Here is a 142,762-nt window from a genome sequence, read left to right as displayed (position 1 = left end):
AGGACACCGTCATTTGATAAAACCGTCGGAAATCTCCAACGGTAGGCTCTATGCCAAGAGCACGAAAGGTGAATTCAAAATTTCGAATCCGGATCATACCAAACGGACTCAGTTGAGAAATGTGGACCTTGTACCACTCCAAAACCTCGACAACAAAAACAGTCAAAGGTAACCGGAGATTACAGTCACCAAAAAAGTCTGCCCACATGGTCACGTAACCGGCCGGAGCATCGGCACCAGTGTCACCCTCCGATGGGTAGCAGGCCCCATATTCAGGAGGCATTTGGACATCAAGAATCAGACGATCAAAGCTCTTCTTGGTCCACTTTAACGCCGGTAAACCACCACCGGCGGTTCCCTCCTCTTCTTCCTCAGCCACTACCGGCTGTTCAGGGTTTTCACCCTCCACATTATGTGGATTTGATGGTTCGGCCATCAGATATGTCAAATAAACAGAAGACAGTGAGTGGAAAAACTAAAAACCTCACCGGAACTTCAAGAAATATCGTCGGAGAAGACAAAGAAGAAGTTTTCTCTCACCGGCAAATTTTTGAAATTTCGAACAAGTGAGGGGAAACCACGAACGGTTTCCCCTTATATACCCATCGCAATTAATGCGGAGGGAGAAAACGAATCATCACGTTCAAAAAGAGCGAATTGCGCGACACCACGTGTCGAGCACCGTTTTCGCTGACGGTTATCACGCGCGCGTGGCCGCCCACGCGCCTGACATAGGAGACGTTTACACTCCTTGCTACAGTGCATTTAATGCCCGGGCAGTGCAAATGTCCTTTCATTTCAGCACATGCCAGAAATATCTCACCAACTTCCACCAACTCACACGTGAGATCAGCCACGTAGGCGAGAAAAAGCGACTACATTATCCAAACAATAAGCGGCATGCGGTTTCTCTGGTATACCGCACCATAACCCATACCGCATGTCGTTTTTTATATACCCCTAAAAATAGGTAAAAAAAATATATCTTTGTACTATAAAGGGGTATAATACCTATCCGCACTACCCACGAGCACACGTGGAGTATACGGAAATGACACACACGAGCCCGTTCAGGTGTGTCAGATGCTCAGAACCAGCGTTGTTCTTTGGACTGAACCGCATCTCAGGAACAGGTAAACCGCATTGCCTTCATTCTCTTCAAGCTTCAAATCCCTCCTGTCTGGTTCACAACCACAGAGGGTGCATGAACAACTTCTTCAGCAAGAAGAAGGAAGGGAATCTACGCGACCGCACATCAGCAACCTTGACTCCTGAACCTTCAAGAGCTACATCCGAGCAACACACCCACATCGAGCGAATATGGGAATGCAAAACCGCAGACACTCATGAGTAGCTACGGACATAACCATAGCTTCCGCAGAGTTTTTGCTACGGTAGAGCAAAGCTAACTCCACATCACCGAGCGAAGCTACTTCAAGGCAAACTCGGTATTGGAGCGTGAAGGAAAGTGGCTCCAGAAAGAACTCAGATAAGCGTTATAAACAAGCCCTCGTCGAACAACAAGCGTCCGAACAGCGGTAACAAGTCTGCTTATGACTTGTTTGCCCGCCTATGGGCCGCATAGAATAAACAACGGTGGGCATACCCTTGCCTATGACCATGTTTATTTACCCATAGTACAGATCTACATTGTTCGACCAAACATGGCCAACAATGACGCAACGAGGTAACCGCAAAGGACGTGCGGTTACTTGAGAGCTATGACGATGAACACGAACACCCAACAAAAAGGGATCGTCATCTCATAACTAGAGGCTGAACATAGAGCTTGAGCAAAGCACTTGCAGCATCAATTACTTTTGATCCCGATCTCAGAGATTGGTTCAAAGTTTCTTTTCTTCTTCATGCACCATTTCAACAATTGGTTTGAAGACAGGACCACCTCTCAGAGGTTGAAAGTTTGTGCATACCTTCAAAACCACCATCTCAGAGGTTGGTTCGAAGTTTGTGCAGCATTACTAACAAGGTCCCCAAGAGACCTTCGACACAACAACAGGTGGCAACCCACCTAGTGACATAAAACGGCTGAGAATTTCGCATCAGACGAAATTCTTTCACCGGTACGGAAGAGGCGTCACATGACTCTACCAGATCACCAGCCTGATCTGGCCTAGAATTTTCTCCAAACTGCCAACTACCTTCCCATACTATAGTCCAGTGCTCCTCCCACATGCAACTTGCACGAGGCAGCAACACTAGACTGGGGGGACTTGAAGGGGTATGGTCCCAAATCGACCATCACCCGTATCAAACAAACCCCCGCCAGTAAATGAACCGCACCCATGCGGTCCCATCCTTCGAATCCAATCGGTCTGAGGATGAGAAGCCTTACCTTAAGCGTAGAAGAAGATGAACATAGCGGTGCGGCTGGCACCGCACCATATGGGCATTTTCGTCACGACGAGGGATGCAGGCAAATAGTCTCCGCGGACGACGATGCGGCCAGCACCGCATCTCGCGTATTTCTTGATCACAAGTAGGAGACGCGGTAACCTCAGGCGTTACCGCATGCAGCGATGCGGCTTGCACCGCATCCTATGCATTCAACAAGTGGGACTGACACCACAGTGCAAGTGGCACCAATGGCAATAACCTGTCAGAGCTACGTAAGCAATGGACTGACGTGACGTAACCTCCACAACCGACAAGCCTGACACACCTGCAAGGGTGCAGCACGTCGTCAGTCCATCCATCAATCTCCTCCTTCACTCCTCGGCTATAAATACCAACCCCAAACCAGGTTTGAGGTATCTCTTCACAACTCTCTCACTACTACTACTATCTTACTTTGCTTCTCAAGCAAACTACTGATTCTCACGCCGGAGAGTGGTAACAAGGAGCACCCCCACCCCATCCTCCTTGTTACGAGTCACGGCTTGTTTCCTTGTGCAGGAGATCGACCACCGGTGATCCAGCCAGCGATCCTCGAGAGGAAGGGATTAACCCTTCTTGACGAGACCAGTGTGTTAACCCTGCCCGGTTAACCATTGTTTCATCAGGTGTTCAGAATTCGTTTCGAATTCGAAAAATTCGAAATTCGTTTAAATTTGATTCAATTATCAAGAATTCGTTTCGACTATAAGAATTCGAATTAGAATTCGATTCAATTCGAGTCAAGTAAATCGAATACGAATCGAATACGAATTTATAATTTCAAATTCGATTCGATTCGATTCTAAATTCGAATAAAAATTATACATTTTTATTTATTATTTTTATATATAATACATATATAACTTTTATTAAGCTATACTATAATTTATTTTAAAAAAAATTCCAAGTATTAAAATTACCCATTACCAAACCCACTACATGACCCACAAGTAAAACCTAAGTATCTATCAATAGATTTCTAACCATAAAAATATTAACTTGTAATGTGAAGTGATTATTCCCAACTTCTCGTTTTGATTTTAGACTTGTGGTACTTTATTTGAAACTTTTTAATGTGATATCGTGCTTTATGGCTGCTTTAAAATTTATGTTTCATTTTGATAGTTTTTTACATGTTTTAAAGAATCTTAACTAAATCGAATTTATTCGAATTCAATTCGAATTCGAAACTTTAATCGAATACGAATTGGCTTTTTTTATTCGAATACCAATTCGAATCGAATTCGATTGGTTTTAATCGAATTCGAATCGAATACGAATTCAAGGAAAAATAAAAATTATTCGAACAATTCGATTCGAATAATTTGAAAATTCGTTATTCGATTCGATGAACACCCCTAGAAGTAACAAAGTTAGTGTTATGGGGCAAAATCATTACAAAATGCAACCCCGAGGTCTGATATGTCAAAAGATTTCTTTTTGGACTGTAAGTGTTAAACTCGCTAAACATTGAATGGATTAGTTCAAACGTTATATGATGCATGAAAACACACATTTTGACATATCCAGTTGAACTTAGTGTAACTTGTATAAGCATTGTGATTGGATCAAACGTAAAGTAAATGGAATTCATATCGAACAACCAAAACGTATAATATGTGACCCAACTGATACATAGAATACGTAACGGGTACGAAGGAAAATATGCACATGTAATCGAAAGGGATTAATTAGAGCTTTCAGAAAAAGGAGAGAAAAAAAAAACATAATTTGACTCCACTCGGTTCGAAAAAACTTTACAAAACATACATAAAATAAACACGAAAACATATTATATTTGACCCGAATCATTTCCCAAAAAATTTCACGTCGAAAAGTAGAACAATTTGAATTTATACCAAAACGTACACAAAAATGTGCACGTATAAATGGTTTCTTTAAACGAAAACGTATTATATTTGATCTAACTCGTCTATAAACAAAGTTTACGTCGGAATGTAGAACTAATCATATTTATACATACTCGTACATAAATATGCACGTAAAAATAGTTTTTAAGTAAAGTATAGGGGTAAACCGAAATAAAATATTAGTAAAAAAATTAATATGTTAAAAACGTTCGTAAAACCGTGCCAAGTAGCACCAATGACACAACGACATCGACTCTCAACATCGTAAAAATAAAATAGATAAAATGGTAAAAAATTACACTGAACGAAAAAGAGACTACAATCGTTGAACCACGTACACCCGTTACAGTGTCTTAATGTGAAGAAATTAACCAGAAACGTAAAACGTACAAAATAATAACTTAGTCGATCTAGGACCCGCCCGTTGCGGGGAAGTTTTCAAAAGGGAAAAAATGGACGCGCTGCGACGGGTCTGTCAAATATGAAAAAATAGAGCAAAAACGTTGAACCTCACATGCACGCTACGACATGTTAACTCGCAAAATTTAGAACGAAACATAAAACGAAAAACTTGCCAAAGATAAAAAGTACGGGGGACCAAATTTGTAAATAATAAAGTGTTATGTTAAATTACAAAAGATGAAAAAGTTTGAGTTAAAAGTAAAAATTTCAAATGGATTAAAATGTAAAAGAAAAAAACTTTAAGGTTGAAAGTGAAAAATCAAGTTTTTGTAAATGGGTTAAAATGTAAAAGAAAAAACTTAAAGGTTGAAAGTAAAAAATCAAGTTTTTTTTAAACACTTCCCAAACATGGAGTACAAGTCATGATGCACTAAAAATTTGCTAATTAATATATGAAATAATAATAAACTCATATCAAATAATAATCTACTTAATTAATTAAATATCTTCAAAGTGGAAACACAAAATTTATGTTACCTTTAGCAATTAATTAATAAAAAAATAAAACAAAAGGTAAAAAAACTTACTTGATGGCTTTTGACAGATTTTTTTGAAAGGTAAAAGAAAAATCATGTTGGACCACGGGATCGAACCCGGGTCACTCAACCGAACAGCAACGCAGCAACCACTCCACCACTCGTCTCGGATTTGATTATTCAAGAGAGAGTCTTGAGATTCAAGAGAAACTTTCTTTAACAACGAATGGTTCAGATGATATAGGTTGGTAAAGAGAGTTTCATTATTTTATTACTATAAATATAAATAAGCAATAAACATATCCAATACAATTTGTAAGTTGTGTTTTGGGGCTTTTTCATAAAAAAAAAAACTTCACTTTTTTTATTTTTAATTCAAAGGTTTTTTCCTTTTGTAAATTTAACCCTACATAATTTGTTTTTTAATTTTAACCCAACTTTTCATTATTTGCAATTTAACTTCAGAACTTTTATCACTTATATTTTTTATCTCTCGCAAATTTTGGTTTTACGTATAGTTCTAAATTTTTCGAGTTAATACGACGTAACGTACGACTGTGGTTCAACTTTTTTATGTTTTGTTTCAAATTTTATAAGTTAACACGCCGCAACGTGCATGTGTGTTTCAACGTTTTTACCTCTATTTTTTCATGTTTGACAGGTTCGTCGCAACACGCAGATCGTAGGTCGACTCAGTGTTGGTGGTCGATGATGGTTGTGTGACATTAGTACCATTTGACACCGTTTTACGCCCCCCGCAACGCGGGATGTGCTTTGGGGGTTTTTCAAAGAAATAATGGTTATGCATATGGTTGTTACAACCTTGGCTTTGAGGGTTTTCCAAAAACAAAATTGATTTTTTTTATATTTCACCCAAAACTATTTCATAAATTATTTTTAACCCAAAACTATTTGTTTTTTTACTTTACCCCAAAACCTTTTATCTTTGCAATTTATCCTCACAACTTTTTTTACTTTCAACTTTGTTCATTTATAGATGTCATTTTCCGCAATTTTTTTTTGCTTTATGCTTGATTCTAAATTTTGTGATTTAACATATCGCAACGTGCGTCTTTGGTTTAACGCTTCGGTCTAAATTTTGCGAGTTAAGACAACGCAATGTGCGTGTGTGTGTGAACGTTTTTACATCGTCTATTTTTTTTCCCGTTGACAGGTTTAACATAACGTGCAAATTATAGATCGACTTAGTTACAAACTAAAGAATCCCCGCCGCATTGCAGCGGATTGCAATCCTAGTTAATATGTTATTAATTGTAAAATTGGGCCAAACTCGTACTTAAAGCCTACGGTAATGATATTACAATATTTAACCCAAAAATATTAACCATTCAAATCTTTATCTTCTTTTTCTCAAAAAATCAGAATTCATAACTACTGCCCACCACCGTCTCCTCTTGGAAAATCTTCAAAGATCCCGTTTTCTTTCAATTTTAGCCTTTACTTGTTTCCCTTTTCTCATACACTCCAAGCCGTCACCATAACACCCGTTTTCCCACAATTGTTATTTTTCCCATGTAAATAAATACCAAACCAAATCCCCATGCAAATCTCTAAGGTTCTGTTTATTTTTCTTCAAACATCTGCAAATTGCTTATGTCTGCAGGCGGGCAGACATAAGATGTTGAAGACTGTTTGTTTTTTTTTTTAAACAAATCTACAAATAGCTTCTTTCTTCTTCAAAAAAAATCTAAGAACATTTGCTTCACACATCTTCACAAAACATCTTCTGATACATCACCTCCTCCAACACCACCTCCGCCACTCTCTGCATCCCCGCCACCACCTCCACCACCACCTCCACCCCCACATTCCCGCCACCACCTCCACCACCACATCTCTACCTCCACCTCCACCCCCACATCTCCGCCACCACCTCCTACATCTCAGCCACCACATCTCCGCCACCACCTCCTACATCTCAGCCACCACCTCCACCACAACCATCGTCAAAACCCACCACCACCAAACCATCGTTAGAGAGAGAGAGATCTGTGAGAGAGAGAGATCGGTGAGAGAGAGAGAGAGAGAGATCTGTGTGAGAGAGAGAGAGATCTGTGAGAGAGAGAGAGAGAGATCGGTGAGAGAGAGAGAGAGATTGGTGAGAGAGAGAGATCGATGAGAGAGAGAGAGACCGTAGAGAGAGAGAAGCGGTGGTGTGATGGCGGAGGTGGTGCGGTGGTGGTGGTGGTTGTAGAGAAAAAAACAAACCCTCTTCTTCTTGTAGACTGCAGACATTTGGTCCAAATCTTCTTTTGCCCTGCAGATGTGATCTACAGACTAAAGACATTTTACATCTGAAAAAACAAAGAGCACCTAACTCTCCTCCAACCCCTCCCAACCGATTTCCCCACACCATACAAAGTGGGTGTTTGGCTTTCCTTATTTTCTCACAACTTATAACTTATTGACTTTTATAAGTTAATAAGTTGTTAAAAAGTGTTTGGGAAATTGAAAAGGACTTTTAGAATGACTTTTATTTTACCCTTGAGAAGGAGATTTGTGAGAAGTTATGATTCCTTACTTCTCAAGCCCTAAAAGGACTTTTGTGAACAAATTCCCCAAATGGCCCTCCATCATAACTTCTGCCTCATATAAGCTGCCTCATTCATCATCAATTACGATCCTCACTTCTGCCTCATCCTCGGAGATACGCTGAGCAATTACTCCCCTCCACAACTACTACACAGCAATTACTCCATCAATTACTCCATACATCTGCTCTGTTCATCCGCAAAAATAGTAAAATTCATTGTCGATGGAATGTTCTGTTCATCTGCGCCAATATCCTCATTCATCATTAATCTTCAATTTCTCCAACTACTCATATCTTTTCTTATTGATCTTCAATTACTCCCCCATCTACCACCCCCTATATCTACCAACAAACATCAAACAGCGTTGCGACATCAACAGCTGTTGTTTAATCAGTTCTGCAATCTGTAGTTCTGTTGAATCACCTCTACGAACTCCATTCTATTCAGTTGTTAATCGCTCGAGGTATCTATGTTCTGTTTACTATCACTTAATTAGTTGATGTATGCTAGTAATTTGGGTCATTGGGTGTCTACAATTCTATTTTTTTTATGTTAGTCCATACATAGCTGCTGTTGCCGTTTTCTTATGTTAAATTATATTAACTGTTGTTGCTATTTGTGTCATTGGGTGTCTACAATTCTACATAACTGAAATGTTTCTTATGTTTAAATTATATTAACTGCTGTTGCTATTTGGGTCTTTGTTTAATCAGTTCTGCAAACTGTTGCCGTTTCTTATGTTTAATTAGTAAATGGATGAAATCGGCCAAAAAGTCGTTGGTTGTGAAACATCATCTAACAAGAATAAATCGAGATTATTGTGGGATGATTTTACGTTCAAGCAGTTTGTCGATGCATGCTTGCTTGAATATAGAAGAGGGGATATAGGGTTGCAAAGAGAGTTTCATTATTAAATAGTGCTAATACTTGCGAACTCCGCGGGTTGTACATAATTGTGATAACCCGAACTCTGAAGGTTAGCATTGTTTAATTCTGAAACCTTTAACTTCGTATTATTCCTTTCACGTTACATTATATGTTACAAGTGAGTGTATGTTGTATTAAACTTATTAAGCATGATCGGTGGTTATAGTTGATGATCGGTGGTTATAGTTGAAATTGTATAAGTTGTTACGTGCTAAGTTAATTAGGTTGGTCACACACTTCTATGGGGCCGCACACCCCTTCACGGTCACACACCTTGGTGCCTTGTGTTCTCGGCCCAGTCCAAACGGAGCCGGACGTTTTCTTTAAACAAAAGTGTCATTGCCGGACGTTTTGCATCGCCGGAATTCTGGCCGGAAAAATCAGTCGATACGAAGAAGATGAAATGTAGAAATGGTTTTAAAAGTTTTGAGTTTACGACAACTTTGGTCCCCGTGGGTTAGATATGGTTTTAAATTTAAGTTTTGAACTTCTAAACTTTTTTTTGAACTTTGGTCCCTGTGGTTTAGATATGTAATGTTTTTTATTTAACCTTTGAATTTTTTTTTTTTAAATGTAATTTTTTTAGTTAACTAAATTTAATTAGTTTTAATTAAAAAATTTAATAATTGTGTAATGATTGACGGGGTATTATTGGGCATTATCCCACTACGCCTAATAATGCCCCCTTGCTGATTGGACTGTCACGTGACAGAAAATGACAAAAAGTGAGGACATTATTGATAAAACCATTACATATGTTCTTATTGTTAACACCTTATATCAATAGTTGAGTATGACCTATGTCTTGTGTTAACTGTAACATGTCTAGCCCCTTGCAGAATCTTTGTGATTAATTAAATTGCTCCTTTTCTGTTTAAAAAAAAGGTAAAAAAAAAAGAAAAGCAACAAGTTGTAAAAAATTGGTTGTAAAAGGGTGTAAATGTAAAGTATTTGAAAAGAAGGGGTCTTAAATGAAAATACTTAAGGTAAGAATGGTCAATAATGTGAGAGGGTTAGACAAGTCCACAGCTAAGTCAGAAACCACCAGATTGTCAGCATCAAAAAAACCCGGTGCGTTAGACTAATGGGTATGGGGGCCGGCTGAGGCCCGGCTAGGACCGGCGCCGGTCCCCCACACCATCCCCCTCATGTCTGGCCCGGCTCAAGCGGCTCCCAACAGCCGGGTTAGCCTAGCCTCTCTCCTATCTCCTAACACACATACATCTATACATACATATATATATATAAAGGGGTTAATCCCCACCCCCTAGGCCCATCCCCTTCAAACCGAGCCTACGTGACGGCTCATCCTCTCCAAGTCCATCCTCTCCATACCCTTTAGTCTTACCCTATTTACCATCGGTTCCTTATATTATATTATATTATAAAAAAGAATGACTTGTTTCCATCAAGATTGATGTACAAAAAAAAATTAGTACAAACCCAGCGACTACCAAGTACCAACAGACTTGACTCTTTTTCTCTCTTTTTCTTGTTATTCTTGTTCAACGGACACCCATCAAGATTGATGTACAAAACCCACTCTTTTTCTCTCTTTTTCTTGTTATTCTTGTTCAAACAATTCTTGATTTTGGCTTCTGCTTGCTTTGTGGGTGGGGTTTGCTGAATCATGTTCAAAGTTGTGGGGTTTAGAGGGTTTAAACCCATAATCTTTATGGAGTTGTTAGTTTCTGTTCTTGTTTCTGCTGATGAAGGTAAGAAGCTTGTTAAGATTTTTTCTTGTTTGTGTAACTTTATTGTGGGCTTTTTTTTTTTCTTTTCTTTTAGCTGATATATGTGTTGTTTAATGTTGTATTTGTCTTGAAAGTAAGGTGTGTATGGTACCAAACGAGCTTAATGACATTTAATTTGTGATTTTTGGTAGATTTTACTTGAATATGTGTTGCTTAATGCTATATTAGTCTCAAATGTAAGATTTAGAAACATTGCTTTGTTATATATAGAGATAGAGATTTGGAAATTTTTAATGTCTGCTTTAAAATTTATGAATTTAACAACATGACCTTAGATAAGAGATCATTCCAATTACTGTGCGATTTGTAGAAGAATGATATTATGGATCTATGTGAGTGTTTTGTTATTGAATAATTGGTGGGCTGAGCAAATTACCCCATATAAAACCCGAGACCCGACCCGTCAAAACCCGACCTGTATTTATGTTTTTCGGGTTCCCATCGGTTCCATATTTCATGTAATTTCGGTCTCGGGTCGGTTCTCAGTCTTGACCCGAGTAAACCCGAATTGCTTCTTTTGAGCCTCATTCATGCATACAATCACCCATTTGCTTAGGGCTATTCCAATCTCTGTGCAAAGCATCATCTTTAGGGGTGTAAACAAGCCCAGAGGCTCGAGAGCTACTCGTGATCGGCTCGGTTAAAAGCTCGAACGAGCCGAGCCTTAACGAGCCCGAGCTTGAGCCTGAAATAGAGCTCGTTTTGTTATCGAGCCCGAGCTCGAGCCTGAAATACAAAGCTTGTTTAGGAAACCAGATTTTAAAGTAGTTTCATTACCTTGTATATGCCGTACATATATTTTAATTGTATTTTTCTTAAAATGAATTAGGAAAATCAACCTTTAATTTGCTCCACAAATTTACTTTAGCTTATTTACAGCATAGTTTTGTGTGTCAGTGTTATAGAGAATTGCATCTCTTTTCATATTTCATCTGCACTATATTAATGTTTTACTTTTTCTTCTTCATCATAGCAAGTTACAGGCATATTTGACGCTTGTCTTTAGAGACGGTTAATTCACTATATTAAAAAAGATAAGCCTATCAAACCAGGCTAGCGCTACTAGCGAAGAGTGTACTGTTGCTTGGGTAATAAGCTCCTGGTTCCAAATCCTAATTTTCCGTACACTGTTAATTATTTAATTTTGTCTTTGTAGTAATTTTACTAATTTCGTGAAAATAACGTTAAAAGATGGGATGGTTAATCATACATTATGTGGTGGCGCTGATAGCCGAAAGACCATGCATTAATCGGCAGTTGTCTCAATTGCTAAGCGTTATGTGCTTTATGTCTAAGGCTTGATGCAAAACTACTATCGAGCCGGGGGTCTCACTGGAAGCAGCCTCTCTATTCCTATGGGTAGAGGTAAGGCTGTCTACATCTTACCCTCAGACCCTACCCTATCCTACCTTAACTTTGCTATTGGTGGGATTTACTGAGTATGATGATGAGTTATGTTAGTTTGAATTTGTTATGATATTGTAAAACTGTAATGCTATCGGTTTATTGCAAGGTGTCTTTACCCTTTGCCCTATGGCTTCTGCATGTACCGGATGAGTTTTTTTTCCTAGACCAATTTTATGACCGATCGTTAATTCTTTTCTCAGATTTTTAGTAATGAGTTAATATATTAACAATTTGTGACCTGAGGACGAGTTAAAATTATTCAGAGCCGCAAAAGCGCACATGCATTACGGTTTTTTTTTTTAACGTTGAATCTAGGCACATTTATAACGCCCTTTGAGGCGCGGCACTATTCGTGAGAGTCACTTTTGAGCTTAGGTGTGTCTTGTGAGTATGGTCTTTTTTTATCTCTTTTAGTTTATTTTGTTTGTTTTTTTTAACTGTGACTTGGAAAATAATTATGATTCACGTGTAAAACCCTAGATAGCTTTAACTTATGTTCTTTGTTGAGAGTTTCTGAATCCACATCTCTCCTTCCATTGTGAGGTCTAAGTACTTTTTCTTTTTTCGTTATAACTTATAAGTATTGTTCTGTTTTTAAGAAAAAATCTGTTTCTCTTTTTTTTCGTTTCTATGTTAGAAACAATGTCATGTTTTTCTATTATGTATTTATGTTATGTTTGTGACATAATGAACTTATTTATTATAGATTTGTATGTGTCTTAGATTTTAGTTTGTCTATAGCTAACAATATGTATGTAAGCACTATATGTTAGTAATTAACTAATTTGTGTATAACTACTTAATTTACTAGTTTGCATGCATGCATACTAAACACTATAATTATATCAGTATACCACATGTCTGATAAATTTATATTTGAGTTCTACATCCATTAATACACATTTTTTTTACAAATTACCATATGTCGCTTTTTACATAACACAAAAATGAGGCTCAGGGCCCAAAGACTCTTTGCATCTTGGGGCTTCTTGAGCCTTCAACAATTTTACTCTTTGAAACAAGTGTTCTTTTCCCTGAAGCTGCTTTTAATCACTTGTTTTCCATGAACCTTCAACATTTTTTTTTTGTTTTAACAATTTTTTTTAACAGAACCAAAAGGCGGTAAGCAACAGCAAGAACAAACAACAAAACCAACAGAACAACAACAAACAGAGGTGAAGCAAGCAAACCTGGTACACCACTCCGCCGGATATATCAAAACTGATAGTCGGCGAGAGTGATTTCGGGCAAACGCTTAGCATTTTTGAAGCGCTGATAGATGCTAAAATAAATGCGTTAATAAAAGATGGCAAAAAAGTTTCAAAAGAAATTGCAAAACAAATCATCGCAACCTCGTTTGGCACACGTGGTAAGTATTGTGAAATCGTTGTTTTGTGTTTATCATCGATATTGATTTTGTTGAGATTTTGTTCAACAGAAATGGCATTTCGTACATACAAAAGAGCCGAAGGTCATATTACAATGTTGGAAGCCTCAGGTGTAACCCTTATATACAACGTGGATGCCACCGACCTATCCAAAACGCCTGGGTTGAAGGATAAGGTGTTTGACAGAATTCTTTTCAACGCCCCACATTGTGGGGTGTTTGGAAAGGAATGGAGCCCAAGCAGTATCCAGTAATGGTAACAACTTTTATTTTTTATTTTTTGTTGGCAAACTATAAAATAAATAACTTGATTTTTTTTTCTCAGGAGGAACAAAAAATTAATTGATGGTGTTATGAAAAGTTGTTCTAGCTAACTCAGGGAGGAGGAATACAATGAGGGTGACGAGGAGGGTCAATCAGAGGGTGACAAGGAGGGTCAATCGGAGGGTGACGAGGAGGGTCAAACGAAGGGTCACGAAGATGGTCACGAGGAGGGTCACAAGCAGTAAATGTCCTCGTGACCCTCCGTTTGACCATCCTCGTGACCCTTCATTTGACCATTCTCGTCACTCTCCGATTGACTCTCCTTGCCACCCTCCGATTGACCTTCCTCGTCACCCTCTTCGTATTCCTCCTCCCTGAGATAGCTAGAACAACTTTTCATAACACCATCAATTAATTTTTTGTTACTCCTGAGAAAAAAAAATCAAGTTATTTATTTCATAGTGTGCCAACAAAAAATAAAAAATAAAAGTTGTTACCATTACCGGATACTGCTTCTTGGGCTACATTCCTTTCCAAACACCCCACAGTGTGGGGCGTTGAAAAGAATTCTGTCAAACACCTTATCCTTCAACCCACGGGTTTTGGATAGGTCGGTCGCATCCACGTTGTACATGAGGCTTTCAACATTGTAATATGACATTCGGCTCTTTTGTATGTACGAAATGCCATTTCTGTTGAACAAAATCAATATCGATGATAAACACAAAACAACGATTTCACAATACTTACCACGTGTGTCAAACGAGGTTGCGATGATTTGTTTTGCAACCTCTTTTGAAACTTTTTTGCCATCTTTTTTTAACGCATTTATTTTAGCATCTATCAGCGCTTCGAAAATGTTCAGTGTTTGCCCGAAATCACTCTCGCCGACTATCAGTATTGATAGATCCGGCGGAGTGGTGTACCAGGTTGCTTGCTTCACCTCTGTTTGCTGTTGCTCTGTTGGTTTTAGATTATGTGCAGGAATATGAGTCCAAGCTTGCAACGTTCATGAAGACCTTTTCCTCGTAAGACTCGATCCAAGCTGTTCGAATATTTCTAATGTATATACTTGTGTATAGCCATCAAAAATATTTCTAAGAAAGACGTTGAAGCCGCTTTACTTGGTCTCCAACGTTAACAAAGGAATATTCGAAGGCATCCCCCGTTTATAGGAAACTTTGTTTTCATTTCTTAACTATAAATAGGTGGATAAACCAGATCGAATAGGACACAACAACACTCACTGCTCTCTCGCAACTTTCACTTTCACAACAAACATTGTAACACTTAGCGATCTGATCAATATCCTGCACTGTATACTGTATCCTGACGTTTGAAGCAATAAGAAGAACAAGGCAGCTGCGATTGTCAGCTCCCGAGGTTTTATGCCGGAGATCTAGATTGATCAAGGGCTTTCCTCGTACATCATGTGTCACCCTTTACATTTTCGCTCATTGTTTGATCATAAATACAGCTCTATATCCTGAGTTGTATCTTGAAACTGTTTTTGCAAACGACTTAATCAACATATTTTCAACATTTTTTTAGCACACTACCTCACTTAACTAATTTGATCACTAAATTGCTTCGGTAATTTTTGACTAAAACAATCATGTCAAGTGAAAATATGTTTAATAAAGTGATTGTCACTGATTATAATATAACTGTTAAACACCCTAATGGTATGACGCCAAGGTGACTACAATAGGGTGTTACAAATTATCCAACTCTGTGATTTTAAGAGATGTCTTTGTGGTCCTTGAATACTATGTCAATTTGATCTCTGTGCATAAATTAGCCAAAGATAATCAACTTAGGGTTGTGTTTGATGAAGATACTTGTTACATTCAGAATTTGTACTTAAAGAAAACCCTGGTGACTGGTAGACAAACTGATGGTCTGTATTTCTGTGGTAATTCCTTCAATTATGTGATTGCTTGTTTTAATAAAGCTGAAACTATAAAGCTCTGGCACCCAAGACTTGGTTATCCTGCTGATCAAGTCTTAAATTTTTTAAATTTTAAATCTGATAAAACTAATACCGAACCCTGTGAAGTTTGTCATATTGCAAAACAACACAGAGTCCCTTTTCCTTTAAAGGAACATAAAACTTCAAGAATTGGTGACTTAATTCATCTGGATGTTTGGGGTCCATATAAGGTGTCAAGCATAGAAGGATTCAAATACTTTCTAACTGTCGTTGATGATTTTACTAGGTCTTTTTGAGTATATTTGATGAAATCTAAGGTTGAGGTTTTTGAAAATATTCAAAGTTTCTATAATCTTGTGAAAACTCAGTTTGAAGTAAATATTAAAGTTTTTTAGAAGTGACAATGGAAGCGGATTTGTTAACTCTCAAATGTCCAACTTTGTTAACTCTAATGGAATTATTCACCCAACATCATGTGCTTATACTCCTCAACAAAATGGTGTTGTTGAGAGAAAGCACAGACATTTACTCAATGTTGCTAAAGCTCTATTGTTTCAGTCTGGTGTCCCTTTAAAATTCTGGTCTGAGTGTGTTCTCACTGCTTCATATTTAATTAACAGGACACCTTTAACAGGACACCTTCTTCTGTGTTAAATGGTAGATCTCCATATGAGTTACTTTTTGGATTTGAACCTTCTCTTAGTTACTTGAAAAATTTTTGGTTGTTTATGCTTCTTTACTGTTTTGAATAATCCTGGTAAACTTGATGAAAGAGCTGAAAAATGTATTTTTATGGGGTATTCAAATTTAAAAAAGGGTTACAAAGTTTGGAGTCTAGATCAGAAGAAATTCATTTTTTCTAGGGATGTCAGTTTTTACAAAAATGTTTTCCCTTATAAAACTAAGTTGTTTTCAAAATCTGATCTAGATTACACTGATTTCTTAAATAATTCAAACTTTTTTTGATCTTCATGAATCTTCAAGTGACATAAATCCCGATATGAGAAGGTGGAAACTGATTAAGCTACGGTGACTCAGCAACATAGTAGTTCTAATGAATCAACACCTCCTGTTGATACTCAGCAGCCATCCTCTATTGATGGTATGGCTGATAATCAACAAGTGTATGAGTCTGAACCTAATCCTGTGAGGGCTGAGTCTAGTAATAGCAATGAAGAATCAAACCTTCCTGAGGGTACTCACACCACTACTAGGAAATCTACTAGGTCTGTGTCTGTTCCTAAGAAATTTGGTGATTATGTGGTGGAAAGGAAGGTCAAGTTTGGATATGAAAGAGTTGTTAATTATGCTAACTTACCTCCTGATAATATTTGTTTGCTTCAAATGTTAATAAAATTCTTAAACCTAGTTCATATCAAGAAGCTATTAAGGATACTAATTGGGTGAATGCCATGAATGAAGAGCTTAGTGCTATTCATGGCAATAATACTTGGTCTATTGTTGATCTTCCTAAAGGAAGAAAACCCATAGGCTGTAAGTGGATCTTTAAGGTTAAATACAAGTCAAATGGAGAAGTTGAGAGGTATAATGCTAGGTTAGTAGCTAAAGGGTTTAATCAAAGAGAAGGAATAGATTTTGATGAAACATTTTCCCCCGTTGTGAAAATGGTAACTGTTAGGTGTATAGTCAGTCTATCTGTTCAAAATGATTGGCCACTTTATCAACTACATGTTAATAATGTTTTTCTCTATGGAAATTTAAAAGAGGAAGTTTACATGTCTATGTCTGAAGATCTGAATGATAATCATCTTAATAAGCTGTGCAAATTAAACAAATCTTTATATGGTTTAAAACAAGCTCCCCGAATGTGGAATGAAAACCTTGTAAATGTTCTCTTGAAAATTAGGTTCTATCAATCCAAATGTGATTATTCTATGTTCATAAAGTCTTATGAAAATGTTTTTATTGTTATGCTGGTTTACGTGGATGATATCATCCTAACTGGTAACAACAAACAAGAAATTGACAATGTAAAAAGACTTCTACAGTCTGAGTTTAAAATCAAAGATTTAGGTCTTCTAAAGTTCTTTTTGGTAATTGAAGTTATTAAAACTCAAGAAGGAACATGTTTAACTCAAAGAAAGTATTGTATGGATTTATTGAATGAGTTGATGTAAACCGGTTTCATGTCCTATTGAACCAAACTACGTTGTTACAAATTTGTGTAAAAAGGAAGAAAATAATTTTGTTAATGTTAATGAATATCAAAGGCTGGTTGGGAAACTAATTTACTTGTCTCATACCAGACCTGACATAGCTTATGTTGTTCAGTTTCTTTCTCAATATATGCATAAGCCAACTATGGCTCTCTATCAAATTGCGTTCAAGTTGTTGAGGTATTTGAAAGGTGCTCCTGGTACTGGTTTAATGTTTAAAAAAGGTGACAAGTTTGAACTGTCTGCTTATGCTGACTCTGATTGGGCTAAGTGCATTGACAGCCGAAGGTCAGTTACAGGATTTTGTATATTTCTGGGAAGGTCAATGGTTTCTTGGAAAAGTAAAAAACAAAGTGTTGTATCTAAATCCTCTGCTGAAGTAGAATACAGGTCTATGTGTGCTGCCTTATGTGAGATAATGTGGTTGGTTAACATCTTACAAGAATTGCAGTTTAAAGTCACTTTCCTATTGAGTTAAGATGTGATAACATTGCTGCTTTGTCCATTGCCGCAAATCCGGTTTTTCATGACAAAACCAAACATTCTGAGATTGATTTGTTCTTCCTTCGTGAGAAAATTGCCTTTGGTATGGTCAAAACAATTGGGGTTTCTTCCTTAAATCAATATGCTGATCTTTTTACTAAAGGGTTACAACCAGTTGATCATCTCAAAATATGTAAGTGCTTGGCTCTCTCCAATCCATTTAGTATTAAAACTGAGGGGGGGGGGGGTGTTAAAGATATTAACATTCTCAGTTTTAATACTTCTTTACTTTTATTTATTTTCTTTTAACCTCCTATTTTTTCTTTATTGCAAGGTGTGGGCTGCTTCTGGGCTGCTTTGGTTTTGCCTGCTGTCTCCAGCTGGAGTTCTCGAAGACCCAGCTAGGGTTTCTTTGCTATTTATTCCTTGTGTCAGTTGAGTGAAAAGGTGCATCAGACAACATCAGCTTCTTACACAAAACCTTCATCTTCCTCCTTTTCTCTCGCATGTTCTTCGTGAGATAATTGGTGTTTCTATATTTTCTAATTTCTGTTCTAATCAGTCACACAACCTGTGTTGACTGAATCATTTGTACCTTGAAGAGTTTGCTAATAAAGTTTATCCAATTGTGTTCATTATATTGAGTTTTTTGATAAAGCCACCATGTTTATTGAATGAGAAGAGAAGAAAAATTTGCAGAAAGTTTTATTTTGTTTCTACGTCTCCTTCTCTGTTTCTAGAGTTAATTGCCATTTTCGCCCATGAGGTTTGGGCACACTTGCCATTTTCGTCCAAAATGAAGGTTTTGTACCATTTTGCCCCCAACGTTTGTAACTTTTTGCCATTTTCATCCAAATACCTAACCAAGTTACTTTATATCTTATGATGGGTTATTTTTAACCTAACCAAGTTAGTTTATACCTTATTATTGGGTATTTTTGAAATTTATCAATTATAAGAGGGTAATTTATAAATTATCTTCTAGTTATTATTAATCAGCTTTTATAAATTATCTTCTAGTAATAAATTAAATTTTGACTACTTTTGTGTCATAATAAATAAGTTTAAAAATAAGAATACACAATTTAAGAATGATTGCTTAAAAACTAAAATGATATGTACATTTATGATTAAAGCATTAACATGCAAACAATATTAAAATAAAAATTTTCGGGTTAAAATGATTATTTTTGCATTAATTCGGAAATATACGTGTCGTGTTTGGGTTTATGTACGTGACATCACGACCCGTTTAGTAACCCTAATAAAATCAATAGGTGGTTTTGGTTCAATAATTTTAGTGAAAGTTCTAGGTTGAATTGTTAATTGTGATCTGTAAAATTACATTTTAATTACAAGACTTTTAAAATTTAATTTTTTTTTGTAAAACTGTAAATGCAAACATATTAAAGTATAAATGCTTATATTATTAATGTAAAAAAATATATACACAGCTAAAAATCGTGTTATATTATAAAAATGTTAACACCAATATAATCTTATTTAGGTATACAAACATAGAAATAGATAAAAGCGTAACAATGAACAAAGCATATGTTATCATACTAGTATTAAGCCCCTGCGTTGCAGCGGTTGTTGTAAAATTGTGTCAAGTAGTACCGATGCTATACCAATGTCAGCGACCACTAACACCGGAAAAGCTCGTAAAAACAAATTAAATAAAAACGAAAAAAATAACGACGAGCGAAAAGCAGACATGAAATCTTTGAATCACGAACGCTCGTTGCAAAGAAATTAAACCGAAACGTAAAACATAGAAAAAAAATAACTAAGTCAATCCAGGACCCGCTCGTTGGTCGAACTTGTTAAACGGAGAAAAATAGATGTGTTGCGATGGACCAGTCAAACGTGAAAAAATATACGAAAAAAATGTTGAACCCCACACGCACGTTGCGGTGCATTAACTCAGAAAATTTAGAACGAAACGAAAAACTTGGGAAAGATGAAAAGTATGGTGGACCAAAATTGAAAATAAAAAAGAGTTGGGATTAAATTGCAAAAGATGAAAAACTTTGGGTTAAAAGTAAAAAAAAACAAAGGGTCTAAATTGAAAAATTAAAGTTATTTATTAATCTTAGATAGAGATAAGGATAAAAATAAATGATATTTATATATTAGTTATTAATATTAATATTAATATTAATTTTAAAAGAAATTTATTAAATAATTATAAATAAAATTTATGAGATTGAAGGAGAGAATGACACGTGGCATTATTTGGAGTCGTTTATTATAAGTTAGATTAGATTAAATGAATTGTATTTTTATAATTCGAATCTTTAATAATAGACCATCTCCAATATATATGCATTAATTAAAGTAAAAGTTAAAATTTAATGTTGGATCATCTTTTTCAAAAATAATAACTAGAAGATAATTTATAAAGGCTGATAAATAATAACTAGAAAATAATTTATAAATTACCCTCTTATAATTGATAAATTTAAAAAATACTCATAATAAGGTATAAACTAACTTGGTTAGGTTAAAAATAACCCATAATAAGATATAAAGTAACTTAGTTAGGTATTTTGATGAAAATGACAAAAAGTTACAAACGTTGGGGGCAAAATGGTACAAAACCTTCATTTTGGACGAAAATGGCAAGTGTGCCCAAACCTCAGGGGCGAAAATGGCAATTAACTCCTGTTTCTATTTAGAGGCTGACCCACTTAAGGGTTGTAACATTGGTGCTTTCATTCTTTAACTCACACATGGCTCCAAAAAAAGATACTTCCACCTCCAACACCGATGAAGTTTCTCATCCTATCCTTGACCGGCTCGATGCCATTGCCACCCATACGACCACTCAATTTGCTGCACTCCACACCACCCTCAACACTGCGTTAGCAGCCCTCACCGAGGCAATCTCCAAACTTCCAACCGCCACAGCCACCGCGTCACTAGTCTTGTTCCCCCATCACAACCACCACCGAACACCACAACCCCGCCGAACAACCCTCCGCCAAACAATCCACCGCCGAACAACCCTCCACCGATCAACTTCGCCATGCGAACACCCAAAATTCACCTTCCTACATTTGACGGCTCCAACCCACTTGATTGGGTATTTCAAGCAGAGAACTATTTTACGTTCTACCATGTTCCGGTCAACCAATGCCTCGCAATTGTCTGTTTCTATTTTGTGGGTGAAGCATTATCATGGTACAAACATTTGCACAATAACCATGTGTTGGGTACTTGGCCGGAATTTGTACGAGCACTTGAACTCCGATTCGGCCCTTCCACTTATGAAAACCACCGGGCTACATTGTTTAAGCTTCACCAAACAACATCGATGATTGCTTATCAAGCTGAGTTTGAGAAGATTAGCAACCGTGTTGTCGGCTTGACACCGGAAGTCTTGAAGAACTATTTTATATCGGGTCTCAAACAAGAAATTAACTCAGAACTCGCCTTACATCACCCTCGAACTCTCTATGATGCCTACTCGATTGCTAAGTTTATAGAAGATAAAATTAACGTCGGTCTTCTTGACACAAACCATTCGGGCTCGCCACCTTTGTCAACCAAACCAACCCAAACCCAGTCCTTGTTGGGTGCTCCTTCCACTTCGGCACAACCACTACCCATCAAGAAGCTTACGCCCGCTGAAATGCAGACACGCCGAGCTGCGGGTCTTTGTGTTAACTGCGACGAACGTTATCAACCAGGTCACCGTTGTCAACCTCCTAAATTTCTGTTCATGCAAGCGGATACCAGTCCACCATGGCTCAGTCTTGAGGACAAGCCCGTTTTTGAGGATGGGAGACTTGATACGGGTCCACGACCTTAACTCAAGCAACCACATTTTCCTATTAAGTTAAATTAGGCTTGCATGCATTGCATGTTTGTTTTACCCACTTAGTTTTCCATGTTCCCAATATCACCCATGTTTCCCATTATCTCACACATGTTTCCTTCCAGTTACGTATGCATTACATGTTCCCCTTTTCAAGTTGTAAGGCTATATAAAGCCACCATGTTTATTGAATTTATTGAATGAGAAGAGAAGAAAAATTTGCAGAAAGTTTTACTTCTACCTCTCCTTTCTATTTCTATTTAGAGGCTGACCCACTTAAGGGTTGTAACAGTTCCCGCATCTCAATCAATGAAATATCCGTAAAAAGCATACCTATGAAATCAACAAAATGCACATACCTATGGTTAATTGTTTTAAATGTTTGCCTTTAGCTCATTTTCTATATTAGTTTTTGTAGTCCACTCAATTTCAAAATTCCCTAGTCAATTCTAGCCGTAGAACTTTCAGTCTCAACCAAATTAACTATATAAAGTCATTGGTTTTTCATTTTCATACAATAAACAAAACCTGAGAAACTCGAATCAACAAAAAGCCTTACCAGAGATGCAAAGCCCTAATTTGTCGTAACCGCCGCTCCGGGTGACTATCGCAACAAAATCACCATGCTTAGCCGTCACCTGTCATCAGTGTCTCAATCGCTGGCCGATGAACCGTAGATAACTTTTGTTGGGTCTATAGTACAAATTATACACATCAATCAGTTAATACTTAATAATAGCCAGATACTCAACAAACAATCACTAATCTTGATTTGCGACAACAAATACGAAACCCATACTCATATAAAAGTAAATAAAAGGTGTATAAACTCACAGATTTACGGTGACCATGTAAACCGTCATCGCCGTCCCCAGCTTCTTCAACCATTCTTCTCCGAGAAAGTTCTCCGCGGACGGCGTAAAGAAGATTCCTAGATGTTTGATTACAGTTAACTTCCGGGCTGTAAAGGGCACTTAGGGCTTCTTCCGCTTGACACATTTTTGCATCCACAGAGGTAGGTTAAGGATAACCAGCCATGATTTTTGTACCGAAACAACAAACCCTAGAAACACTTTGTACACTTATTTGTTGAAAAAAAAAGATGAATCAAAATGCACCCTCATGAAATATCGCTGATGCAAAATCATATGTTGAAAAAGAAGAAACGTAACTTACCAAGATGATCAGCTCTTTAAGAGGAGGCAAATGGTCTCGACGGTCGCTGGTTTCATCAGTGGAGAAGGTATTGGCACTAAATATAAAGTCATTATATGCCCGAAGGGTATCAACATATGTTTTACATCGATCGAATACCATAAAAACCCTTATTGGTACCAGTTTTGTTGTTGTTCGGCCAAAATGGGTTTGTTCATCTTGGCACATGTACAATACCACACTTGCTATAACTCATGATACCAAAAAGACTCTAATTTGAATACAACTCTGTTTTCAACATTGTCCGTTCATAATCGGTTCGGTTTATCATGGCACCCGTATGGTACCGGCACTCGTTATAGCTTACGATACAAAAAAAACACTTTATTAAAAATAGAACTTCGTTTTCGAAAAGAATTATATCGTAACATTCATTAAAAAAAAACTTTAAACACAATTGCGCATTCGTATTTCTTTTTTACAAAGTCAATGAACAGGTGTTAATGTGTTATTAAAGAAAAATCAAATCAATTTTAAATTAAATGGGTTAAAGTGTTTATTATTTATAATAATATACCGAGTGAAATTGAAACCCAAACGAATAAACACATGTTGATACAAATGTAATGTATCCTTGTTTGAAATGAACCATCCAAACCGTTGGTCATGAACTGCCTATTAGACCACTTTTGATCCTTGATTTAAAAAGTCCAGAACCTGAGCTCGTTGTGAGTTCGGTTGACCAGTCAAGTTCACTTGTGGTTCAGAACATTCAAGTGTGCACCCTAATGTCCCTAAATCTTGTGTATAGTGTAACATTGTGGGACAAAGAGAATATTAAACTAACACTTTGGTCGTAATTGGAGGCCATGATTTCAGTTTCTAGCTATCACATGTAACATGTCCGCATGTGTCATCAATTATGTTGGATTATAAAATTTTGGCCTTAGGTGTCATTTTCTCATTATTTCCTATTCCTTATTCAATACTTTTATTTAATATATTTAATGTTGATCAATGAAAATAGAAATATGGACATAAATAAATAAAGAGTACATTACTATTTTGACCCCCATGGTTTAGTGAGTTAAACTATTAAAGTCTGAAAAGAAATATTTTTCACATATCAGACACTGAGATTGCATTTTGTAATATTTATTTTCCCTAACACTAACTTTGTTACTTTTGTCCAGGGGCGATGCTTTGAAGGGGCCGGGAGGGACGCCCGACCCCCCGAACTTTTCGGCCAGTAGTGTTATATATGTAGTTTCATATAGTTTTTTTTGGGTATATTTTTTGACCCCCCGGTTCTATAGAAATTTTTGGGTATATATGTTTTCCACCCCTTTAAAAAATTTCAAGCTTTGCCACTGCTTTTGTCCATTTAGGTGATATGGTATGTTGGCCCTTTCACACATTAGGGGCTATTTATGTAAGTGACAAACTTCTTTTAATATTAAAGAGAATATTTGTGTAATTATTTAAGTTTTTTTTATTATTTTGTTAATTTCATGATCATTATTTAATAAAATACGTTTTAAATATAAGAAAATTTGTATTTTATAAACAAAATTTATTTGTTTTTAACCTTTTTTAAAACAGACCATTTTCTAAAATTGTTCATCTTCAAACCATTTATTTTTTAAACAATTTGATTCTTTTAAGTCGTTCATTTTTATAATCATTTGTTTTTAAACCGAGCCTCTTAGAACGTTTTTGTAAATCGTTCATTTTTTAGACTTTGTATTCTATAATTTAATTATAACCGTTAGAGAAACAAAAAACTTAAAAAAATGAATGATTTAAAAATAGAAGGAATTAAAAAGTGAACGATTTTAAAAATCGAATGAATTTAAAAACAGTCGATTTTGAACAAATGTTTGGTTTAAAAATCGAAATATTTTTAAAAGATCGTTGTTTATAAAATACAAATAGTTAAAAAGTTAAATTAACAAATGCAAGGTTTAAAAAGCGAACGAATTTAATAAATAAAAGGTTAAAAATGAGAGAATTTTGAACAGTCGAACGGTCTAAAGAAATGCAAGATCGAAAAAATGATGAATCATTCTAAAAAAAGTTTAAAAAATGAGCGATCTTTTCAAACTTTTGTTCAAAATTCGTTCATTTTCAAACCTTTTGTTAATTAAAACCGTTCGCTTTTTAAAAACTTACATAAAAAACGGAGTATTTTAATAAAAAGAAAACAAAGTTTAAAACCTTTTGTTAATTAAATGTCTATAAGTAAATTATAGAATACAAAGTTTAAAAGGATGACTTTAAACGGTTTAAAATGAAGGATTTTTTTTAAAGATGGACGGATTTAAAAACAAATGAATTTATAAACAATGTTTATAAAATATAAATTTGTATATTTAAAATGTATTTTATTGAATAATAATCGTTCAAATAACAAAATAATATAAAAAACTTAAATGATTACATAAGTAGTTTCTTTATATTTAAAGAACAAAATAATATAAAAAACTTAAATGATTACAAAAATAGTTTCTTTATATTTAAAGAACTTTGTGATTTACATAAACAATCACTAATGTGTAAAAGGATCAAAATACCCTTAGATTCAATTGGACAAAAGTAACAAAGTTAGTGTTGTGTACCAAAACATTACAAAATGCAACCATAGGGTCTGGTACGTCAAAAGATTTATTTTTAGGCTGTAAGTGTTAAACTCGCTAAACCATAAGGACCAAAATAGTAATTTACTCATGAATAAAAATAGACGTGTTTGTATATAACTTTCTGTCTGCAAAAATATATATACTTGTATCTTATTGGTATATGAATGTTGAAAGAATGTTTAGTGAGAACCTAAAAGAAAAATATGAGGATTTGGAATTGCTTTTGGCAAAATTTACCAATCGACAAACAGTTAAACTGCGTAAAAAAGTTATATTTAAATTGATTATTAATTTGTTATTCGCTGGTTCCGGGTTGTTGGAGAGTGGAGACTTCTTTAAATAAATATCCCATTTTTTAAAACGTTTGATTACATCTATATCTATATTTATCTATACTATATGATAAAAGAAACTAATGGAAGGACACATGTCATTTATTGAAGTTATCTGTTTTTTATAGATAATTAAATAATATCAATTAAAAGGTAATTATAAATTAAATTTAATATAAATTTAAACAATTCACATAGGAGATAATCTAATATTTTAAAATATTTATTAGATTTCAAAATTCTTTATCCTGAAATTAACAAAAGATATACGCTAAATATAAATTAATATAATGTAAATAATTTATTTATTTTATTAAACTAAATTAGTTAAGAGTAGAACCTATTTCAAAAATGTTTATAAGGGGTAAACAAAAATATTAATCAATGTTTATTGGTTCTATACTTATTTTAGTGTTCAACTCTCAACTCAAATACGGTAATCACCATATTTACTTGACATTTATAAGAATCATCACCGCAATCAACCCATCCATCGTATATCGAGTATATCCGTTAGTTTTTTTTAAACGATATAAATTTTTATTAGATTCATTCAACCTCTATAATAAACCAGGTTTTTTAAATATATAACATTTTTGTTTTTTACTATAAAAAATTACATTTATACAACTCGTGTAATGCACGAAGTTTTTTAAAATATAACTTTTTTATTATGTAGTATATAAAATTAGATTTATTCAATCCATATAATACATAGAGTTTATAAAGATATAACTTTTTATTGTTTGATATATAAAATTACATGTGCTCAACCTGCATAACACATGAGATTCTTAAAAATGTAACTTTTTCATTATTTAATATATAAAATTAAATTTACTCAACCTATGCAATACATGGGGTTATTAAAAAAAACTATTTTTATTATTTAATATATAAAATTAAATTTTTTCAACCCATATAATAAATGAGATTTTTAAATATATATTGTTTTATTATTTGGTATATAAAATTACATTTATTCAACCCGTGTAATACACGGGGTTCTAACCTAGTGTATTTCATAAATAAATAGAATTAAGGGTGTAGGGAGTGGTTAGATACTTGAAAGTGGTAAACTTCAAAATCAACCAATGAGAGTGTGCCATGTCAAAGTGGTAAAATATGTTCAAAAGTGTTGGCAATGGTTAGACACTTCATGAATTGGTAAACTATTTAAAAAAATGAAAAATGTGTGATTGGTTGAGATGGCATAGACCCCACCTCACACACACCCCTCTCTCCATCCTACCCTCCCTTTCCCCGCATCGGCAACCCCTCACTGATTTCTTCCCCACAATCGGTAAAACATGTGCGGTAAAAAGGTTGGCATCGGTCACCGATCGATGCCGCATGCCTTTGCCGCTGCCACTCCAGACCGCCTAAGGCTCGTTTGATGAAACGCACAAATGATCAAAACAATTAACGATATATGGATCTTGTAACAAATCCCCAACTCTGAAGGTAGAGATAAAACGTGTCTACATCTCATTCTCCCTGAACCCTATCAATAGCTGTGAGATTTGACTGAGCATGGTTGTTGTTCTTGTAACACACAAAATTCACTAAATATTAACCCTACAACAAAACAAATACTTGTCTATTATTTAGGGTGTAAGGGGTGCTCACCTCTTAGGTGAGTCTCCCCTCTTACACGTAACCAACCAGAATAAGCCACGTCAACTCCCCTCTAACACTCCCCTAATACCCCTTTTTGATGGCGGCACTCCCCTATTAGGTGAGTTGGTTTTTTTTTAAAAAAAAAAAAAAAAAAGAAAAGGAAACTTTTGATTGGTCAAGCTCTCCCTCTCTCCTCCCTCTCTCCTCCCCTCTCTTCGGCAGCCACTCACCCATTTCCCACTCTCTCTCTAACTCACCTATTCATTGGCAGCCCCCCCCCCCCCCCTAATAGGTAAGCATGGTCACCGATGGGGTCCCCGAAGGGTGCCCCGATCACCCTTATGGACTCTTTATGCACCCTTTAAACAGTTTCAATATGATTTCAATGTGCACCTCTCCGACTCTCCTCACGAATTTGTTCAACATAAATTTATATTTAGGGTGCTAGGGGTGCTCCTTATACGAAGAGTGGTAAACTCTCCACCTAACCAATGACCTCATGTCATATCAACTACTCTCTTTACTCCTCATTTTGCACTCAAACATTACGAGCGCTTCAGCCAAACAATTTTTTTTCTTAGAAAAAAACGAAGCTAAATTTATGATTGGTTGGAAGAGTGTGGGTCCACCATTAACCATCTTTCTCTCTTCTTTCCCACCTCGGTGACAACTCCCCTCTTCAAGCTCACTCACCACACACCGATGGGCCGGCAGCGTTGTGCTCGTGTTGTGACCCCATCCCGCACCAAAGTCACCGAAGACACCCCGAGTACCCTTATATAGTGATTAATTAGATTTCTCACGAATTCAAATATTCACAATGATGTTTTTTTGTTACATGCACAACGATGCGTTTTTTTTTTTTTTTTTTTTTTTTTGTTAAAAGATGATTCTTTATAAAATATAGAATATAGAACTATTTCAAGATTTACAACCAATCAAAATCTTTAGTACAAAAAAATGTGTTCCAAATCTTTTTTTGTTAGTGAGACATCTATTAGGTCATTAACGAACATAAATCTACTTCTAATGTCTTCTATTTTTCACATAACCCCGCTTACAACTTGTATAGACTATCTGACATAGCTTTGGACGTGTAATACTCGGTTAAAGAGATATAGCTTTGGACTAACCGACATACGAGCAAAAGGACATCCAATTGATCTTCTCTAGAGGATAGATAAGTCTTTAGTTGATCAAAGGGGTCAGCAAGATCTAGAAATACAATTATTAGTTATCATTGCTAATGCTCTATAGAACTCCTTTGGGCTCTTAATCAGGTTAGTGGTTGTAGATGTATAAGTTGAGAAAGTTCAAAAAGTGCATAACTTTGATCGTGATTTAGGAGAATTGACACATGAACCATTAAATATGATTTTGCTTGAACACGAACCAATAAATGTATAGAATGAAAATGATGAAGAATTATTCATAGGAAGGTCAGAGTAGACAGTAGTCATGAGGATAGTAAAGGTAGTGATGAAGAATGTGATGACGTGTTACACCCCGACTCGCAACAGAATGATACGGGGCATGATAATTGCTCATAGCTCATGAAAATAATTCATACAACGTTCAAATCAGGAAACATAATATAATATTACAATTTTTTTTCTAAGCCCGTCCTGTGTGTCCGCATCTTCCAATCCTCATACCCGATTTCCTGTATTGTGTTGAAAAAATAATTTTGGGTCAACAAAAGTTAGTGTAGTTAGTGAGCAATCCTTATTTTTATAAAATGATTTTATATTATTTTCATGAAAAAGTTTTAACATATTTTTCAAAGGCTAATATAAATGTCACAAACAACGAAAACATGTATACCAATGAGAATATACAAACAAGTGAATATACGACAACCTAATTAGCCGGTGGGTCCACAATGACATAATAGAATACAATATACTACAACATCACATAACAAATAAATAAATCACAACTACACATCCATATAATAACACTTTGAATTTTTGCATGTTGATAATAAAGTGAATAAAACACATACGTAACACGATACACCCCAAGATCTTTAAATGTAAAATAGTGAAAACAACAGAATTACTCACGGATTGCGAAGTCCATGAGAATTACCGCACGAAGAGAAATGAATAGAATCTAAAAATATAAACAACCACCCTAAAATATAAATAAATAAAGTGCCGAGCGATCGAACAATATCTTAATTTTAGGAAATTGGGTTCTCCTATTTGGGGACTTAAATTATATAAAATAATCATTCAATATAATAACCAAATCAGTATATATATTTTCTAAAACAATTAAACATTATTAATTCTTAAAAAAATACCAATTTAATAGGCTATCATATTTTGTAAATGCCAAAAATTAGACAAATTCATTAAATTCATCTAATAATTTTATAAATCAAATTAAATGATTATCTTATATTCTAATTTAAAATATTTAGTTTTATAAAGGAATTTATTTGTTTAACAATTTCATAAATCTTTTAATTATAAGATAATTATAAAAAAATATAGAAAAATTCTAAACATCCTCACAGCACCAAAAGCATTTTCATTCTGTCACACTTGCTATTCGAAAACAGTGTCCATCACCAAGTTCAACGCCATGGTATCCAGTCTGTTTAAACTCAGAAGTGCATACGGATGGGTCGTCACCAAGAAAACCGGCAGGTCATCAGAATCCGACCTGCTAGCTTTTGCGAGGTGAGAATCAAAAAGCTTCAGTGGAGACAAAATCCAACGACGATTCTCATAATCCCGACTCAAAATGCTGGGAAAACTTAAAGGCATCAGAATCTGGGCTCGAAATGCTCGAAACCACTTGTGGTTTCTTATCTTGAACCACTTTGGTGGTATGTTTGGTGGTTGAGGTCTTTGAACATACAGTTGGTGTGCGTGTTAAAACTAAGGATAATTGTTAAGTGAGAATAATGAGAAAGGGGTATGATTTTGATTTTGGGGATATGAAAGTGGAGGCGTTGGTGGGTTTGATGAGGATATTGTCATAGGCAGGGGAGTAAACGAACCGGGCCGAGTCTGAGCTCGGCTCGTCATGTTTTTATGAAGCTCGAGCTCGGCTTGGTTCGAGCCTACTTATTTGAGCCCGAGCTTGACTGGACTTGAGTTATTTTAAGAACAACCTCAGACGGGATAAAAACTCGGCTTGAGCTCGCTTCAATATTGCTTAAACGAGCCCAACCATAAAATACCGACATGATTTGGTTAGGGATGTTCTTTTTGACATATTCAGGTGCGCTGGTATTTCTGCTAAGAAAGAGGCACCCGTTAATTTCTTAACAGACCCGTTGGAAGGGAGATCTACCCTTCGACCGGCCGACATTCTGGTCTTTGGATGGGTAGGAGGAAAACATGCTTGTGTGGATCTAACAGGGGTTTCCCCGCTTGTGGGCTTAGGGGGTAGTGCTTTCACGGTGGGTCAGGCTGCTTTAAAGGCTGCTTCGGGTAAAGTGACCAAACATGAGAAAGCGTGCCTTGACAACCAACACGTGTTTATCCCATTTGCTTTTGATACTTTTGGTTTTCTGGCGCCAGAGGCTGTGGACCTACTTAGTCGAGTTCAAAGGGTCATGCATAGTAATGTTATGACCCCGAGATCTATGAACGTAGTTTTTAAAAGGCTTAGTTTTGCTATTCAAAAAGGCGTAGCGGCGCAGCTTGTTGCCCGTTTACCAACTATTTCGATGTAAAAAAAAAATAAATAAATAGTGAAATGGTTACCAAAGTGAAACCACATGTGAAATTACAATTTTTAAACTAATAGACTTAAATAGTGATTTTTGACAAAACAAATGGACGAAAACGAAAACAGTAATTAACTAAAAAAATTATAATATTCAAATATAAGGTGTTTTTTTAATGTTTCCAAAAATGAATATTTTAATATTAAACCAAACCACCCAAGTATCACTGGTTTGGAAATTTGATTCTGGTTGATGTAAGCATTTAATGCCTTAATGGGGTGTTGCGTTTGTTTGCAACATGCAAGAAGCGTGAACAACGCCAATGGGGCCAGACAAGACCTCAACACACGACGCGGTTTATTCCACCGACAATGAGGTCACCTGTAATGGGGCGCTTTAGCCCAACATAGCGCCATTATAGCGCCTGGAACACCGCCCCCCTGGGCGCTATGTTCCAAATTTTTTTACCGGCGCGATAAACATAGCGGCGTGAAGACAAAATATTTGAATTTTTTTGACCGTTTGTAACGGTCATTTTCCTTAAAAAAAAAAAAAAATTCATTTTATTTTCAACTTTCCTTTAAATCAATCTCATCTCTCCCAAATTTTTTACCACACACCTTCAAACTCTCATCTCTCCCAAATTTTTTTTACAATTCTTCATATTTTATACAATGAATCCATTCAACCGGGGCTTCATTCCTCCGCGATCTAGTGGCAATCCTACTCGTCCCGTGGCACCGGTTCCCACTAGACCCAATCCTTTCGGCTCCGGTTTTCTCGACTACAATCAACAAAGTCCCGGGTTCATGAATCTTTTGAACCAACCGCTATCATGGGACCCTAATCTCTACGGGTGGAACCCAAGTCAAAACATGGATGGGATGGGGTCGTCTCAAGCGTTTGGGTCGGCTCAAGCGTTCGGCTCCCCACTACGCGAACCCGATGTTGTTCCGGAGACGCAACCCGAGGTACCGGATACGCAACCGGAGACGCAAAAAGGAAAAGGAAAAGCAAAACGGGCACATAAAAAGAAAGTTGAAACCAACACCCGAACGAAAAAAAATGTGCAAACGTGGGAGCCCGAAGAGGAGTATGCGTTAACCCGCGCTTTCATCGATGTTTCGGAGGACCCGGTCATAGGTATTTTTATTTTTTTTTTCTGTTTTTATATTTTTTTTTCTGTTTTTATATTTTTTTTTCTGTTTTTTATATTTTTTTTTCTGTTTTTTTTATTTTCGGTTATTTATTTTCTGTTTTTAAATTTTTTTTCTGTTTTTTTTATTGTCAGTTTTTTTTTATTTTCTGTTTTATTATTTTATGTTTATTATTTTATGTTTTTTTTTTCTGTTTTTTATTATTTCCAGTTTTATTTTCTGTTTTTATTTACTTTCTGTTTTTTATTTTTTTTTTCTGTTTTTTATTATTTCCAGTTTTATTTTCTGTTTTTATTTACTTTCTGTTTTTTATTTTTTTTTCTGTTTTTTATTATTTCCAGATTTTATTTTCTGTTTTTATTTACTTTCTGTTTTTTATTTTTTTTTCTGTTTTTTATTATTTCCAGATTTTATTTTTTATATTTTGAGCTAACATTTAATATTGTTTTGTGTGTAGCAAACAATCAAAGTAAAACCGTATTTTGGAACCGAGTACGAGAAATCTTTTTCGAGCTCATGGGTAGGGGAGAATACCGCCTACCGGACTCTATATCGGGGAAGTGGACCGATATAAACAAGAGGTGCACAAACTTTCAAACCGTGTACCAACGCTTGTATTCCGGATGGAAAAGTGGAAGTAGCGATGAAGACATTACGCAAGAGGCATTGGTCGAGTATACGGAGGCTAATGGCCATTTCCCGTACATGAAGTGTTGGCAAATCCTTCGCCATAGCCCCAAATGGGCCGTCGTAACTACTCCTAGTGGTCGTTCGGGAAATACACGGCCATCAAAGAGGTCCAAAACAAACGAGTCCGGTGAACCCGAAACGCCAACCTCCGACGCTCGAAACATCGGCTTGGACGAGGATATTCCGGATGACGAGCCGGTGGAGGAGCTACCAAGACCGCCCGGAAGAAAAGGCCGGGCGAAAAAACCCGAGTCCTCGTCGATGTCTATGGGAACGGATATGAGTCACGCATTTTCGGAGATAAACAAGCGGCTTCAAGACATACACGAACTCGGTAACAAACGTTTGGAGGAGAACGAAAAAGTTACGGAGATTATGCGGGATCGACAATGGGCTAACGACTTTGACTTCTACTCCAAACCGCATGACCACTTAACGGGAAAAGCTTTGAAAATGGCGTTGGCTCAAAAGGAGCGGATTGAAAAAAAATATAATCTTTGATTGTGTAATTTTTTTTTTATGCTAGTTTAATGTTTTTTTTTCTAGTTTCATGTTTTTTTTTTATTTTATTGTACTTTTTTTTATTTAATGAAATGAATTTTATTTTTAAAAAACTTACAAAATGAATTAAAAAATTAAAAATGAAAAAAGAGTAATGATTACACAGGGGCTTTATGACTACGGCCCCAAATTGCATAAAGCCCCATAAAGCCCCTTTGCTGACGTGGCATGCCACATGGCGCATAACGCCCCTTTGAGGGCTTTATGACTACACATGGTCTGACCACCATCTAGGTGTTGTTTGACTTTCGGAATTGCGTTTACAAAAAAATTAGCTTGTACATAGTTATCAGTCTTTTTATATATCTTAAAAAAAATTATATATATAAAAAATGTACTGTACAATATCCCTTAACATACGATATGTATGCGATCAGAATATAACATGCGGATTTTGGGAAGTCTTCCGAGTTTGTGAGCATGCGGATTTGCGAGAAGTCTTTCCGAGTTTGATGAAGTCTGTCGAGTTTGTGAACATGCGGATTTGAGAGATATAACATGCGGGATTTCGTTTTTGAGGTTTATAACATGCGGATTTTTCATCGTGTACGTATCGTACGTTAAAGGCAATTGTACGTTAAAGAGAAAAACATACGATGATATTTTTCGTAAACAGTATAATTACAAGAACTGAAGTAATAATGAATCAAGAACACGGATCAACTAGAAAAATACTTGTGCTAGTTAACAACCATTAATTTTTCTTCTTGGTTTTCTTTTATAAACCGGTTTAAACTTGTAGTATTTTTCTTTTGTAACCATATCATGACATACTTTGGATAGTTATTGAACCATAATCATGATAGTTAAGATCAAAATAACAATCAACGTCCTTGCTTAATAGTCACTACTGTTGTCTAATATGTATAATTATTGAACCATAATGCTATGATAAATTTTTTTTGAACAGCAAAATTCACACTAAATCCGTCTTTAGCATGGCTCAAACCTTTGATATTACGTAGAGCAACACCTTAACTGCAATAACTTTGCTAATTAAACCCTTAAAGTTGTAAGTGTTTATACATCACATACTAATTGAACCCTTAGTTGGACAAATCCGTATACAATAAAACACTAGTAAATCTTAATGCTATACTTCACATGTCATGTAACTAACACAAACAAAAACAGTTATTTTAACCGATTTACAAAAAATACTAGAATTCATAACAAAAATTCAGTTTCGAATTATACCTTAATCAAAAGATATTCAAACTTATGATATATTCTATAGATACAACCCATCCTGTTCCTAAACATGCATATTATATCATAAAAAAAAAACCAGTAAATTTTGAACAAATATAGTTGCTTAAAAATTAAAATTCAAAAATCAAATCACACATTTTTTTTCTTCAATTTTCAATTCAAAACCAAACATCTCAAATCAAATCAAACCGTCCATTTCCAGATCTTAATCCTCAGATCCACCTTACATTTCGCACCGGACGTCGTCGCCGTCGTCGGCGTTTTTCCGGCAGGAGCCACCGCCTTAATTCCATCACACGTAACCCTAATCGGCAACCTCTTCGTCTTAAAGCTTCCGATCTTCGCCTTCACTTTCGTATCCAGCCGGATCTTCAACGGCACACTCTTCTTATTCTTCAGATCTGATTTCAAATTGTTATCATCCACACTCTGTCCACTCGCCGTCACAATCGTCCTCAACGACGTCGTATTCTTCTTCTTCATTTCAAACGCCGGTATCGTTCCGTCACCGACATTAACGCCGTTAGAATCGAACGAAACGGAAACCGGATCGTAGTAGAACACAATCTTCTTGTTAGGGTTTCGAGCGGTTACAGTGAAATTAAACCTCGAGTTGAGTTTATTCGCTGACGTCAGATTGAATTGAGTGACGTGGAGAGCGGAGACGGAGAACGTAGGGCGGTGAGGACGGTAGAGCACGTACATCACTCCGCCGGCTACGGCGGCGATAACTATCAAAACAATTATAGCGAAAGTGATCCAGAGACAGAAACAACAGCAGCAGCTGCGGCGACTGCGACGGGGTTGTGGACGGTAAACTGGACGGGAGTTGTTGTAGAGTTGTGCTTTGGTGGCCGGAAAGGTAGGGTTTGCAGTGGTGGTGGCGGGGGGTGGGCCGGCGGCGGGTTTGGCGGCAGGGTAGATTTTTTCTGCCATTGGATATGAAGGGGTGATTTGTGAAGTGGATACGATGTGTGTGTGTATATAATTTGGTTGTGTGGGGAAATGGTAGGTTAGATATCTTTGTAAATGTGTGAATTGGTGGCGAGGGTGACGCCGGAAAGTGACAGAGTAGAGAGAGAGAGCGACCCTGTAACAAGGGAGGTGGTGCAAGGCTGTTATCGGAGTTGGAGGGAATACATCAATTTCCTTTATTCCTTTTATATATCATATATATTGTGTGTGTGTATATTTATAGTGATAGGTTATAAAAGTTAGGTTTTTACTCATCTTAATATCGATTCGATAATTACCATATATAGATATATGTGGTTAATTTAGGGTTGTTCATGAGTAGAGTCTTGTTAACTTATGCTAAGCTTGATTATAAACCGAGCTGAAAATCCTAGCTCAGGCTCAGCTTAGTTTGGTTTTAAACTGAATTGGGCTGGCTCAATTTGGTTTGGCTCGATTTAAAAAGGCAAATTTACAAGTAACTTTCAAAATTCAATGGTTTAAAATATTATTCAATAGTTCAAAATAATATATCTAAAATAAGTTTAATCTAATGCGTTACAAATCAAAATCAAGTTCTATAACATAAAAATAAGTTTTAACTTTCTACGGAATCATTATTGGTTCATTAGCATGATAATTAATCTTTAAGTATGTTTTAGATATTAAATTACACTCCTAAAATACATGTAAATAATAATCTTTTTTTTTTGTAATATATTTTAATATATCAAAGAATAAATGTATTACGAGTAAAATAATTCGAGCTAAGGCGAACCAAGATACCAAACCGAGCCAATCTGGCTTGTTACGAGTCGAGCCGAGGTAGGCTCACTTTCTAACCGAGACGAGTCGACTCAGCTCAGTTTCAAACCGAGACACATCGAGCGAGCTTTTTTCAAGCTAAATCTGAGCGAGCTTTGTGTCGCAAGCTTTTTGGACAAGCCTAGTTTAATTATCGTTTAATAAAGATTATGAAACTAAACGTAGACTTGCAAGGACATAATAGATATATGTGTTTGTGGTTGAATTGTTAAACTACACGGTTCCCATTAGTTAAAAGTAATAAAATGACTGTTAAAAAAAAAGTAATAAAATGAAGTAAATTACATATTACGCCCCTTTATGATAACTTTTGGTTTTGGATAAAGAGCAGGCGACAATGCTTTACGTTTGATTGGGTAGATCTTGAATTTGTACACCCTTTTCTACATCCTCCAACTTGTAATTTGGATGCACAAAAGTCTAGTGTAATTGTCGAAATTAAAAGAAATAACATGTATTTGATATACGAATAAAGGGCACAATCAAGTGTATAATCCGTAATTTACTCTAACAAAATGCATTCCGTGAAAACGTTGCTTATATTATCGTGCAAATAATTGAGTTTGATGTAAATAACATATATTAAAAGGTAGGCGGTCTTTTAATATTTTTTATAGTTGGCTTTTTGAGATTTTTATAAGCGTTATTAATTTAATCATACTACTAAACAATTTAAATAGTCAATAGTAAATTAAATAAGTTATGTCCGCTAACAAAAGGAACAACAAATAAAGGTATATTCGTGTTGATAAAGAGTGACAATATTTATAAGTTGAATATCACGTCAGAGTATATATATACACACCGAGGTTAGTTGTATTTATCCACTAATAGATATTGATTACTTTTTGATAAACTGATAATCTTTTAATCTACTTTAATTATGCTCCTAAAATACATATGCGTAAAAATAGTAAAAATGACAAGAAAATTCGGTGAAGAGAGCCATTTGATTCTCGTGTGTTGGATTGTCTGCTTTTTTTTATATTAAATTTAAATAATCCCAACTTTTAATTATAATTTAAATAATTATATAATTATAAATCCAAAATTGTTATAGTATTATATAATTAAAAAAAACTATAATTGACCGAAAGAAAACTAATGTTAGTAAAAGAAATAATGAAAATAACAATGCTTCCTTATCATCAAAATCTCCTCTACAAATTTAAAATTTAATATTATCAATAATCCACTTTCCATAATAAAATTATTTATAATTATAATTTCGATACTTACATCATGATAATTCCAAAGTTGTTATAAAATTATATAATTTAAAAAAACTATAATAGATCAAAAGAAAACTAATATTAGTAAAAGATATAATGAAAATAATAATCCTTCCTTATCATTAAAATCTCATCTACAAATTTTTAAATTTAACATTATCAATAATCCAGTTTCCTTAATAAATATATTTATGCGGGAAAAAAATTAATTGAGACAACCTCATAGAGCGCCATACGTACCTCAAGTGGTTTACTTTATGATATAGTATTGATTTTATGTGGCTATGGTTAATAATTTATTAGAATTACACCAATTAATGACCATAAAATATAAAATGAGATATGATCTTGAAAAGTGATACATATTTATTGGTTGAAGGTCATTTTCAATAAGGTGTTGCTTATGAAGAGGGTTAATCATCACAAAAGTTTTGAGTTTCGAATATTAATGGACCCCAACACAACCATTTCTCATTTTATTGCCGTCAAAAGAACTATTATTGTAACATCTACACTAAGGTATTGCCGTCAAAGAACTATTATTGTAACATCTACAGTAAGGTCTAAACGAGTATGTGCAATCAACTTTAGTATATTTTTAATAGGTTTAAGCTTGACTCAAAATTAGAGTTCAATTCAAAAGCTTAAAGTAGTGTGTAAGGGGACTGTGTGTGACAACCCGTATTACCAAGGTTAGCATTACTCAAATCCTGCAACCTTTGACGTACATCCAATTGCTTTTATTTCATGGACATGCAAGATTTATTCAGTCGCACGTGTGTGTCATTAGATACTAGGTGTGCAAGTTGTATACTTGAAACCACTCAATGGGCCTTATGATTACTTAGGTTGTATATGTGTTCGGTGTAATAGAACAGGATTGGTAGTGGACCTTTTAAACAATAGAACTGGCCCAAATCACTATCTTGATTAGCAATCATTACTGATCCAATTTAGGTTGTGAACATCACAAGTGACCGGCCCAACCTGTGGTGCTATTAACTATTATGGCCGGCCCAACCCTATTGTCCCTATATTATCATGCTACGTAAATAGGAAAGGATTGAACAACAAACCCTACCATTCATTGAGGGTACGACGGCAGTCACAAGACCTTCCCCTCTCTTCCGCTCGCTTTAGTTCTTAAATCAATTGAGTTCTGGTTAGTACGTTCGGACTTATACGGTATTGATTGATTGTTTTGATTATGCATAAACTTGATTAGCATGATTCACACGTGAGCATGTATAATATAATTGATCCGTGGCATCATGAACCTGATTGGAAACGACCTTAAATGTTGAACAATAATAATAATGCATGTAACGTGATGTGTACGGATGATGTTTGCCTGTTAGGTATTCGCTGATGATTAAGCATACGTGTTCGATTAGTGAGCAGGCACATGTTAAGGGTTTCATTGTGATGATGATTCATCACATGTGAAACTGTGTATGATAAAGTTTAGAGTCACAAATCCCAACCTCTAGCACATGTGCAATCGATTTCTGATGATGATAATTCATGTGGTTTTAATGAGATGATGTATATTGAGATGTGTGATTGACTTCTATGTTAGGATGATGTCAGGTCCATCAATTAATATTGTATGTGATAGAATAGGTTTGACTATTCTTGACTGTCGTGATAATGATACATGTTTGTGTTGATAATTACATGAACTAGTAATGGATATATGTGATATTAGCATGATTTTCCTTGTTGAAATTACTAGAATACATGGTTATAATGATGTGTGAACTGATTGCCATTTACCTTGAATTGTGTGACTCAATTAATGATTGAAGTGGTTGACCCATTACATGAAATCGGCAACCTGGTTCAGTAATTAAATCCCATGTGACTTCATTGATAAATTCGGTCCACTTATATTAGGAGGAAGGACACAGTGGTCGGCCATTATATGTGTAAACTACTAATGAGAATAATGAATGTGATGATTGATTAGGCTACACAAATATTAAGACACACCCAGCTCCATTGGGCCGCACCCTGTCTCGGGGACAGCCGCGCGTAGGGTGTGGACTGGGCTCCGAAGTTGGGCCTGGAACCAGCCGGGCCGCACAGTGGCATGAAGTGCCGATATGGGTAGTTAGGCAAGAACTGTGTTAAACGTTTGTGACATACTAAAGCATGTGATCTAAATGTTTCGTTGTGTATTAGATGATAATTCTATGAACTACAATCTGTTGAATGCACGAATTGTTTATGTGAAATACTAATCTGGTAATTGATGTCATGATACATACACATGAGATGGAAACTGATAAATGATTCAATGACCGTTACATGTTATGTGGTGATGTTTAATACACACAGCCTACGAGAGTGCGAATTGTAAGCGAATACGCAACTGATTGTCACAAAGGGTGCTATGAACAGTGTGATGCGTGAATTCTTGTTACGATTGGTATAACGTTATGTGCGCCACTTGTGCGATACTTGTGTTGTGAATGTGGACTACGTGACTTGCGTGCATACAAACTAATTGTTATTGGTAACCATGTTAGGGCATATTTGATCAACTGTAAACGAGCATCTAGTCTAACCGAGCAAATCTAAGGTGAGTTCACTGCACTTTTCTAAGCATGCGTCCCGGTGGTTTGGGACATCTGGTAAACGTTTCTAAAGGGAATACTGGGTAAACTGTTTATTTGGGATGTTGGTTATTGAACACAGTATAAATCATGTAAGACCCCATACATCTACCGTGTTGCTGAAGAAGCAACGAGGTATTTAGTTGATAGCGCTATTAGGTTTGGCACCCTCACACCAGGCCGAAAGAACGGGCGTGAACTAATTACCTGGACTTCAAGACCAATGCCTAGTTAGAGGCATTGGGGTTGGGCATTCTCATCGTGTGACACTCTAGGTTTTTCCGAACGAACATCTTGTAATATCTTTGTGTGTATATATATTATTAAATGGAAACGTGACTTTTTACATGATATGTGTGGTATGTATGTATTATATATATATGTGAATGAGAGTCGAGACCACGACTCGAGACCACTCGGTCTCGAGTGGGCCTCTTGGGCCGTAACCGGTTTGGGCCGAAACCCCTTAGCCTATTTTGAAACCTCATATAAAATCCCAATCTTTCCCCACTCCTTCATTTGTTACACAAACACAAACACTCCTTTCCCTCTCACTAGAAAACCCTCAACAACACCACTTTCCTTCTCTAAATTCTCGGTTCAAGCTTGGAGCAAATCGGTAACAACAAAGGATCTCGGTCAAGAAAACACGGTCAAGATCATCACTCGGACACCTCATTTTTTTCGGTTCCTTTCCTTTGTTTCGGCTCCTTCTCCATAACCGGTTAGTGTTCTATTATGTGTATAGGATTTATGTGTGTTGAATGAACTAGAAAGTGTTTAGTTAGAATTGTTATGCATGATTTTTATGATGATTTGTGAGTTTCACTATATGTGTAAACCATTATGTGTAAATACTTGATAACATGTTTAAAAAATGGCTAAAGAATGGTGGTTTAAGAATGATTATGGCCAACCAAACTATGCTCAAGGTTACAAAATGTATGTTTTCTTGTTCTTGCATGATGACCTTGTTAAAAATATGTGATTTTGGTTCATAAAAGTGTATGATTATGTTAAGATGAAAACCCTAGAAATTGATGAACTTATGATGAACTTGTTGAAGATGGCTTGAAGATTTCAAAAAGGGCAATGTTTGATCTATTTTTATTAATGGTCAGATTAGGAAAACTGTTAGTTGAAACCTTATTGGTTGTTTCCTGATTTGGGCCTGATGCTTGGTACAATTTAGCCTGACTAAGTCTGAATCAACACGTGAACGAGAAAAGGACAGCATTGCGACTCGAGACCACACAGTTGCGACTCGTAACCACAGCATGACAACTCGAAACCGCAACGGTTGCGACTCGAGACTACGACGGTTGCGACTCGCAACCACAGCGTGACAACTCGAGACCACACGGTTGCGACTCGCAACCACAGCGTGACAAGCCGAGACCTCCTGGTTGCGACTCGAGATCACCTGGTTGCGACTGGGCTGTCCACTTTGGTTATTGGGCCATAATGTGTAATATGGGCTACCTGTTGACTGGACTACGTGTTGCTGTTTACTTTGTGTAAATGTTAGGGCCGGCCCAATAACCCACTGTCTGATTTCATGCATGATACGTGTTAGATTATGTGTAGATTTTACGTGATTGCTTGTATACCAAACCTGACCTATACTGGTAACCATGTTAGGACGTGGTGACCAACGTGTGTGACAAGTAACCCAATCTGCCGAGCAACCCAAGGTGAGTTCACACACTAAAAGCATGCGTCCCGCGGAGGGACACGAACAAACTACCAACTTTGGGAAAAACACTTTGACCCATTACTCCGGGGGAAAACAGAATGGGTAATTACTATCTCCGGGGGAGATACGTTTGGATATTATTTATAAATCACAACTAGCCATGCTAAACGAAACTCTATCACTTTAAGTCCCTGCTTACAATACCGATTAATCGCCGGGGGCGAACGGGTTATTAGTTGATAGCGCTATTAGGTTTGACAACCTCACACCGTGACCGGGGGAGATCGGGCGTGAACTAGTAGACCTTGCATCATGGTCAATGACGATAGACATTGACTCGGGGCACAACAACTTCCGTCAACAGTTTCGGTATCCACAGTTTAGTGAGCTTACAGATGGGGTAGCTCCCCACAACGTGATTATAAATGCTTTATCTAAACAACTTAAGTTTTTGGTAAACTAAAACTGGACAACTAGTGAACTCACTCAGCATTATTGTTGACCCCTTACTGCATGCTTTGCAGGTAACCAGTGACTGAGGAGCTGCTGCTTGGGGATGTGTAGTGTTCGTCAAAACCCGTGTGTTGGGTTTAATTATCTTGAACTAAGAACTACCTTTAAAACTATTTGGTTTATGCTTCCGCTGTTTTGTTAAACTAATTATCGAACTTAAACTACGATGTTGCTAACTATTTTGGATAGTAAATATTCCTACTATTAAATCAATGCTCAGTATGATTAGTGGCTGGATCCTGGTCGGTCACGCCTCCAAGCGGTGGTGTTCCGCATGTGGTTTTTGGGGGTGTGATAGATTGGTATCAGAGCCATTGGTTATAGTGAACTTGGTTTTAAAAAGGGGAAAATCTTTTTGAGAAAAACCAGACTATAACCCGTGACTCGCGACGACACTACACTCCAAGTGCAAGGCTCAACACATTAGACCTCATAGCTCGGACTAGTGTTTACTTGTTTGCTTACCTTATGTTTCCTGTTTTGCTATACGTACTAGTGTGCCTAAATTAGATAGATACACCTCTCTCTTCTATCTCATTCTCGCTACATTACGACACCACACTCATACTATGTTTTCTGATTATGAAGACAATGAGTGGACGTGGAAGAGGAAACATCAACATGACTCAGGCTCAATTCACTAACCTGCTTAACACGGTGGCTGCAGCTTTCGCAGCTCACCCTGGAGGTAAACTCGTTACCCTAGGATGTTTAGATCCTACCGCCACATCGCCTTTTATCCCTAAATCTATACGCTTCGCTTCTCACGAACAGGTCAGCATGCACCTGCGCAACCACCCGTGTGTACTTTCAAAACTTTCATGGATTGCAAGCCTCTCCCTTTCAACGGCACTGAGGGTGCCATAGGTCTTCTGCACTGGATTGAGAAAGTTGAAGCTGTCTTTGCTGTCTGTGAGTGTCCCCCTGCGAACTGGGTGAAGTTTGCTACTGCTACGCTTGAAGGAAACGCGCTTTCCTGGTGGAAGGCGCAAATTCAGATGTTTGGATTGGAAACTGCTAATGCTACTGCGTGGGAGGATTTCAAGGACATGATTAAGGAGGAGTACTGTCACCGGGATGACATCCACAAACTTGAGAACGAGTACTATGCGCTTAAGATGGTTGGGTCAGAGATTGAAACCTACACCAAGCTGTCAAATGACTATGCTGCTCTTTGCCCAAACATGTCTCGACCTATGTATCGAAGAATCGAGTTGTACGTCAAGGGTTTGGCCCCAGAAATTCGAAGCCATGTAACTTCAGCCAACCTCACTGCCATTCAGCCGATCGTTCGACTTGCTCACAAACTCACTGATCAGGCCGTGGAAGAGGGCAGGTTGCCCAAAAGGATCAGTGCTACTGTCGGAACTTCTAGTGACAACACGCGTAAGTGGGAAGGAAATCAAAGCAAGGATGCTAACCCCACTCAGGCCCCAGCACAGCAAAGGAAAACTGAAAACAGCAAGGGCACTCAACAACAGGGTGGCTATCGCGGTAACCACCCCAAGTGCAACAAGTGCAATCGACATCACAGTGGGCCGTGTGGGAAAAGTCAGTGTCAACGATGTAACAAGATGGGGCATGAGGCCAAGGACTGTAGGAGTCCACGTCCCATGGGGCAGAACCAGCAGCAACAACATCACGGGAACGCCAAGGGTTGTTTCCAGTGTGGAGCTGAGGGGCACTTTAAGAAGGATTGCCCTGAACTGAACCAGAACCGCAACAACAATCAGGGAGCTGGAAACAACGATCAGAACAACAATGCTGGGAATGGTGCTAGAGGAAGGGCTTTTGTGATTGGAGCTGGAGAAGCAAGGAATGACCCCAATGTCGTGGCGGGTAAGTTCCTACTCGATGATCGTTATGTTTCTGTATTATTTGATTCTGGAGTCGATGCTAGTTATGTGTCCTTACGTGTTAGTAAGAAGCTTAAGCGTCCGCTTTCGTTACTAAGTTCACATCATATCGTCGAGTTAGCTAATGGTAGAAACATCGAGGCCTCACATGTTATCAAAGGCTGCAAACTAGAACTGTCTGGTCAAACGTTTAGCATCGATCTTTTCCCTGTTACTCTTGGAAGCTTCGACGTCGTCATCGGTATGGATTGGTTATCCAAACATCACGCTGAGATCCTCTGTCAAGAGAAAGCAGTTCGTATTCCCCGCCGTTCTGGCAAACCCCTCATTGTACAAGGTGGCAAGGGCGGAGAAATCTCAGGCATCATCTCATTCTTGAAGGCCCAGAAGTGTTTACGAAAAGGGCACACCGCTATCTTAGCACTTGTCACCAACACGCAGGAAAAGGAAAAGAGGATTGAAGATTTTCCAGTAGTGCGTGACTACCCCGAGGTTTTTCCTGAAGAACTACCTGGACTCCCTCCCCACCGTCAGGTCGAATTCCAAATCGAGCTAGCTCCCGGAGCAGCGCCTATAGCTCGTGCGCCTTATCGACTAGCCCCCGCAGAATTGAAGGAACTCTCTACTCAACTACAGGAACTATTGGATAAAGGGTTTATCCGCCCTAGTTCATCACCCTGGGGAGCACCGGTACTCTTTGTTAAGAAGAAGGATGGCACGTTCCGAATGTGCATTGACTATCGTGAGCTGAACAAAGTTACCATCAAGAATCGTTACCCTCTCCCGCGAATCGACGACCTATTCGATCAGTTGCAAGGATCGAGCTACTACTCTAAGATCGACTTACGATCGGGCTATCATCAGCTGAGAGTCCGTAATGAAGACATCTCCAAAACTGCATTCAGAACTCGTTATGGTCATTATGAATTCCTTGTTATGCCCTTTGGAATGACCAACGCGCCCGCGGTATTCATGGATCTCATGAACCGAGTGTGCAAACCTTACCTCGACAAATTTGTGATCGTGTTTATCGACGACATCCTGATCTACTCAAAAAGTCAAGAAGAGCATGAACAGCACCTACGCCTTATCCTCGAACTCCTTCGCAATGAGCAACTGTATGCCAAGTTCTCGAAATGCGACTTCTGGCTTCGAGAAGTCCATTTCCTTGGGCACGTGGTTAACAAGGATGGAATTCACGTCGACCCTGCAAAGATCGACTCTATAAAGAATTGGCCTACCCCTAAGACTCCGACCGAAATCCGCCAATTCTTGGGACTAACAGGGTACTATCGAAGATTTATCATGGGATTCTCAAAGATTGCTCAGCCTCTCACGGCTCTTACTCAGAAGGGTATGGTTTATAAATGGGGTGAAGCTCAGGAAACCGCATTTCAGAAACTAAAGGATAACCTCTGTAGTGCTCCTATTCTCTCGTTGCCTGAAGGCACTGACGACTTTGTGGTTTACTGCGATGCATCCATCCATGGGCTCGGTTGCGTGTTAATGCAACGCGACAAAGTTATTGCTTACGCCTCTCGACAACTTAAGACGCACGAAAGGAACTACACTACGCACGACTTGGAATTAGGAGCAGTGATCTTTGCGCTTAAGATATGGAGACATTACCTGTACGGTACCAAGTGCACTATTTACACCGATCACAGGAGTCTCGAGCATATCTTCAAGCAAAAGGAGTTAAACATGCGACAACGCCGATGGGTCGAACTCCTGAATGATTATGAATGCGCCATCAAGTACCATCCGGGCAAGGCCAATGTTGTGGCAGACGCCCTCAGCCGAAAAGACACTACGCCTAAGCGCGTGCGAGCGTTACAACTTACCATCCAGTCTAATCTCCCTACCCAGATTCGAAATGCTCAGGCTGAAGCTCTGAAACCGGAAAACATCAGGGATGAGTCCCTGCGAGGATCGAGACAACGATTAGAACAAAAAGAAGACGGCGCTTACTATGTGGCAGGGCGCATTTGGGTCCCACTTTACGGAGATCTACGAGAGCTTGTGATGGACGAAGCCCATAAGTCCCGTTATTCAGTACATCCTGGTTCAGATAAGATGTACCACGACTTAAGGACCACTTACTGGTGGCCTGGCATGAAAGCCCACATAGCAGCTTACGTTAGCAAATGTTTGACCTGCGCAAGAGTCAAGACTGAGTATCAGAAACCAGCAGGCCTACTCCAGCAACCCGAAATCCCAAAGTGGAAATGGGAACAAATTTCCATGGATTTTGTTACGGGGCTACCAAGATCCCAACGCGGGAATGACACTATTTGGGTGATAGTAGATCGATTGACTAAGTCTGCGCACTTTCTGGCCATTAAGGAAACAGACAAGTTTTCTACCTTGGCAGAAATCTATTTAAAGGAAGTAGTCTCGAGACACGGAGTGCCAACTTCTATTATTTCTGACCGAGACGCTCGTTTTACTTCCGAGTTGTGGCAAGCTATGCACAAATCCTTTGGCTCACGTTTGGACATGAGCACCGCTTATCACCCACAAACGGATGGGCAGTCTGAACGCACCATCCAAACCCTGGAAGACATGCTTAGGGCATGTGTGATCGATTTTGGCAAGAACTGGGAGAAGCATCTACCGCTGGTGGAATTCTCCTACAATAACAGCTACCACACTAGCATTCAGGCGGCACCTTTTGAGGCATTGTACGGTCGTAAATGCCGATCACCTCTTTGCTGGGCGGAGATAGGTGACAGTCAAATCACAGGCCCAGAACTGGTGGTAGATACAACAGAAAAGATTACCCAGATCAGACAACGCATGGCGGCAGCTCGTGACCGTCAGAAAAGCTACGCTGATAAGCGTAGGAAACCGCTAGAATTCCAGGTCGGGGACCGGGTCCTACTTAAAGTCTCACCCTGGAAGGGTGTGGTTCGTTTCGGTAAACGAGGCAAGCTGAATCCGCGATATGTTGGACCATTCGAAATTACTGAGAAAATCGGTAAGGTTGCTTATAGATTGAACCTGCCTGCAGAGCTGAGTGCAGTGCACAATGTTTTTCACGTGTCTAATCTGAAGAAGTGTCTGTCAGATGAAACACTCATAATTCCCTTCAAGGAACTCACTATTGATGAACAGCTACACTTTACTGAGGAACCGATTGAGATCACGGATCGAGAGACCAAAACCCTCAAACGTAGCCAAATACCTCTCGTGCGAGTTCGTTGGAACTCACGACGTGGCCCAGAGTTTACCTGGGAGCGGGAAGACCAGATGAAGTGCAAGTATCCCCAGTTGTTCCCAAACGAAACCCCCAGCACTGAAGCTACAACCGAATTTCGGGACGAAATTCCAAACTAACGGGGGGATGATGTGACACCCCGTTGAAACACTCTAGCTTAACAGTGGCTGCCTTAACTTTTGGGACGAAAGTTCTTAAAACTTGGGGATAATGTGACACTCTAGGTTTTTCCGAACGAACATCTTGTAATATCTTTGTGTGTATATATATTATTAAATGGAAACGTGACTTTTTACATGATATGTGTGGTATGTATGTATTATATATATATGTGAATGAGAGTCGAGACCACGACTCGAGACCACTCGGTCTCGAGTGGGCCTCTTGGGCCGTAACCGGTTTGGGCCGAAACCCCTTAGCCTATTTTGAAACCTCATATAAAATCCCAATCTTTCCTCACTCCTTCATTTGTTACACAAACACAAACACTCCTTTCCCTCTCACTAGAAAACCCTCAACAACACCACTTTCCTTCTCTAAATTCTCGGTTCAAGCTTGGAGCAAATCGGTAACAACAAAGGATCTCGGTCAAGAAAACACGGTCAAGATCATCACTCGGACACCTCATTTTTTTCGGTTCCTTTCCTTTGTTTCGGCTCCTTCTCCATAACCGGTTAGTGTTCTATTATGTGTATAGGATTTATGTGTGTTGAATGAACTAGAAAGTGTTTAGTTAGAATTGTTATGCATGATTTTTATGATGATTTGTGAGTTTCACTATATGTGTAAACCATTATGTGTAAATACTTGATAACATGTTTAAAAAATGGCTAAAGAATGGTGGTTTAAGAATGATTATGGCCAACCAAACTATGCTCAAGGTTACAAAATGTATGTTTTCTTGTTCTTGCATGATGACCTTGTTAAAAATATGTGATTTTGGTTCATAAAAGTGTATGATTATGTTAAGATGAAAACCCTAGAAATTGATGAACTTGTTGAAGATGGCTTGAAGATTTCAAAAAGGGCAATGTTTGATCTATTTTTATTAATGGTCAGATTAGGAAAACTGTTAGTTGAAACCTTATTGGTTGTTTCCTGATTTGGGCCTGATGCTTGGTACAATTTAGCCTGACTAAGTCTGAATCAACACGTGAACGAGAAAAGGACAGCATTGCGACTCGAGACCACACAGTTGCGACTCGTAACCACAGCATGACAACTCGAAACCGCAACGGTTGCGACTCGAGACTACGACGGTTGCGACTCGCAACCACAGCGTGACAACTCGAGACCACACGGTTGCGACTCGCAACCACAGCGTGACAAGCCGAGACCTCCTGGTTACGACTCGAGATCACCTGGTTGCGACTGGGCTGTCCACTTTGGTTATTGGGCCATAATGTGTAATATGGGCTACCTGTTGACTGGACTACGTGTTGCTGTTTACTTTGTGTAAATGTTAGGGCCGGCCCAATAACCCACTGTCTGATTTCATGCATGATACGTGTTAGATTATGTGTAGATTTTACGTGATTGCTTGTATACCAAACCTGACCTATACTGGTAACCATGTTAGGACGTGGTGACCAACGTGTGTGACAAGTAACCCAATCTGCCGAGCAACCCAAGGTGAGTTCACACACTAAAAGCATGCGTCCCGCGGAGGGACACGAACAAACTACCAACTTTGGGAAAAACACTTTGACCCATTACTCCGGGGGAAAACAGAATGGGTAATTACTATCTCCGGGGGAGATACGTTTGGATATTATTTATAAATCACAACTAGCCATGCTAAACGAAACTCTATCACTTTAAGTCCCTGCTTACAATACCGATTAATCGCCGGGGGCGAACGGGTTATTAGTTGATAGCGCTATTAGGTTTGACAACCTCACACCGTGACCGGGGGAGATCGGGCGTGAACTAGTAGACCTTGCATCATGGTCAATGACGATAGACATTGACTCGGGGCACAACAACTTCCGTCAACAGTTTCGGTATCCACAGTTTAGTGAGCTTACAGATGGGGTAGCTCCCCACAACGTGATTATAAATGCTTTATCTAAACAACTTAAGTTTTTGGTAAACTAAAACTGGACAACTAGTGAACTCACTCAGCATTATTGTTGACCCCTTACTGCATGCTTTGCAGGTAACCAGTGACTGAGGAGCTGCTGCTTGGGGATGTGTAGTGTTCGTCAAAACCCGTGTGTTGGGTTTAATTATCTTGAACTAAGAACTACCTTTAAAACTATTTGGTTTATGCTTCCGCTGTTTTGTTAAACTAATTATCGAACTTAAACTACGATGTTGCTAACTATTTTGGATAGTAAATATTCCTACTATTAAATCAATGCTCAGTATGATTAGTGGCTGGATCCTGGTCGGTCACGCCTCCAAGCGGTGGTGTTCCGCATGTGGTTTTTGGGGGTGTGACACATCGTGTACATATAAGACCCCTTACATCTATTCAAGGTTGTTTGATACCTTGACATCATGACCAATGCCTAAATGGAGGCATTGGGGTTGGGCATTCACATCTAGTCGCCACATACGGTAATCAAGTAATAACAACATCAAATCAAATCATTGAACTGTTTTATATACATATCTGGTAACTAAACGCGTTAACAAAACTTTGAACTCACCAGCGTCGTCTGACACACTTGTCTGCATGCTTGCAGGTTTGTAGGTTTATATCTTTGGGACTTGCTGTCTGGGATGCTGGAGTGGTCATGGGTCGAAATACATGGAATCTCAATACAAGCTTAATGGTTTATTTACACATGGGTTACGAAACACTTAACAAATACGTTTGCTTCCGCTGTATACAATGAATGATATGTAACGTTTGTAATACTTTATGATAATGAATGGAAGTTTTATTCAAATATATTTATGAGTTCAATGTGATTGGTGGCTCGAATCCTGGTACGTCACACGCCTCGCGGGGGTTTCCGCATGTGGTATTTTGGGGGTGTGACACTGTGGACGGTGCGTGATGCACCCTCTACCACGCGTGGACTTCAACAAATTCCCACTGCCACCAACTAATTCCACGAGTGATGGAATGTTTGGCGTGATAAAATCAACGAGTGATGGGTGTGAGTGATAAATGGATGTGAGGGGGTGTAAGGGTTTATTGTTGGTTGTTGTGAGTGATGATCATTGCCACTAAAAAAGGTTGTGAGTGATGAAAAAATGGTTGATGACATGACGGAACTTGATTGGATGTTGTGAATGATGAGTGATGACCACCCCCACCCCCTAGGTGAGACAAGTTGTTTGTCGGCTACTCAAGACTGGTCTGCTAAAAGTTTTAATCTCAATTCAAGGTTGAACTAGTTGGAGACTTAAATGGAGTTGAGCCCAAACCTAAAATAGAGTTGTTGTAATAAACAAGACAAAAGCCCGAGCTTAAATGGACTCACGGGCTTAAATGAGTGTGAGTGTATAGATGTATATATAATTCATAATAAATATAATTATATATAGCACCATGATAAGTAACTAAATAATCTCTCTCTCTCTCTATATATATATATATATAGACTCTCTATATATATATATATATATAGAGAGAGAGAGAGAGAGGGAGAGAGGGAGACAAAGAAAGTCTAAAGTACAAAAGTCCCTTAACGTGCGAAGCGTGCATGACCACCAAATAACGTGCGTAATTATGCATATAACACGCGTAATTAAGTTTTACTCATGCGTGATTTCTGTTTATTTTTTTTTTACCACATGCGTAATTAGGCGGTTACTCATGCATGATTTATGTGTTTGGTCATGCGTGATTTTGTGTTTACCTATGCGTGATTAGGGTTTGAATTTTATAATATACGTAATTTAGTTGCGTATATTTTGCATGTTAAGAGGCTATTGTACTTTAATCATCCTATATATATATATATATATATATATATATATAGTGGAGGGTTCAAATGAGAAAAAATTTTTTGTAAGAAGAAAAAAGAAGAAGTTTCAACCAATAAGAATGCTTCATTTTACTTCATTTAATATTTGTATTTAATTTTAATATAAGGGTATATTGGTAAACTTACATAAATCATTAATTTGTATTCTTCCCCTTTAATAACTAGCTAAATTTAATTTGTAACTCCTTTTCAAAATATGTACTTTTTCCAAATTAAAAAAACAACTTAATTTAAAGTGTAGAATAATTTACTAGTTGTGTAGGATTAATTACGAGTTGTGTAGGATATATTTCGAGGTGTGTAGGATAAATTTCGACTGTGTAGGATAAAATTCTATAATGTGTAGGGTATATGTAGGAAAATTTTGATATGTGTAGGTTTTGTAGATTATATGTAGGATAATTAATGATTAGTTGACTAATTAATTTAAAGAGAGAAAAATTAATAATATGAGTTATAAATGAAATAGCATTTTACTAATTTGCCCTTTCTTCTTTTTCTTCTCACATTAAATTTCTTCTCAAATGAACCTTCCCCTATATATATATATATATATATATATATATATATATATATACACTATGCTATTTATGAAGACTTAATCGAACTCAAACTTTAAATGATAAAGCTTGAAATGAAAGGAACACAATTCTCAGATTCTGTACCGGTAGAGATGAATAAAAAATGTTTAACTTGGTCTTGGACCGAGTTAGCCCGATTCTAGAAGAACTGGAGGTTTAATAAAAATTAAAAAAATAAAAAAATAAAAAAAAAAAAAAAAAAAAAAACCTCAAGCTGTCTTTAAAAGGAAAATGGGCCTAGTTGGGGCTGATCAAGTCGGATCAGGTCTCAGGATAGACCGGGCTGGTGGGCTGTGCCAAAACGTTTTGAACATATTTCTTTTGGATCAAAAACTGTATTGATAATTAACATCAACTTTTTAGTTTTAGTTTGGAAATTAACTTGTTATTTATTAGTGAAGTTGCAGATATTAATGATGTAACTCTTATCTTTTATATGACTATTGCTTTTAAAAACTTTAAGGACAATTACACCAAGATAGCCGGTAAGCGGGCAACAAGCTGCGCCGCTACCTCCTTTTGAATAGCGAAACCTAACCTAGTAAAAACGAAACCCCGATCTCTAGGAGACGAAATGTTGTTGTGAACAACCCGTTGGACCCGTTCAAGAAATCTGATGGCTTCTGGGGCTAGCGAGCCAAAGGTATCAAAGGCAAAAGGGATAAAGGAATGTTGATTATCCTCGCAGGCTTTTGCATGTTTGTCCATTTTCTTCGCTGCCGCCTTTGCAATTGCCTGACCAGGGACAAAACCTGTATCCCGTAAGCCTACAAAGGGGGAAACCCCGGTAAGATCGACACACGCGTGTTTACCTGCATCCCACCCGAAAACTAAAACGTCTGTGGGGCGTAATGTGGATCTTCCTTCCCTCGGATCTGTCAAATAATATATAGAACACAATTTTAGATTACAACACTACTTAAAAACTATATTGATAATTAACATCAAGTTATTAGTTTTAGTTTTATTTTTTAATTTTCAAATAATATATAAAATATAATTTTAGATCACAACTTTACTTCCTAAGAATAAAGGGGTAAGAGTTGGATCCAATTGATAAAGCCATAGGAGTTAGAGTTCGAATTTTGTTGAAGTGGATTTGGTGTAATTTAGATGGTTAAATAGAGCAAACTTCCTAACAATAATTAAGTACGAAACATTTTTTTTTTCATTTAGATCATTTATGGTTTAACCACTTCAGAAATTATTTTGATTAAGAGCATCGAGTTATTTTTGTAATAACATTTTTAAATTTTTAAATAATATATAAAACATGATTTTATTTTTTTTATAACAACAATTTTTACATCTAAATACCACAACCTTGCATTTTAATTACATAACTCCATTGTGTATTACATTTAAAACATTTATTACATGTGTTTTATATGCAAGAATACCAATCACCACTTGTTCACTCGGGTTAAAAACCCTATTTTTCTTACAAGAATGCAAGTTTAAATGAAGCTTACCTTACCATATAATGATAAGAGGGATACCATGTTTAAGAGAACCCAAAATCACACATTCTATCAAGTAAAGAGATCTCCCTTGTTCCCTTGTTCCTTTAAGAGATAATCTCCACCCTTTTTCAAATTATCTTAAAAGATAAAAAGTTTATTGTAAATGAAATCTTCAAATTACTCTCTAATGACATCATTATATAAGAAAGTTTTAACCACCACTTAACTCAATTAATTAAGAATATATTAAATATGAAAAAAAAAAACATGGACGACTATTAAATTTGAATTTTAATATAATTGTGTATACAATAAATAAAGGTATATGTCAATTAAAACATTTTTAGGCACCACCGACAATAATAAAAAATAATAATAAGATCATAAAATATAAATGGGGTGGGTGGTATCCAACACCACATTCCAAAACAAAGCAACTAACAACGACCACTACCCCGGTCCTCCTTTGCGGTTTGATGGGACACTTTCCTCTATTTTTTTTTTTTTTTTTTTGGAGTATGTGTGCCACGTCACATCACAGTCTAAGAGGGGAGTCCCCCCTCTTACGCACAACCAATCCTCGTGTGTCACGTCAACTCCTCTTTTAAACTCCTCTAACACCCTAAATTGATGGCGGCACTCCCCTCTTAGGGGACTTGGTTTTTTATTATTTTTTTTTTGTTTTTTTATTTGTTGTAATTATGCATGTTTATAAAAAAATATTAATAAAAATTAAATAAAATTTAACAAAAGACATTTCAAAGTAGAAAATAAAAATAAAAATTAAATTCAAACTAGAAAATTAAAATTACATTCAAACTAGAAAATAAAAATTACATTAAAACTAGAAAATAAAAATTTTAGAAATCGCACGGCCACCCGTACTTGTTAGCGATGTCGCGCTTTCGGGCGAGGATGAACGGCAACATATTTGGCGGAGCATCGTCGTGCGGCTTGAGGAATGTTTTCATATCTCGATCGTAATTGTAGTTTTTTATCGTCTCGCGTTGTTCCGATATGAGCTCGCGAGCCTCCGACTCTCTTTTCTTCCTCAATTCAATCGCCTCCAATTCCATCGCGTGCTTCGCTTCTTTCATGGTGGTGTACTCTTTGAATTGTGTCGCCAACTCGGCCGAGCTTCCCTCGGACGATGTCGCTTGACGCTTTTCTCGCCGTTGTGTTCTTTGTGGCGAGGGGTCTTCGTTCATATCGGGTATGGAAGGGTCCACGTCAACGGGCTTTCTTTTTTGTGCCGAACCTTCCCCTTCCTCACCCAACAATGGGACTTGGGCCCATTTGTCGTGTTTTCGAACGACCTCCCACGCCTCGACATGTTGAAAACCGTTCGGAAATCTCTCTTTAATTCTTTTAAAGCGACTTTCATCACGTTGAGATCCTTACATCCGCTTCCTCGTGTGCGATCCTACATATTATAAAATAATAAGTGTTAAAAAAATATGAACTTAGTAAAGAAAATTAAAAAATATACAATGTTAAAAAATATAATTTTTACCGCTTGTTGGTATAGGCCGTTGAAAAAGTTTATTTTCGTCAGCATCGGGTTCCATTTAGACCGTACTTGATGCAGGGTCCGATTACTTCCACCAACGGTGGCGTTAAAATGATCTAAAATCTTATGCCAAAAACTATCGCGGTTTTGTTGATTGCCCTTCTTTTTGTTGGTAGAGCAATGTACCCACGCCTTCGCCAACGCCTCTTCTTGGACCTTTGTCCATTTTTCGCTCGCCATTTTTCCCTTTTTATCCCGAGCGTCATCTTCTTCGTTGCTCGCGTCTTCATCCACATTATATTCATCGTCCTCGTCCTTGTCCTCGTCGCCCAAATTTTGAGTTTCGGGAACTACCTCATCGTCCTCGTCGTCGTAAATAGGTAGAGGACGTTCGACATTTCCTCGTGTAGATGGAACTTGTGGGGAACGAAAACCATATGGGTCGAAGGCGGGGGATGAGGAGGAGCATCCATTGATAACAAATTTTGAAAATAGCCGAAATTGGGTTGAAGGTTGGGTGGTTGGGTGTTGTAAAAGGAGGGGTGTGAAGGTTGTTGGAAAAAAACGGGGGTTGTGAAGTATATCCGAAAGGGGGTTGTGGTTGTGCACTTGCACCGCTCGAACCACCACGAGACGGTTGCGAGCCCCGTCCCTTAGTTTTTTTCTTGGCTTCGCGGGGTTGGTTCTCCATTGCTCGGTTTGAAGTGGATGTGGTTTGAGAGTATAAAAAATGAGTGAAGTGGTTGTGGTTTGAGAGTATAAAAAATGAGTGAAGGGTGTGGTTTGAGAGTATAAAAAATGAGTGAAGGGTGTGGTTATTTATATTTGTTTAAAAAGTGAATTTTTTTTTAACTTCGACCGTTTAAATGTGACCGTTCCTCAAAAAACGTGCCATTCAACGCGGTGAATACACGCCGAATCCCTTCCCCGAATCGGGTCCCCGCGTTGATGGCGGCGGTGTTCCCGATCGGGGTTAGGGGTCACCGCATTCACTCCCGGAGAGTGCCCCGGATACCCTTAGGCTATTGCACTCTTTAAATTGGAGAGCTCCATTGTCTTACTTTGATCAGACTATGTTGTCTTAACTGGGCTCACGCTGACTTCAGAGTTTGGCTTGAGCGTTCTTCTAAGAAACCATACTGACGGTTGCCACTTGACAGTCGTTGTGCCACCACAAGAGCAGAACTCTCTGGCGTAACACACAGTGGGACGAAAACCCGGATGAGCTTAGAATAGATCCTGACACTGCTGTAAGAAGGCTAAACTCTATCCATCATGGCCTAATTCACCAAAGTAACACAAATATGAATTGAAATTAAGTCTCACCCTATTTTCTAGATAACATGGAATAATTAAGAGAATAAAAATAAGTTTTCACATTAGCTAGAATTAGTTGATTTATACACTATTAAAATTGATTCGAGCACACTAAAAGTAACTATTCTATTGCATTTTGTGTTATAAGACATCGTAGAATATAAATTAAGAATTAGTTGTTCCTATATAAGACATCGTATAATATAAATTAATTAAGAATTAGTTGGTCCTATGATAAATCTATTTTAATATCTTTTTTTTTTTTTTTTTGACATGGCTTTAGAATATAACCTAAACATTCTAAATTCAACCTTTATTTATATACATTATTTGGTTACTAATGCTTTTTTTATCAATAAAATGTCCAAATCTATGTAGCCATCACTCCCTCTATTTTTAATTTTCTCTTATCTTGTCTTTGGCTACAAAAAAGGACAATGGATTCTGTGCCCATAACACGTTTTCAATTCCAAAAATACATAGCCACAAATAAAAATGGGTCATCTTTATTTAATATTATACATCGACTTTTTTTATATACATATATTTTTTGAACCGCGCTCATTATTTTTTAATATTTAATACAGGACTTAGATTTTTTAATTGTATTTTAAGTTGATTTTTAGCATTTTATTAATAAATATTGGGCTGAATTTAATCTTGTATTAGTCGTGGCTTTGATATTTGATCCTTAATAATGTTAATATCATTTGCATCTTGTAGCCTCGTGGTACCAAAAAGAGTGGTGAGGTTTTGCTCTCTAAATGTGTAGGCTCTACGTTGAGGATTCAGGTATTTCTCGACACACACAAATAAGAGATGAAGATGACACGCGAGATTTACATGTGTGTCCACGAGCTGCAACCATGATATTCTTTATTGCTTTCTGCCTCACTTGTGAAGAATTACAAGATACAAACGTAATATATATATAGTATTAGATTAGGATTTAACGCTTGGCAACAAAAAAAAAAAAAACTAATTATAGGCTAAATAAAACAAACAGGGCAAAGCCTTGTCTTCAATTCTCTACCGCTTTAATTGTCTTCTAATACGGCCTCAAATCAAGGATCCGCAAACCCAACACTCTATTCCGTAGTGAACAATGGTGTAAAATATATAAGTAAATTTAGTAGTTGTGTGAGTTTGTCGTTCTATAAAAAATAAAAAAGATGAAAAACACTCTTTGATATTGAAAGGACATGGGTTTTAAAATTGTAAGTTAACTTATATCTAAGTTTGATTTGACCAAAATAATAGTTAATATAGTACCAAAAATTAAAATAAGTAACTTCATATATCTTACTTTTAATGTTTAATAAATTACAAAAAAGTAAAAAAAAAGTAACTTCATATATCTTACTTTTAATGTTTAATAGATCATTTTAATAAAGAGATAAGTCACTAACTTTATTTCTCTTCGTACTATTTTATCTTCTATACATCACAAATATACAATTAAGAAAACAATAAAACTTATATAGTAAAAGTATAATTATTTCTTTATCAACATATATATGGCAGCTTTTGTTTATGGATTACATATGAATCAATCTCATAATAAAGACAGAGGCAATAAAAAAAAAGGAAAAAGACCAAATAAATCAGCTTTCTCAAAATTTGGATAATGTGAACCACTCAAACAATATATTAAAGTAAAATGGGTCTTTAACTTCTCAAAATAAAATAAAATAAAAAGAAATCAATTTCTTTTTCTATATTTCAGATAACTTCTCACTAAGAATCATAATCATATCCTTATTGGGGCACTGAAGAATGTTAAAAAGAATTAATATTTTATAAGCAATATTCCCACTTTCTCTCTAATCATAAATATTTTCTGGTCAAATTAATTTTTTTAAAATGCAAGAAATTATTATTTTAGAAGAAAAAAAAACTTGAGTCTCCAAACATGTTTCTTGCTTTTATTATTTTGATTTCAGTAGCAAAAAGCCTTTGTTTATACATGTCAAAAAGATTGCACACAATTCCATGAATATCTACCAAATTTGGAGGTTTCTTTTTTTCCAAGCAACTAGACAAATATACCCTTTAAATTGAGCAGAAGTTATGGTTGTACAGTACAAGTGTTTAATGCAGTTATTGGTTGTGAGGTGATCAAAGTTTAAAGCCTTATGTATGGTGGTCACTTTCATTCTGCTTGCTAATGGATTTTCAAGTGGTTCACAGGTTGATCACATTCTTGATTTTCTTTATTGGCTGTGATTCTTTGGCTTTTAGATCTGCAGCAGGTAAGGTTCTTTTTTTTTTTTTTTTTTTTTTTTTTTTTTTTGAGTTCAAGATTTTAGTTTCTTGAAGAAAAATTGATTCATTTAATGATTATAATTATAATTTTTAAGCTCATCACACATATGTTTTCTTGAAACTGTTTATGGGTCAAACATGAAGAGGTTGATGATGGAAAAATGATTTAACATTTTTTACTAATTTTCTGCTTGCTTACTTGAAATTGATATCTGCTTGTTTTGTGAAATTAATGTTACATAATATTAATAGTTTGACTATTATGGTCAAATTAGTCATTCTTCTAATCCAAAATTGACATGATATTTTTAATGAAGGTTAAGAACTATGCTACTATTAGTTCAGAAAAAATACTTTTTTAAATCAATATTAGATTCTTTTTTGTTGTATATGTATATATCCATGTCAATTCGAATTCTAAAAATAACTTGTTTGACTGAAAAAGTCAAACTATCTACAGATCATGGTGTTTCACAGGCACAAACTCCTACAAATGATCAATCTTTAGCTCCTGATCACTATGATAATTACTCACCCTCAAAGCACCATGCAACAAAATGGATCAAACGATCGTTGCATAGACATCGTCATGGAAGCCCAAAACTTGATCATGTTGCTCCTACGCCATCGTATCAAGTTCAACCACCAACTTACACGCCGCAAGGTCAGTTTTGTAATTTTTTAACGGAAATATTTTTAATATATTAATGGTAGAAAAATTACATAAGAATGACAGGTAAACAAGCAACAAGTTGCGCCGCAACCCCCCTTTTGAGTACCAAAACTATTTATTGCGTAAAGATTACTAAAGTTTTTTTTTTTTTTTTTTTTTTTTTTTTTTTACATTTTGAATAGGTTCATCTGGTCCTGCACCATCACCGGTTCAAATAATAAGTCAATTTGGTAGGCTAAACTTTTGATCTTTTTTAAAATTTCGCGACGTTTTTATTGCTATGTCACTATAATAACATTGGTTAATGATGATGTTATCATGTTTAAGGGCCTCAAATATCTCCATCAAGCTCCTCTTTGACGAAGAACACTGCTACTCCACCTCCGGTTTTCATGCTACCTTCACCACCTCCTAATGAAGGTAAACCGTATTTGTAGCAGATGTGACAATTTCAACTCATTTACTTATAACTTGGTCGTTTATTCGGTATATTTTAAGGCATGTGGTATAAAATAGTAACCTGCTAACATTTTTGTTTAATTTTTGTCATGTACTTGCTTTTGTTCCAACTAGTCATTAATATTATGTTTTAGGTTCCATTTTGGTCATTAAAATTTATAACTATGTGTTCTCGGGTTATTCTCGTTTCATTAAAGACTAAAGGTGATCTAGTAAATCTAACCTGGCCCACGTAAATAAATAAAACTATTTGGTCTTGACCTGGGCCCATTAAACATGTGACCCGTGTTCAGTAACACCGAATAAACATGTTCGGTACGGTACCGGTATTTAAGGGTAAAATTCGGTAAAATACCGATACCTATTGAAACCGAAAACGGCAAAAAGTGGGTACCCAGTACTAAAAAAATCGGTACAGGAAATTTGGTACCAGTACCAAGTACCATATGCTCATCCCTGTCCCTAAGATGTGTAAAATAATTTAATTAACCAAAACAAACCAACATTATAAATTTATAACCAATTTTTATAGTTCTTATTTTTCAGGATAGTTTGTAAATCTGTTATAACTAATTTCAAACTTTATTTGTAGATTGCACAACAGTAACATGCACACAACCATTAACATCAACACCAGCAGGATCACCATGTGCATGTGTATGGCCAATTCAGATCAAACTTCGCCTCATGATCTCTCCCTACACATTCTTCTCCTTAGTCTCCGAACTCGCCAATGAAATCGCTACCAGTGTCTCACTCAATGCAAGTCAGGCTCGAATCACTGGAGCCAATGCCGCAGGCGACCAGCTTGACAACACCATTGTTCTTATCAATCTAGTACCACTAAACCAAAACTTCGATCCCGCCACCACCTTTTCAATCTACCAAAAGTTCTGGAACAAACAACTTTCCATCAACCGAACTCTTTTTGGCGCGTATGAAGTCGTGGATGTTAAATATCCAGGTTTTACCGTTGTAACAAATATACAGTCTCGTAAATCTAATTATCTACACCGGGGTGGGATCCAGTACCACCCCGGTACAAATAAAATTAACATACTAAACATAGAAATAACTAAAGTAAATTTCATTTGAACTAGAGTAATTATTACGACACTAGTTGTAGCGTAATAATAAGTTAATAACTACTCTGCTTTTGAGTAAAATGTCATTATCGTCCCTGAGGTTTGGCCAGTTTGCGACTTTCTTCCAAATGTTTGTTTTTCCGCATTTGGATCAAAAAGGTTTAAAATCTTGTCATTTTCATCCGGCTCGTAAGCTCGTTAACTCCATCCATTTTTCTCTGTTAACTCAGGGTATTTTCATCTTTTTTTGTTAACTTAAAAGAGCAATTTGGTCTTTTTCCAGAAATATTGGGTCTTTTTACATGAAGTGAAAAAGACTGAATTGCCTTTTAAGTTAGCAAAAAAGATGGTGAGAGAAAAATCGATGGAATTAACTAGGCGGATGAAAATAACAAGATTTCAAACCTTTTGGATCCAGAAGCTGAAAAACAAACATTTGGACGAAAGTCGCAAAACTGACCAAACCTTAGGAACAAAAATGGCACCCCTCTGGTCCTTGAACTAGAGTAATAATAATTAATTACTCTAGTTATAATAAAATCTAGAGTAAACCGCCATTTTGGTCCCTGTGGTTTGGGCACTTTTGCCATTTTAGTCCAAATCTCAAACTTTTTACATCTGGGTCCCTGTGGTTTCGTTTTTGTTGCCATTTTGGTCCAAAACTCAAATATAATAATAATTAATTACTCTAGTTATTTATTCGTTAGTACGATAAAATCTATTTGTATTTGATCGAAAACGTAATTGTGTTTTTTGATCTGAAATCAGGGCTTCCACCATCTCCGTCTTTGATTCCTTCAAATACTGATGTAACCATCGAATCGGATCCTGTAAATGGTGATAAAGGAATGCCGGATAAACCTTTTGGAGTTGACATACATAGAAATGGAAAAGATGATAAGAGTAAGCCGAATGGAAGCATAATTGTGGTGGTTGTTTTATCTTCTGTAACTGCTTTTGTTGTTCTCATTGGAGCTATTTGGCTTCTGTTGTTAAAATTCGGATCCTGTTGTTCTTCTGAATCCGGACCAGAAATAAACCGGCATAAACCAACGCCGTCCCAAGGGAAATTGTCAGGTAAAGTTGTTCGGGTTTATTATTCCGTTTTTTTTATTGTATCCGAAAGGAGTGTACAAAAAACAAAAAGAACACCATACCTAAAAAAACGAGCCAAACTAAAAACCAAACGGTTCGGTTTTCTTTTTTTTTTTTTTTTTTCTAAAATACCAAATTTTATAGTCCGGTTTTGGTTATGGGTTAGTAAAAAAAAAACCGAACACCAATAGGGTGTTGGTCTATTAGCAAAGGCAAAGTCTTTAAACACTTTGACAGAGGGGGAGGTCTTGGGTTTAAGTCTCACAGAGAGCATGGAATAAAAAAATTTGAGTAAAAAAAACCGAACCGAAGCATATGAAGATTGTAATAAAGTTTTCATTTTTTTACTATATGATTCATTTTTACTTGGATATTAATTCATATATCTTTATTTGTAGAGAAATTTATAAGAAATTAATAAATGGTATAGCACAAAAATTTTAGAACAAAATATGTAAAATTTAATTTATCATTTTTTTTTTGGTTCTTTTTCCCCCATAATTTCAAGCCAAAATGGAAAAACCCAAAAGCCGAATTTTCGGTTTTCGGTTCGGTTTGAGCCCAAATTCGATCCAAACCGAACCATGCACACTCCTAGTATCCGATCAGTGGCGAAGCTTGAAAATTTCCACCGGGGGGTCGGAAGTCACCGGACCTAAAAATTCTATATAAGTAAATTTTATTTTTATAAAACCGGGGGTCGAAAACATATATATCTAAAAAAAATCTATACGAAACGTACATACATAACACTACTGAGCGAAAAGTTCGGGGGGTCAGGTGCCCCTCCCGGCCCCTTGAAAGCTACGCCCCTGTATCCGATAACCAATTTGTATCACATCGGAATCGTCGTGTTCGGGTTGTTCGGTTATCAGGTTTGTCGGGTCGGGTAGTTCGGGCTTGTTTTTGTTAATAATTGATAAAATTTTGCTATCAAATTTTTAAGATTTATTATAAGATAGTTTATTTCGGGTTAAATGGTTCGGGTTTTTGATGTTTAAAGGTGTAATATACCTGACCTTAACAATTGGTTTTCGGGTAACGGGTTGTTCGGGTACGGGTAAAATCGCCGGGCCTAGTTTCGGGTACTTTGTATGTTGTTCAAATAATCAGTTTTGGAAGCAATTGGAACTCTATTAGGGACTGGAGATTCGTTGATTGTTGGAAGCAGGAAAAGCTCAGAAACGATGTCGTTTAGCTCAAGTTTGGCAGCGTACGCTGGGACCGCAAAGATCTATAGCTTGAGCGAGATTCAAAGAGCTACATGCAACTTTGATTCCAGTAGAATACTTGGAGAAGGTGGTTTTGGTGTGGTTTACAGCGGTGTTCTTGAAGATGACAAAAAGGTTGCTGTGAAAGTGCTCAAGAGAGACGACCGGCAGGGTAGTCGTGAATTCTTGGCTGAAATCGAGATGTTGAGTCGTCTTCACCATAGAAACTTGGTGAAACTGTTTGGCATTTGCACAGACGACCATTTTCGATGTCTGGTTTACGAGCTTGTTCCAAATGGAAGTGTTGAATCTCATTTGCATGGTATGCAACATGCTTTCCGACATTTCTTGAAAGAGGTTGAGTTTATGTTTTTGTTTTGAAATTTTTGATTCAGGTGCTGACAAGATCACCCCTTTGAACTGGTGTGAAAGAATGAAAATTGCTTTAGGTGCAGCTCGTGGTTTAGCGTATTTACATGAAGATTCAAGTCCACGAGTCATTCATCGCGACTTCAAGTCAAGCAACATTTTACTTGAAAATGATTTCACACCTAAAGTTTCGGATTTTGGTTTGGCTAGAACGGCATTAGATGGTCATATGCATATATCAACACATGTCATGGGAACTTTTGGGTACATTTCTTAGCCTATTTGCTACCTAAACTTCGCAACTGTGTGTATTTTCACCGTAAACACACATTATACTAACACTCATTTTGTGCAGCTACCTAGCACCAGAATATGCAATGACGGGCCATCTTCTAGTGAAAAGTGATGTATACAGCTACGGTGTGGTTCTTCTCGAGCTTCTAACAGGGAGAAAACCTGTGGACCTATTGCAGCCACCGGGTCAAGAAAATCTAGTCACGTGGGCCCGGCCACTACTCACAAACAAAGAGGCCCTAGAGTCGATCATTGATCCAAACATCATAAACTCAAACACCCCATTTGACAGCATACTAAAAGTCGCAGCCATAGCATCAATGTGTGTGCAACCAGAAGTGTCACACCGCCCATTCATGGGCGAAGTGGTTCAAGCGCTAAAACTTGTGTGCAACGAGTTCGAGGAAATAAGAGAAATGAAATCTAGAAGTTGTAGCCGTGAGGAATATCTCGACTTTGACACGTTTGATCAATCCGAGATTCATCATGAAACGAGCGGCTATGATTCGAAGATTGGATTATCGGCTAGGATAGAGAACATTGGGGGCTTGGAGTCTGAATCATTCAGAAGGCAGTTCAATTCCGCTCCTCTGAAAATGGGGAGAAAGAAGCAGTTCTGGCGACGGTTAAGAGGTTTGTCTAGAGGAAGCATGAGCGAACACGAACATGATCATGATCATGGGTTTTCTTCTACTTTATGAAGATACTATGTTCATCTCTGTTTAATTCAGTGATACTGAAATGTCAATCTAACAGTTAATTTTTCAACACAAACCTTAAAGAACAAGCAACTATAAATAGATCATGAACACAGAACAAATTATACCCATCGTATACAACAAAATCAAGCTTGAATGCATGGCTCCTAATAAACTCTATACCCCTCCCTCTTCAATATCCGTCGGCAAAATAAACAAGCTTGTTGTATAGATACAGAAGTAGGTTAACTAACAAGTGGCGGGACGTTATTTGTTGAACGGATGGCGATTAATTCTGGTGTTTTGAGGAGCTTGTGTATTCCATTTCATTCTCCATAGTTACCTCAGATGAGGCTGTGGATGTTGATTGCGCTAAATGTGCATGATTTCCGGTGTTGACTGGTGTTTGACCTTCTTCTGCTAGTTTTCTAAGAAGATTGGTGACTGTTGGAAGAAACTTGGTTGATAATGAAAGGATTCCTGGAAGCTGTAACCAACAAAAGATAAAGTAAAATTTAAACCTCGGAAAAACCTTTTAATTTTTGGACAAAAGAATTAATATGGCAATTTTGGCCCATATTCTTGTCTCCAACGGGACAAACGGCTAAAAAAGATTAACGTCAAATGGGTTAAAACCACCCGTAGAGTAGCCTTTTAATGCATAAAATTTCTGAAATCGCTTTGTTAAAAATATAGCGTAATGATCAAATACAAATGGGTCTTAACATGAGAAGTGAGTGAAGCTTTTTTTTATTCCATCAATTTAGTTATGATGTTTAATAGCAAAATGTTAAAAAAAAACGTGTTTTTACACTAGTAGAGTAATTATGTAATTACTCTAGAGTAATTAGATGTAACTACATAAATACTCTACTAGTGTAAAAAACACGATTTTGTTTAAGATTCTGGGACTAAAATACGTGTTTGACAAGATGAGAAAAAATATTTCCAAAAAAAAATTTAGCTATATAGAAAAATTAAATGGGTTTTTATAATCATATCTAAAACATTAGCTATATAGAAAAATTAAAATCCAGACAAAAAGTAAATGCAACACGTCCGACCTAACCCGTACAATAAAATTGTTCTGTTGACCCGTTACCAGCTCACCCATTTTACCACCTCTACAAATTCAAGCTCTTAAAAGTTAAAACTTACCGCGCCATTGCGGAATTCACCAGCAATGTCAAGTTGGACCCACAAAGCCTTCAGAAGCAAGTAACTCACAAATATAATGAGCAGCCACAAAGGATTCCTGCAAAACAGAATTCATAAGTAAATTCTGGTTACATGAAAATGAATAAATACGAAGGTGGAGAAACGTAAAAAGACAAAAAGAACCTCAAAAGGGTCATGAACTCGTTGAATCCAAGGATCGCCATTGCAGCAATCGCCCATGGAGGTGGTAACCAATTGTTATTCCTCTTATTAGCTTCCTGAAAGCCATATAAAAAATAAATAAGATAAAACCTCAGACCTAGAAAGGGCCTATGCAGTTAATGCGGTAAAAAATCAAATATCGATCAAGGACCGATGTTTGAGATATGGGTTATTGCGGTGAGGTATCAATGGGATATCGGTAATTTAATCACGCAGAATTTATATATATAGCAATTTAACACTAACAATTCAGTATACTCTCCTACCATTAACAAATTAACCTTTTGCAACTTGTAAAACACTAACCATTGTAGCAAGTAAGAGCTGATCAAGACTTAAAACACTAACATTTAACAATTGAGAATTAAAACACTAATAGTAGTAATAAGAAGAAATACGAATGGTACAACTAAGAAGAAATATTCTGACATCGGGAAAATCGGTGATATATCGATCAATATCGCCGGTAATATCGGTAACAATAGTCTGACTGATATTTGGCACCTATACTTTACATGGGGACCGATAACCTGATATATCACCGATATTAACTGCATAGAAAGGGCACAATGGCAAAGTCAACAATACATTGTTGCAGTCAACATGACAATTCCATACCTGGGAAGCAATAGCTTGAGTGATAGTATATTCGGTTTCTCTTTGAAATTGACTCCATAATGATCTACACTGAACAGGGGTAATGAGTGTCTTTGTAGGTGGAACCTGGAAGTGCATAAATAAAGCGGTGCACGTTAAAAAAAATTGTCATAAAATAATGTGTAACAAAGAAACCAGTATGAATCACACACAATACCTCTTCCCATGTGCTTGAGGCTAATGGGTCTGTAATACTCTTACTAGTGCCTTTTTTAGGATCCACTAATGTGAGCACAAGTGTATCTCCAATTTTATCAGTGTCTTCTTCATCCAAACGAATTGCAGCCAGCACAGAGAGCAACTTTAAAGACTGAAAGTAATAAAAATAAAGGAACAAGATTATAACCACTTATCAAAAGAGTAAGAGATCCAATAATATATAAAGGTAATATGACTTCTAACAGAATGATTCTTACAGAAGAACGGGCAGTTTTAGTTATTGCACGGATGTCTTCTTTTCCAGTCCAGACTCGTGGCATCGAATCGTTATCATGGTTGAATATGGATGTAAATCTGGTCATTTAGAAGATTTTACAAAGAGTTATAGTAAAATACGAATGAGATCACTGAAGCTAGTACACAAAAATAATGAGAATATGAGATTACCTTTCCTTCATGCGGTACAAAACTTTGGCAGCTTCTTCTCTCGTCTTCCCTTCAACTATCCCTCTTGCGTAATTCTCTAATTTTGAAATCGAAGTTTCTTCTTCTTGTTCATCCATTTCAAAACCGGAAAGTGCAGAAGAGAACTCGGAAACAGCTTTTTTAGTTTCTTGATGAAGAAGTTTCCTTATTGCAGGCCAAGTATCATCACTGGCTCCTTCAAGAAGAGCTTCCACCGGACCATATAACGCCTCTTTTAATTTTGACTGCCCAGACATGCATTAAATGATTCTTAGAACCTCAAGATCAACCGAGTGATCGGTTCAAAGATTATAAACTAATACTGAAATTACCTCATATAGTGCAGTAAGCTCAGATAGTTTGGAGGCCCGAACTTCAGCAATATGTGAGTCTAAATCACGTGAAAATTTATCCCTTACTTTACCCGAGTCCCAATTTGCTTGCTTGATGACAGCATCTGTATATTCATATGTGAATGTGTATTTATAAGAATGTGTTCATTTAGTTCTTATTTAAAAACTAATAGCTATGTACCTTGACATTGTTCATCGAATAGTCTCATAAACTCTGTGGTACAATCACGAGCAGCCGCTGCAAACCCTTGTCCTTCTTTCAAAGCATCATTAAGTGCTTTTTCAAAACTTTCTAGTGTCTCGGATCGTATGTGTTCCAACATTAACTGGTAGGCTGGTTGAACTAGCTGCAAGTAATAAAGTATGCCCAATGAGAAAATATAAAAGGATCACATTTAGCAAAAGTCACCCGTATAAACAGCCAACAAGAAACATTACTTGCATCAATTTATCTTCCAACTGCCTTCTTTTTGCAGATCTAACACTATCTTCAAAGTATGTAGCCTCTTCATCGTAACTGAAAACAAACATTGTAACATCTTAAATATGGATGTTATGAGATCGTTAACGCGTAAAAATTAGTTTGTTATTACCTGGATAAACAATTGTAAAGCAGGGAACTAAGTTTCTTTCCAAATCCCGGAACAAGATGAGATTGTACGGCCTCTTCTAATTCAAGCCAGTCCTGCAACAGTTGTTCATTTCAAATGTCTAAAAAGGAATGCTTTGGGATATATATAGTTACGGAAATATATGTACCTCATTCATAACAAAGGAAGAATATTTCTCATTAGCAATCTCTTCACATCGTACAGTTGCCACCATAACCTACAAAATAAAAATTTAACAAAAATAAAATAAAGAGTAAAATGCCATTTCCGTCCCTGTGGCTTGGCCAGTTTTGCGACTTTCGTCCAAAGTTTGTGTTCCTGCATATGGATCCAAAAGGTTTGAAATCTTGCCATTTTCATCCGGCTCCTTAACTCCATCCATTTTTCTCCATTAAATCAGGGGTATTTCCATCTTTTTTGTTAACTTAAAGGGCAATTCGGTCTTTTTCACTTTATGTACAAGCATTTAGCATAATGTACAAATCTTCAAAAGACCGAATTGCCCTTTAAGTTAACAAAAAATACGAAAATACCCCTGACATAACGGAGAGAAATGAATAGAGTTAACGAGCTGGATGAAAATGGCAATATTTTAAACCTTTTCGATCCAAACGCGGAAAAACAAACCTTTAGATGAAAGTCGCAAAACTGACCAACCCTCGGGGAGGAAAATGCTTTTTACTCAAATAAAAAACAAGACAGGATATCAGACTTTACTAGAAGGGTCTAGAACTATTACCTTGTGAGCTGGCAAATCAAGGTCTTTGTTCTCCTTGATAACTTTCCAGATTTGTTGTGCACTAAAAGAAAAACCTGAAGCAGGAACAACCCCTCGCCTATCGCCAGCAAGACCACCAGGTGCGATAGAATGGAAGAACTTTTGCCTCAAATCAGACACCTTTAAAACCAAAAAAGAAAAAGTGGATGATGAAAACATCAACATGCTTCTAAATGTTTCAATTGACATGATACTTAATCCTGAATGCAAACAAGAATATGGTCCAGCTGAATTGTGACAAGATCGGCCAGTTTGGTTGGGTAGGGTTGACCCGGAAACACTTTTCTTCCATTTTTTAGAGAAAATATATGAACAGCTAATGTGTCAAACTATGGTTAAAAAAACAATATTAAGTCAATAGTAATCCAGATCTCTGAATACAAACAATTTAGAAGGTCTTGCATTAAAATACTTTGAGCAACTTTCAAGCTGGTTGACCTACTTTTTGTCCATTTTAAAAAACACATACATATATTAAAGTTCAATTATGCGAGATCAATCCATTTGACAATTATTTGACCCATTCGAGAAAAGAGAAGCCCAAATCAACCAACCCATAAGTACGTGTATACAAATATTACAGGGTAAGGATCATTTGTGATATACCCATCGTGCATACCTGCTCTTTAAATTGTTCTTCCTTCTCTTCATAACTAGACAGTGCAACAACTTGAACCTGGTCACTCAATCAATGAGAGGCTATTATATGGTATATAAGCATAAAATTATTCAAGAAATATATAAAAAAATACAAAAGATGTGTTATATCCATGTTCTTACATTGAAAAATTCGCTCAGTGGGGTGTGTTTGTGGGCTTCTGGCTTTGGAACGGAATCCCATATCTACATCAAATTATTTATGTGTTATCATAAATAGTGTGTTGTATTACTTTTTTAAGTGACAGGATAAGAAAGATAAAACATATATGTAAAGAAAGAAAAAAAGATACCTTCTGGATATCTTCCCTCAAAACAGGCTCTAGATTTTCAAGAGGTGTCTGTAAAGAGTATTAAGATACAATAAATCAAATTCACATGTATGTTATCCTAAACAAGGTACAGACATTTCTTCCTGACATGTTTTTTAATATGATAACTTACCCTTGTTTTATCACGTATTACAAACATTAAAGTTGTTTTGCGTGGACTAAACAACCGCAGCATAACCTGAAAAACATAGACCATATGATCAACAAACGCACAATAAGAAATGAATATAATACACACACATATATATAATGTACCTGAAATACGGTTTTCAAAAGAGGTTTATTTGCAGCCTGCTCACGTCCAATATCATGACACCACCTACGTAACATAAACTTATTAGGAACGCAAGTTGCTTCTATAAAAATATCGGGTTAAGTACTCCAAATTGTAACATACTGTTCATATTTATTCCGTTATAGACAACTTTACCTCTTACCATCGTATGTAACATGCTTCAAATTTCAGACAATCGTATATAACATTGTTACATCAAATAAAAAATATGCTGCATTTTAATGTAAGATTTTACATAAAATTGCAAGAAAATGGAAGCATGTTGCATACAATGGTAAAAAGTGAAATAAGTTGTATACAGTATAAAAAAAAGGTGAAAGTATGTAAAATTTTGGTGCAATTAACCCTAAAAGTTCAGATCAGCAACACAACTATCTGATTCTGCAGCTACCAGCAAGCTTACATATTTATAAGCACTATATCTGAAACAGCAAGCGCAAAAAGTGCACTTTGTTTCTCGAATGCAGTATCATCCTGGAAAATTTACAAACTCTTATTAAGCAATATATCAAACAAAGATACAACAGGAAATAAATAGAACAGTATTTTATAATAACCTCTCCTCGTTCTCTTCCATCCGTACCCTCAAGATCCATTACAATGGTGCAAGGTTCAATACCAGGACATTTTGCTATCCAAATACCTTTGGTAGTCTGAGACCTGATAAAACAAAAAAAGATGAAATTTAAGCAAGGAAGAAGCTAAGAAAACAAAATAAAAAAAAAATCAAAACAGAGCATACCTTCCCCTGTACGCATCCATTTCCCTAAAGTTGGTATAGAAAAGATGGTTTAAAAGTGTGCTCTTCCCTGTAAGAAACACATTAACGTCAGAACTTGCATAATGGCCATGAATTCATAGGCAAAACAAATGAAGTATGATTTACTATTTTATGTGTAACTCTGAAGGAAACCGAACCAACTAAACATACAATGCATTCTTTTATGCAGCATTAACTATTAAACATGAAAAGAAATTACTTATAGATATCTTAAACGAGACATACCACTGCTTTGCGGACCCATGATAGCAACAACAGCATAAGAAAGTCCACATTCTCCCAGTTTGACTTGCTTAATAAAATTATCAAGTCCATCTCTATTAAAGGTACCATCCCCTTCTATAAGGTGAGTGGAGCAACATTCCGCTTCTTTGTCTGAAACAAGAGATCGCTTGCACGATATCAAACAAGCATAACAATATAACATATCCCCTCAACCAGTGTCAATTCAAAAGCACACATTCACATGATCTATACTTTAATATTTTGATTGCAACACAACACCTTCAAGTAATCACAACAAAATAGCTACTACTTTAGGTTTTACACTTTACTAGACCTAATTCCTTAAATATTTTGTCCAGATCCAACAATAAACATTATATTTCAAGTCAAAAGAAGTCTTTAAACTTTCGTGCTCTACAAGTTAAGCATAATAAACACATAAAAACAAATCGGATTAAGTCAATCAACGATTCAACATGCAACATGCTTATGCATCTTCCAGAATAACAGTAAAACCTAATTGAAAATAAGAGCAATCAGCAGGATCTAACGGCTAACAAACATCGAGATTGAACTACAATCAACAACAAATTCAAACTTCTGCTATTATACGCCTTACATAACATAAATCACAACTCATTTTTAGGCCTCGATTGTATCGATAATTTCAGTTCTAGGGTTCTGAGTTGAAAATTGAAGTATAAGATCATTACAGAAGAAAATTGAGGTTACAATAGTGAATCAGATGAAGTACGTACCCATGGAGAAGAGTTGAAGCTCCGATTTGATGATCGATTTGTTGAAAGAGGAAACAGAGTGCGATCTGGGGCAAGAATGTTCTTGAAAGGTGGGCGTGTGATGGTATGTATACATACAAGATTAGTGTTAGTATTGTAATTATTATTCTTTGGTGAGAAGTAAAGGAAAATAATTGGAAAATGAGTGAATGCTAGTAAAAGTTTAAAAACGTAAAGCGGCGGTATAAAATATTTTATCCTGTATTGTATTGTATTTTACACTATGTTGTTTTCGTTTTTTTAGACATTGGAAATTGGTGTGTGTGGGATAAAGAGATACAAAATACAAAATCATGTTTGGATTTTTAGTTACGATAACAACACTTGCTATTAGATTGTTTAAAAAGTTTGTGATTCCATACTTGCTTGAAAAAACTCGGTTTGAAGTCAGCTCGGTTTTCAACAAGTTGGCTCGACTCAACTTGTAAACGAGTCGAGCCTAAGCCAAAGTAAGTTCATTTCGTGGCTCGCTCATTAGTTAGCCTGTTGGCTTGCTCGTTTAGTTTATTGAAATTAAAGCCCAATTATGTGTGTGAGTGTGTATATATATTCTAATATATTTAAGCAATGTTGTTTAATTAGTAATATGGTTATTTTTTATTGGAATATATAGATGTTAAGCTATAGTTTTAAATTTTTAATTAGTAATATTGATTTACAAAATATATATTACAGTAAGTAATAGTAAATCTTTTCTTGTTTATTTTATAGTTTGTCCAGATTACTATTCTATTAGCCTAAGTAATGTTTTATTTTTTGGTTCTATATAGGGTTGTGTAAAACGCTTGTGACTCGAGACTCGCTCGAACAAAGTTTGAAAAAAACTCGGCTCAAAGTTATCTCGGTTTAAATGAGCCGGCTCAGCTATTTAGAAACATTGTAACATTGATTTCTATGTTTTTATACAGATTGAATTCTTGATTTTATTTTGTAAATACTTAGTGGGTTATATCCTCGCTTAGCGGCGGGGCGACCCAATTTTTAATGGAAACGTAGACGCAATAGTAAAAATAATGTAATGGCAGGAATTCGTTTAATATTGGTTCGATTCATTAATATACCGACACTCGATATTAATACCGGAAGAGAAACAAAAAAGTTCATGATACGACCAAAAGAATACCGAGATGTGTTTACATTGATCGGAAACAATAAAAACGAATACAAATTTCGGTACTGACATTGTTCGGTCAGTATTAGACCGGTTCGTTTTGTTATATATACAACACAAGGTTCGATTGAAACTTAAAAAGAAAAACAAAAAATAGACAAAAAAGGATAGATGAAAAAAATTTACAAAAAGACAAAAATGTATCGTAGCTAACAAGTTCGTCTATTATACAAAAAGACAAAAAAAATAGACCAAAATAGTTTTAGGTTAAAAGTGTAATTATATTAATTTTTTTTTTGGAAATCTCCCTAAACATAGAGTATAACTACTCTATGCATTAATATGTTGCTAATTTATAATGAATAAATAAATGGATAAATATCTTAAAATTTCATGAAGACTTGGTACATGCCTCTTGTCAATTAAAAATTAACAATCCCAAACACCCCCTTAATTGAGATTACAGCACCTTGCCTCCGCCAGGTGGGTTATCCTTGGCATCCGCCAAAGGTATAGCGGGCGTGAAGAGGAAGAAGGGGATGAAACCCGTTGCTTGAACCAATCAGATTTGAGTAATTGAGTTTATTTTTTTCTTTTTTTAATATAGTAAAAAGGGCTTTATAGGAGACGTTATTCCACACCATGCAAGTTAACAATAAAGTCTCTGCTTACGTGTCGCCTACGTGACGCTTACGTGGCGTAATAAAGCCCCTAGAGGCTTGAGAACACACCACTCAACCTAACGATGAAAACATATCACATGTGAAAGACATAATGAGTTTGTTGAATACTTGAATTTTAGGCAATTAGTTATGGTTTCTATATACTAAGCCTAAGATCTAATTGTTTTGTATTCACACAATAAATATGGTTGAAAGCATAAATAACCGCAAAGTAATTTTTTAGATAGAAACACAAATTTGAAGAAAAAGACTGGAACTTGGTATTTGAAAGTGTTGTTTTACAAACACAAAATCTGTTTTAAAAGCATAAATATGTTTTAAAAGCGCAATTCCAAACATCACACTAGTTCTCTTTTATTTTCTATTTATTTTTTCCAAACTCCTTGTGACTTTTTGGAGAAGTCAATTGTTTTAAAAGCACAAATATGTTTTAAAAGCGCAATTCCAAACATCACACTAGTTCTCTTTTATTTTCTATTTATTTTTTCCAAACTCCTTATGACTTTTTGGAAAAGTCAATAAGATCCCCTCACATCACTCCCAATGTGAAACACCATTTAACTTTTCAAAAAATTAATAAGTTATAAGTCGGATAAAATAAGCAATCCCAAACACCCCCTAAATGAGCAGAAAAAAATTAGTATCAACTTTAGCGCGTTGACAATATTATAAATATTCACATTTGTTCAAACATTGTGCCTGTTTATCATTGAAATGTTTAGAAACTTTTAGCGTCGTTTGGGAGACTTTATATATTTACACAACCAAAACAGGCTTAGATAGTCTTGTAAGCATATGCTAATAATTACAAAGTCGCTCTCACTTTTCAACTCAGGTTTAAGAGATTGTATGTAGTGAACTTCAAAACTTTGGTTTGCTTTTGGTCGAAGGGTATGGATCGCAATAACAACAAAAGCGCTTAAGTTTAATTACATATATCAAATTCATCATCATCACCATCACCATCATCAAGTATGAGCCCTTGATCACTCAAGTCATCATATCCAAAAAAAACTAACCTCTAGGAGTTTATGTTTGCGAAGTGGATGACTCGTCGTCATTTGATGGCTTTTCATCTAACATCTTTTCTAGTTCAACATAGTCAAGTTCTCCTTCTGCCTCTTCATCCGTCACCCAAAATCCGGTTTTATCCATGTTTTCAGAATCAATCGGATCATAGAACCTCTCATCTTTGAGCCTAATCAACTTAAATGTTAGTTTGTGTAACCATAAAAAATTAAGTTAACAAAGATATCACTTATATTTACTATATCATACCTATTTTGTAGTCTCAAGTTATAATGAACGTATACCAAGTCATTAAGCCTTTGATGCTCCAACCGGTTTCTCCTTTTACTATGGATTTTTTCAAACACATTCCAGTTACGCTCACATCCGGATGAAGATGCTGTTTGACTTAGAATTCTTATTGGCTTATTGCAAAGTTTTGCAACTCCGGTACATCTCCACCAAACCGTCGCCACCATTCATCTAAATAAAAAGGTTTATAATAATAGTATAATTAAAAAAAAAAAAACATTATCCGAAGTCAAAAGTAATCTTACCGGGATTAATAGCCTTGAGAGAAGCAAAAGCAAGTGGTAGACCAAAATTACCATCTCGATCACTAAATTTAAATAGTTGCCTTAGCTTCGGAGAATCTTTACTCAGATTTTTCTCAATCATATCAAGCACTGCATCAAAGGCATCTCGCTTGAGACAAACATTTTCTTTATCATACTGAAAGACGGGATTTAACCAATAAGCAGCTAAATGAAGACTCTTGCACAACATGTTATCCCACCGAGCATCGATTATATCAGTATAAGGCTTATACAAATCTGTTTTCCGATGAAACAACTCTTGGATGTCTTCCTTTGCCCTGTGCATACCTTCATACACGTAACCTAACGCTGGTTTTTCACCGTCACAAATACGCAAAAGTCTCAAAAGTGGACTCATAACCTTCACTATTATAGAACAATTTTCCCAAAACGTTTCATCCAAGATAATAAGCTTCACATCTTTAACTTTTGGCAACTCCAAGACCTTATAATCATTAGAGTTGACCATAGCTTGCAAATCAGATTTATGATTATACAAGCTTTCCAATGCAATGAATGATGTACCAAAACGAGTGCCACATGGACGAATGATTTCCGTCCAACCCTCCCTTTTTCTCAACCAATTCAAAGGCCAACTGTGGTTATAAATAAAAACCGTTATTTGGGATGCAAGTGTAAGCAAATCAACCACATGAGGCATCTCGCTTATATCTTTCATAATCATATTAATACGACGAGTTGCACATGGAGACCAACAAATCGATGGATATCTCTCACATAACAACCTTCCAGCAGCCTCGTAAACATCAGCATTATCACTAACCAAGTGAACAACATTAGTGGAACCAACTATTTCAACGATTTCCCCAAACAAATTGCATAAACTTTCGGCATTACTCTCAATACCCGATACATCAACCGATTTAACGAACGATATCCCTTTTGGACAATAAACGAAAAAATTAATAAGAGGTCTTTGCGTAGAATCCCTCCATCCGTCACTCATAATAGTGCAACCTGTGTCTGACCAACTTTTTCTATACGAGTCAACTATGAGTTTCACTGATTGTTTAGCGTCTTTCAATAAAGTTACACGCATTGCATGATAAGAAGGTCCGGTATATCCATGACCCATAGAAGCTATTTTGCTCATTGCAATTGGAAAAAAAGGAGAATTAACCGCACTCATAGGTATACCAGCCGCATAAAACCACATAGCAATAGCCAAATCTGTGTCATGCAATCTTTCTTTGCTTTGACATGATCGTAGGTTGTTATAGATAGAAGACGTTTTCCTCTTTCTATGAGTTGTTTGTGGGGCAATCGTTTGTGTTTCTACCATTTCATCTTTATTCAAATTATGTTTTACTTTTGCGTTTCGTGAACATTCATTCAAAGCATTTTGCATAAGAAACCGGACATCGCGGGGAACCTTTAAACACGGTGCAGCTTCGCCTTTTGTTCCAGCAAGGTGTTGCTTCACTCTATAAATGCCCCCTCCACGAAAGATTTTGTCGCAAAAGATACAAGTTAATGATTTTGTTCCCACTTTATCTTTACCTCCATTAACGTAATTCCAAGTTATATCCTTTCTTGGACGAATATTTGATGGAACAGGAAACCGTGACTCTCCCTCTGATGATGATACTGAATCATTCATGTCCATGTTCTGCAAAATATAAAAAGCATGAACAAATACAAGTAAAACAACAAATCAACAATAAACAAACATTCAAACAAAATACTAGGGGTGTCAAACGTGTCGGGTTGACGGGTTGTGGGTTGGTTGGTTGGTTGAAACGTGTAACCCGAACCCGAACCCGACCCATCTTATTCTTCGTGTCAAATATTTCAACCCTAACCTGCACACACATAAATTCGGGTCAACCCGAACTGTTTTTAATACGGGTCAACCCGAACCCGGCCCGTTTTTTAAACGGGTCGTGTTATAGTTGACCCAAACCTGTTTTTTTTCGTGTCGGGTTTCGGATTGTGTCAAGAATTGACGCCCCTACAAAATACAGTATACATACAACATTAAGCAAAAAAAAAAAAAAAGCGAAAACAATTCGCATTAACAATTTAAAGCAACAGATTCCCAGCAACAATTTACAATTACAGTAACAGACTCATAGCAATTCACAGCAACAGATTCACAACAGCAATATCACATAATAATTGAAGCATAAAGCAAACAATTACTAAATGAATCGGTACCAGATATGCAAATCGGAACACACGAACAATTGGATAACGCCTAATGTTGTATTCAATGTTTTAAAAACCGGTTTTTAAATCAAACCGGATTAGGCTAAAAAATGGTTCAACCGGTTAAACCAGGTTGTACCGAGCGGTTCAACCGGGTTGACTAGCTAACTCTATAATTTCATAAATTACAACATCAACTCAAAAGTTAATGCAAAAATGCATGATTATATGTTAAAAGATGATCCAAAAGTAAATCCATAATAAAAAATAATCCAAAAGATAATCGAAAAACATTCCATTTCCAACAAGCTCTTTTAAATGAAAATGTACAATATGTTTAAGCCATTTGGGTGTTGAATACATCAAGTTCACGAATACATCAACTAGAGGATAACTATTTTCGTTTCATACAATATTAAATAAAAATTTTTAGTTACGAATAATCATAATATATAAAAATTACGTAAGATAAGTAACATATATAATAAAAGTAAATAACAACCCAAACTAAAATAACCCTGGGCCGGTACCGGTATTACGTTTCAAACTGTTATACCGGATTTTACCGCCGGTACAAACCTTATGCCGTTTCACTTATTTACCGGGGTGTTTCGTACCGGATTTAGATCTGGAAACGGTAATACCTGAATAACCGGCCGGTATTTACCGGTTTTTAAAACATTGGTTGTATTATGAAGAAATGATGCGATCCGGATACCCGACCCACGAGGCATAAGATAAAGCCGGCTAGATTGCACATTTGAATTATTATATGTTTTGCATGAAAGTAGGAATTCATGCACATGTTTGTTAATCCATTTCCATTGAATTTAGTATCCACGATCACATCATCCCACGTAGCTGTTTTATTGCATTTTAGTTTCTATATATTGTACCTTGTTTCATCGAATGAAGGAGATCAGAAAACTATGTCATATTGAAGTCTTGTTCTTAATCTAATTCTTGTTCTTAATCTATTCTTAATCTAATTCTTGGAGCCTAACCCACTCAACAGGCATCTATCGGGAGATTAACCATCTCGAATCGGTCTCTAACAAGAAACTAACTCAAAACTTCATTACAGTTCCCTACACGTTATCGCGGTACATAGCACCAGAAGATATGCAAATCGGAAATAACACACGAACAATTGGCTAACACCCACTCATGTATTATGAAGAAACTAACTCAAAACTTCATTACAGTTCCCTACCCGTTATCACGGTATATACAGCTAACCTAACGCGTTAGACTATAACCAGGAATCCGCCAACAATTACTAGCTTACTGCAGTCAAACTGAAGGAAGAAGAACCGAACTGTGGACCGCTGACAAGGAAAAAGCAGAACAAGAACAACAACTACACGAGGAAGAACTTTACCCAAAAAAAAAACTACACGAGGAAGAACAAACTGTGGATCGAAGGCTTGAAGGTCTTTCGAGGGTCGAAATGTCGAATAACTAGATTCTTAATTATGTGGACTGTGGATTGAGGTATTGAACAAACTATCGAAGATTCGAAGGCTACTGATGCAGGGTCTGAAGTTAACTAGTAAAGAAGACCCGAGACCCTCGATACTAATGAGTTAACCTATTTCACAAAAAGCCATAAACTAAATAAACTAACACAACCTGGTCCAACCACCGAAGCAAAGTTACTGGTTCAACAGGATTCGACGTAACTAGCCAGCCTAAAACGCTTCCTACGAGTACCAAACCAGGGGAGTGTGACCAGTCTGAACAACATATACAATTAACAAACTTGACCAAAATTTGAACACCCATTTTTTATTTATTTTTTTCCTTTCAAGGGATATGATGTCTAAATGATAGTCAACAAAAAGAAGTCAGTAATCCACCATTCATTTGCAGCATAGTTATCAAAAGCGCACGCTTTTGGCGCCTAGGCGATATTTCGGAGCGAAATATAGCACAGTTTTTAAATTTGTAAATTCCTAATATTGTGCAATTTTTTTGAATATTGTGATCTGATTTAAGATTAAAAAAATAGGGATTTCTTATATTATTTATACTCTATTATTTATGTTTAATGAGAAGGGAGTAAATTGGATATCAAAATACACAGCATATGACGTAACACGATGTTAGGGTTTCAAAACATGATGCTGATTGCTGAATGCTGAAGAAATAGACACTGCATTGCACTAATAGATTCCAACCAACAAAATAATTCAGTAAACCCTAACTGAAAGGAAGATCAATCAGCAGCAATGCAGCATCGAACCGCTAGTATCAATTACAGCATTCTAGAACAACATCAACGCTTATTAATTTTACCTTTGCTATCTGGAACAAGAAGCATGTATTCAGACTTCTGAGTTCTGAGTGCGACCCTCTACTCTATTCGTTTTGGTTTGGGAAAGTTACCTATTTGGCCCGTAGACTTTATTTTTACCGATTTGTTGGTCTCTAACTTTTTTTTTTGTTTTTTTTAACGGACAACAGAATCAATCACGAGTATTTTCGGGGCACCCACTGGACAAACGGAGTACTCTGAGAGTAACCCGAGTACACCATCAATTCCAGGGAAAACTCGGTAACCCACCCGCCCGTAGGCACGACCGTGAAATTACCGGTAAAACTCATTTGGCTCAAGGATCCAACCCAGGTTTTTACATCTATTACACTAAGTTTAGTGGGTTGGCGTCCGACTCCACATCATGATGTAAGGGCGCTAAACATTGCCCGAAAGGGTGTTAAAGAGGAACGCGTGAGTGTGGTGACAGTCGTAAGTCTGCAAGGGTGGATATGCCGCACCCTATGTTTTTTTTCAACGCAATCACACCGTGTGAAGCTGGTCGTGATTACACTACACCCGTCTCATGGTCATTACTCAAGTAAGTTTAATTCAGAAGCATTTTAGTAATTTACCATTTTATACTTACATCAAAATACATAAAGAAAAGAAATATTAATTTGGAACATTAATTTGCCCTTCACATATAATCAAGTTTGTGGTTGTATCCTTGATACCTCTTCGCCTCACATTCATGTATTAGATTCGTGTGTTTTAAAACACTAGTTCGTCTATCCATATAAAATAATACGTGAATCATATTTAAGTATCTACTTTTTATAGTCATGTAACTTATAGTTTACGCATTGTTATCGAACTAAAAACAACACATGAGTAAAGGTATACGCTTGTGGGTGAACTCATAAGTGGCAATAAAAAAAATATTCCAACACTAACTCTCTGTACTACGACTGACTAATTAAGAAGAAACAATGACAAAGCCTTCTGATAATACCTTTGGCACGCTCAAACATTCCAAGGACCTCTAATGTGGGTAACCAAAGGATCATAAGTACCTCAAATGGTTTGAGCGATAATGTGGCCAAACATAAGTAAGTTTCACTGCAAGTTTTAGTAGTGTGACTTTCATAGCACACAACACACACAACTAAAGCATTTCACACTTTTATTAAGTTACAGTGAAACTATCTTTAACATGTACCTCCACATTGGTAGAGGATCCTGTACATTAATCTAAAAGTGTGAGAAGTGTATTATAACACTATATATAACACTATATAACATCATATAAACACTGTATAACACTAAGTAACACCATATAACACTATATAACATTATATAACAAATATAACACTATATTTTGTCTGATAGCATGTCTATGATAGATGTATAATGTTATATATTGTTATACAGTGTTACATAGTATTATATGGTGTTATATGGTGTTATAAAGTGTTATACGATGTTTATATGGTGTTATATAATGTTACAATACACTTCTAGAATAAATATACTATCCCTAACCCCTCCACATTAACCTTTCAATAACAAGAAATATAAGATTAAAAGGTTTTATTTGACCACTATCTTGATCGGTGAAATAACCAAATCTAGTTTTTTCTATATCAATATTCTATAATCATGAATTGGCTCAATGTCTCACTTTTCATGTAATTAATTCTCATTTTATTTTTTTCATGTCAATCATACGTTAAATATTACCTATATAGACAAAATTAATGGACGAGAATAGCTCTTCCATGCTATCCAGGGGCGGCCCTGGAGGTGGGCAGGGAGGACCACCGGCCAGGGCCCGAGATTTCGAAGGGCATGTTTAAAAAAAAATCTTATATATGTTATAATTCTTTTTTAAGAGAATACCAATATAACAAATGAATGGCTTAGTGGTTAAGTTCCCCGCTTCCAAACTTGAAGGCCTAGGTTCGAGTCATGCTTGCTGTTATATTTTTTGAAGGTCCCATTTTATTTTTTGAAGGGGTTTTTTTTTTTAAATCTAAAATAGATGATATTAGTTTTAATCTGTGAATTGATTTTGGGTGGATTATGCCGACAAAAGTAAATCACATTTAGAGAAATAGGAAATGTGTTTCTACTTTCATTTTTTCGTTTTTTATTATGTGATAAACCTTATTTGGCCCTAATCGTTGAACATACCTGAAACCTGAAACACATGACCGTAGTATCTCTGTTTGTTTTGAGCGAATACTATGACTAGTTTACATTTATATATTTCGTTAAAGCAGAAGAGCACATTTTTTCGAGCTTGAACAGGGCACACAAATTTTTAGGGCCAGCCCTGATGCTATCGGTGGAGGTGGGTGGCCACCCAACCACTGAGATTTTTTAATATGTTTTGCAGGTTTCGATTTTAATGTTAGTATACAATTATACATGTAACTGAAAGAAAATTCCAATATTAAAAAGACGTGTAGTGGAGTGACTCTCACGTGACTCTCACGTGTAGTGGTGGAGGGTTTGCATTTCTCTTGAGAGATGAAGGTTCGACTCCCACTTGGTGCAGAGTGAGACACTGGTGGGCAATGATAGGAGACCCAGGAAAACCTGGGTTGGATCCTTGAGCCAAACGGGTTTTACCGGTAATTCACCGTCGTGCCTACGGGCGGGTGGGTTACCAGGGTTTTCCCCGGAATTGGTGGTGGACTCGGGTTACTATCGGAGTACTCCGTTTGTCCAGTGGGTGTCCCGAGAATGCTCAGGATTGAGTTTGTTGACCGTTCAAAAAAAAAAGTTTATGTCTCCTAGACTTTAATAAAGTTACTTTACAGTTCATAAACTTTAATAATTTTTTTCCTTGAAAAACGTACTTTTATTTATGTGATTTTATTGAAATCGTATTATGAACTAAACACAAGCGTAAAAAATATTCGGTTTAGCGTGGTATAACGCTGGGTGGGCACAAAGTTGTATAAAAACAAAACACTAGTCATTCTTTAGTGAAAAATAGCCCCGAAATTCAGCATCGTTCACAGCGCAGCAGAGCTTGAGTAGAGTGAGCGAGAATGAAGGAGCGAGGCGGTAAAGGAGGAAGCCAGCCGTCGGTGAACGAACGCTACACACAGTGGAAGTCTCTCGTCCCCGTTCTCTACGACTGGCTCGCTAATCATAACCTCCTTTGGCCCTCTCTCTCATGCCGGTCTCTCTCTCTACCTTTCTAGGGTTTCCTTTTCTTTTCATTCTCACCATTCAATTGCTGTTACGTCAATACTAGTCATACATTTACGAAGCGAGATTAATTTCAACATAATGTTTATATATCTTACCACTGTTAGGGTTTTTTAATCTATTTTTGTTAACATTAGAGTGTGCAACTGATTTAATGCTTTGTATGTGTTGTATTTTATCCCTATTGTGTTTAGTGTTTCCCCTTGAATAGAAATGTAGATAGAATGTACTGGTTTAAACATTAATACGTATTGTTTTATTTCGGTTGAATGTATGCTACTTACATTGGCTATTGTTATGTTTATAGATGGGGGCCACTGCTAGAACAAGCTACTTACAAGAATCGACAACGACTCTACCTTTCGGAACAGGTGAATGGAGCCTCTTTTTTTATAATTTGGTTTGAATTTATAAGAATTAGTGAACTTATTGGCTATGCAGTTAATGCGGTAAAATATCAGATATCGGTCAAGGACCGATATTTGAGAATTGAGATATAGGTTATCTCGGTGAGATATCGGTAATTTTAATATCATGCAGAATTTATATTTATAGCAATTTAGCACTAATAATTCAGTGATATATCGGTCAAATATCAGTCAATATTATCGCCTATATTTTACTAGGGGACTGATATAACTGATATATCACCGATATTAACTGCATAGCTTATTGGGTGACGGAAGGCAGTAAGGGATTTAAATTAAGTGAAATTGCTTTTATTATGTTTCTAAATATCATGCTGATTTAGTGATATTCCGGATATAAGTTGTATCGTATTTATTATCTTGTTTAATCGGCCTTAAATGTTTTTTTCTAGACTGATGGTAGCGTTCCGAACACACTTGTGATTGCAAATTGTGAGATTGTTAAACCAAGAGTTGCAGCTGCTGAACACATAGCACAGGTGAGGTTACAGTGATTTGAATTTTGTAGTGTGGTTTGTTTATTTTTCTCGCAAACATCAAATTTTGATTTCTGTTTTTTTTTTTTTTTTTTTTTTTTTTTTTTTTTTTTTTGTGAAGTTATTTGATATTTTGATTAATGATTGATGTTGTAGTTCAATGAAGAAGCACGGTCTCCCTTTGTTAAGAAGTTTAAAACCATTATCCATCCTGGAGAGGTAATAATCCTTGCAATCCGATTATTTTAAACGTTATTACGCAATATGATCAAGAGGACATTATTGGAAAGGGAGTAAAAGTCCCCCAAATTAGGGCCTTTATTTCAATCCTTTTGATAGTCATTTATTGCAGCTAGTATTAAAATAATCATTTAACCTCTAAATAATCAAAAGGAGAAAATTGTTTATTCAAATATCAAAACTATTTTATCAGGCACACTTGTTACTCAATTTATTTATCATCTTTGCAAGACAATTTTTGTTTTATTTGATTAACTTTTTTTTGGTGAAGGTAAATCGCATCAGGGAGCTTCCTCAGAACAGCAAAATAGTAGCCACACACACAGACAGTCCTGATGTACGCATTGAGTCCCCTTTCTTGTCCGTATTTAGTTAGTTTTGTTATACAGTTAAACCAGTATAATTTATAATTCTTTTTTTCTCCCTTCAAACCAGGTTCTTATCTGGGATGTTGAAGCTCAGCCCAATCGCCATGCTGTCTTGGGAGCCACAGAGTCTCACCCTGATCTGGTGAGTCAATGAACTATGTTTTATATATGATTAAAAACTATATTATTACAATTATTATTAATGATGATATGGGTAGAGGATTCTGTACATTAATCCAGAAGTGTGAGAAGTGTATTATAACACTATATATAACACTATATAACACCATATAAACACCGTATAACACCATATAAACACCATATAACACCATATAACATTATGTAACACTATATAACATTATATAACAAATATAACACTATATTTTGTCTGATAGCATGTCTATGATAGATATATAGTGTTATATATTGTTATATAGTGTTATATAGTGTTACATAGTGTTATATGGTGTTATATGGTGTTACATAGTGTTATACGGTGCTCATATGGTGTTATATAGTGTTATATATAGTGTTATAATACACTTCTCACACTTCTGAATTAATGTACACTATCCCTACCCTGATGATATAAGCTTGGAAAAAAGGGATCAGAGGTCTTAATCGCTTTGAATACACTTTGACGTCTCAACCCCATTTAAGCTAAATTTTGGAAGCTTACTAGTCTGAGTGTCTGACCCGTCAGGCCAAGTGTAACCCCGCTTGACCCGTATACACATAAAACGGGTCAAAATTGTTGTCTCAACTCTAAAGGCAAAATGTTGGTATTTAACTATTTTATATTCTTTTCTTTGCCTTGCAGATCTTGACTGGTCACCAAGAAAATGCAGAGTTTGCTCTTGCTATGAGCCAAAGTGAACCCTTTGTACTATCTGGAGGTGATGTACAGCAACGACGTTTTGAGTTTTGTTATGCAAAAGTCAAAATCATGCTTTTTGTTATATTAATACGTTTAATTAATATTTAATTTATTTTGTTGTTTTGGTTGTGGCAGGCAAGGATAAATCAGTTGTACTGTGGAGTATTCATGATCATATCTCCACTTTGGCAACAGATTCTGGGGCCGGATCTAACGGTGGTAAAAGCCCAAAGGCTGGGATTGATGATAAACCACCTTCTGAGAGTCCTAAAATACAAGCAAGAGGTATTTTTCAAGGGCATGAGGATACTGTTGAGGATGTACAATTTTGCCCTTCTAGGTATCTCACACTTTTTTTTTTACTGTGAACATGATTTTTTCTATCCTATAGGTGGCATTCTCGACCCATTTACTTATGTATGGGTCGATTCGGGTTAAGCATTATCTCTAACGGGCCAATGTGGTAAATGAAAAGATTAGCTTAAAAGGAAACAGGTTTCACGAATCAAAACTCGCCTAAACTGTAAATTTAATTCATAGAACCTCCTAAATCATTTTATTAACAAAAATTAGATGATGGCTGAAATGATATATTTTTTAATATTATGACACATAAGTTATTTATACACTTTTTTTGGGTAAAGGGTGTTCTGGTCAACAGAACCTGACACCAAAATTATCTGTTACTTAATCCGCGTGACTTGTTCATTTTACCTGCTTTATATAATAGCTATATGACAGTTGTAAATTTGTAATCTGCTAACTGGAGTTTTTTTTTTTTTTTTTAAATTTTGTTATCTATGTTATGAAGTGCACAAGAATTCTGTAGTGTTGGTGACGATTCTTGTCTTATTTTATGGGATGCAAGAACAGGGTCTTCTCCAGTTGTCAAGGTGATTTTCACATTTATTTTTAGGTTTTCCATTAGTTCGTTTGTTTGACTTATATGGTTATTTTTTGTCATATTTTTCTGGAAAATAATAAAAGCTAAAATCAAACTTTATATACGATAATACGTGTGCGGTGTGCGGTGTGCACACCGCACACACACAAAAGTTACTATTGCTTTGTGCTTTTTCCATGCCATAACGTACCATGTATGAACTAAATGTATCGCATCTATAACACACAAAATTTTCACTTGGTATCTCAAATCTTTTCTAAGTTTACTTTATATGAATGTAGGTCGAGAAAGCTCATAACGCTGATCTCCATTGTGTTGATTGGAACCCAATTGATGAGAACTTCATTTTAACAGGGTAAAACGCAGATATGTTATATTATGCTGATCTATATGTTTTGGTTCACAATCAAATAAGTTTTTTAATGTATTACTCACATGTTATATTTCAGGTCGGCTGATAACACTGTTCGTTTGTTTGATCGTCGAAATCTCACTTCTAATGGGGTTGGAGCACCCGTCCACATATTTAATAACCACAATGCTGCTGTCCTTTGCGTACAGGTATTGTATTAACATTTTGGAGCCTTTTTTTTTATCTTTTTGTTTTTATATTGATTTCATTATTCTAGATTATTCACTGATATAAATATTATATTTCAGTGGTCTCCTGACAAATCGTCTATCTTTGGAAGTTCAGCTGAGGATGGTGTCTTAAACATCTGGGATCACAATAAGGTGGGAAGCTGTATATAGTTTGTTTCACTAAATACACACATAAAAACAAGGAAAAATTACAAGTTTTGTCCTTTATCTTAATACCACTTATTAGGCGGTGTCCTTTTTAACGAATTTTGACAAGTTTTGTCCTTTACAAGGAATTTTGTTGCACGTTTTGTCCTTTAGGCTTAACCCAGTTAGATTTTCTTGTTAAATCTTGTCACCCAAGGGTATTTTAGTCTTTTTTGCCCATTTATTTAATATTATTTAAAGGAAAAATTACAAGTTTTGTCCTTTATCTTATACCACTTTTCAGACGGTGTCCTTTTTAACGAATGTTGACAGGCGGTGTCCTTTACTAGGTATTTTGTTGCAAGTTTAGTCCTTTACACCTAACCCAGTTAAAAAACCCTGTCAATTGTTGACAGGCGGTGTCCTTTACTAGGTATTTTGTTGCAAGTTTAGTCCTTCACCATGTATTTTGTTGCAAGTTTAGTCCTTTACACCCAACAATTAACAAGGTTTTTTAACTGGGTTGGGTGTAAAGGACTAAACTTGCAACAAAATACCTAGTAAAGGACACCGCCTGTCAACATTCGTTAAAAAGGACACCGCCTGAAAAGTGGTATAAAGAAAAAGGACAAAACTTGTAATTTTTCCTTATTTAAAAGAATAAAACAAAATATTCTAGGGTTGACTCTTGAAATAAATGGGTAAAAAGACTAAAATACCCTTGGGTGACAAGATTTAACAAGAAAATCTAACTGGGTTAAGCCTAAAGGACAAAACGTGCAACAAAATTTCTTGTAAAGGGCAAAACTTGTCGAAATTCGTTAAAAAGGACACCGCCTGATAAGTGGTATTAAGATAAAGGACAAAACTTGTAATTTTTCCTAAAAACAATGTTATTATCATCAGTAATCTCAATGCATAATGTGCTCTTTTTTTGTCAGTGAAACGGGCTTTTAACAGTTTAACTTCAATGCAGAATGTTCTCTTTCTATAGCATTTATTTGAATCTGTTTGTTGTGTAGTCTATTGTTTCATTTGCTCTATGTTTTGGTCTCGTAAACATGTTTTTCGATATCCAGATTGGTGAACGCTCTGGCCCAGCCTCAAAGTTTGCACCAGGCTTATTGTTCCGTCACTCTGGGCACAGGTACAAAGTTCTGTTTCTCTTAGCATCCGATAGATAGAGCAAAATGGGTCAGTCTATAACGTGTCAAAACATGTATATATTAAGTTCGGGTCAAAACAGTTCAGACCTGGTTGACCCACCCAACGCTTTTCCAATTCTTTGGGCTGCAAAAATAATTTACTCCGATAACATATTAGTAAGAGATTAAACTCTATGCTAAATAATGTTTAACTGTTGCGGTTGGATTGTATAGAGTACAAATCAAGCTCCATATAACTGTGTTATATCGGTATATTACTTGCAAATGCATTTATACGAAATCAAATGAACGGTGTTCGTTCTACAATTGCAGGGATAAGGTGGTTGATTTTCACTGGAACTCACATGATCCATGGACAATTGTCAGTGTCTCTGATGATGGTGAAAGTACTGGTGGCGGTGGTACACTACAGGTATGGTTGTTACTATATTTTGGGTAAATTACTTTTTGAGTCCCTATGTTTTAGTGGTTTTAACCACTTGAGTCCAAAATCAAAAAGTTTAATGACCTGAGTCCCTATAAGCATTTTCTTTAACCATTTGAGTCCTTTTGAGTTCAAATTTTAACCTTTTGAGTCCAATTTTTTGGACTCAAATCGTTATAAAATGAACAAAATTGGACTCAAAACGTTATAAAATAAATGACTAGGGACTCGGGGCGTTAAACTTTTTGATTTTGGGCTCAAGTTGTTAAAACCACTAAAACACAGGGACTCAAAAAGTAATTTACCCCTATATTTTTATTAAGATTATATGATATTATATAATATTATATGGTAATCATGTACTTGATATTTTATTCTTTTTATGACCGAATGTTTAGATATGGAGGATGATTGATTTGATTTACCGCCCGCAAGAGGAGGTTATCGACGAGCTGGAGAAATTCAAGTCGCACATTCTCACTTGTTCAACCCCGTAGGGTGGAACTTTAGATTCTCTAATAAGCTTGAACCCACTGAATCTATTGTGTTGCTGTACTTTTAAGTTTCTTTGTAGTGTCTGGATTTGAAACTTGTTTTTTTTTTTTTTTTGTAGTAGACTTGTGTGGTAGAAAATATTAGATTCATTAGTTAACCTAAGGGCCGGATTCGAACTAGAATATATGCCCTTAATGCTAGTGTCGCCATTTATGATCGACGTTGGTGCTCATGGGAGTCGCAAAATGAGTGGTTCGTGTGAATTGGGTATCAGGTTAAAACGGGTTTGTTACGTGGAAGGGTCAAAAAGAGCAAGGTCACAATATTATATTTATACGGATCTAAGAATCAACGTAATTGGGTATCAGGTTAAAACGGGTTTGTTACGTGGTTGCATAAATTAATGTATAAATATACAATTACAATTTTTTTTTGAACAACCAACGAATCCTCCAAATAGAGGCTACTGGCGAAAAGTGTTACTTCAATGTATCTCATTGTTATGTGTGGACATCTAATCAACAAATAAATAAATTTATACAAAAATATATTTAAAGATGAGTTGATGTGTACATATTATTAAAATTCATAAAAGTATTGTAAGATACTAAGATCATTTGAGATGTATTATTATTTTTAAAAAAATAAGTAATTATGTTATGTAAATAATCAGTTGAATAATTATTTTAATAGAAGAGAATAAAATTTAAAGTTATGATCATTAGAGCATCCACAACAACAAGAGTTACGAACCTTCGCCTTAACACGCCACATTAGATTTCATTTCAAATGTCAATCAGAAACTTCTAATCTTCCCACAATAGAAACTTCTAATCTTCTCACAATATTGTTAAAAACCATTAACATTTTAATATATGTAAGAAAATGATCCCACCCTTGCGGTCCGCTTAAAGTTATACCATAGTTATCAAAGGCGCATAGTCCTCGCCTGGGGCCTAAGCGCAAGGCGCCAAAAAAGCAAGGGCATGTGGAAAAAAAAAGCGCACAATGATAAAAAGTTAAAAATATATTATGTTGGAGAAAAAAAATATTATTTTTCCAATAAAATAAACAAAAGCTATTATATATATAACATTTAATATTATCTCGTTAGTAGCAAAAGTTCTAAAATTTTCGTAAATTAGTGTAGAAAAGTAGAAATTTAGTTGGAATCTTGCTGAAATTTAGAGAATCTGGCCGTCAACTCTTCGGAATCTGGGAATCTCGCTGGAATCTGCGACTAAAACCATCACCGCAAGGACTAAAGCGCAATTTCCTCGCATCAAAATGCAATTGCCTTACCTCGCCTAGAAAATGGGCCTAGACGCAAGAGACGATGACTTTTAACAACTATGGTTATAACCACATACTTCACCACTAACTTCACATGCAAATCGTCCCTGCAACGCTACCTTGTCCAATTTCCTTGGTTTGTAAATCTAGACGCATCTAGCTAGCATTCATTCAGTCGTTTTAGCATGTGTCAGTATCAGTATCGTAACAAATCAAAACCAAGCCATATCAAATCAAATATCAAATATAACTAGGATTCCGACCCGCCGCAATGCGGCGGGGATTCTTTAGGTATAACTAAGTCGATCTAGAACTCGCACGGTATGTTAAACCTGTCAAACGGCTAAAAACAGACGATGTAAAAACGTTCACCCACCCACACACGTTGCGTGATGTTAACTCGCAAAATTTAGAACGAAACGTAAAAACGTTAAACCAAAGACGCGCGTTGCGATGTGTTAAGTCATAAAATTTAGAACCAAGTATAAAGCGAAAAATTTGCGGAAAATGAAAACTATAAAGGAACAAAGTTGAAAGTAAAAAAAGTTATGAGGATAGATTGCAAAAAATATAAAGTTTTGTGTTAAAAGTAAAAAAAACAAATAGTTTTGGGTTAAAGATAATTTATGAAATACTTTTGGGTGAAAAGTAAAAAAAATCATTTTTTTGGAAAACCCTCAAAACTAACGTTACGACAACCATATGCATAACCATTTATTCTTTGAAAAAACCCCAAAGCACACCCCGCGTTGCGGCTAAGCGTAAAACGGTGTCAAATAGTACTAATGTCACACAACCTTCATCGACCACCAACACTGACTCGACCTAGGATATGCGTGTTGCGACGAACCTGTCAAACATGGAAAAATAGAGGTAAAAACGTTGAACCACACATGCACGTTGCGTCGTATTAACTCGAAAAAATTAGAACTATACGTAAAACGAAAATTTGCGAAAGATGAAAATTATAAGCGACAAAAGTTGTGAAGTTAAATTGCAAATAATGAAAAGTTTTGGGTTAAAGTTAAAAAAAAACAAACTATGTATGGTTAAAATTGCAAAAGGAAAAAACCTTTGGGTTAAAAGTAAAAAATAAAATTTTTTTTTTTTGAAAAATACTCAAAGCATAATGTACCACTCATAATGCACAAGTAAGTTGCTAATTTATATATGGAATAATAATAAACCAAGATAAAACTGATTATTATTTGTTACCGCGAAAGTCGGCGTACGGCGCTAGTGTCCGTATTCGATCAATTCTTATTTTATTTCTTTTTATACAGAAAATCAAATCCCAGATAGAGAGGGTGGAAATCTGGGGCATTTATAACATAAAAACGTCGCACGAAACGAAACCACCATTTCTTCTTCCTTCTTCTTCTGGTTCCTTCTTTCTTTTCTTTCAAATCTCTTTTTCACTCTGATCTGGAAGATGGAGTGGAGCTTCAACCAATTCATCTTAATCTTATTCTCAATCGTCTTCTTCATCTCATCTTCTCAATCATTCTATCTTCCTGGAGTCGCTCCTCGTGATTTTCAACGGGTACGTGTTTCTAAAACCCTCCTTATCCAATCGGATCCCAATTTTATTCGGATTCAATCTGGTTTACTACATATTATTATGTTTTACACTACCTACGTTCGGATCTAGGGTTTTCGCTTCACTTAACGATTGTAGTAACGGTAAATAATGATTTTATGAGTCGAGTTTGTATCTAGGGTTTTGGTTTTGTTATCGATTAGTTTTTCTCAAGGTATTGTTTTTGTTTTACGACAATTTTGAATATATAACGGTCTATATGCAAAAATGTAAATGTAATTTGCTATTATTGTAATGTTCAAATACTGTGTGAATTTTCAGGAGTTAGTTTTGGGATCGGTAGGGGATGTATTTATATATATGGCTGAAGCTTGAACTACATTTGCTGTTGATTGATCTTATGAGTTATAAGCTTATTATTTTTATTTTTGTAGTTTCTGCATTGGTCAGTTTAATAGCCTGTTTTACTGGCAGTATATGCTATGAAAAAAAGTAGGAAAAATTATTCTAGTTTGGATGTATGTTTGCAAAATATAGAAGTTACGTCTTTTGGATGTGTGCCTTAGGGGTTCTTGATGATTATTCATTATTGTAACGTGCTAATCAATTAAGCAGAAGTCATGCTTAGTTGTTGTGGAGTGCATATCGAGCAAGCAGAAGTGCCGGTTTACTTGATTGTTAAACCTTTTTTGCTGCTGTAATTTGCAGACGGGCAGTTGGGAAATTATGTTGCACAAATTTATCTTTTTTGTTTTGATGCTGTTAAGATGGGCAATTCCTTATCGAAATTAAAATGCTTGTTATATCATGTTCTGGCATAGAACCTTTAAGAGCTTACCTCTAGCTTCTTGATTAATGTTCTTTAAATATCTTATAAACATGTGTATTGAGCTTTGTAATTTTTGCAATAATGTGTGAGAAGCCTCATTGGCTTCGTGCTTAGTCTTTTTTAGTTATTTTTGAGTAAATTGCCATTTTGAGTCCCTGAGTTTTTGTCCAAATTGCCATTTTAGTCCAAATAGTTTTTTTTTCTCCTCTGGGTCCCTGACTTTTCATTTTTCTTGCCATTTTGATCACATTGCCTAACTTAGTCTAAAAACCAAGTTATAATCAGGGTTATTTTTGGCATTAAATTATTATGAGGTTTATAAATTATGTTGTAAACTAACCCTGGTTATCACTACACAACAGTTATGCCAAAAATACCCCTGGTTATAACCAGATTTTTAGACTGAGCTAGGCAATGCGATCAAAATGGCAAGAAAATGGAAAAGTCAGGGACCCAGAGGAGGAAAAAAAATATTTGGACTAAAATGGCAATTTGGACCAAACCTCAGGGAATAAAATGGCAATTTACTCGTTAATTTTTAATAATCTTATTATTGTGATTCGAGTCTTCGACAAAGTTTATGTCTTTATGCCTGATCTGACCCTTCTATCAGGGAGATGCTCTTCAAGTCAAAGTCAACAAGCTATCCTCTACAAAGACACAACTTCCGTATGACTATTATTACTTGAATTATTGTAAGCCTAAACACATCCAGAACAGTGCTGAAAACTTGGGGGAGGTGTTGCGAGGTGACCGCATAGAGAATTCAGTCTACACGGTAAACATCTTTGTTTCTTAGTTTTTAAACAGCTTGGTTTTAAAATGCGTGTAGCGATCCGATGCGTTTTGATCCCAAAATCCGATGCGTGATGCGCAATGCGTGAAGCGCACGCATCACGTATGCGAGGTGTTCTTTATTTAAAAATACTAAATATATATACATATATATAACTAATATTTTAACTTGTGAACTTTTAAACAATAAAATATAATATATTCTCATCATCTAAAGTCAGATTTGTTCAATTAAAGATCTAATTTGTTCAAATACTGGTCAACTGCATAAGACGCCACATTAGACCACATCATGTGATGCGCGCATCATGGAACCGCAACACACGACACAATCTCATCACTGCATCATGTGATGCGTGCATTATGCGCTCTTGATTCGCGCATTTTAAAACCAAGTTAAACAGAGTTAATTAAGCGAACACTTTACAACATGTTCTCTCTGATCTGAGATTCTTATCTTCATTTTCAGTTTAATATGAGAGAGGAGCTCCCATGTAAGGTTGGTTGTAAAGTAAAGCTTGATGCTCAATCTGCAAAAAACTTCAAGGAAAAAATTGATGACGAGTACCGCGTGAACATGTATGTGTCATCTTTCTCAAAATTTTCATTCTTCTATGGTACATTAATAAATATATTCATTTCTTTTGTATCTTTGATACGAAACACAGGATTTTGGATAACCTTCCAGTTGCTGTTCTTAGACAAAGACGGGACGGTGGTCAGTCAACTACTTATGAACACGGTTTTCGTGTAGGGTTCAAAGGAAACTATGCTGGGGTGAGTTTTGCAGCCGAAGTTTTCTCTCAACACTTATCTAATATTAATCTCCATGAATTTATTCTTTCATTTAATTGTGTAGAGCAAAGAGGAAAAGTATTTCATCAACAATCACTTGAGCTTTCGAGTCATGTATCACAAGGACCTTGAGACTGATTCTGCAAGAATCGTTGGATTTGAAGTTACTCCAAACAGGTAATTAAACTATTATAGTTACTTCGTATTTGATTGGAGGGTGTTTACATTTTACATTGTAATAATTAATGAGAATACACAATAGTTTTTTTTTTTTTTTTTTCTCAACTTCTGTTTTTAGTATCAAACACGAGTACAAGGAGTGGGATGACAAGAACCCTCAATTGACTACATGCAATCAAAATACCAAAAATTTAATTCAAGGAAGTACCGTGCCACAAGAAGTTGATACTGACAAGGAGGTGGTATTTACATACGATGTTACTTTTAAGGTATGTCAAAGTCAACCCATATACAAGAAAACAAGTCAAATCGGGCAAATGGGTAAAACTATTAGACCATGCGTAGTCGTTGGAGTGAATAATGCCCCACCCTAGGGCGTTTTGCGCCATGTGGCAGCCCAGTCAGCAATGGGGCATTATTGGGCGTTTTTACAAAATGGGTGTAGTGGGGATTGGGGCATTATGTTAAATGAGATGTAAAATAATTAAATAAAACAAAAACCCTCAAAAAAATCTTATTGGATAACAAAAAGGGAGATGGAAGGTGATTGGACAAGGAGAAGGGGGCAAGGCGTGTTTCAGAAAACGCCAAGGGGGTTTTTTTCGCGAATAACGCCCAATAACGCCGGGCCGTAATGGGTATGGGGCATGATTCGGCGTTTTTTTTTTAATTTAAAAAAAAAACGCCCCACTACACATGGTCTTAATAAAAATTAAAAGGGGTTGAATGGGTCAAAAGTTGTTAGTACATGTATCTAATTGCTTACAGTGCTCTAAATCGTTTTATCTAGAAGAAAGTAGAACACTTTTAAATTAGTACAGTTTTGTAATCATATTTAATACGCTAGCTATTTACAAAATTTGAAAGAGATGGTTAAAGAAGTGCTGACATGTTGACCCAACTGACCCATTTGAGTACTCAATCTTCCCAATTTTGTCATTTGTATTGTAGCATATGAATTTTTCTTTGTTATTTTATCTTTTCTTTTTAAAATTCTGGTCAACTGGGTAATGTACAAAATGTGAAAAAAGAAACATACTGAATGGCTATGCAGTTATAGGCTTATAGCGGTCCAAAATCGAATAGCGATCAAGGTCCGCTATATGATATATAGGTTATAGCGGTGGTATAGTGGTGATATAGCGGTAATTTTTATACCATGCATAATTTATGTATTTATATATATATATATAGAGAGAGAGAGAAAGTGTACTGTACAATATTCCTTGACGTACATTACGTACAATATAGTGAAATCGCATGTTATAAAATAGCATGGATGAAATCGCATGTGATAATTTTGATGAAATCGCATGCTTGTTTTTTGTAACAATTTCGCATGTGATAATTTTGATGAAATCGAATTTGGTTTTTTGTAACAATTTCGCATGTGGTAATTTTGATGAAATCGCATGTTAAAAAACCAACATGCGAAATTGTTACAAAAAACCAACATGCGATTTCAATGTGGGATGAAGATCTGACGGCTGAGATGATCGCGTACGTAATGTACGATAAGGGCATTTGTACGTTAACCTAACCCTATATATATAAATATATCTTTGAAAAATGTTAATAGTAATATCAAAATTCATAGTAATATCATTCCATTATCAAAAACCTGTTGCAATTCTAACATAATTTAAGAATTAACACAATCAAACACCTACCTGCGTTACTGTATTGCCTCATTCTACTGCGTTATTGCTATAACCGCTATATAGGTTTCCAAATAGCGGCCAAATAGCGGTATTTAGCGCCGCTAATAGCGGAACCGGCCACCGCTATTTGGACCGCTACACACCCTGAGGTCCGCTAACCGCTATAGCACCGCTATTGACTGCTTAGCTGAATGGACGAAAGTAGTTAAAAGAACAAACTTTAATGATATAATTGACCGCTACAACATTCTGTATCTTTTTAATTAAAATCAATTATATCATTATTCCACTAGTGTAGTCTTTACTTAGAGCATTCACATCCAATCCATCAAATTATACATACATTCCACTAAAAAACAACTCTTATATCAATATATTTTCACTAAAAACAAATACTTTTTCTCTCTCTTTTCAATTAAATAATATTATCATTACATTTTTCTCTAACTTCCACTCACAACCATTTTCAAAATATATTAAAAAATTATAACGGGTGAACAGTGTCCCCCCAAATATACAGATGAACAGTAACATTTTCTCTCTCCTCTACTCACAACCACTTTTTATACCCTTTATAATATAAAAACCCCTCCTCACATAATTTGATGGTTAGGATGTGAATGCTCTTATATGTTACATTTTGGTATTTAGGTAGTCAAAAAAGGTGAGACAAAAAGGTATTAATTGGTCTTTTTTTATTTGTAGGAAAGCGATATTAAATGGGCATCACGTTGGGACACCTATCTTCTTATGAACGATGATCAAATTCACTGGTTTTCAATCATAAACTCCCTAATGATAGTCTTATTTCTTTCGGGTATGGTAGCAATGATCATGATGAGAACTCTTTATCGCGACATTGCAAATTATAACCAATTGGATTCACAAGATGACGCCCAAGAAGAAACCGGATGGAAACTCCTTCATGGAGACGTTTTTCGGGCCCCCACAAAATCTGGGCTTCTTTCGGTTTATGTTGGCACCGGTGTCCAAATCCTCGGAATGACAGTGGTAACCATGATATTCGCTTTACTCGGTTTCTTATCACCATCTAATCGTGGCGGTCTTATGACAGCTATGGTTCTTTTATGGGTGTTTATGGGTTTGTTTGCCGGTTATTCCTCCGCACGATTATACAAAATGTTCAAAGGTACCGAATGGAAAAGGAACACGTTAAAGACCGCATTCATGTTTCCTGGTATTTTGTTCGTGTTTTTCTTTGTTCTGAATGCGATAATTTGGGGTGAGAAATCCTCTGGAGCGATACCGTTTGGAACCATGTTCGCTCTCGTTTGTTTATGGTTCGGGATATCCGTACCGCTAGTGTTTGTAGGCAGTTACTTGGGCTTCAAGAAACCTGTAGCCGAAGACCCCGTAAAAACAAATAAAATCCCTAGACAAGTTCCGGAGCAAGCTTGGTACATGAAACCCGTATTTTCGATCCTAATCGGCGGAATTTTACCATTCGGGGCGGTTTTTATCGAGCTTTTCTTCATTTTAACCTCGATTTGGTTGAATCAGTTCTACTACATATTCGGGTTTTTGTTCATTGTGTTTGTGATTTTAATAATCACATGTGCGGAAATAACGGTGGTGCTATGTTACTTCCAACTGTGCAGTGAGGATTACAATTGGTGGTGGCGCGCGTACCTTACAGCGGGGTCATCTGCGCTGTATCTTTTTCTGTACTCGGCTTTTTACTTCTTCACAAAACTGGAAATTACAAAGTTGGTATCGGGGATTTTGTATTTCGGGTACATGTCGATTGCTTCATATGCGTTTTTCGTGTTGACGGGTACAATCGGGTTTTACGCATGCTTATGGTTTGTGAGGAAGATATACTCATCTGTGAAGATAGACTGATTGATGTAAGAAAGGAAGCCAGAGGCAGACAGAGGTGTAATGGTTTGTCTAGTAAAAGGATATTGTCTAATTTTCTAGTATCTAGTTTAGGACTTTGGGTTCTATGTTGCCTGTTTTGTCTTCTCTTTCTCATGCCAAACATAGGCCTGTCACTTTTTGATGTAACAAAAGTTTTTTTAAAAAGGGAGAAAATCATGGAAATAGTTATTTCCAATATCATATGTAATAATTTCATCAATCTACCCTATTTTCTTAAGTAATAGGTACATAACTACATACAAAATGAAGAATAATAAAATAAAACAAGGGAAAATTACGAAATTGTTGGTTGACCTAGAGGGTTTTCAATTTTGTCACGCTCCTGCGTCCTTGGAAGGACCACTGAGCTTCGGAAGAGTCCGCATGTTATGTTGATGCGTCCATGTCCGACAAACCACTCCCGTGCGTCGGCAGACCACTTCCGAAGCGTCAGTGAAGAGTCAGCCAAAATGGGAGTGGCCTGCCGACGCACGGGAGTGGTTCGCCGACGCGAAGAGTCAGCCAAAACGGGAGTGGTCCGCGGACACACGGGAGGGGTCCGCGGACACACGGGAGGGGTCTGCGGACGCATGGGAGTGGTCTGTCGGACACGTGTCAGATGCTTGCTACGTGGACTCTTCAACATGATACGCCGACGCATCCCATGCTCAGAGGTCCTTCCACGGACGCATGAGCTTGACAAATTTGAAAACATGGTTGGTCAACGCACATTTTCGTAAATTCCCCTTAAAACAATATCGTTCTAGTCTTTGGTAGACCAAACATTAAAAGGAAGCCTATTTATTAAGATAAGGTGAGGTTACACTTGGTAACGAAAGTGAAAGTTGTGAGTGTTGATGGCCACATTGCGAAATATAAATTATCCTCTACTATTTCGTCATAGTTTGAAATTATTAAAATCCAATTTGCTTAACAAATAACAGAGTTTTTAGTAGCTACAGTTGAAACTAAAATCCAATTTGCTTAAAAACTAACAGAGTGTCTAACAACAGCTGTGTCAAGGATAATTAGTGTTAGATCATTACACTGTAGAAGCTAAAAGTGTATTAATTATTTTTGTTATGCTTGCTATTCAAAAAATGAAGTTGCGCTCAAGCTTGACTTGTTTTATGTTTCAAGATTGTTTTTTTTTGTGCTCGATAAGCAATTCGACAACTCTAGAATGATCAAAAGCAAGACAAGCTTTAGTTTCAGTTCACCAGTAGATTAGAAAACAAAATTCTATAAGTTAGGTTACATCAGCAATATAAGTTCTGTGTAATCTATAAGATAACCCAAAATAAGCAATAAAAACTCTGCACAGATGCATCATTAAAATTCTATTTTCCAGCCATCAACCCATCAACCCGAACCGAACTTGGGTTTCCCCTTCTTTTGCCTGCACATGAACATAACATGCTAATAAACTGAATTTGAGTTCAAGAGGTTTATGGGATAGAACACTAACCAGAATGAATCCTTTTTCTCCTGAGCCAATAGCTCCTCAAAAGAAATATCAGATATATCATTATCTAAATCACTATCTTCTGTTGCTTCAACAGATTTTGCCTTTGACTCCATGTAAGCACCGATTTCAAGCATCTACACGACCCAAAATCAGAAATGCGTCAAAACATATTACATATAACTACATTTTTGTGAGCATTGCATAATGCATTGCATTGCGCATTGCATTGCATAATGCATTGCGTTGCGTTGCATAATGCATTGCGCTGCGCAGCGCTGCGCTGCCCTGCCCTGCCCTGCCCTGCGCTGCCCTGCCCTGCATTGCATTGCATTGCATTGCATTGCATTGCATTAATGCATTCCATTCCATTCCATTCCATTCCATTCCATTCCATTCCATTCCATTCCATTACATTACATTACATTACATTACATTACATTACATTACATTACATTACATTATATACTAAAACACAAACCCTTAGCTACAATGGTAAGGGTTTTATCTTTTAGTGTAATTTTTTTTTAACTTTTTTAAGTTTCAGTTTTTGTTATTTTAGCCCCTGTTCTTTACTATATACATGTTTAGCCCCTCAAGTTTAATAAAGTATTTTTCCTCATTAGTTAACTTTGTATATATATACATGTTTAGTCCTTTTACTTTAACTTGCTAAGGGTTTGTCTTTTTAGTCCCTATTCTTTACTATATTTAACATACGTTCTACTTTAACTTTCATAATATACATGTTTAGTCCATATACTTTAATAAAGTATTTTCCTTCATCAGTTAACTTTGTATATATACATGTTTAGTCACTCTACTTTTATATCTATTGCTTTAATAAAGTGCTTCTGTTTCATTCTTCGACTACTTCTGATATTATGTACATGTGCATTACGTGGTTCTCAACATATTATTGGTTCCGAAACAAACATGCTCTATATACGTTTGTGTGTGTGTGTGGAGAGAGAGAGAGAGATTAAAAGTTAAATTCTTTCCTCTTGAGTAATAAGTAGACAAAAATATTGTCCAAAAACAAAATCCGAAATGGTGTGTACAATTAATGCGGATCTTGAGAATAATACCAATTTTGACCTCAATGTATTTCAAATACCAAATGACTTGGAAAGCTTGCAAGATATAATGATAACCTAACAAGTAACGTATAACTACCAACTTTTAAAAGTGGACCAACTACCTTAGGACAAGAGGAGTAATGTACAAAGTTACCTTCTTGTAAGCTGGTGAGAGCTTAAGTTGTTGCTGAAGCCAGTTATATACAAATGCATCCTCTTCTAGCCTCTTTTGTTCTAACTCTAGTTTGTATATCTGCACTTGACTAATTACTACCAAAATGGAATTTACATTATTGAAGACGGGAATATAATAAATAATTTCCATCACCAACCTGTTGGCGCAGTCGATCAAATGAAGACCTGTCTGCTTTAAATAATAAAGCCTTTGTAATCGTAAACTTCCTATGAATGACCTCAGACCTGTTGATAAAAAATGACTATAGTTTAATATAAAAACAATCTCACAAATATATGTTCTATACTACCGACTGCAATATGTATTTAACAATAGTACGTACTTGTGTTTTAGCTCATTTCTTGCTTCAATCAAGCAGTTTACAAACTGACCAACCTGCACATATAAGTTATATATAACTTTAAATGTCCAAGATAAAATCTTATTTCTTTTGGCCAAAAAACAGATATAAATTTACTACAGAACAATAACTTTGAAAGAAAAAAAAAAAAAAACAGATTCTTGAATTGCAATAACTTGATGTGGTATATAGAATATGAACAGGATAGAATGAAAATGATTTCATAAATTAACTTAAAATACTAGTCAGGTTGTAAAAGTATACATATACTACTTTTTATAGCTGATCGTGTCTGTTTAAAAGTATCCGCAGACAATTTGGGTTCATTAGTTGGCCTAAAATTGGCATTTTTGGGTCAGGGCTAATTAGCGAAGGTGATGAGAAAATTTCATGCAAAAAAAAAAAAAAAAAAAATGATATCGCTATTTGCAGCTGTAAATTTAACTGAAAGTTAACCATATTTATTATAAATTACTCTCTTTGAATCCATGTTTCCTCATATTGGATCCCAGACACAATAAGTTCCTCAAAATAAGAAGAAACACATTTTCAAACATTACGCTTTACAATAATAACAGCACTCAAGACACTAAATCAGTAAATCTTGTAAGGATTCTAATGTGAAACATAATGCCTCCCTGCATACCAAAATATATAAAGTTTTTGTTTTATAGCGTTTAAACCAGCGAACCATTTTCCAAAATAATATAATATAGATACAGTCTACATAATAAACGAATTGAACTGATTCATAAACACCTTATGGTTCACAATAGCCATCATAAGCTACAGGCACTAAAGAAATTTAAACTACAGCCAGATTTCTTATTTATCTTTCACCATCATGTCGAACAGTTAAAACCGACATCATCTTAACATAAGGCATTCTAGCAACCTCTAACCGGTTAGCTAATAAAATCGGTTTGCACACACTAACATATTCCAATATAAACATCATAATAAAAGAACATAAACCTGAAGCAGAGTCAATCCCTTGGACTCATGAGATTTCACAAGCTGATCATACTGTTGCTTAATCCTCCTCTGTGTCGCACTCGAAGCCGAAGTAAACGGATACAAACACACTAAATCCTCATCCTTCTTCACTCTTCCATTTCCTCCAACCAAATCCTCCTTATCCACCACTCGATTTTTCGACAAATCATCGCAATCGGATCGTTGTTTCTTCTTCGCTCTTTTCTTCTTCTTCTTTTTCCTTTCACATTCCTCGTCTCCGGCCGTTGTGACGTCATTCTCCGCCGTCTTCCGGTCATCCGCTAACAATTCCGGCCAGATCTCGAGAAGTAAGGAAGAATTAGGGCTCGTATCGTCGGATGTAACAGATTTTAGGTTTTGTAAGGTGGTAATACAATCGTCACTATTGATTGTACGGACAATGTCGGTTATCAGCGGCGGTGAATGACGGTGGCGGAGCCGCCGGAACAGAGCAAAGCAGAGGAGTGAGAAGGAGATGAAGGCGATTAAGAGCACCGGAAACATAAGGCGGTGGTGGTGGTTAATATTATCCATTTAAATTTAGAAAGTTAGGAGCAGCGAGTGTGATTAGCGACGGCGGAAGTCGTCATTTTGTGGAGGAAACTTGAAGCAGTAGCGGCGGCGGCGGCGACGGAGACGGTGGTGGTGGTTGATGACGTGGAAGGAGGTTGAAGAAGATATTTATTATTTCTGTTATGGAAATGAGAAAATGGTGATATTTGAAGTCTTGCAGAGTCAGTCTCAACTCAAAGTGTTGTGTTAAAACTAGGGATGAACACGGCACTTGTTCGGTATTGAACCAGTATCGCTACTGAAAGTATCGGTATCGAAAAATAGAGAAACATGGTATCGGTATCGATACTTGCTATTATCCGTAAGTACCGATACCAGTATAAAAAACCGAAAAAAAAAAAATTGGTATCGGTACCGAATATACCTAGTACGGTATCAGTTTGATCCCGTATCAAATGATAATCTCTAGTTAAAACTTTAGTTTCAAGTTTCGTTTATTTTGATTTGATTATTATCTTTTCCCCATGGTGGAGATACACCCAACCTTTTTTTCTTTTTTTAGCTTTATTCGGATATAACATCTTTTTCCATTAGATATACAAAAATATCTTTATTAGATTTTTTTTTTTTTTTTTGAAAGGTGTACTTCATTAAACAAACGCGAAGTATCTTCAAGCTAGATAATATGCTTTTTTTAACGACAAATTTTGGACGGACCACTATAGTATTATCGTGCTATCAGTGGAACCATCTGATCATATTCATCTCCGCTAGACAATATTGTCTATACACTAATTCAGGAGGAAACCTAATGAATCTGGAAAAAAAACCCTTGTGGGAATCACACCCAAATTATAAAATAATAGTTTATCATAAAGCCTTAATATTAACTTGATAGATGAAATGCATTTGAAAATAAAACTTAAAATAAAATTGGACCTAACTTACGATTTGCCTAGAGTTACATGCATAGTCTATGGAATATAGATGAGAAAAAAAAAAGGGAATCGGACTCCATGACAAACGGCTATAGGTGGTTTTTCTGGCTTCCCATACTCGGATTCCATTGTCTAGAGCCTTGAATTTGACTATGATAGATTTTATTCAAATTTAGCGAGATTTTTTTTTATAGAAAAACGTAAATCGTGGTATGTTAACTTAGACTATGCATTGTAATTTAACATAACGCATCGCCACGTCACTGCCATGTTGTGGTCTAACTAAAAATTAATTTAAAAAAGAAAAAAAATGTGATTGATTGGTTTGGGATGGACCCCATCTCATTTGTTGCTTAAGGGCGTTAATGGGTGGGCGCCTCTCTTGGCGCCCGGCTTTAACTTACTTGTTTTGGAGTTTAGGCATTAAAGGTGGTCATGTTGCATGATAACTTTATTCATGGTTGTAAAAGTCCCACCTAGCCTCCGAGGACTCACTACAAGGTAGGCTGCCGAGACTCGAGTACCGTTCACCTAGGCCCATTACTCCCTGAGTAATCTCCGCCTATGCCGAGTATCTCCCGAGTACTCTCAAATCCGACTAGAGAGCGCCTAACGACTTTTGCAACCATGACTTTATTTATAATCTCTTGCAAGTAAATAAGCAAATTTGATAGGGAACTATTTGAGCATAAACGTAACTTGCAATAAACGAAAGAAAAAAGGAGACCACATCAAGTATATATGATTCTGTCATCAATTCAACACGTTCTTTAATAAATAAATATCAGACTCATCAAACAAGGTCTTTTCGAGAAACATTCATGAAAGTTTTTACTTTCAAGTTACATATAATAATACAATATAATAACATAATCTATATATATATATAAATGAGATGGATTTGGGCTATGTGTCCTTTGTCTTTGGCCATCTAGGCTGATGTGGCAATTTGGTTTAGGAGGGAAATCCCAATTTGCTTTATACAATCACGATTCCAAGGAAAAAAGGCGGGATCCGAATTGAGTTGGGTCGGGTTTTTCGAATTCGGGTCATAGTATATATTTCCTTTTTTTTTCTCATTCTTCTTGCACACACTTTACAAACCCTAAAAAACTAAGTTGCATCCTCTCTCCTATCACCACCACCAAGATCCTCAATTCTAAACCATAGCCAAATCTCTGCAACATCATCTTCTTCACACAAATCAATCCTATTAACCAATCAAAGGTATGTTTCTATGTTTTTGATTTTATTGTTTCTGATTTCTTTGTTTTACGATTGTAATCTACACAATCGATCCTAAATCTACTTTATTTATGTTATTCAATTCTATAGAAACTTGATTTTATAAAGATTGTGTCGAATGCTATTAACTTCTTCTTTGTCCTAAACTTTGTAGATCTGATCATAAAAATTGAAGGTATGTTGTTTTAATTTGTTGTTTATCTATTGTGTATCTTTAATCTAGCGATTGAACATTTATCTTTCTGTTTTTTTTTTTTTTTTTTTTTTGCAAACAAAATCAAGATCAGAGGTTTTATTATCATCATCTACATATATCAAAGTTACTGATTTTTGTTGATTTTGTTTTTCATGTGGAACCCTAAATCTTGGATAAAATCGGACTCCGATCATTCGTGAAACAACAGAGGTTAGCTAAATGTTATAGCTGTTTTCTTTTTTTTAAGTTTGTGTAGGTTTGATTTTATCCTTTCTGTTTGGTATTTCTTTTTTTTTCGTTGTTTGTTGGTTGTTTGTTGATGATGATTTTGCATTATCCGATTCCAATCATATGAAATGATATTTTGTTGATGTTTTGATTTTGTTCTCATGTTACTCATATTTTTATTTACAGTCTTTTAGTTTGTTGTTGATGATGATATGTTTTGATTGTGTCCGATGTTTTTTGATTGTGTTGATGAAGATTTACAGTGGTCTGATATTTTTTCATCCGGTATAATGTTTTTGTCTTCGGAATATTGATTTTGGTTCTAAAAAATAAATATTTTTTATTTTTTTTAAACCGTTTCTTTTTATTTTTGAATTTGGAAGTTTCTCAATTGATTAAATTATCTTTTAAAGCTTATTGATTGTTGATTTAGGAATATTGATTGTTTTTCTATAAATACTTTACCGTTTTATTTTTTTAAAAACCTTCATATATATTTTTCAGATATGCATCCCTTGCACAACAGTCCTTTATTTTTAAAGCTTATTGATGAAGATGACCTGATATTTTTGGTACGTTTATGTGTATTCTAATTACTAATCATATTTTAAGTAAACTGATATTTATCTTTTTTTATTTTGTTTTAAACTTATAGCAAATAAATGGTAATTTATAAAGTATGATAATTTATGGAATTGGATGTTAGTGATATAATTTTCAGAATTCAAATTTTAAATTTTAAATTTTGAGGTTTCTAATTTAAATTTTAAATTTAAAATTTTGAGCAATTTTAAATTTCGTTAGTGATTTATTTTTAGTATGATAATTTTGCGGAATTAAGGTTTCTGTTTCTATAAATAAATGGTGTTACGTTTTTTGAAACCTCAAATTTAAAATTTTAAGGTTTCTATTTATATTTCCGGAATTTAAATTTTAAATTTAAAATTTTGATCAATTTTAAATTTTGTTAGTGAATTGTTTTTAGTATGATTATTTTCCGGAATTAGGGTTTCTATTTCCGGAATTCAAATTTTAAATTTATATTTTTGAGCAATTTTAAATTTTGTTAATGATTTTTTCTTGAAACCTTAAATTTAAATTTTAGTGATTTATTTTTAGTATGATAATTTTTCTGGAATTAAGGTTTCTATTTAAATTTTAAATTTAAAAGTTTTCCATTAATGTGTTTCATTTTAAATTTTGAATCTGTAAATTGAATTTAAATTTGAAAGGTTAGATTTTCCTAATAAGTTTGCTTGATTTACGGGATTGGATATTAGTGATTTGATTTTCAGATTTTAAATTTTAAATTTTGAAGTCAATCATTATTTTAAATTTAAATTTTGAAGTAAACCATTATTGTGTTTGATTTTAAATTTTGTATGCCTTGAAATCTTGGTGTTTTTTTATGAGATGCTTTGACTATATTATTTGTAATTTTAGGGATGCTTCGAGTCTTTGACTATTGTTTTTGTACTCGAGTTGCATATCTCACAAACTTTTTGTGTTTTGTAATTTTAGGTGAAGAGCTTCTTTCAGACTCCTTCCCCTACAAGGAACTATTGAATGGGTTCCTATGAGAAGTTGAAGAAAAGGTATATCTTACACTGGTTTGTGAGTTATAATTTTTTGTATTTTAGTTATAATTTTTGTATTTAATTAGTTTTTAATTCTTTAAAGATGTCTTTATTTTCTTTTTAAATCTGTTTTTGTTTCTATAAATAGATTAGTGTTGTTAAAGATGATTTTTGTATTCGAAATTATGATTCGGTTTCTGTAAATAGACTTTGTTTCTATAAATAGATTACCGTTATATTTTTTTTAAACAATGGTTACTTCCTTTGCAGTTATGGATAATGAAAACAATGCTCCTTCGTTATTAAAGTCGATTGAGGACTATGATCCTATATTTTTCGAATTGTTCGTCGACCAAAAACAGGTTAGTTCAGTGTTGTTGGTGTTGTTTGTTTTTTGATATGTATAGTCTTTCTTTTTTATTTTTGTCTTTAGGTGTTAATTTGAAATTTTATGTGATTATCTTTTGAAGTTCTTATGGTTTGTTTTGTGAGTTATAATTTTTTGTATTTAGTTATGATTTTTGTACTTAGTTAATTGTTAATTCTTTAAAGATGTCTTTAATTTCTTTTTAAAGTTGTTTTTGTTTCTATAAATAGATTAGTGTTGTTAAAGATGATTTTTGTATTCGAAATTATGATTCGGTTTATGTAAATAGACTTTGTTTCTATAAATAGATTACCGTTATATTTTTTTTTAAACAGTGATTACTTCCATTGCAGTTATGGATCATGAAAACAACGCTCCTTCGTTGTTAAAGTTGATTAAGAACTATGATCCTATATTTTTGGTATGTTTCTTAAGTTTTCAGTTTTGTGCACACAATAAGTTATTGCAACTTATATGTTTTTCTTTTTGTTTCGATTGATAGGAAATACCATATGATTTTGCAACCTTATTGTGGGGAGAACAACTTCCATATGTCAATGTCTTAAAATTAGTGATGATGATTTATCGTGAGTCATTGAGTTATAATTTTTGTATTTAGTTAGTTGTTAATTCTTTAAAGATGCCTTTGATTTCAATTTTAAAGTTGTTTTTGTTTCTATAAACAGATTACTGTTGTTAAAGATTATTTTTGTATTCGGAATTATGATTCGATTTCTGTAAATAGACTTTGTTTCTATAAATATATTACCATTATATATTTTTTGAAACAATGGTTACTTCCTTTGCAGTTATGGATCCTAAAAACAACTCTCATTCGTTGTTAAAGTTAATTGAGGAATATGATCCTATATTTTTGGTATGTTTCCTTAGTGATTTGATTTTTAAATTTTAAATTCTGAAATCAATCATTATTTTAAATTTAAATTTGAAAGTTTTCCATTAATGTGTTTGATTTTAAATTTCGAATCTGTAAATTGAATTTAAATTTGAAAGGTTAGACTTTCCTAATAAGTTTGCTTGATTTACGGGATTGGATATTAGTGATTTGATTTTCAGATTTTAAATTTTAAATTTTGAAGTCAATCATTATTTTAAATTTAAATTTTGAAGTAAACCATTATTGTGTTTGATTTTAAATTTTGAATGCTTTGAAATCCTGATGTTTTTTTATGAGATGATTTAACTATATTATTTGTAATTTTAGGGATGTGCTTTTATTTTGATTCATTAGGTGTTTATTTTGGATGGTCCGGAGTTTTTGGCTGCAACTATGTTGGACAGAGATATGCTTGCTATTGCTGTAAATTGGTACCATGTCGGTTGGTTTTGCTTGGTAAGGTTAGACTTTCCTAATAAGTTTGCTTGATTTACGGGATTAGATATTAGTGATTTGATTTTCAGATTTTAAATTTTAAATTTTGAAGTTAATCATTATTCTAAATTTAAATTTTGGAATAAACCATTATTTTGTTTGATTTTAAATTTTCAATTTCGAAGTCAATTATTATGTTAAATTTAAATTTTAAAGTTTGCCATTAATGTGTTTGATTTTAAATTTCGAATCTGTAAATTGAATTTAAATTTGAAAAGTTAGTCTTTCCTAATAAGTTTGCTTGATTTACGGGATTGGATATTAGTATACTTTGTTTATTGGGTTTTAACTAATAATTTGATTGACTCGGTTGTTAGATTTGTGACGATGCGTCGGACAAACAACATTGGGAAAATATACAGCCTTGAGCCTTGGTAAGTTAACACATTAGTTAAGGTTATGATGTTTTTTCATGGCACCGACACATTATTGAGTAGTAGCGCATTATGTTAGTGATATTAAAATTTGTGCCTTGAGAAATTTTGTATATTGATTGATGTTTGAAATTGATTGTGAGGTCTTTGAATGTGCATTGTATTGCTGATTGATGTATGAGATTTTGTTGATTGGCATAAGGTATTAGATAAGATGTGTTTGAAGTTGTGAAGATGAATAAGTGAGACATGTGTAGCAGATATTAGTGAGTGCACAACACATTAGTTAGGGTTTTGAATTATTGCTACAGGTTAGTGATGTTAGAGATTGTGTTATGAGAAATGTGTAGATTGAATTATGTCTGTGTTTGATTGTGACACCTTTGATTGTGCATGAAATTGCTGGTTATATGAGATATTGTTGATTGTAGACAAGTAAGTTTGAACAGAACTTATTAGATTTGAAAGTTTGACATTAATGTGTTTGATTTTAAATTTCGAATCTGTATATTGAATTTAAATTTGAAAGGTTAGACTTTTCTAATAAGTTTGCTTGATTTACGGGATTGGATATTAGTGATTTGATTATCAGATTTTAAATTTTAAATTTTGAATTCAATCATTATTTTAAATTTAAATTTTGAAGTAATGGCAATCTGAGTCTGATTTTTTTTCGTGATTAATATTCGCTTGAGTAACCCAATCTGAGTCTGATTTTTTCGTTAACGATTCTGGTAAACTTTCCCGATTTGGGTTTTCTGCAAGGCTAATCATCTAAATTAATTTGTTATTTTTATGATTTACCATTGCATAAGTTAGTATAATTTGTTGACAAAGTTTTGTTTTGTGGGATAGTAGTCATAAATTGAGTAATATTCAAGGTTTATGTGTTTTTATTTTGATTCATTAAATAAGATGTGTTTGAGTAATATTCAAGGTTTATGTATATATGAGATTTTGTTGATTGGCATAAGGTGTTAGATAAGATGTGTTTGAAGTTGTGAAGATGAATAAGTGAGACATGTGTAGCAGATATTAGTGAGTGCACAACACATTAGTTAGGGTTTTGAATAATTGCTACAGGTTAGTGATGTTAGAGATTGTGTTTTGAGAAATGTGTAGATTGAATTATGTTTGTGTTTGATTGTGACACCTTTGATTGTGCATGAAATTGCTGGTTATATGAGATTTTGTTGATTGTAGACAAATAAGTTTGAACAATTAGATTCACATTTAAGTATAAAAAATGAGAGGTTGTTATAATCTGAATTATATTCTGAACGAAAAACTGAAAGGAAAAGGAAAAAAGAATAATTTAATACAGAGAAAAGAGGATAGAGAGAGAGTTGCCATATTTTTAAAACCAAAAATATAAGGTAACCATGCTTCTAAAATCTACTATACTTTTTAATAATATTTTGTGGAAAATGGACTATATTGGGTAGGTAGTCAAACATGGTTTTAGGGTCAAAACGGCTGTGTTGGGTTGACTCGGGACACTTTTATGAAAAACTTGATGTTTCTGACCTTAATAAACCATTTTTGTAGATGACCAATGTATATCTCTATTTGAGGAATTCTCCAAAGATCCAGAGCCGATTGTTTCATAGAGCTATGAAGTTGCGTTAAACATACTGGATTTTGAATGATCCGACAAACCATTCGAGGTACTTGGAAGATTAAGTCTCTTATCTGGGTGGTTGTTACAGGTTTAGGATGTTAAATGATTTTGGATGTACTCTGCGATGTCGATGATGCAGAGATGTTGGTGAAGCTTAGGTTAACAACTTCATGTGTATATTTTAATGAATAAAGTTTTTGTTGTTTATATTTTCTAATTTAAACTTTTAATTAACTTCTAAATTTAATTAAATGAGTTTGTTTTGCAGGTTCGAACAACTTCATGTGTATATTTTATTATTAAAAAGAAAAGTTTTTTTTTTTTGTTTCATGGGTCGTTCAGAGAGGCAAGTTTCTACCTCCGGTTCTTGCCCGAAGTTTCTGACCTTACTCGCAACCCATTGACTACAACTTTCAATTCAAAACAATTATAAAAAAGTTACGTTTGAAAACATGTATTTTTATTTTATTTAATGACATAACTCGATTAATATAAAGTAAATTTTTCTACCCGCGAAGTTCGCGGGTGATAACCTAGTATATATATATACACCAATAATAATTAGTCTAATGCTTTTGGACCAAAATGGTGTGTTGCATTCCATATCTCCACAACTTCACCTTTCTCAAAAGCACATATCTTCATATCATAACACTTCTTCTATTCTCAAGACATCTAAATCTTAAATAGACCTTCAAAAGAATCAGAAAAGCTTTTGATTCAAGCTCACAATTGATCAGCTACAAATGACCTCAACAGATAGTTTCTTCAGTACTCCCGGACACGGATCGCCTCCAAATATCTCGGGGTTTACGGGTACTGCACAAGATTGCTGGCCAACACAAATCTGCAAAAGACGTCGAATTTTCAAGAGAAGTATCTATTTTGATCAAAGATAGAGAGCGGGAGAGATTAAAGAATAAGAACACAGAGGAAGAAATATCGATCAATTTGCTAGCTTCATTAATCGATCTGGTGTTGTTTAAGTACAAATGGACTGTTCACAACTAACCAAAGACACCTAATATATTATTCGGTTATTACAATCTAGTTATTCTACTATTTTGATACATAACACAATGAATTCAAGACTATAGATAGATCTTGATCAACAAACTTGAAAAAAGTTCAGATCTTGATCAAGAAACTTGAACAATTTTAAGATCTTGATTAAGAAACATGCAAAAGTATAGATCTTGGATCAAGAAACATGCAAAAGTATAGATCTTGATCAAGAAACTTGAACAATTTTAAGATCTTGATCAAGAAGCATGCAAAAGTATAGATCTTGGATCAAGAAACATGCAAAAGTATAGATCTTGATCAAGAAACTTGAACAATTTTAAGATCTTGATCAAGAAGCATGCAAAAGTATAGATCTTGGATCAAGAAACATGCAAAAGTATAGATCTTGATCAAGAAACTTGAACAATTTTAAGATCTTGATCAAGAAGCATGCAAAAGTATAGATTTTGGATCAAGAAATTTGCTTGGACCATTATGCCAAAACTATAGATCTTGATCAAGAAACTTGCAAAAAGTTTAAACTTTGATTGAGAATTCGCAAAACTAAAAGATTATTGATCAAAAACTTACCAAAATTACAGACCTTGATTAAAAATATTTTGCTGGAACATGATGGCAAAAGCAAAAAGGGGTGCAAACGAGCCGAGCTACTCGCGAGCTACTCGAGCTCGGCTCGAAAAAAAGCTCGAACGAGCCGAGCTTAAACGAGCTTGAGCTCGAGCCCAAGCCTAAAAAACAAGCTCGTTTAGTAAACGAGCCCGAGCCCGAGCTTCGCTTATCGAGCTCGAGCTGGCTCGCGAGCCTAAACGAGCTTTCTTTTTATATATTTTTTTATTAATATATTAAACATATATTTATATAATAATAATTACCATTTTTATAAATATAAAAAATAACTTAATTTTATGTATAATAATAATTATAGTTAATATAAATTAATTAATAAATACTAAACGAGTCGAGCCCGAGCCAAGCTTGAGATTGAAAAATTACCTTCGAGCCGAGCTCGAGCTTTAGAAATAAAGCTCGAATCGAGCCGAGCTCGAGCTCGAGCTTTCATATGTTAAACGAGCTCGAGCTCGGCTCGGCTCGTTTACACCCCTAGGCAAAACTATAGATGTTCATCAAGAAACTTGAAAAAGAACAGGTCTTTATCAAGATATATGCAATGGTATTGATAAAGACATTTGCATAATTATGCATCTTCAAAACATTTGCATGACCATGATCCCAAAGTTGAAACTTATAGATTTTAACCACGACATTTTTAAAATTATAGATACAGATCAAGGAATTCACAAAAACTAGTAAGCATACCTTGTTGAAGACGTCGTACGAGTCATGTGCATGGCAGCTGCCTTCCCGGAAACTGCCACAACCGCCTTGAGGGGTGCCAAAGCTAGCAAACTTAACGGAAGTTATATTCTGATTCGGGCTGCACGAAAGGTGGGCCTTTGGTCTCAACGGTGTCGTGGCTTGACCAGAAGCTTGCATCTGGTAATTCCTTAACGATGGCTGCCACTCGAAGATATCAGCACATACACTGTATATTTCCCGCTTCACTAACGATATTCCATACGGAATTCCACCTAGTTCTTCAAAAACAACCAACAAGTTCCCCCTTGGCTTTAACCACGATCGAGGTACGTGATACCTGAAACAAGTTGAAAGATGATCAAGATCAATAACTTTTTGACAGTGATCGGCAGTTTGTACATGTGAGCAATAACCGAACCCTTAGCCGAATTCAAACCGAAATTAACCGAAACCGAATTAACCGAAAGTCGTTTATCGGTTATTTTTTGTATCATCGGTTAACCAAAATTAACCAAACCCAACCATTTATATTTTCATATATTTCTCTCTCTTATACCTCCATTTAACCAACTGGGGTAGCCCAGTTGGGGCCACCGACACCCATCTCTTCCCAGAGGTACCGGGTTCGAGTCTTGGGAGTGGCATATGTCGCCCAGGGTAAGAACTCGGCAAGGGGAATTCACTGCGGAGCTAGCTTGGTCGGGTAGCGGCTCCCGGAGTGGGATCACTCCGGCGGTTGGGAGGACCGTGCACTACCCCCCCCCCCCTCTCTTATACCTCCATTTCATTTATTTATACCTCTATACTATATCATTTATTTTTACCTCCATTTCATGTATAAATACCTCCATTACATGTATTTCTAAGCAAAAGTTTTAGCCCTTGTTTGATTTGTTTATTAACCGAACCAAACCGAAAACCGACAAAGTAACCGAATAAACCACCGGTTTCGGTTACTGCTAAAAACGAACCGAATCGTGCACACCCCTAGTAGTTTGTAACATATTAATTTTCTCACCATCTTTGAGACGCCTCTCCGCAGTTGCTCAGGCATTTCTTCTCGTCGTAATAACCAGTGTAGTTACAAGTGGTACAAGGACCGCCGGTGGCCTTGTATGCCGGCCAGTAACGTCCGATGCTTTCACCGTTGACCCATATTTGACCTTTACCCATGTTGTTCATGTCTAACGCCAACGGTTCATCCCCCGCCGGAGCGTCAAAAACTGCCTAAAAATGGTAAAAAAGAACCAGTTATTTTTTATCCATCAAGTAAAAGTCATTGTTTGTGATGAAGACCGATGGTGATCATCTACCTTATACCATGTTAGCGGTTGTTTTTGAGCGACATAAGAACCTTGAACCCATTCGACCGATGAACTTCCACTGAGCGAGTGAAGACTTAAAATTTCGCCTTTTAGCCCGACCTGATCAAATTTCGGTTTCAAGTTATGTCTTTTGAGTCAAACTGAAAAAAAAGTAGTGTGATATCCAAATGTGTTTATAAAACTAGGGCTGTAAACGAGCTGAGTTGAGCCGAGCTAGACCCAGCTCAAGCTCGGCTCGAACTTGATTCGAGCTGGCTCGGCTCGAGCTCGAATTTCAAATCGAGCTGAGATTTGAGGCTCGAGCTCGACTCGATTAGAATTCGAGTTAGCTCGGCTCGATCTAGCTCGAACTAACAAATAACCGCAAAATTTACTACTCAAAAAAACCTTAAAAATGAATTTCTTCATAGACTAAGGACCATAATTGTCATTTAATTAAACCATATGGCTAAATATGCAAGTATAAATAGTTAATTCACTTTATACATTGTCTTTACCTTCTTTTATATGGGAAGATACTCTCTTAGTTTTTGTTTTCTAAGCGATGTGGGACAAAAAAAATGAAGGATGTAAACCTTATCGAGCCAGCTCACGAGCCGAGCCGGGCCAAGCTCGAGCTCGGCCCGTTTACAAACCGAGCCGAGCCGAGCTGGCTCGTTTACAACAGAGCTAATTTCGAGCTGAGCTTTGTTCGAGCTTTTTTCGAACGAGTTTCGAGCGAGCTGCGAGCCACGAGTTTTTTGAACACCCCTGTATAAAACCGGTCAACCGGTTCGAAACTGACCGCCCATTTTGCCACATAAAATATAGAAACTGACCTTATAAGACCATTTTTGCCATGATAAGTCTCTCCTCCCTTCGGTTAGACCAGAAAGAGCAACTGGACCGAGAACACCAGCATTCCACATCTCGAAATGCGGGCCGATATTCTGGCAGATAAATATACATAAGTTACAAGGTTTCTTTGTACATTTTATAATCACAAATGTTTTTGAGAGATAGAACATACGGGAAGACCAACAGCAATGCTTAGCAGTGAAATCTTGTTAAGGCCCGCTCTTAAATTCACAACGTTTTTGAAAGTTATCCTCGGGTTTTCAAGACTTCCATACACGGTTCCTGTTGAAAACAGATCAAGTAAGATTTCCCGAAAGATAATACAATTTAACTCTTATCAGGTTGGCGGGTTGACATGATGAATCTTTGAACCTGATCACGACCTGTATATTTATTCGTGTCAACACGCTAACCCATACACACTTCAAATTGTGTAACCCAAACATGACCCGTGTAACCCATTTATATAAACGAGTCAAACGGGTTTGAGGGGTTGTAAACAGGTTGGCGGGTTGTAACAAAGTGGGTTAAACGGGTCAACCTGTTTCTGTTTAATCAAACGGGTCGACCCACTACCATGTACTCAGATTAGGGGTGTGAATTTCTGACACGACCCGAAAACACGACATGAACCTAACACGAAATTCGTGGGTTAAGGTTTAGTCTAAACGGGTTCGGGTCAGTTTCAATTTAAACCCGCGAACCCGTTTAGCTAAACAGGTCGGGTTCGGGTCAACCTGGTCGGGTTGGCGGGTTGACCCGTTTAACCCCTTTATATTATATAATACTTTTTTTACAATATGTTTTATGTTATAAATTAAATTGGGTATGTATTTTATGCTATAATTGTAACTTAAAAAAAGAAATTCACATAAGATTTTATAAATTAAATGTAATTGTATTATATACATTTGTATTTTTTAAGTAAACTTTAAATTTAATATATTAATTTGTGTAAAAAAAATTAAAAAATAAAAGTTTTCGGGTTGAACGGGTTGTGTTCGGGTCAACCCATGAATATTCGGGTCGGGTTCGGGTTCATTGGTACAATTTTCGGGTTCGGGTCGGGTTCAGGTTTGCATAAAATTTTCAGGTTCGGGTCGGGTTGAACTCGCCAACCCGCGAACACGACCCGTTTAGCACCCCTAACTCAGATAAGCAATCTGTATAAAATTTTGATAATGTAGTGTTTGGCACCTGATAGTTGACCGTTGATGAAAACATGCAAAGAATGACCAGCAGAGAAGGCGGTTAGTGTCGGTTGTTCCCCTCTTATCAAGAACCTCTCATTGGCGTCAATTTTAACACTGGTTGATAGTTAAAATCAGTAAGCTAACAAAACGTTCCAAAAAATATATCGATTTAAACATTGTTTGTACAAAAATCTTGGTCCACTTACTCAGTCATGTACCACAAGTAATCAGAAGCATCTCTAGTCACATTCAATTGCTCCAATAATCCAACTGTTCCAAACGTATCATCGTCATAATATTCGGTTTCATCGTTATACGATTGCCACGCAAATCCTGTCGGCTCACGAGTCATTTTCATCAGTGTCGTCTGGGCACCGACCTGTTTATCATACATCAGTGACCACATAATCAGTCTTAGAGTAAATTACAAAAATCGTCCTTTATGTATGTCACTTATTGCAAACTGTGTCCTTTAACTTTAATAATTACAGAAAACGTACCCGATGTTTGCAAACCCTTGCAAGTTATGTCCTTTAGCCCTAACTCAGTTAATTTTTGTGGTTAAATCTGACCAAATGGACCCCATATGAGGGTATTTTGGTCATTTTACTCTCACGTGGGTTGCATTTGGTCAGATTTAACCATAAAAATACCTTCATGCGGGGTCCATTTGGTCAGATTTAACCACAAAAATTAACTGAGTTAGGGCTAAAGGACATAACTTGCAAGGGTTTGCAAACATCGAGTACGTTTTCTGTAATTACAAAAGACAAAGGACACAGTTTGCAATAACTGACATATATATAATGCATTATAACCATTTTAAATAATCTAAATCTTAAATATGATCTTTCGCACCCTTGCTGTATTATAAACAGTGGTCTTGCAATCCGGTAGAATGCTGATTGACCATGGAGGCAGATTGTAATGCTGATTCCGGAAATTCACTTTTGCAAAATCAGATTTGTCGTCATTTGCAAGAAACGCAGCACATCCGCCTGTTTCGTTCTTGTAAACATATGCCTGAAAAAAAAAGGATCGATATAAGGTATAAGTTGAGGGGCCCACCTAGAACTCGAAAAAGATCGATTATAAACTAACGGGATGAAAAAAAATCAGACCTTTTGATAGTTTCCAAGTGAGATAACAGACGGGTCCCCGTTAACTAAAACGGGCTCACACAGTTTTATTGCTCTGTGCAGATCTTTCAAGTGTCCCCATTTAGCTTCCCTTTTTAGTCCTACATATTTAATAATAGTTCTTTGTAATTTAATATATCCAAATGTGGAAATAAACATTTAGAGTAAATTACGTTTTTGGCCCCTGTGGTTATACCACTTTTACTATATTAGCCCAACATAAGAATTTTTAACATATCTGCCCCCATGGTCTCTATAACTAACCATTTTGGCCCCCATGATCTCTAGACTTAGGGACCAAAATGGTTAGTTATAGAGAACATGGGGGCAGATATGTTAAAAATTCTTATTTTGGGCTAATATAGTAAAAGTGATAGAACCACAGGGGCCAAAAACGTAATTTACTCAAGTATTTATATCAAAATCAAGATTATTAAACTCGGAATGTACCGTATTCATCCAAAGGGGCATCATAGTCATAACTCGTGGCAATAAACGGGCCACCTGCGGTCCTACCGAAGTTGGTTCCCCCGTGATACTGTCAAAAATCAAAATACAACAAAAGATATTAGTTGACATTATCAAGAGAGGGTGATTAAGAAAATAAAACAAAACATATGAGTTACCATATAATAATTAATGAACGATCCACCCGTTTGAATAAATTTAGCAACGGAATACGCTAAGTCTTCAGCTGGTCTGTAAGGAACCGCTCCGCCAAACTCAGTGAACCTACATTAAAACAAGAATTTAATTAAAATTATGTGGAAAATTATAAATATAACATATAAAAAAGTGAGTAAAATGCACGGATGGTCCCTGTGGTTTTGCGAAATAACACCACCTATAGTCCCCAACTTTTGGAAATTACACCGATGCTCCCTGTGGTTTGACTGTTTGTTACTCGGATAGTCCCTGGAGTGGATGACGGTTAGTTTAATCTATTAAGTGGATATGAAATGACAAATTTATCCAACTTGTTTTGTTTTTATAGAATGGAGAAGATGAAGGGTAAATTTGTCATTTCACATCAACTTAACGGAGAAAACTAACCGTCATCCACTCCAGGGACTATCCGAGTAACATACTTTCAAACCACAGGGAGCACCGGTGTAATTTCCAAAAGTTGGGGACTATAGGTGTTATTTTGCAAAACCACAGGGACTATCCGTGCATTTTACTCTAAAAAAGTTGATACAAAACAGTGATATTACCATCCTGACCACGCTTCGGTCCACATTTTCGGTTTGGAATCACTGTTAGGAGTGAAGTAGTCACAGTAAAAACCATTGCAAGTGTTGATCTGTGAGTAACAAAAGCAAGATTTACTTTCTTGTAAATATGAATCACAAAAAAAAAAAAAAAAAAAAAAAAAAAAAAAAAAAATTGGTGAATATAATATTGGGGACAATGTAAAAGGTAACCATGTGAACTGGATACAGAATCTAATGATGAAATTAAGGGAATAAAATAATGAAAAGAGTCAATAATAAGGTGAAGAAAATGACAAAAAGGAACATGAACATGAACATGAACATGATGATGGACTTACAATGGGATCAGGAGCATCATCTTGCTTGCACATGATCCATGGGACACCCGTTTTTAGACCCACCGCCATATTAGCAGCCCATTTTGAATAGGCTCGAGCCGGTTCTCCAAGTTCATACTCCATTGGCCCGTATTCGTTCTCGATCTGTCACAATTAAGATCGGTTATGCTAGTTGCTATAGGTCGTGATTTCGACCCACAACAAAATTTTTCAGGCGTTGCCCTTTAACTAACGATATTACAACAGATGTCCTTTATGTTTTAATTAATTTTATAGCGGATGTCCTTTATTTTTGTAATATTTTTAGGGAGAAAGGACATCGCCTGTAAAGAAATTTGAACATAAAGGACATTCGCTGTAATTTTGTTAGTTAAAGAACAGCGCCTGAATTTTGCTAAAACTTAACGGGGTAAAATGTAATTTACCCTTATAAATTTTATAAAAGGGACAACAAATTATGGGAAAGCTCACGCGACCCGTTTGACCACTTATTAATGCTACAAAAACAGAGTAAATAAGTGATTATGACTACCTGAGATAAAATAATCGGACCGCCCTGATTCTCATACAAGCGTTCCGATTTCATCATATTCACTATGTGCCTTGTGAATTTTTCCATTGCAGCCTAAAATGCATAAACTTAATCAACATGACATATAATTTGGAAAAAAAATAAATAAATAAATAATTTTATTGCAATTTGAGAATGAGACCTTGAAAGGAGCATTATCTGTTCTAAAACTAATTCCTGGCACATATTTCAACCACACAGGAAATCCCCTGTAAACACAATGGCAAAATGGTAATTTAGGTTTTATTTTTTTAATAAATAAATCTGCAAAGAATTCATGAAGTTCTATGAATAATACCCAAAGTTCCATTCAGCACAAGCATATGGGCCTATTCTGAGATGAACATACAGTCCAGCTTCCTTAATTAGGTTAATGAACTTAACCAAATCATACCTGTCTTCAAAATAATACTGAAAAAAAAAACATGAAAGTTTATAAACAAAAAATAATTACTTTCCCTTTAAAGAAAAAAAAAAAAAAAAAAAAAAAAAAAAAAAAAAAAAAAAAACCTTACTTTACCAGGTTGTGGTTCATGCCCATTCCAGAAAACATAAGTCTGGATAACATCAAGACCTCCTTCTTTAGCCTTCTGAATGAGATCTGGCCACATCTAAAACACAAAAAAAAAAAATAAAAAAAAAAAAAAAAAAAAAATTACATTTTTTATAAAAGAAACAAAATATTATCTTGAAACAAACCCCATTTCAAGAAACTGTTACTGTACCTCAGGTGTGCTTCTTGGGTAATGAATGGATCCAGAAATAAGAATCCTTCTTCTGCCATTAATGGAGATTGCTCTATGATCATAAGAAACAGATGCAGTACAGAAACAAACACATAAACTCAATGAAACCACCAAAAATAACTGAAAGTTGTGCATTTTCTTGAAACAAAAATACACTAAAGTTTCACACTCAGCAAACTGCATTTCCCTCTTGTTGTAAGTAATAATAATAATAATATTCTTTCCCTTAGCAGCAAGTTCCCTCCACTTTATTCTATTCTTTTTAATATTTTTAATGTTTTGGAATAAAGAAAGATACCAAGAAACACACACCCACATACACTACAGCTGTGTTCTATTAATGGGGTTTGTAGAGAATTAAAAAAAAAAAATTGGAAATTAAAAAGAAATGGTGTCAAGTGTCGTCTTCTTTCTTCACTGGATGACAGTAAAGGGAGCAGAGTGTGAAGATTTTGCGGGAAAAAAATGAGTGCTTTGTGGCTACTTTTTACACACCAAGGACATTTTTTTCTATAAAAGTTGGAGCAGGGTAAAGATATGACTTTTTTTAATATTAAAAAAATATATATATTTAAAATCTGGAATATACACAATGATGATGAAATGAATTTACTTATAACCGATTAACTTTTTAAGATATATAAAATGTTTTTTTTTTCCTAAAATTTATAGATTTAGATCATTGCAGAATAAACATGTTTTTTGTTCACTACTTTTATTCCTGATTGAAAAATCATGTATAATAGATGGCCCTATACATGTCGGGTACCTAAGTGCTATTTACCCGAAGGATATTAAAGATATCATTTTATTACCTTAGTTGGATAAAAGTTACCGAATGTGATTTACCATGTAGATTTTTTACTATTGTAATTTTTATATAGTTTATGTTTTCTTGACGAGAGTAAATTGTCATTTTAGTCCCTGAGGTTTGACCAAAATTGTCACTTTAGTTCAAATAGTATTTTTCTTGTCATTTTAGTCTAAACTAGGATTGCGACCCGCCGCAATGCGGCGAGAATTCTTTAGTTATAACTAAGTCGATCTAGTACCCGCACGTTATGTAAAACCTGTAAAACGGGGAAAATAGACGATGTAAAACGTTCACCCACACACGCACGTTGCATCGTGTTAACTCGCAAAATTTAGAACGAAACGTAAAAACGTTAAGCCAAAGACACACGTTACGATGTGTTAAGTCACAAAATTTAGAACCAAGCATAAAGCGAAAAATTTGCGGAAAATGAAAACTATAAAGGACCAAAGTTGAAAGTAAAAAAAGTTATGAGGATAGACTGCAAAAGATAATAAGTTTTGGGTTAAACGTAAAGAAAACAAATAGTTTTGGGTTAAAAGTAATTTATGAAATACTTTTCGGTGAAAAGTAAAAAAAAAATATTTTTTTTTGGAAAACCCCCAAAGCCAACGTTACGACAATCATATGCATAACCATTTTTTCTTTGAAAAACCCCCAAGGCACACCTCGTGTTGCAGCGGGATGTAAAACGGTGTCAAATAGTACTAATATCACACAACCGTCATCGACCACCAACACTGACTCGACCTAGGATATGCGTGTTGCGACGAACCTGTCAAACATGGAAAAATAGAGGCAAAAACGTTGAACCACACATGCACGTTGCGTCGTATTAACTCGAAAAATTTAGAACTATACGTAAAACGAAAATTTGCGAAAGATGAAAAGTATAAGTGACAAAAGTTGTGAAGTTAAATTGCAAATAATGAAAAGTTTTGGGTTAAAGTTAAAAAACAAATTATGTAGGGTTAAAATTGTAAAAGATAAAAACATTTGGGTTAAAAGTAAAAAATCAAGTTTTTTTTTTGAAAAACACCCAAAGCACAATGTACAAGTGATGATGCACAAAAAAGTTGTAAACTTATATATGGAATAATAGTTTTGTTTTTCCGCCATTTTAGTCATTGACTTTTGTTATTTTTTGCCATTTTCATCCAACCCATTAACTTCATTCAAAAATTTTAGTTAACTTAGGTGAATTTTGGTAAAACCACATTTTTCTATCTTTTTTTGCAGGTGCGATGGTAATGGGATTGTGTTGTGCCAGTTTACAGTGAAGATGATGGCGGTGGTTGTTGGTTTTACGATGATGGCGGTGGTGTTGGTTGATGACGTGGGTGGCGGAAAAGTGGCCGGTGGTGGTAGAAATGGTGGATGGTGATGGTGGTGGGTGGTGACGGTGCAGGCAGGTGGTGGTGATGGTAGAATGTTGTGATGGGGTGGGTGGTGGGAGGTGGTGGTCGATGAAAATGACAAAAATCAGGGACTAAAATGGCAGAAAACAAAACTATTTAGAATAAAATGGCAAGAAAAAACTATTTAGATTAAATTGGCAATTTTGATCAAACCTCCAGGACTAAAATGTCAATTTACTCTCTTGACAACTATAACAAATTCAAGTTTGGTTGAGGTAAACATGTACTAGTAGTTGGATCACCTACAAGACTAAAGTTACGTACGAAGCATATGCAATTAGGAGCGGAGGACAAGTGTCATTGGTAGGAAGGGTAATTAAGTCTTTTCTTACTGAACAACTCCCCCTCTTGATTTTCAAACGACTATAACTTTTTCATACGCTAATAATTTTAAAAAAAATTACACCATACTAATGAGCATTTCAATCTCTTTAATTCGAGCAGCCTATTACTATAGTTTTCTTAAAAAAAAAAATACAGGATTTTGAATACCTATTAGTCCATTACGTGATTTTGAATACTTAACACATGACTACGTACAAATCACATAATAGGTATTCAAAATCACGTACGAATTGTTTGTCTTGTACACTATCCTCTCCCGAACATGAATCCAAGATTTTTTTTTAACATTTATCTCATACTTGGCCCCAAACCCAGAGACTCGTCCTGGATATTTCTAATTTCGAGTTTATCCATTGTGTTCGAGTATTTTTCTCATCCCTGCTCAAGAGACTTGCTACTCAACTTGTCAAATTGATTTTTATCGTATATAAACGTACTCGTTTTATGTATTACACCTAGCATTGAACCAAACCTATATCATATGAGATTACAAATTCTATTGAATTAAGTAGTGTTTCTTCAGTTTTCAATGAGTCGGCTGAACATGTGATGCATGGTCTGGTTTTAGGATCATGAGATCCTCCTTCTGTCAGGGTTTTGGATTGTGGATCCAATCTTAACCCTAATATTTAAATTTTGTGAAGCTTCCTAGCTTATAAATTATAACCTAGTCAGTCAGCTGGTTATCAATTTTGACTTTCATCCCAAGCAAGTGTTGACTTTGATGAATCTAATTACCACACTTGTTTCTTATAAGTTATAATTTATAGATCACAACAATAAAGCCTTGCACCACATGACACCCCATGTGGATGATGTGTACTCTTCAAATTACCCATCACACTTGCCATTATTTGAGTTTCATATGTATAAACGCTAAATATATCAAAAGAAAATCAAATTAAAGATTCAACTTTTAAAAGTATCTACTTATTAATATAAAAAGTTTTATTTTAAAGTACTTAATTGTAATGCTATTTTATTAATAGTTTGATTCACTTTATTGTAGTAAGGAGTGTTCAAATTAAGATGTGTTTTAAACTTTTTCAAATGATATAGTGACTAATAAGTAAATTAACTTTTTTTAGCTGATATTGTTGGTTATTTAAATTCATATAATCAAATTTTATATCAAAAACTGATTATTGAATGATACCATATGATTACCTATTTACCCTTTATTTAAATACTAATATAGAGTCATCGTAATCATCATCATACTCAGTAAATCCCACCAATTGCAAAGCTAAGTTAATGTCTGAGTAGGGTAAGATATAGACAACTTTACATCTACCTCGTAGGAATAGAGAGACAGCTTCCAGTGAGACCCCCGACTCGATAGTAGTTTTGCATCAAACCTTGGACATAAGGCACATAACACTCAGCAATTGAGACAACTGCCGATTAGTGCATGGACCCCCTTGTGTTTCGGCTATCAACGCCACCACATGATGCATAATTAACCATCCCCCTCTTTTAACGTTATTTTCACGAAATTAGTAAAACAACGTTAAAATTAGTGCACTTCACTTTTGCCCCCCAAATATTATATGCGCATACCGCAAGCGGAGTGTCTATATTAAGTACACAGTGTTACTATTATTTAACAAGTCATATTTCACAAAGATTTCTTTTTTTATCTATTGCATTTTTTATAATTATTATATCTAAATGATCATGTCTTATGATTATAATTCCAAACATCGAAAACAAATCCAAATCATCTCCTGTATTTTTACATGCCTTACTATAGATATTTATTGTAATTATTTTCTATACTTTCAAAACACACGTTGAAGTCCAACACCCTCTTATCTTGGTCTTCAACTTTACATATTGCAATATCTTGGTCTCTAACTTTACATATTGCAATTATTACCGCACTATGTGGGACGGTTGATTTTGAAATATAATTGGAAATTAAATTTTGAATTAAAAGAAAATAAGATGAATGAAAATGATGGGCTATTAAGAAGAAATTGTTCCTTTTATTTATAGTATGATCAACCAAAACTAAAACCAATTACCTCTATGTAATAAAAGAGGAGAGAGGGGTTCTTATGACCGATTGAACTGGTTTAACCAAAAAGCCGGATTAAAAACATGTTTGGTGAGTATGGTTTTGTAAAGCGTTGAATGTTGTATCGAAAGTTGAAACAACTGCGATGAATTGGTTATTCGTTGAACTAGAAAATGAAATAACTTTGATGATGAAGGTTAGGGGCTTGCAACTCGGCAATGGGGATGAAGATGGCGACTTCAACAATTACAACTTATAGATCGACAGTGGCATACACTAACGAACTCTATCCATACTAACATGCTCATCCCTACCTTCTTAGCACACTTTGTGTCATCATACAACTTAAAAACAAAACACGTACATAACCATCTTGATATAGAAGATATAAGCAACGAACTATAATCTATTTGTAAGAGCGCCACTTGAGCCATACAAATATGCGCATAATAGTTAGTATAGATACGTGTATGTGTTATTAGGACATATTTAAAAGAAGTTCAATATATAACCACATGGCATATATTGACTATAGTTACATGTGGTGACTAAAACGTGATGTAGCGTAGTTATAATACACATGAATACGACCCAGATTGGTTTATCAAAAGTCAACCATCAGCATGTGGGTTCAACTTCTCATATCAACAAATATTGTTTTGATTCTCAGTTGGAGGTCACATATCTGTTTTCGATTATCTAGTTAGAGACTTCAAAGAAGGTCATTCCTAATGAGTTGAGTATCTCTCTTATCCACAATCAATGAGAGATTTGATCTATAACACCTCTTTATATGGACTTATAGTCCTTGATGAGATTTGCGTCACCATTCTCATGTGATATACGAGTGGCTCCAATAACATTTTTAAGTTTTAACAAATAACTATCATATTAACCAATATTATAAACTTTGCTCAGTAGAAGCTCACATACACATTTTTTTTGTTATTGGTAGTCTAAGGCGGGACATTTTTCATAATCCTAGTATATCTCTATATGTGATCCGATTAGCTTTACAAGTCCAGCTACGCAGGGCGCAACTTTGTAGGGGTCACAACTTGTCGCTCATTAGTGTCCGGTATGTAGTTTTCGTATAGAATTTTTTAGGTATATATGTTTTCGACCTTCCGGTTTTATAATTTTATTCAGTATATACGTTTTCGACTATGGTCGAAAATCTCAAGCTTCGCCACTGCAACTATCAGACATGTAACACCACAATTCGTTTATGCTTAGTTTATTAATAAGATCCCATTTTCATTAGCGAATTATTGCTCTAATAAAGTCTTCCACAACAAACCATCAACCGGAGAACCGTCTGCAACAACCACCGGCGTCGTGTATGGCTACTGAAGCTGCTTCATCTGCTACGCCGCCACCACAACCGCCGCCGCCGCCACCCCGTTACAAGTTCATCCGGCCTCTTCTCCTCGCTGCCAGTTTTTCCATCGGAGGTAAAATATTCTTTAATTCACATATATAGAGATCAATCGCCTGTTTAATAATAGCAGGTTAATTGCTATTGTGCTTAATTAATGAACAATAAATAGATTTAGGGTTTTGATTCGTTGATGCTAAAACTATTTGTCTACTGGTTTCTGATCTAACTAGATCGGATCTTGTCGAAGCATTTAGGAATTTTGGTTTAGCTGATTGCACATGTTAAATTGTTTGAAATTTAGATATCTGAACCGTGTTTGAAGCCTACAGTCCCGGTGCTTGAAAATTGAAATTGTTGCATCCTATAAAATCCACTGACCATGTTCAGCTATATGACCTTGGTTTCAAAAAGTGTGTCGCGTTTCGATACATTTTGATCATTAAATCCGATGAGCGATTCATCGAGTTACTAAAAAAATTCCAAGGTTGTAAGAATCGCTAGGCGCTGGTCGGCTGGTGAGGTACCCACTAGCAATTAATCGCGATTAATCGGATTGAGGTTTTATTACTTTATACGTAATTTTCAGTTTTATATGTATATACACACATTTTTTATGTATTTTTTTTAAGTAGACATGTTTTAACACCTTATTCGACCCATATTTTCAAGTAAATAGGATTAATTGCCAGATCTAGTTTTGGTCAAGAATCTGGTGTGAATTTAGTCAGAATCGCTAGACTACCACCGACTTTTGGCCAATTAGGACTGGATTTGACCACTGTTGACCACCTACTGATTAATTGACCGATTAGATAAAAATTACTCGGTGAATTTGGGACGAGCGATTAATCAGCGACTAATCGGAGACTAGTCGGGATTTTTACAACCATGAAAAATCTAAATAATTTAACTAGAGTGGTGCGGATGCGAGTCCCAAATAGTGGGTAAAAGGTGGAGTTTAATATTTTATAAGTAAATTTTAGAGGGTGTGTTCGGCGTTAAATTTTTTTTCCCTAAAATACTAAATTATAAGGTATTTTCAATAAATATAAGGTCTTTTCATTGTCTCTACTCAGATTTGTTCAATCGATGGTCTAGTTTGTTCAAATACTCAAATCTATTGCTATCACTGTCCAATTTGTTCAAATACGGGTCAACTACATAAAGCGCAACATCAGACCACATCATGGAATCGCATTGCGCGATGCGATCTTATCACATCATCATTTTAAACCCCAAAACTCTTTTAACTTCATTCTATTTTTATAGCTTACCTTTACACAACAACAAATAAGGAGGAAAAGAGGGAGGGAGATGAGCCTGTAACTGCCGTTTCCTCAACTCTTGCATCCACCAACACATCAACTGCTTCAGTGGGCCATAGTTCAACATCACCTCCGGCCATCCGTGAACCCCTGGAACCAATCCCGATGGATCAGCAGCGCGAGCTCTTGAAGTGGATGTTGGAGGAGAAACGGAAAGTGAAAACAAAAGATCCTCAAGAGAAAAAGAAAATAGATGAAGAAAAGGCGCTGCTTAAACAATTGATTCGAGCAAAGTCCATTCCGTCTTTGTAAATGATTGTTCATACATGTGGAATTGTACATTTGGTTTGTTGTATGTCGTGTAAAGTTGGATCATTGGGTGCAGTTCCTTCAGTTGTGTGTGTTGGATCTCGAGTTCAAGGTTTGGTTTGGTTTTTAAAACATTGAATTGTATGCTACATGAATCATCTTGTTTGTTCATACTCATAGTGTTGATGTTAAGGAGTGAATTTAAACTTGTTCATGCAATGATTTTTATTTGACACATGACAGCTTCTTTAACTTTTAAACTGTGAAATTTGGTTAATCTCGCATTTTTTATATTTGTTTACAAGGAATATCGTCTGAAAAAAGTAAAATAAAAATATAAAAAAAAAAAAAAAACCAATTACAAAGTTTCGACAAAGAAGCAAATTACAAAGTTTAGGGCTGGATTTGAACATATAGAAGTTGAGGGACGAGTGAAACAAAAGTAACTGAACTGAGATAACAAAAATAAAGAGTAAATTACGATTTTGGCCATGTGGTTATTTCAGTTTAACCCTATAAGCCTAAAAAGAAATCTTTTAACATTTGAGACCCCTACGTCTTTTTTTTCTAACCATTTTGGCTCTTGTTACTAATTCCATCCAATTAAATGGTAAAATCGGATTTAGCTTATACACCAGGTAACAAGATAAAATCATAAAACAGTATAATTGGGACGACTATGAGTTATAGTTCAATGGACATTGGAGATAAAGTAAAGATTTGGGTTTGAGATCTCTACAAGTTCAAATCCGATCTCAACCAGATTTTACCGCAGTATACCTTCGTTCGGCGGATTTCCCTAGAACTGGTGATGATAGGCTTGGGCTACCGAGAGCTATCTGCCATTGGGTTACCCAGGTGATCAGGCTTTTATTTTGTTGGCTGTTTCGAAAAAGTATAATTGGGACAACTAGTGCAATACAAATTTCCCAAGGGATAAATTCGTTAACTACACATATCTAAAGGGACCATATTTTAAAACATAGCGTTTAGAGTCCTTATCAGTCATCTCACAGTTAATCAGTTAATCCCCCAATCAATCTCAGCTTCTTCCTCGTAACCGGCGACGATGACGACATACGGCACGATTCCAACGTCACCACTCGAAGGAACAAATCTCGAATACATATCACGTGCAAAAACACGCATCATATCCGAATTAGGCACACGCCGTCCATGGAAACAGATGTTCAACCTCAACTCACTCAACTTCCCTAACGGCGTTGGAAACGCCGTTAAACGAATCACCACAAACACCGGTTACTTCCGTATGAACTACGTCATCATCATCCTCATAATATTATTCCTCAGTCTGTTATGGCATCCGATCTCGTTAATCGTATTCGTCGTCATGATGGCCGCCTGGCTGTTCCTTTACTTCCTCCGTGATGAGCCTCTGGTTATTTTTCACCGTACGATTACCGATCGTACGGTGGTGGTTGTTTTGTTTGTTGTGACGATTGTTTTGCTGCTGTTGACTAGCGCCACGTGGAATATAATTTCGTCTGTTTTGATTGGACTGGTTGTTGTGGTGATTCATGCTGCTTTGAGGAGCACTGATGACTTGTTTGATGACGATCGGGTTGAGACTGGTGGCTATTTTCCGTCTTCTTCGTCGTAGAAGGTGAAATTTACATTTATTAAAGGTTTGTGGTGATTAATTGTTTATTTGTGAAGTTATTAGTGATGTTTTTGTGTTAGCTTGTTTGATTTTTTGCATGATTCTTCTGTATCTATGACTATATCATGTTTTGTGATGGCAAACAATTATGATTTTATGAGTGACTGTGGGAACACGAATAGTTTGTTATGTTTTTATAGGGCTGTAAACGAACTGAACGTTTAGCGAATAGTTTGTGAACCGTTTGGCGGGAAGTTCGTTTATGTTCGTTTCGTTTAATAACTTAACGAACATGAACAGGAAATTTCGTTCGTTAAGTTAAACGAACGAACATGAACATAGGTTGCGTTTGTTCGTTTATGTTTGTGAACGTTCGGTAATGTGTTCATTTATATGTTTTTTGTATTATTGTTTTAGGTTTTTAAAAATTTGAAACCCTAATTATACTATATACTTCCCTAACATACCTCATTTGACCATTTCAGTTTTAGTTTGTGTTAAAGTTTGACAAACTTCTTAATTTTGTATTAATCATGTTTCTAATAATTATGTTAAGTGCTTATTTACTTTTTGATGGATTCTTTGTAACATATCCAATGAAAAATGCAGATTTTATTATAAAATGAATATATGTTTGTGTGTATTCATTAGTGTGCATAAACGTTGGATGTGTTCTTTTGCATTTGGTAAGTGTTCAATGAATGAACACGAACAAAAAATCTCGTTCGAAAACAGTTTATGAACATGCTCATTCCTTAATGTCGTGTTCGTCCATTTCATTTACAGCCCTAGTATTTTAACTTGTAACTGCAAGTAGTTGAATTCTCCATACTTTTTAGCATGGGCGGATCTACCTTTCAAGAAGGGGTAACCTCCGTCACCTCTTGACGCTCCGATGATAATGTAAATTTTGGAAAAATTTAACGCTTTTTCGATTTCGTTACCTCTTTTCTTTGAAACGTTGCTCCTATAATAATTTTTTAGATCCGTTACTCTTTTTACTTCGGTTGGAGTTTGGACTGTTGGTTTTTGTGCATTGAATGGAAAAAAGTGGTAGCAAGGAGACAAAGGCAAATAGGCAATAAGTGATGTAATCATTGAGTTGGTCAGATAGCACATGGTGTGATAGTGGTCGACATTATTCTACCGGTTTATTTGTTCACTGGTTGGACCGGACTAATGCGTCATAACATTTAATTAAACATAGATTTAGGTTCAGAACTCCTTAGACAGTTAAACCGGACCGGTTAGGCCTGGTTCTTGACAAAACCGGCCAGTCCATTGCGACTTGGTTCGACCCATGGTTTCGAAAACAAGGACTCAATAGTGAATTCCTTCATTTCATTTTTAGAAAACTAAGTTCTGCATATATATGTAAATGTAAATTACAACCATAAACTCATGTTAACTACCAAAAGATTACTTGACTACTCCTTTACAATTAGAAATCAATATAACACAATGATATTGAGCATACTATGCATCTAGTATCGATATAGCTCTTTACCAGTGAAGAGCTTGCTACTGAATCCTTTCAATGAATCATTCATCAACCCACCAACAAATCTTTGTTGATCCAACAACATAAGTCTGCCACTGCAGCTGCCGACGTCATATCCAGGTGTTGACACACGACTGACTGCCTTCATCATATCGCCCTCTAGCATGCGTAACACCTTCTCACATCATATTCAAGTCTTAGTTGTGTTTCAAGGAAATATAGATATAAATGCCGAAAGGAACAAGGAATTACCTGAGACATGCGAGGTCTTAAATTGGGATCCCGTTTAATGCATAGAGAGGCAGCATTCATCATGCAATGAATCTCATGTGCTGAATAACGGTTTCCTAACCGAGGGTCGACTAAGTCATTAGTTAGACCTTCTTCTAACAATGGCCGTGCCTACCAAATGTTGGGTAAAACAGACAATCAAGAACAGTAAATGTAATTACACATTCATTATTTATAAAAAAATGTTAAAGTGGACAAAGAAAAGGTGTTTTCAATCAAGAACTTACCCATTCTGCAAGGCATTGTTGGCCCTTAGGACGTTTAAGATCAACTGCTTTTCGTCCTGTAATAAGCTCTACCAGTACGACCCCAAATGAATATACGTCCGCTTTTTCAGTGATCTGCCCACTCTGTGCATACTCTGGAGCTAGGTATCTAGTTTTAAAAAATATAACTCTCACATTACCAATATTATGAAGATGGTGCAAAACGAAAACAAAAACATAAACAAGTGACTCGTTAGACTTACCCAAATGTTCCAATTACTTTTGTTTCTTCTTCTATATCTCCATCAGGTTGCCACCTTGCTAGGCCAAAGTCCCCAACCTTGCAAGCAAAAACACCACACCTTTTAAAGTCCATTTTAAAATGGCAAGTGTATAGACAACATCACAGATCATGGATTTTTTTTTATTTTTATTTTTTTTTTAAATTTAACTCTAAAAGGGCTGCTTTCAATCTCAAACACAGGTAGAGTGTATAAAGGTTTATATTAGTCAATGCCAAATGAACTTATCTACTTGTTGCAAAAATGTTGAAAAAAAAAACAGAATCATGTTTAACATGACATCATGATCCCCATAAAACAAGAAGCATAAATTTGGGATACCAGAGGTTCGAAATCATGAGTGAGCAAGATGTTGTTTGGTCGCATGTCACGATGGACGATGCAACCTACTCTGCATTCTTCATGAAGATATCTCAATCCTCTAGCAGCTCCCAAAGCAATTTTTTGGCGTGCTGACCATTGTAATGGATCATCATGTCCTGCACATGTCACAAGTTTATATAAAATCTTGCAACTCCTAAAAGCATCAGAGGAAGTAGGGGTCGCAAAATGGGTGGGTTGGGGTTTGGAAAAACGCGTAACTTTTGGATCATAGTATTTTAATAAAAATAATATTCTAAATAAGTGATTCAGGAGGATTCATGCAATATAAATACGCGTTAGTGATTGTCAACCAGTTTGACCCAAATCTTATTAAGCTACTTCTTTTGATGTTACTTGTTTAACCCTTTAGAGATAAAAACATAACCCAAACCGACACATTCATAAGTAAACTAATCGAAACAACATCCAAAAGTGATAACAATTACCATAAAGATGAGAATCCAATGAGCCATTGCAAACGTATTCATAAACTAACAGCCTCCTCCGGTCTTCCATGCAAAATCCAATCAGCATAACGACATTTCTATGCTGTGCACAGCTCAGCACTTCAACTTCTGAGCAAAATTCTTGATCCCCTTGAGAACTTGCCAATTTATGCTGTTTAACCGCAATCGCCTGTCCATCTGGCAATACTCCTCTGTATACCGACCCAAATCCTCCTTCAGCCAAGAAATTATCTTTAGAAAAACCTCCAGTAGCAACCTCTAGTTCCGCATAAGTGAACCATCTTGGCGGTTTTCCAAATACAGGTGCTTTATGTTGGCATTTTGAGCACAACGGTGGTGGGACCGAAGGTGTGCTTCGTGACATAGATATCGCATCTCTAACATTACCTCTATATTGAGTAAACTCTACGTCACTTCGCAAACTTGGCGATTGACAATTTGAGCTCAAAATGTCAACCATCCATGGTTGAAACCTTAGGCTAGAGAAAGATGAAGAAAGACGCTCACTTTCCGAGTCTGAACTTGAGTCAACGAGATCCCTATTCTCCTTTCGGGATAAAGCTTCATATTTCTGAGACCCACCAGTTACAGGAATAAAAAAGGGTGAAGTACCTTGATCAGAACTTGAAACCGATGAATTCCCAGGTTCGGTTGCAGTTAATGCGTCGGGACTACTGATTGGCGTTGCAAGTTTTTTAGTGGAAAACATACACGAATTCTTTACTTTTTGTGAATTTTGGGACAATTGATTTGCTTCGGGTTCTTTCTTAGGTGACCCGGTTAAATTCAAGCGAATAATTTTTGGCTTTGATTTCTTCATCGTCACGATATTGCATTGCAACTCTTCCATGCATCGTTTTTGTTCGTGTTTTAGCTTTCTACAAGAAAAGAAAGATTGACAAGTCAGCATGGTCCATAGTTGTTAATAGCGAATAGCAGTAAATAGCGACAAGCTACCTATACGCTAAGTAGCGATAGCGATAAACTAGCAGGCACTATTTTATAAATAGCGATACACTAGAAGAAAATTTTAAAATTTTATATGTATATTTTATAAAAAAAAAATCAGTAAATATGGAAGAATATACGCTTCTTACTTCAATCCTGTAACAAAAAAACCCTAAAATACGCTTATTTTTTCAGTATATACTTATATTTATTAAAAAGAAAAAGGAAAAACATAATTTATCGTTATTTAATCGATTTTTAGGTGCTAAACACCTTATAGCGGGAAGCTCCCCCTTCGCTACGCTATTCTCTATAGCGAGCATAACGACCACTCAGGGGTGATGCTTTGAAGGGGCCGGGAGAGGCGCCCGACCCCCCGAACTTTTTGGCCAGTAGTGTTATATATGTAGTTTTCGTATAGAAATTTTTAGGTATGTACGTTTTCGACCCCCCGATTCTATAGAAATTTTTTGGTATATACGTTGTCGACCCCCCCCCCCCCCCCCCCCCGCGGTAAAAGACAACTATTAACAACTATAGCATGGTCTATTTCAAAAGTCTAGGTCAACATAATCTATTCGTTGTGGTTTAGAGGATTACTTGTCCAATACAACCCAAGTAGCTTGAATTTGTCTGGCCTCTGCGGCCACTGCTCCATACGGTGATCCGGAAACTGTTTTTATCTTCACATTTATCTTTTACAAGATCAGGGCAAAACAAAAAAAAAAGTATTTTTTAATAATCATGTGGATGATGAAATACCAAACAACAGGAAACATGTAGGATTGTATGGACAGACCTTATCAGGATCGTACATGTTATGTAGCTGAAGGATCATCTGAGAGCAAGAATCAGCTATATCACTTTTCCCTAAATATGACCTCCAATGTCGATTAGCACAATCTCCCGTAAATCTCGGCAGACCCCATAATTTTCTACCTAAATTAGAGATAACAACAAATTGTTACTAACTTTGTATATCCAGAAGCTCATAAAATCACAAATAAGTATTAAATTACCAGAAATTAGTGAAGGGATAACAACCACCAATGTAATGCAGTGGCCCGGTTGCGCCACATGAGTCAAAGTCCAAACCAAAGCAGTCTTCGAAATCTCCCTAGATGCTTTAACAGCAACAATAACCATCTCCGCAGCATTCGAACCCTTTTGTGGCTTTACAACACTCGTTTCTTTACTCATTGATCCCAAAAACTTCATTAAACAGACCTATAATGTGATATACTAGACATAAAAATTGATGCCCATAACTGTCTACTTTGCCCCAGGCCCCCATTAGCTTAAATTTGTCAATGATACATAAAAGCAAAATAATGCTCATTTGTTTTGTGAGAGTAATTGTACTTAATACCTGATACCCCACCCTTTTGACCAGTGGTTAATTCCTTTACAAAACTCCTGTCCAACCTGTACAAAAATAGAAAATCCAATCATTCCAGGTGGCTTGCTTTTACACACTTTACTATTTATTCCCAAATCTACAAAACTACAAACAGCTCAAAACTAAACACTAAAATCATAAATAAAAAAATTATTACTTTTTAGTTAAATCACTACACCCTTGTGCGCCCCATTGTCACTATTGCACTTTGTAATTACTTCACTAGACATAGGGGGTGTTTGGTGTTGCATTTTCAAAATAGATTATGCGTTTTCAAAATAGATTTTGCGTTTTTCAAAACTGCGTTTTGAAAAAAGCATGTAGGTACATACTTCTCCAAAACTGCGTTTTGGAGGCAGATAATCACTTTTCATCCAAACACTTTTTTAGATTATTTATGTTTTACAAAAGCAATAATCAAATAATCACTTCAAAACGTAATCCCAAACACCCTCATAGTCTAAGAATATGGAAAAAATAAGAACGTTAACATATTTTTTGGACGTCCAACAAAGCCTGGCCACCCGGGTACACCCCATAGGCAAAAGACCACCTACGCCCGTGATCGCAAACAATGCTGGTGATCCAACCCGTCACTAATTCCAGGGGAAACCCACAGCTCGAAGGCCTACTGTGATAAAACTCCCACCGGCAACCTCTCTTGGAGAAAATGATTTGGATCAGTGGCGGAGCTTGAACGAAAACTCAGTGGGGGCCAGACCCTTAAAAATCTAATATTTCACACTCAAAACCAAATTTTCGGTAAAATTATCACTACGAGCGAAAAAAATCGGTGGGGGCCGGGAAAGCTCCGCCCATGATCCGACTGCCCCTTTAAGAACATTAAGAAGATATCACAATATATAAAATTATACACTTATTAACTTCAATTATTATATCATTGCATTCAATGCAGAAATGACAATCATTAACACATCATGTGATGCACATTATACACTTATTGATTCACTGAATCAGTTAGGGTGAAGGGGGTGCTCACCTAATAGGTGAGTCCCCTCTCTTACGTCAAACCAATCCCCGTGTGCCACGTCAACTCCCCTCTTAAACTCCCCTAACACCCCCATTTGATGGCGCCACTCCCCTATTAGGTGAATTGGGTTTTTTAAAAAAAAAAAAAAAAAAAAAAAAAAAAAAGGAAAGCATTGATTGGTTGAAAGTGGGCTGGCCCCACCACCTTTCCCCTCTCTCCTTCGGTGAGCCGCCACCCCCTTTCTACCTCTCTCTTGTTCACCGAAGCAATGGCGCCACCCCCCTAATCGGGATTTCCCCTCCCCGATACCCTTTACCGATTGTGCCCCGTGTGCCCTTAATCACAAACCAAAATTCTCACATAATTTGTACGGAGCAGATAAAAATGAAAAACATACAGTATACATAATAATGCAAACTCTGAAACAAGTTAACTGAACAATGTAGATTACAATTTCAATATGTACGAAGATATAAATTAACAAAAGTGAAGAAACATAGGAAAACACTTACTCAGTTACTCTGTCTGTATGATCTGAAGAGGTTTGAAAGCTTCGAGTACAATTGGTTATGGAGGTTTTAAGCTTTACAAGAATGCCCCTGGGTTTGTACAGATCCTCAAAACTGACATCTTCGGTTTTGATAAAAGCTATGTCTCGACAGTGGCGCAATTTGTTAATTAAATGCACCTCTTATTTACCATCCTCGAAAGCGACAACTTATAAGGATTTTTTTGGGACCTAGTAGTTTCATTTAGGTCCTTCTAGATTTAACATTTTGACATGTAGGTCCTTGTTTGGTAGTTGATATTGTACTTTATTTAAATTAAATTTGGTCCCACTTTTTGTGAGATCTCAGAAAATAATGTTAGTAACCAATATTTTAAAAAGCAGTAGATATCGGCCGGTTAAATCGATATTACTGGTGCCGGATGTAAATTTGGGACGAAACACTCGATAAATAGGCGAAATGGCATTGCCTTTGTACCGTTGGTAAAATTAGGTTAGTTTTTGGGTTTGGATTTTTACTTTTTATCGGCCGATGTCCATGTTTACTCCCCAGTTATAACCTAGTGAGTAGCAACTTTCAATATTCTATCTCGATCGATCAAATTCAAAACCTGCTTCATCACTCCATCATTTGTGACTTGTTCCAGACTTCCATCACTCCATCATTCGTACCAGTCTTCCATCTTCATCCACCAATTTCGTTACAGACTTCTATCTTCATTGTTCGTTCATAGTTTATCACTTAAGTTCATTCCAGACTCCAATTCACGATTGATATGTCATTTTAATTTTTGTATTCTTTGAATTTTTAATGTTGTTTACAGTAGTACAATGTGTGTATATACTATATAGTTTTAGCGAGTTAACATGTATACATGATGTATCATGTATGCTAGTGGTTAGTGTATATAAATATGAACATAGAGTTAACATGGCGTGATACAATATGAACTACACCGGTATTGGTGCCATATTTATTTTTATAATTTTCTTGACGTGACGGTATAACGTTTGATGAAAATAGAGTTTTATTCGCAATAAAGTATTTTTATACCGTAGCTATAACGAGTGTCGGTCTGATAACTTTAGTGTGACGAATCGAATTGTTTCCAGCTGAAGAACATCGGTACCGATACTTGTATTCGTTTTTATGGTTTTCTGTCGATGTAAAACACGTGTCAATATGTTCTTGTGCGTATCTCTTTCGGTTGCTATTCTGAGTGCTAGTACCTTATCAAACCGAACTAATACTGACCAAAACCTACTACGAAGCGCGGGTAATCCCACTAGTTATACAACAATATAGAAAGTGTTTAAAGAGGTAGGGACATCTTCACTGTGTTACGAAGAAAAAAAGTCACAGATTTTGACTCACAAAATGTATTAATCCTTTGACTGATCGAATATTTTATTATCTTTAGGTATCCAATGTAATAGGTTTTAATTTAATTTATATAGATTTCATCCTTACAAATTTTATCACCCTCATTGTCGGAAGTCACATTCACTTTGATATTTCTGATAAAAATAGGAAGGTTTAAGAGCATGGTGTGAAACATTCTAAAACAAACGGCTTAAATATATAGAAGAAAGACGTTTCCTTTGTGAACTCGAACTCAAAAATAAAGACCATGAGTGACTTTTTATAGATTCCAAATTCAAATAAGTCTTTAACTTATCCTAAAATTCTGTATTAGAGGCTTTATATAACCCAAAAAAAAAAAGTAAAAGTAAAAGGGTGTTTGTTTAAAATTTGAAATGATAACAGCGGGCAGTGTGTATGACTTCGAATGAAAGCAAAAGGTCACGGAAATATGGAATCTGTGGTGATCAAATAAATATAGAAAGGTGATATGTTACATTTTCATTTTGTTATGGTTTAAGTATAAAATGTTATGTTTTAAGAAGCAACAATGACATACTACTGTTAGCGAAAGTCAACATTGAAAAATCTCGTAAAAATAAAATAAATAAAAAGGGAAGAAATAAAACCAAACGAAAAGCAAACGTAAAATCGTTGAACTACACACACCCTTTGTGGCGTGTTAATGCAAAGAAATTAGTCTGAAACGTAAAACACGGAAAAAGTAACTAAGCCGATCTAGAGTTGCGACGAACATGTCAAAAGAGAATAAATACATGCCTTGCGGCGGGCATGTCAAACGAGAAAAAAATTGACAAAAAAACGTTGAACCCCACTCGCACATTGCAGCGTGTTAACTCATAAAATTTAGAACGAAACGTAAAACAAAAAACTTGCGAAAGATGAAAGTATGGGAGATCAACGTTGAAAGTAAAAAAAGTATTTAGGTTAAACTGCAAAATATTAAAAGATTTAGATTAAAAGCAAAAATAATCAAAGAAGTTAAATTGTAAAAGATAAGAAGTTTTGGGTTAGAACTGAAATCATTTTTTTCAAACCCCTTAAGCATAGGGTACAACACTATGAAGCACAAAAAGTTATAAACTAATAGTATGGAAATTAAGATTTCGATTACATTTTTATACTTTAATAAATCTGTTTTTTATTTTATTCATATTTTACGATAATAACATTAAATAAGCGAAAATATAAAATAATACCTAATTACTTGTCCTTATAACTTTAATGTTCAAGTAAATCCACATATCCGAATTTTATTAGATATTAGATATAGTTATATTGATTCAAGAGATATTAATAACTTATTAGATATTAGATATATTAATAATATTATTAATTAATATTTAATAAGTTTAGTAAATCCACATATCCGAATTTTATTAGATATTAAATATATTTATATTAATTCAAGATAGAGGAATGTTCAAATGAAAACCACTAGTTATTGTGAAAACTTGAAAACTAATTAAAAAAATAACAAAAACATACCAAATTTTTTTTTGCATACCAATTTTCGCAGGTTTATGTATATAAAAAAATTTAAAAAAAAAATTGTAGTGCACATGTGTAATACTACACATGTGTATTATTACACATGTGTACTACATTTTTTTTTTTTTTGAAAAAAAGTTTTTTTTATATATATAAAAACCTGCGATTTTTATAAGAAAAATTGAAAAAAAAAAATTGGTGTGTTTTTTAGGCTTTTTTTAGTTAGTTTTCGAGTTTTTACAATAAAAGTGGTTTTCATTTGAACCATCCCCATTCAAGATATATTAATAATTTATTAGATATTAGATATATTAATAATATTATTAATAAATATTTAATAAGTTGAAGTAAAAAATGTTATGTGACATTAATTAATTGGAGTCTTTTATTAATATTTAGGTGTTTTATTTAGTTCTAAATTGTATTTATTTGAATCCGGTCGTGATGTATAGCGTAAACACTAAATACATAAAAAGAACGTATTGCAAAAAATGATATACTATCAAAATATTTAGATCAATACATCAAAATATTATTTTAGAACAACGACTTTCTTATATTAGACTACCGAACTCTTCAAATTGTAGATTGTCTTACTCCGTCCAGGTTATGTTGTCTTAATCGGATCTACGTTGCCTTCAGAGTTTGGCTTGGGCGTTCCCTCGGGAAATAATTACGCCGACTGTCACTTGACAGTCGTTGTGTCATCACAAGAGCTTAACACTCTTTGGCGTAACGCACGGTGGGAAGAAAACCTGGGTGGGCTCAAGATAGAACCTGACACCTCTGCAAGTAGGTAGATTTTATACATCATTGTCTAATCCATCAAATTTACACAAATAAAGATTGAACTTGATTCTCCATTTGAGATTAGAGATCTTGAGTCTCCCTATCACTGGTCCACAAATGATGATTTAATACATCAAACTGTTAAGTAACTTTACTATGCAGAAATATAAATTTGACAGATGGTGTCAAATTATTATTAAAGATAATAATTTTGAACCTTTGTCATTCAAACCACAAGTCGCAGTTTGTCCAAGTGTCTGGTTTGTCAGCATATTTTATATTTTTATGTGTCTTCTAACTCAAAATGAAATAGAATATATACATGCTTAAGTTGGTTTTTTTTAGCTAACTGGCTTTTGTTTAGTTGCTTTAAATAAAAATGTGTAAATTTCGTATTACTCAGTGCCAACTTCTATGTGTGAAATTTGTCTATTTTTGTAGGCTTATAGCTTCTTCCTATTTTCGTATTAAACAACTATCAAACTCAATAAGTTTCGTAACGTTTCTTCATTTCACTTGTAACCATGCTATAAACTTGAAAAGAATTTCATTTATACACTTTAGTTTGTATAATACTTGTGTGTTTTTAGGTTTAACTTAAGCTTATTGCAGATACAATTTAAAAAGGTATGTTTTTATTACTACAACGATTAATCAGTTGTAATAAAGTGTGTATTATTTACATAATGAAGGACTTAACCTAGAAGATCCATGGCTACGTGGTATGAAGCTAAACTACAAAGGAGGAGTAAAGTAGTGAATGGTCTGCAAGTCTGAGTTTTGAGTCTTGCATCTGGAGTGAGTTCTAGTGTCTCTATAACTTGCTATTTATAGGTGGCCAAGGGTCTTCCCTCGTTCTTAAGCAAACCCTTGATCTTTCTAGGAGAGGAAGTGCGGCAGGGTCCTTTTCTTTGTTCCAGAGCTCTGTTCTTCTCTTCCATACAATTTTGAGTAATCATTTGACCTTCTTCCTGCTGAAAGTGACTTATCTACGATTGTCTCCTTGTGTCGCATTTATTGACTTTGTCTTTAACCTTTTGTCTTTGACCTTTGAGTTAAAGGTTTGCCTCAGTCCTCCCGCCTTACAGTTGTTGTCCCACTTAGAAGGAGATGGCTCCTCCTTATTCTTTTCTAGAGATGTCTTATCTTGTTGTCTTTGTGTTTGTTCATCTGGTGACAATGGGACGCCCCCTCCTTGTGTGATGTCGTATTAACTAGTTGTCTGTCTCCCTCCTTCCATTATTATGGGAGGGCGAAGTGGGTTTTGACCAACCCCGTCATCAGTCTTAAACATATATTTATATATATGATATTTTAAAACTCAATTAAGGTATATACGAATTGTTGCCTACACTTGAACAAGATGTACTTGTTATTTTTTACAAGTTAATAACTTGTACCAAAATAATTAATAACATTAAAATTTGAAACAAAATAATTGAATTATGGTGGGACGATGGTTGACCGGCGATGTCAAATTTTGTCTCAATCATAAAGGGAAGCTTGCTCTTTTTAACATTCCGGCCCCACATGTTTTCGTCCTATTTCTTTTGGAGCTCCACTTTTTCTTTTTTTCTGAAATTGATGTCCCAATGATACGATACGATTCCGACCACACAACTTCAAATGAACAAAATTAATCTATGAAGATTTTAAATTATACTTTGAAGTTCACAAGGTTTCCGAATGTTATACTATCGAATTATAATTATTATTGTCGTGGTATAAATTTTGTATCGAATTTATTATAACTAGTGTGATACCCAAGCTCCGCAGCAGGCTAACGGGAATTCGATAGGTATCATTTCGTCTCGTTACGACATGACACTCTCTTTAGTAACCGTGTTCTCACCAGAATAAATACTTTTTTTGAAACATACTTGTCTTGTTATACATGGCATGTTGTTCAATACGTTTAACTCACTAACTTTTATAACCTCTGACTAATGTACACATATTTTTTTCAAAAAAATAATAAATACAAATGAATATTATACTGAAATCAAATAGCAATCGATTTAGACATTCAAAGTAGATAATTTAATGCAAAATATTATACTTAATGATTAAGACATTAAGTTAAGGTGTAAACATACTTTTTTTTTTTTTTTTCTGAATGGCTAAACTTGCACACCATGGGGATTGAACCCATGACCTCCTACTATTCTACACCTTATCTAACTCACCAACACCATTGGACTATTACCAATGGATTATGTAAACATACTTAACCTATCTTTTTAGTACCAA

At 35.6% G+C, this 142,762-nt stretch overlaps 13 protein-coding genes and 2 long non-coding RNA genes across 28 annotated transcripts; 8 read left to right on the top strand and 7 right to left on the bottom strand.

Annotated features, from left to right (window-relative positions):
* Positions 1-9,768: 9,768 nt before the first annotated feature.
* LOC110880226 lies at positions 9,769-13,296 on the top strand. The gene is made up of 2 exons (XR_002559268.2): positions 9,769-10,400; positions 12,957-13,296. It is a non-coding gene; the product is annotated as an uncharacterized LOC110880226 (long non-coding RNA).
* A 9,151-nt stretch (positions 13,297-22,447) lies between these two features.
* Positions 22,448-23,171, bottom strand: LOC118482294. 2 transcript variants are annotated; one of them, XR_004868278.1, is made up of 3 exons: positions 23,090-23,171; positions 22,748-22,976; positions 22,448-22,606 (listed from the first exon to the last, which is right to left on the bottom strand). It is a non-coding gene; the product is annotated as an uncharacterized LOC118482294 (long non-coding RNA). The 2 variants fall into 2 exon arrangements; XR_004868277.1 differs by having other exon boundaries at positions 22,748-22,994; positions 23,090-23,138.
* Positions 23,172-31,947: 8,776 nt separating this feature from the next.
* LOC110880225 lies at positions 31,948-33,695 on the top strand. The gene is made up of 2 exons (XM_022128812.2): positions 31,948-32,490; positions 32,962-33,695. Exons 1-2 carry the CDS (start codon positions 32,022-32,024, stop codon positions 33,693-33,695), a joined length of 1,203 nt encoding a protein of 400 aa, XP_021984504.1. The 5' UTR covers positions 31,948-32,021.
* Positions 33,696-34,921: 1,226 nt separating this feature from the next.
* On the bottom strand, positions 34,922-36,133 carry LOC110880223 (NDR1/HIN1-like protein 13). The gene has a single exon (XM_022128811.2). It carries the CDS (start codon positions 35,901-35,903, stop codon positions 35,151-35,153), a length of 753 nt encoding a protein of 250 aa, XP_021984503.1. The 5' UTR covers positions 35,904-36,133; the 3' UTR covers positions 34,922-35,150.
* Positions 36,134-58,609: 22,476 nt separating this feature from the next.
* LOC110880222 (receptor-like serine/threonine-protein kinase ALE2) lies at positions 58,610-64,974 on the top strand. Of its 3 annotated transcripts, none has more exons than XM_035978045.1 (10): positions 58,610-58,810; positions 58,887-58,948; positions 59,422-59,625; positions 59,817-59,864; positions 59,962-60,054; positions 60,686-61,057; positions 61,947-62,255; positions 63,414-63,806; positions 63,880-64,117; positions 64,209-64,974. In XM_035978045.1, exons 1-10 carry the CDS (start codon positions 58,767-58,769, stop codon positions 64,846-64,848), a joined length of 2,403 nt encoding a protein of 800 aa, XP_035833938.1. In that variant the 5' UTR covers positions 58,610-58,766; the 3' UTR covers positions 64,849-64,974. The 3 variants fall into 3 exon arrangements, with proteins under 3 accessions (XP_035833938.1, XP_035833937.1, XP_021984501.1); XM_035978044.1 differs by having other exon boundaries at positions 59,407-59,625; XM_022128809.2 differs by having other exon boundaries at positions 58,612-58,948; positions 59,407-59,625.
* On the bottom strand, positions 64,924-72,453 carry LOC110880221 (protein ROOT HAIR DEFECTIVE 3). The gene is made up of 23 exons (XM_022128808.2): positions 72,297-72,453; positions 71,539-71,688; positions 71,275-71,341; positions 71,090-71,192; positions 70,936-71,006; positions 70,493-70,556; positions 70,350-70,415; positions 70,199-70,246; positions 70,029-70,091; positions 69,868-69,924; positions 69,210-69,368; positions 68,619-68,687; positions 68,453-68,544; positions 68,298-68,376; positions 68,041-68,206; positions 67,839-67,963; positions 67,489-67,751; positions 67,299-67,395; positions 67,040-67,192; positions 66,844-66,948; positions 66,187-66,281; positions 66,004-66,100; positions 64,924-65,332 (listed from the first exon to the last, which is right to left on the bottom strand). Exons 1-23 carry the CDS (start codon positions 72,409-72,411, stop codon positions 65,135-65,137), a joined length of 2,502 nt encoding a protein of 833 aa, XP_021984500.1. The 5' UTR covers positions 72,412-72,453; the 3' UTR covers positions 64,924-65,134.
* A 2,531-nt stretch (positions 72,454-74,984) lies between these two features.
* LOC110880219 lies at positions 74,985-80,282 on the bottom strand. Its single transcript, XM_022128806.2, has 4 exons — positions 80,201-80,282; positions 75,695-77,363; positions 75,408-75,620; positions 74,985-75,327 (listed from the first exon to the last, which is right to left on the bottom strand). Exons 2-3 carry the CDS (start codon positions 77,358-77,360, stop codon positions 75,556-75,558), a joined length of 1,731 nt encoding a protein of 576 aa, XP_021984498.1. The 5' UTR covers positions 77,361-77,363; positions 80,201-80,282; the 3' UTR covers positions 74,985-75,327; positions 75,408-75,555.
* A 2,860-nt stretch (positions 80,283-83,142) lies between these two features.
* On the top strand, positions 83,143-89,721 carry LOC110880220 (WD-40 repeat-containing protein MSI4). Its single transcript, XM_022128807.2, has 15 exons — positions 83,143-83,355; positions 83,692-83,755; positions 84,205-84,291; positions 84,445-84,507; positions 84,800-84,865; positions 84,964-85,038; positions 85,717-85,792; positions 85,909-86,113; positions 86,585-86,666; positions 86,959-87,032; positions 87,127-87,238; positions 87,338-87,412; positions 88,486-88,553; positions 88,885-88,984; positions 89,395-89,721. The coding sequence occupies exons 1-15, from the start codon at positions 83,222-83,224 to the stop codon at positions 89,491-89,493; spliced, it is 1,380 nt and encodes a 459-aa protein (XP_021984499.1). The 5' UTR covers positions 83,143-83,221; the 3' UTR covers positions 89,494-89,721.
* Positions 89,722-92,074: 2,353 nt separating this feature from the next.
* On the top strand, positions 92,075-98,685 carry LOC110880218 (transmembrane 9 superfamily member 7). Its single transcript, XM_022128805.2, has 7 exons — positions 92,075-92,327; positions 93,767-93,931; positions 94,418-94,527; positions 94,617-94,725; positions 94,808-94,920; positions 95,042-95,192; positions 97,290-98,685. The coding sequence occupies exons 1-7, from the start codon at positions 92,217-92,219 to the stop codon at positions 98,445-98,447; spliced, it is 1,917 nt and encodes a 638-aa protein (XP_021984497.1). The 5' UTR covers positions 92,075-92,216; the 3' UTR covers positions 98,448-98,685.
* Positions 98,686-99,649: 964 nt separating this feature from the next.
* On the bottom strand, positions 99,650-103,284 carry LOC110880217. Its single transcript, XM_022128804.2, has 6 exons — positions 102,521-103,284; positions 101,528-101,580; positions 101,342-101,429; positions 101,164-101,262; positions 99,934-100,067; positions 99,650-99,864 (listed from the first exon to the last, which is right to left on the bottom strand). The coding sequence occupies exons 1-6, from the start codon at positions 103,073-103,075 to the stop codon at positions 99,828-99,830; spliced, it is 966 nt and encodes a 321-aa protein (XP_021984496.1). The 5' UTR covers positions 103,076-103,284; the 3' UTR covers positions 99,650-99,827.
* A 3,890-nt stretch (positions 103,285-107,174) lies between these two features.
* On the top strand, positions 107,175-111,275 carry LOC110875140. Of its 10 annotated transcripts, none has more exons than XM_035978042.1 (8): positions 107,175-107,256; positions 107,509-107,600; positions 107,959-108,026; positions 108,108-108,192; positions 108,415-108,482; positions 108,858-108,959; positions 109,316-109,372; positions 110,921-111,275. In XM_035978042.1, the coding sequence occupies exons 3-7, from the start codon at positions 107,961-107,963 to the stop codon at positions 109,364-109,366; spliced, it is 372 nt and encodes a 123-aa protein (XP_035833935.1). In that variant the 5' UTR covers positions 107,175-107,256; positions 107,509-107,600; positions 107,959-107,960; the 3' UTR covers positions 109,367-109,372; positions 110,921-111,275. The 10 variants fall into 10 exon arrangements, 4 of the variants coding, with proteins under 4 accessions (XP_035833935.1, XP_035833934.1, XP_035833933.1 ...); XM_035978041.1 differs by having other exon boundaries at positions 108,858-108,964; XR_004868272.1 differs by lacking the exon at positions 108,108-108,192.
* A 204-nt stretch (positions 111,276-111,479) lies between these two features.
* LOC110880215 (beta-galactosidase) lies at positions 111,480-121,176 on the bottom strand. Its single transcript, XM_022128801.2, has 19 exons — positions 120,679-121,176; positions 120,469-120,564; positions 120,252-120,364; positions 120,096-120,162; positions 119,915-120,007; positions 119,383-119,526; positions 119,045-119,133; positions 118,457-118,562; positions 118,281-118,368; positions 117,813-117,931; positions 117,550-117,714; positions 116,898-117,070; positions 116,696-116,805; positions 115,671-115,780; positions 115,480-115,590; positions 114,650-114,760; positions 114,355-114,563; positions 113,337-113,673; positions 111,480-111,840 (listed from the first exon to the last, which is right to left on the bottom strand). Exons 1-19 carry the CDS (start codon positions 121,015-121,017, stop codon positions 111,730-111,732), a joined length of 2,691 nt encoding a protein of 896 aa, XP_021984493.1. The 5' UTR covers positions 121,018-121,176; the 3' UTR covers positions 111,480-111,729.
* Positions 121,177-126,554: 5,378 nt separating this feature from the next.
* On the top strand, positions 126,555-128,470 carry LOC110880216. The gene is made up of 2 exons (XM_022128803.2): positions 126,555-126,750; positions 127,947-128,470. Exons 1-2 carry the CDS (start codon positions 126,639-126,641, stop codon positions 128,252-128,254), a joined length of 420 nt encoding a protein of 139 aa, XP_021984495.1. The 5' UTR covers positions 126,555-126,638; the 3' UTR covers positions 128,255-128,470.
* Positions 128,471-129,259: 789 nt separating this feature from the next.
* LOC110880214 (PRA1 family protein F3) lies at positions 129,260-130,067 on the top strand. Its single transcript, XM_022128800.2, has one exon. It carries the CDS (start codon positions 129,321-129,323, stop codon positions 129,870-129,872), a length of 552 nt encoding a protein of 183 aa, XP_021984492.1. The 5' UTR covers positions 129,260-129,320; the 3' UTR covers positions 129,873-130,067.
* Positions 130,068-131,211: 1,144 nt separating this feature from the next.
* LOC110880213 (inactive protein kinase SELMODRAFT_444075) lies at positions 131,212-137,032 on the bottom strand. Of its 2 annotated transcripts, none has more exons than XM_022128799.2 (11): positions 136,853-137,032; positions 135,320-135,375; positions 134,970-135,177; positions 134,750-134,889; positions 134,551-134,645; positions 132,982-133,880; positions 132,494-132,651; positions 132,134-132,210; positions 131,892-132,039; positions 131,626-131,775; positions 131,212-131,548 (listed from the first exon to the last, which is right to left on the bottom strand). In XM_022128799.2, exons 3-11 carry the CDS (start codon positions 135,166-135,168, stop codon positions 131,357-131,359), a joined length of 2,058 nt encoding a protein of 685 aa, XP_021984491.1. In that variant the 5' UTR covers positions 135,169-135,177; positions 135,320-135,375; positions 136,853-137,032; the 3' UTR covers positions 131,212-131,356. The 2 variants fall into 2 exon arrangements, with proteins under 2 accessions (XP_021984491.1, XP_035833932.1); XM_035978039.1 differs by lacking the exon at positions 136,853-137,032 and adding an exon at positions 135,903-136,162.
* Between the last annotated feature and the right edge of the window lie 5,730 nt (positions 137,033-142,762).

This window comes from Helianthus annuus, chromosome 9 (assembly GCF_002127325.2).
Source record: "Helianthus annuus cultivar XRQ/B chromosome 9, HanXRQr2.0-SUNRISE, whole genome shotgun sequence".
In the NCBI taxonomy this organism is placed as follows: domain Eukaryota; kingdom Viridiplantae; phylum Streptophyta; class Magnoliopsida; order Asterales; family Asteraceae; genus Helianthus; species Helianthus annuus.
The sequence above is the reverse complement of the archived record's forward strand: the minus strand, read 5'-3'. Positions and strand labels throughout refer to the sequence as shown.

Bases quoted from the DNA above. Each gene is read 5' to 3' on its own strand.
- LOC110880225 (XM_022128812.2), top strand. From the start codon at position 32,022: ATGAATCCATTCAACCGGGGCTTCATTCCTCCGCGATCTAGTGGCAAT. The intron at 32,491-32,961 runs GTATTTTTATTT...TTTTGTGTGTAG, and splicing joins TTCGGAGGACCCGGTCATAG to CAAACAATCAAAGTAAAACC.
- LOC110880223 (XM_022128811.2), bottom strand. From the start codon at position 35,903: ATGGCAGAAAAAATCTACCCTGCCGCCAAACCCGCCGCCGGCCCACCC.
- LOC110880222 (XM_035978044.1), top strand. From the start codon at position 58,767: ATGGTTGTACAGTACAAGTGTTTAATGCAGTTATTGGTTGTGAG. The intron at 58,811-58,886 runs GTGATCAAAGTT...AGTGGTTCACAG, and splicing joins ATGCAGTTATTGGTTGTGAG to GTTGATCACATTCTTGATTT. The intron at 58,949-59,406 runs GTAAGGTTCTTT...TGACTGAAAAAG, and splicing joins GGCTTTTAGATCTGCAGCAG to TCAAACTATCTACAGATCAT.
- LOC110880221 (XM_022128808.2), bottom strand. From the start codon at position 72,411: ATGTATACATACCATCACACGCCCACCTTTCAAGAACATTCTTGCCCC. The intron at 66,949-67,039 runs GTATTGTGTGTG...ATGCACTTCCAG, and splicing joins CCTCAAGCACATGGGAAGAG to GTTCCACCTACAAAGACACT. The intron at 65,333-66,003 runs GTAAGTTTTAAC...TGTTGGTTACAG, and splicing joins GTGAATTCCGCAATGGCGCG to CTTCCAGGAATCCTTTCATT.
- LOC110880219 (XM_022128806.2), bottom strand. From the start codon at position 77,360: ATGGACATGAATGATTCAGTATCATCATCAGAGGGAGAGTCACGGTTT. The intron at 75,621-75,694 runs GTAAGATTACTT...CTTTTTATTTAG, and splicing joins TCTCAAGGCTATTAATCCCG to ATGAATGGTGGCGACGGTTT.
- LOC110880220 (XM_022128807.2), top strand. From the start codon at position 83,222: ATGAAGGAGCGAGGCGGTAAAGGAGGAAGCCAGCCGTCGGTGAACGAA. The intron at 87,033-87,126 runs GTAAAACGCAGA...GTTATATTTCAG, and splicing joins GAGAACTTCATTTTAACAGG to GTCGGCTGATAACACTGTTC. The intron at 88,985-89,394 runs GTATGGTTGTTA...CCGAATGTTTAG, and splicing joins GTGGCGGTGGTACACTACAG to ATATGGAGGATGATTGATTT.
- LOC110880218 (XM_022128805.2), top strand. From the start codon at position 92,217: ATGGAGTGGAGCTTCAACCAATTCATCTTAATCTTATTCTCAATCGTC. The intron at 93,932-94,417 runs GTAAACATCTTT...CTTCATTTTCAG, and splicing joins TAGAGAATTCAGTCTACACG to TTTAATATGAGAGAGGAGCT. The intron at 95,193-97,289 runs GTATGTCAAAGT...TTTTATTTGTAG, and splicing joins CATACGATGTTACTTTTAAG to GAAAGCGATATTAAATGGGC.
- LOC110880217 (XM_022128804.2), bottom strand. From the start codon at position 103,075: ATGGATAATATTAACCACCACCACCGCCTTATGTTTCCGGTGCTCTTA. The intron at 101,430-101,527 runs GTACGTACTATT...TTTTATCAACAG, and splicing joins AGAAATGAGCTAAAACACAA to GTCTGAGGTCATTCATAGGA. The intron at 101,263-101,341 runs GTTGGTGATGGA...AGTCAAGTGCAG, and splicing joins TTGATCGACTGCGCCAACAG to ATATACAAACTAGAGTTAGA.
- LOC110875140 (XM_035978040.1), top strand. From the start codon at position 107,961: ATGGATCATGAAAACAACGCTCCTTCGTTGTTAAAGTTGATTAAGAAC. The intron at 108,483-108,857 runs GTATGTTTCCTT...TTGATTCATTAG, and splicing joins AATATGATCCTATATTTTTG to GTGTTTATTTTGGATGGTCC. The intron at 108,960-110,920 runs GTAAGGTTAGAC...CCATTTTTGTAG, and splicing joins ATGTCGGTTGGTTTTGCTTG to ATGACCAATGTATATCTCTA.
- LOC110880215 (XM_022128801.2), bottom strand. From the start codon at position 121,017: ATGTGGGTGTGTGTTTCTTGGTATCTTTCTTTATTCCAAAACATTAAA. The intron at 120,365-120,468 runs GTAAGGTTTTTT...TTTTTTTTTCAG, and splicing joins ATGAACCACAACCTGGTAAA to TATTATTTTGAAGACAGGTA. The intron at 111,841-113,336 runs GTATGCTTACTA...CGTCTTTTGCAG, and splicing joins CGTACGACGTCTTCAACAAG to ATTTGTGTTGGCCAGCAATC.
- LOC110880216 (XM_022128803.2), top strand. From the start codon at position 126,639: ATGGCTACTGAAGCTGCTTCATCTGCTACGCCGCCACCACAACCGCCG. The intron at 126,751-127,946 runs GTAAAATATTCT...CTATTTTTATAG, and splicing joins TGCCAGTTTTTCCATCGGAG to CTTACCTTTACACAACAACA.
- LOC110880214 (XM_022128800.2), top strand. From the start codon at position 129,321: ATGACGACATACGGCACGATTCCAACGTCACCACTCGAAGGAACAAAT.
- LOC110880213 (XM_022128799.2), bottom strand. From the start codon at position 135,168: ATGAAGTTTTTGGGATCAATGAGTAAAGAAACGAGTGTTGTAAAGCCA. The intron at 134,890-134,969 runs GTAATTTAATAC...TCTCTAATTTAG, and splicing joins TATCCCTTCACTAATTTCTG to GTAGAAAATTATGGGGTCTG. The intron at 131,549-131,625 runs GTAATTCCTTGT...TGATGTGAGAAG, and splicing joins TAAGACCTCGCATGTCTCAG to GTGTTACGCATGCTAGAGGG.